General features: G+C 55.1%; 4 protein-coding genes across 14 annotated transcripts; 2 read left to right on the plus strand and 2 right to left on the minus strand.

Annotated features, from left to right (window-relative positions):
- Positions 1-6,442: 6,442 nt before the first annotated feature.
- On the plus strand, positions 6,443-7,205 carry LOC122228622 (40S ribosomal protein S20-like). The gene is made up of 2 exons (XM_042953764.1): positions 6,443-6,802; positions 7,040-7,205. Exons 1-2 carry the CDS (start codon positions 6,609-6,611, stop codon positions 7,203-7,205), a joined length of 360 nt encoding a protein of 119 aa, XP_042809698.1. The 5' UTR covers positions 6,443-6,608.
- A 19,668-nt stretch (positions 7,206-26,873) lies between these two features.
- Positions 26,874-90,985, minus strand: AHDC1 (AT-hook DNA binding motif containing 1). 8 transcript variants are annotated; one of them, XM_042950651.1, is made up of 7 exons: positions 90,933-90,985; positions 90,604-90,701; positions 48,032-48,210; positions 42,784-42,895; positions 42,611-42,648; positions 37,309-42,225; positions 26,874-27,507 (listed from the first exon to the last, which is right to left on the minus strand). In XM_042950651.1, the coding sequence occupies exon 6, from the start codon at positions 42,149-42,151 to the stop codon at positions 37,352-37,354; it is 4,800 nt and encodes a 1,599-aa protein (XP_042806585.1). In that variant the 5' UTR covers positions 42,152-42,225; positions 42,611-42,648; positions 42,784-42,895; positions 48,032-48,210; positions 90,604-90,701; positions 90,933-90,985; the 3' UTR covers positions 26,874-27,507; positions 37,309-37,351. The 8 variants fall into 8 exon arrangements, with proteins under 8 accessions (XP_042806585.1, XP_042806586.1, XP_042806590.1 ...); XM_042950652.1 differs by lacking the exon at positions 90,933-90,985 and adding an exon at positions 77,793-77,910 and having other exon boundaries at positions 90,604-90,821; XM_042950656.1 differs by lacking the exons at positions 90,604-90,701; positions 90,933-90,985 and adding exons at positions 77,793-77,910; positions 78,809-79,804.
- Positions 90,986-98,485: 7,500 nt separating this feature from the next.
- FGR (FGR proto-oncogene, Src family tyrosine kinase) lies at positions 98,486-117,559 on the minus strand. Of its 4 annotated transcripts, none has more exons than XM_042950997.1 (13): positions 117,428-117,559; positions 109,478-109,540; positions 108,260-108,489; positions 107,664-107,766; positions 106,748-106,846; positions 103,133-103,236; positions 102,737-102,886; positions 101,878-102,033; positions 101,613-101,792; positions 100,929-101,005; positions 100,529-100,682; positions 99,368-99,499; positions 98,486-99,257 (listed from the first exon to the last, which is right to left on the minus strand). In XM_042950997.1, exons 3-13 carry the CDS (start codon positions 108,477-108,479, stop codon positions 99,049-99,051), a joined length of 1,584 nt encoding a protein of 527 aa, XP_042806931.1. In that variant the 5' UTR covers positions 108,480-108,489; positions 109,478-109,540; positions 117,428-117,559; the 3' UTR covers positions 98,486-99,048. The 4 variants fall into 4 exon arrangements, with proteins under 4 accessions (XP_042806931.1, XP_042806929.1, XP_042806932.1 ...); XM_042950995.1 differs by having other exon boundaries at positions 108,260-108,492; XM_042950998.1 differs by lacking the exon at positions 117,428-117,559 and adding an exon at positions 110,162-111,709.
- On the plus strand, positions 112,263-127,978 carry LOC122228641 (serine/threonine-protein phosphatase 1 regulatory subunit 10-like). Its single transcript, XM_042953794.1, is given in 6 exon segments — positions 112,263-112,334; positions 117,242-117,640; positions 125,746-125,888; positions 127,190-127,341; positions 127,588-127,893; positions 127,896-127,978. Coding segments are annotated over 6 exon segments (1,155 nt in total).
- Positions 127,979-134,105: the final 6,127 nt, after the last annotated feature.

The raw sequence follows: 134,105 nt of genomic DNA on the forward strand, positions 1-134,105 counted from the left end.
TTGCTGGTCGGTGACCTTGGGCGGGATGCTGCCTGCTTGCTTCCCTCTGGTGAGAATGGGGAGGAGGGGGGCAGGGGCAGGGCTGGCCGGCTGAGGTCACAGGAAGGCCCCTTCCAGCCTGAAACGCGATCTCGGGATGTGGGGCCTGCCAACCTGCAGCGACCCTGGGCCAGCAGAGATGAAAGGCTGCCTGTCCCCAGCTTCCGGACCCCCGAGGCCCCAGTGCCTGACTTGAAGGGCAGCAAAGCTGCTGCAGCTGGCTGGAGCCGGTTGCTGGACTCCCCACCCCACCTGATGTCATCCAACCCTCCCTTCCCTGTTTGGCTGGGGACACTCAGGCCCAGAGAGGGCTGGTGACCTGCCCGAGGTCACACAGCAAGTTGGAGACGGAGCCAGGGCTCACCACAAAGTCTTTGGACTCCAAGGCCAGGCCTCATTCCCTTTCCCAGAAACTTGGCTGCCTGGGGGCTTACCCCAGGGAGTTGGAGAGACCTAGGGTTAGGGGAGACAGTTGGGAGCTGTGTCCTTTGAAGTCAAGACTTAATGTTGACTAAAGTGCTTTTCTTTTCTTTTTTTTTCTTTTTTTTTTTTTTGAGACGAAAGGAACGTTCCCGGCCCCTGCCATGAGCCCGGACTTGCTCTGCTGGCAGGGGAAGGAACGCAGCTCTGGCCGCCACAGCTGCTGGTGGCCAGCTGAAGCCTCAGCTCCTGCTGCTCCCACCCCAGTGGGCAAAGGGACAAAGGCCTCTTCTCAGGCCTGTCCTCTCCAGCCCCCTGGAGGGAGCAGAGCATCAACCAGGAGGCTTGGTCACTGACCAGCTAAGTCGCTGTTCCTCTCTGGCCCTTAGTGCCCTTTCCGGAACATGGGGGCAGAGTATCTGCCTGACCTGCTTCTCAGCAATGTGTTGAGGCTCCAAAGAGGTCGAGTTACGGAAATACAGACCCCTCAGCACCTCCTTCAGCCTGAGGGTCTGCCTACTCAGAGACCCCTCTGCCTCAAATGCCCCTCCCTCTTTCCCTCATGCCTCGCCTGGCCGGCCCCAGTTCACTCAGCTCTGCCCAGTGGGACCCTCCCTCGGTCTGAGGAGGCTTCCCTCACCTCCAGACTGCAAGTGCTCCTTCAAGGTATTTATCGCTGCTGTAATTAATGAACTGTGTGATCGGATCTGTCTCCCCACTAAAATATGAACTCGGTAGTTCTAGCTGACAGCGAACGCTTACCTGGTACCGGAGACTTTACCCATATTAGCCCATTTAATCCCCATGGCAGGTACTGTTAGTTCCCCCATCTTACAGATGAGGAAACTGAGACAAAGAGGTTCGATGACTTACCCAAAGTCACAGCAAGGTGGAGGCTCAGCCAGGACTTGAGCACAAAGAAGTTGAGCACAAAGAACCAGGATTCAAACCCAGACCCCAGGCTGTAATGGTTACTCTACTAATAAGGCAGGTTGAGCTAATCCCCTGCTTCTCCTCAGCTCCCAGAACATCCAGCAGACAGCAGGGGCTCCACGTATACTGGGCGAGTGAATACACACACAGTGATGAATACACAGGAGTATTTGGAGGAGAATAAAGCACCTTCCAGGAGTGAATTTTGCAGGTGCCGTGGGTGAAGCTGAGTTGTTAAAGATCAATTATTGGGCTTCCCTCTGGAGCACACACTTGGGCCAGAAACCCTAGACATCATCTTTGACTCCTTCAATCATTCCTCAAGTTCTGTTTGATTTCTCCCTGGTACACCTCTTCTCCATCCCTCAACCCTCATCTCTTTCTTGAATCAATCTTTCTTTCTTCCTTTCTTTCTTTGTTTCTTTCTTTCTAGCATGAGGTGTGGGGGAGGGGGGAGCAGAGAGAGAGAGAGAGAGAGAGAGAGAGAGAGAGAGAATCTGAAGTAGGCTCCAGGCTCTGAGCTGTTAGCACAGAGCCCAATGTGGGGCTCGAACTCACAAACCCTGAGACCATGACCTGAGCCAAAGTCAGATGCTCAACTGACTGAGCCACCCAGGCGCCCCTTGGATTTTTTTAATGTTTATTTATTTTGGGGGCGCCTGGGTGACTCAGTCGGTTAAGTGTCTGACTCTTGCTTTTGGCTCAGGGCATGATCTTGCAGTTTGTGAGCTCGAGCCCCACATTGGGCTCTGCACTGACAGCATGGAGCCTGCTTGGGATTCTCTCTCTCCCTCTCTCTCTGCCTCTTCCCTGCTTGTTCTCTTTGTCTCTCTCTCTCTCTCTCTCTCTCTCTCTCTCAAAATAAATAACCTTAAATTTTTTTTTTAAATAAGTGTTTATTTTTGAAGGAGAGAGCAAGCAGGGGAGGGGAAGAGAGAGGGGGACAGAGAATCCAAAGTGGGCCCTGCACTGACGGTGGAAAGCCCAATATGGGGCAGGAACTCACAACCCACAAGGTCATGACCTGAGCCGAAGTCAGATGCCCAACCAACTGAGCTACCCAGGCGCCCAGGATTTTCTTTTAAGTAAGCTCTATGCCCAACGTGGGGCTTGAACTCACAACCCAGAGATCAAGAGTTGCATCCTCTGCCAACTTAGCCAGCCAGGCGCCCCTTTCTTGGATTTTTGTAGCAACCCCTGCATAGCTTTCTCCATCTCTAACTTCTCTTCCTCCAAAGTGGACCTCTAAATACAGAAAGCAAAGTGTGAGTGCTATCCCTCTTTATCCCCCCCTTCATTAATGAACCTCCCATGGCTCCCCATTGCTCTCTGGATAAAGCCCATACTCTGCACCAAGGTTTCTGCCACCAAGCCCTGCCTCCACCCTTCCAGCCTCACCTTCAGCCCCTCTCCTCCACATGTCCTTTGCCCAAGCCACTCTATGTACTAGAAGTTAAGGGCATAGAAACAGACTGCGTTTGAGTCTTGATTCTGCCATGTATCAGCTGCGAGAGTTTGTAAACAAGTCAATTCCCCTTTCCAAGCCTCGAGTTACTGCCTCTGGAAAAGGGGCATAATCACAATACCCACGTCATAGAGTCATTGTAAGGAGTATATGCATACAGAAGGTGCTGAAGACAGTACCTGACATTCCCAATGGTCACTATCGTTCTTACGCTTTCCAATGTCACAAAGAGCATTTCTTCCTGCCTGCCTTAGTTATTCTTTCCAACCCAGCTCAACTATCACCTCTTGGAGGAAATTTTCCTTGATAGTCACACCCTGTTCCCCAGGTGAAGTCAGTCTCACTTTCTACACTCGTACTTTATTGCTCTATAAAGCACTTGTATATTTTGCCCTCTCTTTCCCCCGTTACCCCAAGAATTCCTGGAGACCAGAAATAACGCCCTTTTACTCAAGCACCTGACTGGTATGCAGCAGGTGCTCAGTAAATGTTGGTTGAGCGGAGTCACCACTTCCAGTGCCTTAGTGAGCCCCTTGCAGGGAGAAGGCCTAAGAGGTGAGACAGCTGGACTCCGCTGGGCCCTGGTGCTAGGTATGTTGGTGTGGGAGGGAGGGGGTGAAGGAAACTCCTGACCTCTGGGCTCTTCCCCCGCCAAGGGAGGAAGAGAAGGGAGAAGATGTGAGAAGGTCAGGTGCTGAGCAGGCGTGAGGTGGGGCTATAGCAAGCACCGGGGCGTGGGTGGAAGCTGGCAGACTCTGGCTCCTCTAAGACCAGGGCTGGGCCTGGCAGGACAGGGCCTCACAGCCCCAAGTCCCCACCTCCACTCCACCTCATCCGGCCACCTGGATTAAGCGACTTTCCAAGTTGCAAAGCTACATCTTGACTTGCAAGGAAGCAAAATCCAAACTTGGCCTTGCCTGGTTGCTGAGCAGGGAGAAAAGGGGGGGGGGGTATTTCCTTTAATTCTCCCTTCTGTATAGGCAGTGCCTTGCAGTCCTGGGCACATCAAAGAAAGTAATACTTGATTTTGCAACCCCGGTTAAGGTCACACTATCTCCGATTGTCGCTTCAATTGCTGCTCCTACCACCCCCCCTACTAAGAACCCTTATCTTGGGGCTTACTTAGCCTGGCTCACTCAGAAAAGTATGTGACCCTTGATCTCTGGGTCTTGAGTTCGAGCCCCACGTTGGGTGTAGGGATGACTTAAAAGAAAAAAAAACAGGCTCAGTGGGTTGAGCATCTGACTTCGGCTCGGGTCATGATCTCATGGTTCGTGGGTTTGAGCCCCGTGTCGGACTCTATGCTGTCAGCACAGAGCCTGCCTGGGATTCTCTCTCTCTTGCCCTTCCCTCACTCTCTCTCTGTCTCAAAATAAATAAAACTTAAAAAATAAAAAAACCAAAGCCAAACAAACAGAAAACTTAAAAACCCTTCTCTGACTGCCTAGGACCCTCAGGATAAACTCCCAGCTCCTGACCCAACCTGTAATGCCCTGACTTGTCAGCCCCGTACCTCCTCTTGGACTTTCTCACACTTCACTCTCCCCCTGCCTTCACTCCTTCTGGCCTTTTCTCAGTTCTTCTAACATACCTTGTCCCTTTCTTCCTTTGGGCCTTCACACATAGTTTTTTTCTCTGCCTTGAATGCTTTTCCCCATCCCCTGACAATTCTGTTTTATGTTTAGTGTTTTTGATGCCTGAGAAATTTTTGCCGATCCCAAGATCATGGAGATATTCCCATACATCTTCTTCTAGGAGCTTTTTAGTGTTAAGGTTTCACATTTACGTTCATGATTCATCTTGAATTATTATTGTCTTTTTTTAAAATTTTTTTAATGTTTATTTATTTTTGAGACAGAGAGAGACAGAGCATGAATGGGGGAGGGGCAGAGAGAGAGGGAGACACAGAATCGGAAGCAGGCTCCAGGCTCTGAGCCATCAGCCCAGAGCCTGACTCGGGGCTCGAACTCACAAACCGTGAGATTGTGACCTGAGCTGAAGTCGGATGCTCAACCGACTGAGCCACCCAGGCACCCCTAATTATTATTGTTTTTTAAGTAAGCTCAAACTCGTGGCCCAGAGATCAAGAGTCACATGCGCTACCGACTGAGCCAGCCAGGTGCCCCATCTTGAATCAGTTTTTGTGCCGTGTAAGGTAGGGGTTGAGAATCACTCCCACTCCGTTCATGCCTTCTCATTCTTTACAGTTCAGCATATCCCCCACTTCCTTCGAGAAGCCTTCCTTGACTACTCGCAGATTAGATCAAGTTATTGTACTCCACAGCCCTTAGCAACCTCTACTTTTATTGTAGCACTTGTCACAATGGTAACTAACCAATTATTTGTGTAATTAACATCTCATCTCCTCTACTGTACTGTAGTTCTGTAAGCTTAATGCTTGTGACTCTCATACATAGATAGAGATAGATATAGACATAGATATATTTGTTTGTTAAGTGTATTTATTTTGAGAGGGAAAGAGGGAGAGCACAAGTGGAGTTGGGGCAGAAAGAGAGAAGGAGAGAGAGAAGCCCAAGCAGGCTCTGCACTGACAGCACAGAGCCCAACCTGGGGCTCGATCCCACAAACCGGGAGATCCTGGCCTAGCTGAAATCAAGAGTTGGACGCCTAACCATCTGTGCCACCCAGGCACCCTGCCCTGGGACTGTCTTTTATTTTTTTATTTTTTTTAAATGTTTATTTATTTTTGAGAGAGAGAGAGAGAGACAGACAGAGCTCAAGCGGGGGAGGGGCAGAGAGAGAGGGAGACACAGAATCCGAAACAGGCTCCAGGCTCTGAGCCATCAGCACAGAGCCTGACGCGGGGCTTGAACCCACGAACTGTGAGATCATGACCTCAGTCAAAGTCAGATGCTTAACTGACTGAGCCACCCAGGCGCCCCGGGACTGTCTTTTAAAAAGTGTTTTAATCGAAATACGCATTCAGAAAAGTGCACCTATCAAAATGTACAGCTCGATGGATTTTCACAAACCGAACACAACCATGTAACTGTGTTACATCCAACTGTGTTGGATCAAGATGCCCCACATTTCCTGTCCGAGGACCCCCTCCTATTCCTACCACCTGTGACTGTCTTTTTTACCCTTACATTCTCAGCAGCCAGCATAGAGCCTGGCATTATTAGGCTCTCAAAAAAAAAAAAAAAAAAAAAAAATCTTTGTTGAATGAATGAATTAGTTGGTGATGCCTAATTTTTCATCAGAGAACTTGACACGGAATCCAGTCTCAGCTCTAGTCCCCGGTTGGTGTGACCTCGAGGAGGTCCCGTCTGCTTTTGGGGTCTCAGTTTGCTTGTTTATGAAATGGGGGTATATGGAAGGAGGTTGGACGAATAATGTCTTTGGGGTTTTTCCAGATACGACATATGAGGCAGAATTAACCATCCCCTCCACCCTCGTTCTGATAATACATCATTGGGAAATATTTTGGTCTCCTGCCTGAAAATGAGGACCTAGGAGGATTATTAGTAGCTCCATCCAGGTAGTGTCAGAAACCTGCAGCTGAGCGTCACAGGACCTGGGTTGAGTACTGGCCTGGCCTTTGGGTGACATTGGGCAAGTTCCTTCTCCCTGCGCCTTCTGGGTTTCTTCACCTAAGGGTGCTTTGCTTTCTCTTTGAGGAAGACAAAGTCGCAGCCACAGCAGGGTTTTGGCTGACCCCCTCCTGCTCCTGATTCCCTGCTGCTCTCGGCGCCAAGGAACAGGTCCTTCTGGAAGCCACGCTGCAGCCATGGCTTTTAAAGACACCGGGAAGACACCCTTGGAACCAGAGGTGGCGATTCGCCGAGTTAGAATGACTCTAACCAGCCATAGCATAAAATCTTTAGAGAAGGTATTTGCTGACTTGATCACAGGCGCAAAGGAAAAGACTCTCAATGTGAAAGGACCAGTTTGGATGCCTACCAAGACTCTGAGAATCACTACAAGAAAAACTCCTCGTTGGGGTGCCTGGGTGGCTCAGTCGTTTAAGTGTCCGACTCTTGGTTTCGACTCAGATCACGATCTCCCGGTTTTGTGAGTTCAAGCCCCATGTCGGGCTTTGTGCAGCTGGCAGCACAGAGCCTGCGTGGGATTCTCTCTCTGTCCCTCTCTCTCTGTCCCTCCCCCACTCGTGCTGTCTCTGTCTCTCTCAAAATAAATAAATAAACTTTAAAAAAAGAAAAGAAAAACTCCTTGTGGTGAAGGTTCTGAGACTCGGGATCGTTTTCAGATGAGCATCCACAAGCGACTCATTGATTTGCACAGTCCTTCTGAGATTGTTAAGCGGATTACTTCCATCAGTATTGAGCCAGGAGTTGAGGCTGAAGTCACCAGTGCAGATACTTAAATCAACCTTTTTAATAAATTGATTATCAGTTGTTTAAAAAAATGATAAATGAAAGGCACGCTTTGCTCTCAAAAGCTTAAAGAACAACGATGCTGACTTCAGGCCTCTGAGTACCAAGGTTCAGCTCCTGGGGCATGGGCAGCTCTGCTCTGAGCTCCTCCCTGCCTGGCACCGCGGGGGGAGAGGGAAGCACACGATGTGATAACCGCCTTGGGGAAGAGAACTCACAGTCTGGCCAGGGGGACCTAATGTTCAGCCAGGAACCAAATGGAAAATGGGCTGATGGTCCAAATGATTCTCTATGTGTGGGGCTGAAGGGAGAGGAGCTGGAGTGTTCCAAGGAGGGGTAGGAGACCTGGGGGTGCGGGTGGGGGGAGGACAGAGAAGTCTTCCTGGGGGAGAAGCCTTTGGAAATTGGCAGGGCAGCCCAGGGGCGCTTCCCAGAGATGGGAGGAGGCAGGAAGGAGGAAATTGGGTCCAGGTGACCACAGAGCAGCAACTTGGCCAGGGAGTAGGAGAGGCGGGGCTGGCGGGAGCTTGGGCAGCCGCCCCACAGCTGGGCCTTGGAGAGGAAGGCGGTGGGGGGGGGGGGGGGGGTACGCAGTCTCTGCTTCTGGCCCTGAGAAAGCGCCATCTTCTCAGGCCACAGGCTGGGAGGGAGGGCATAGTCGCACAGTCGCCAGAGGGGCCTCTCTGAGCAGCCCCCAGGGCCCTGCCCAGCTCTCCTGGGCCTGCAGGGCAGAGGGTGAGGAGTTAAGCCCCAGTCCCCCCCGCAACTGCCACATGGCCTTCCCTTCAGCTTGGATCACATTTCTGCCTCTTCGTAGCTTTACGGACTTGGGCGGGGGGTGGAGGTGGCTGGGGGGCATTTTACTGTATCCCATTCCTCAGAGAGATGACTGAGGCAGAGTGGGTGCTACCCAAGTTAAGGAACTGAATGAAAACTCTGATAATGGTGATAGACAGCAAAGCCTAAAGTTAAGAGCTGGACTGCCAAGATTCAACTGCCGCTAATGAGTTGCGTGACCTTAGACGAGTCTGTTCTGTGCCTCGGTTTCCTCATCTGTAAAGTGGGATGCTAATGTTGCTTTATCATAGGGTCGTTGTGAGGGTCGAATGAAGTGAAGATGTAAAGCACCTGGACATAAAGCACTGTGGCCTCAAAGCCAATAAAACGAACAGGCTTTGGAATCGCCCCTCTAAGCCTGAGCCTCGGTTTCTTTCTAAAATAGTACTAAAAGGGGCACCTGGGTGGCTTAGTTAGTTAAGAATCCAACTCTCGATTTAGGCTCAGATCATGATCTCACAGTTTGTGAGATGGAGCCCCGTGGTGGGGGGGGCAGGGGTCTGCACTGACGGCGTGGAGCCTGCTTGCGATTCTCTCTCTCCCTCTCTCTGTTCACACACTCTCTCTCTCTCTCAAAAGAAATATTTTTAAAAATGTTCTGGGGCGCCTGGGTGGCTCAGTCGGTTGAGCGTCCGACTTTGGCTCAGGTCGTGATCTCGCGGTTTGTGGGTTTGAGCCCCGCGTCGGGCTCTGTGCTGACCTCTTGCTCAGAGCCTGGAGCCTGCTTCGGATTCTGCGTCTCCTTCTCTCTCTGCCCCTCCCCACTTGTGCTCTGTCTCGCTCTGTCTCTCAAAAATAAATAAACGTAAAAAAATTTTTTTGAAATAAAAACAATTTTTAAATGTTCTAAAAAATTAATTAAATACAATAAAATGACGCTAGTAATCCCTACCTTTTGGGGCATTTGTAAAGATTGGTAAAGGCAAGGTAGTCCCTGATGAGAGCACACCAGAGGCCCTTCTCCTCTCTCGTCCCCTCCCTGCCCTACCACCAGATGTTCAAAGTTTATTCACCCACTCCTGGCAAGTAGCTGTCCCTCAGCCACCCCTCAGGCCTGGAAATCTACCCCAGCAGCCGAGTTTGGATTAGGCAAGGACCCTTCCAGGCCCCAGAAGCTAGCTCAAGAGATTCTGGGATCTGGACACCCAGAGGTGGTCTAGAAGGGGGTAGAGATGGGCTTCAGGTGGGCAAGGCCTCTTGGCCTCTCTGACTCCTCACTCTACGGGGATGGACCCAGCAGAGGAGGTCTGGAGTGGGCTCTCTGAAATGCAGGGGCTCCTGCCTCCTGGTTGCCTGAGCCCAAGGGTCACACTGCTCGAGAATAAACAACAAAGCCCAGCACAGCACACGTAGTGGACGCTTGGGAAATAGTAAGAATGGCTGCCATTCACTATCTTCATAATAAACACTTAAAAGCAGGTACTACTGAGGGGTGCCTGGCTGGCTCGGTCGGTAGAGCATACGACTCTTGATCTTGGGGTTGTGAGTTTGGGCCCTGCGCTGGGTGTAGAGATTACTTAAAAAGGGGCGCCTGGGTGGCTCAGTCGGTTAAGCGTCCGACTTCGGCCCAGGTCATGATCTCACACCCGTGAGTTCGAGCCCCGCGTCGGGCTCTGTGCTGACAGCGCAGAGCCTGGAGCCTGTTTCAGATTCTGTGTCTCCCTCTCTCTCTCTGACCCTCCCCCATTCATGCTCTGTCTCTCTCTGTCTCAAAAATAAATAAACGTTAAAAAAAATTTTATAAAAAAAAATAAAGTCCTAAAATAAATAAATAAATAAATAAATAAAAGCAGCCACTGCTGAGCCCATTTTGAAGATGAAGAAACTGACACTCGAGACGTAAAGTCATTTGCTTGGTACCCCAAGCACAGCTTATGGCATAGCTATATCTAAGGGCAAAACTGAGATTCAGAGCTGAATCTGTCTGATTCTGAAGGGGCCGCTAGCTAAGGGATGGGAATCCCAAGGTCACCAGCAGACCCTTGTTGGGGTTGGATCAGGAGCTAGGTGCTGGACTGGGTGTCTGTCCCAGGACGATAGCCAGACCCACTCAGGATGAAGGGGTTTAATCCACCCTCAAAAACCTGTGAGCCCCGTGCACAACCCTCTGGTAGCCTTCTGGCAAAAGTTATTCACTCTACACACATTTGTGCCTGCTCCTGTGCGTGGGAACATATGCTAGACCCTAGGGACCTAGGTGAATCAGACTTGGACGGTGCCCTCCAAGTGCTGCTCATCTGCTAAGGGAGGCAGATACGTCGCTAGAAAACCCTAGTAGAGGGTGAGGTGGCCTAGGGATTAAGCACATGAGCTGTGGCAGCCAGGCGCCTGGGCTTGAGTCACCTGTTACCTTTGCAAACTGGGTCAGCCCCTTCACCTTTCAGAGCGTCAGTTTCACATGAGTAAAATGGGACTGATGATAAGATACTTTCGTAAAGACTATTGTGAACGTGAAATACTTCTATAAAGCTGAGCAGAGAGGAGAAAGCATCAAATGAGTGTTAGCTCTCCGTTATTAAGATAATGGGGGCATAGAGGAGAAGCTTAACTCTTGCTGGGGACAGCGGTCAGGAGAGGCTTCTTGGAGGAAGGGACATCTGCGTTGGGCCCCAAAGCCTGAAGACTTCACCTGGGGAAGTGGGGGAGGGCATTCAGGGAAGCATGTGCTACATGGACAAAGGCCCAGAGCTGTGAAAGGATATGACCTGTTTGGGTGTGGCAGAGCAGAGTGGGCTGGGAGGAGGAGTGATAGGAAATGAGGCTGGAAAGACGCTTTCAAGGCCCTCGACTGACTTGCTGCTGAGAGTTTGGACTTTAAAAGACTGGGGACAGAGCAGGATTTTAAGAGCTGGGAAGGGACACGATTGTGCCAATTTTAGAAACATGATTCTAGCTGAAGTGTGGAGAGTGAAACGGAAGGGGAGAGACGGGATGTCGGGGAGCAGATCTGAGTGTGCACCCCCGTGGGTGGGTTAGAGTCCCCCAGTGGCTCCCCACCAGCCTGCAGATGAGGCCCCGAGTCTCCTACTTCCCGCCTGCCCATGTGACCTGCCCACATGCTCTTTCCTCTGCGTGGGATACCTTCCCCCTCTCTTTGTCTGGCAAATTCCTCGCTCTCCCTCGGGTCTCTGTTTAGCCACACTTTCTCTGGAAGCTCTTCTAGGCATCCCTGGTCCAGATTAGGTCCTCCTACTCTTTCTGTGGACTTGTGGACTTGTCTGTCTCCCCAACTGGACTCGGCCAGCAGCAGGGACTGCGTGGTCCTGCTTACTGGTGTGTCCACGAAGCCCAGCCTAGTGCCCAGCACGTAGGGGGCGCTCAATGCATGATCAGATGGACAAAGGAACTAGTGAGTGAATGGATAAGTGTGACCGGGGTGAAAATGATGGGGTCCGAAGTAGCAACGAGGAGAGAGATGACGGTGGTAGGTGGTAGAGGAGACAGAATACTGGATTGACGAGAGGTGAGCACGGTGGGGCGGGGGGAGTTGGTGATAACTCACAGGTCTCTTCCTTGAATAAGCCTGACTTTTTTTTTTTTAAACATACATTTATTCTGCTTCACTATTTTTTTAAGTGTATTTATTTATTTTGAGAGAGAGAGAGAGAGAGACAGCATGCGTGGGAGAGTCAGAGAGAGATGGAGAGAGAGAGAATTCCAAGCAGCCACACTGTCACCGTGTGGAGCCCGATGCGGGGCTCAAACTCACAAACCCACGAGATCATGACCTGAGCCGAAATCAAGAGTCGGATGCTCAACCCACTGAGCCACCCAGGCGCCCCAAAGCCCGATGGTTTAGCCAAGATAGGAAACACAAGTGGGGGTGGAGGTGGGGAGGGAGGAGCAGGTCAGGGCAGGAGACTGGGGTCCTGGCCCAGGCTGTTCCCGGGAAAGCTCTTCATCCCTGTCTCCCCGCTGGTGGATCCCCATCAATGTCTGTGACTCTGTCAAAATGTTGTCCTCTCAGGGAAGCCACGCTGACCGCTCTAGGTAGGCCGGCCCCCTATAAATTAATGTCTGCCAACACACGCTCTCCATTTCCTTCCAGTCCTTGTCATGATTGTAATCAGCTATCGATTGATTTGTATCGTCTATAGTGTGTCTTCCTCACTTCCACGATGGCAGGGACCTCGCTCACTTTACTGACCGTGTATCCCTACCTGGTAGTCTCCCTGGCACACAGTAGGTGCTCAAAAACAGATTTGTCGTATGAGTGAGTAAATAAACGGATGAAGGAATGAAGGTAGGAAGGCCTTGAATGCCACCATAAGGAATTTGACTCAGCCTCGAGGGAATGGGGAGCCATGGAAAGTTCTTAAGGAAGACAGTGTCAGGATTCAGCTTGTGTTTTAGAAGGCTCACCCCTGGGGGCTGTTGGGAAGGTGGATCTGGAGGGAAGGCAGGGGGAAGTGAGGAGGCCCTGGGGGAGACAAAGACACAGCACCTGGGCCCGGGCTTGGGAACCCCCTCCCTGTGCTTCCCCCCCACCCCCGGCCAGGCCTGTTGTCTCTGAGCCCAGCAGCGGGCGGTGGGAAGAGCAGAGCTGGCAAAGCTGACACTCACTAATCACGGCCCTCACCCCGGAGCCGCACTGACTGTCTGGTCTCCATGGAGACACGGCAACCTCCGGCCACTTGTTAATGGCAGCTCAACAAGGCTGCAGCAACGGGGACAGGCCTGACCAGCGCGTCCCAGCCCCGCACCACCTGGCCCAGCCTGGGCCTCTGCAGCAAACCCCAGGGGCGCCTGAGTTGGGGGATAGGACCGGAGGTCTGGTGGCTGGCGGGCTCCCCCCACCCCTCCCCTCCGCGGCCCCGCCTCCCTTGGCATTGCCAAGCAGGGAGAGGGCAGAGGCAGCCTCCGCCCTGGCCGACTCCTCCGCAGGGCTGCTGGGAAGCTGAGCTCATGCAGGTCACCCAGGCAGGGCCAAAGGGCTGGAGGGGGCTGGTGAGGAGAGTGTGTGTGGGGGGGGGGACCTGCTTGCATCCCACACACAAGAGGAATGGAGGGGAGGGCGCTCTGCTTGCCCTGACAACCCTCTGCTCTGCTAGCCTGAGGCAGGGACCCGATTGGGAACCATCTGTCCAGAACCTCTTCCCTAGTTTGCTGTCACTACATCTGAAATCTGAAATGCCACCATTAGCAATTCACTCCTTCGGGAGGCAGCGTGGCCGAGCACAGAAAACACGGGCTTTGCAGTCAGGCAGGCCTGGATGTACGGCCTGGCTCCGTCCCTCTACTCCTGAGAATTGATTTCCCCATCCGTAAAATGGGATGGTAATTGCACCCCCCCAGACACACGTTGGAGCACGCGTGCTTCTCCAGGCTTACTCTGACCTCTCCCAGAGGCCTGAGCTCGATACCTGTGACTCTTCCTCCCAGAGCCCTTTCTTCGCCCTCACAGATGAGCTGGGAGCCTCCTCCGCAGGCCTCAGGACTGATCCCTCAGCATTCGCCACCCTCCCCCTCAGGTAGCTGCCCCACATTTGTCCTCCCCACAGACTCCCCTGCGGGGCGGGGCACAGTGACCTTCAAGAGAGGTCTGTGGAATAAACAAAGGGGGAAGGTAGGAGGAGAGCCTCCCTCTGCCTTCTGTCCTCTTTCCTCCTCAGGGGGTGCTATGGCCCTAGAACACTGGTTGAAGGCCTCTGTTCCCTTCTCTCCTTCATACCTTTGTTTGTCCACTTGTCTGTCCATCCATCCATCTTGCAAACACTCCCAAGGTGGGACTTCAGAGAGGACCCGGATGTGACCCCAACCCACAAGGGAGGCAGAGGCCAGATTCTTCGGTCCAGACACCTGAGGCACACCCATGGCCTCCCGGGGACTTTGGTACAGCTGCCTCTCCCCACCATGTTTCTCCTCGGTCACTCCCTAGGCAACTGTCCAAGCTGAAAGGGCCCTGGGAGATCATCTAGACTGCGACCAGATGAAGACACGAAGGCCCAGAGAGGACTGTGGCTTGCCCGAGATCCCACAGCACAGCTCTGTTTCTGAGTTGACAATGTACCAATTATGTGGGTCTGCTTGGGAGGCGGCTTTTGGCTCTCCAGCCCTGCTGACAGCTGTGTTCCCAGTGGCAGCGGGGAATGCTAGTGGGAGGCCTGTCTGGCCTTTGAACCCGGACTCCCCAGGGCAGAACCAGGTGGCTCTGGTGGGGCCCCGGGCTGGGAGGTGGGGAGCTTCAGAGGGGCAGCCCAGATACCGGTGGGGGTGCGGACGACTGAAAGCTAAGGGAGCAGCATGGATTCTAGAGGCGAACTGCTAAGCCTTGAGCTCCTGTCCCAACTCTGCCACTCACTCACTTGCTGGGTAACCTCGGGTGCATCATTTGACCTCTCTAAACCTTTGTTTTCTTATCTGAAAAATGGTGCTACCTTCATAGAACAAAAATGTGGTGTCCACGGTAACAGCTGCACAGAGCTCAGGAATGTTTGGACCGAAGGGCTAAGTTTCTCAGAGCGGAAGGGACCAGCCTGAAGCCACAGAATGAGCCCACATCTCCCTCCTATGAGCTCTCTACGCCGAACTGGATACAAGGTTTTGGAGATGAAAGGAGCGTCCAGTCCGGTCCAGACTGTTTACTGAAGGGGAAAACAGGACCAGAGAAGGGGAGCAAGTTGCCCAAGGTCACCCAGTGAGTCTGGGGCCAATGTGGGCCTAGAGCCCAGGCTGGGCACAAGGTCCCCCTGCCCAGCTGCACCGCCCACTCATCCAGCCCCCTTGGTTTTGTCTCCCCCAGTGAGTGGGCGCAGAACAGGCCCCGCTTCCTTCCTGCCGCCCTGCCCGCCGTCTGCCACGTTGGCAGCCGCCCGCAGCCTTCTCGCCCCTGCTGCTGCTTGCTGCTGCTGCTGATGCGGCATCAGCCGAGACCAACCCGCCGAGAGTTTGCCCAGAACAGCCAGGGCTGCTGGAGCCCGGGCTGGGTTGGCTGACTCTGCCAGACAGGAGGGAGCGAGCCAGCCGGCAGAGGGAGGGAACAAGGGCTGAGCCAGCCCCCAGCCTTCCCAGTCCTTCTCCACCCTCACCAGCCAAGGGAGAGAAGCAGGAGCCTGGGGTTGGGAGCCAGAGGGCTGCAGTGTCTATGTGTGTGAGGCTCAGATAGCTGGGTCTTTTCTGGGAGCGTGCACACTTATGTATGCAGGGAAGAGCATGTTGGGGGCGACCTGTGAGTCCGTGTTTGCCTTGGTGTGCACGGGTGACGCTGTGCGTGTGTTTGTGCTAGTTTGTGCACACCCAGGCGGTCACTCTGCGTCTGCGTAAGCACAAGGAAAAGCTGCATGTGCCGCGAGTTTGAACACATGCCTGTGTTCGGAGAGAGGCTGTGTCTAGCAGTGTGTGCACACAGAAGCCAACTGTTAGTGACAAGGAATCTGTGTGCGCACCGAAGGGTCAGCACGCGGGCCTGAGTTCATGCATGACATGTCTGGGTGTGTTTGGGGCCCCTGTGAATTTGTTGTTGTGTATAAGAGGATAATGAGGTAATTGCGAGTTTAAGCTCATCCGTGTGCGCCCAAGGGACGGTGGTTGTGTGTGCACAGAGGAGCGCTACAATCCACGATCGTGGACGTGGGTCCATGCCCAGGAGGACATTGTGTAACTGTGTGGGCTACTCCAAATGTCCGTGGTGTGGGCACACCGTGTCTCTGTGCCCAGGAGACTTTGTACGTGTGGTTATCTACAGCGACGCAGGGGATCACTGTGTGGGACTGATACGCTTGGCCGTGTGTACAAGGTCACAGGCAGCACAGGCACTGTGTTGCTGTGTTGCATCTGCACAGGGTGATGGTGGTGGTGGCGGTGGCGGGGAGACAATATGCTGTGGATTTGCACTTGTTCCTCCGCGCGACAAGGCCCTGCGTGTGATTATGTTTGTGCGTGTCTGTGAGCACCGTGTGCTGCAAACTGTGCGTGCTTCTGAGTCTGTGGTAAGCTGAGTGTGGGAAGGAGGGGGGGGAGTACATGGCCGTGTTTGTACTTGTCTGTGAGCCCAGGGTCAGATGCGCTCCATGTGCTACCTCCTGTGTGCACAGGTGGCCGCTGTGTCCAACCGTGTCTTTGTGTGTTTCGGGTCGTCTGAATGTGCGCAGGAGGAGGACACGGAGGGGGGATTTGAGTGCGTGCCTGTGCAGGCCCCTTTAACGTGGCAAGTCTAAGAAATGTCGGCCTTCTTGGCAGCAGATCTGGGCTTGGTTCCACTGGGGGTGTCTGCAGAGAGGGGCTCTTAGAAGGGACGTGCTTGAGCGAGAGAGACAGGAAGGGAAGGGGGGGCCAGCCCCAGCTCGGGGTTTCCAGGAGGGAAAGCCAGACATTGGAACTTGTCAACGCTACCTCCTTCCCCACCCCCACCTCCCCGACTGCTGCCTCCCCTCCTGGCGCCTGAAGGCTGCTGGCAACCAGACAGACAGACAGACAGTGCACACATAGACTGGCTCACGGCACAGAGCCCAAATGTGAGCCCCAAATACACAAGCCTGGATGCCAGTGGTCCACAGAGGGCAAAGGACATGGCTAAGGGTTGAGGGGAGCACACGTGTTTATATGTGTTGGGGGGCAGGGGGTGCTGTTGGCCTCTCAGAACCCAGGCCTAGAAGGGGGAGGAGGGGGTTCTGGTTGGAGAGCCTCTGGGGAGCGGGCTGTCCTTTCTCTAATCAGACTCCCAAGGCTCCAGGCCTTCTCCCTGTTTATACAACCACTGCAGTGTCTTTGAGAATCTCATTGCTTCAGAAATCATCGACTGCAACTCCCTCTTTGTACAGAGGCAGAAGAGAGACCCAGAGAGGCATGGCAACTGCTCCAGGGTAACACAGTAGAGCGGGGCACACAGGGCTTCTTCTCCCTGTGACTGTTGTGCAGGCTGACCCAAGGGCCAGTGGGCCGATCAGTCCTACCCTTCCCTTTTCTTGGTGGCCCATTTATCTCTTTCCCCCTCTCAGGACTTCAGGATTTGACAATGACTCTTGCTTTTTTTTTTTTTTTTTTGTCCTCTCTAGGACAGCAGAACCTGGAAGAAAAGAGGAGAATTTGGTTCTGGCACAAGGGCTACTGGGGAGATGGAATGGGGAGATGGAGAAATGGAAGGAAAGGAATTTGAGGAGAGAGGAAGGAGGAGAGGGGAGGGCAAGGAGGTTGCTGGGGTCAGATCTGAGAAGCATAGACCTTCTTTGCCTCCGCCTCCAGCCAGGGCACCAGAGGCCACCTCTGAGCGCCTCGGAGGGAGTCCTGCCCCTTGGGGGCTGGGACAGGGGCAGCAGAATTGGAGTCTCGGGGGCATTCTGGGGGGGTGTGTGCCCAGTGACCAGATCTGCCTCCTGAGAAAGGAGGGAGGGGCTGTGGGTGGGACAATGGGTATGAAACTGACTTGGGGTATGGGGCCTCTTCAGGGCATGGGAGTTGGGTGCGTATGACCTTGTGACTGTGCTAGGACTCTGTGTGTATACCTGTGAACGTGTACGGCAAACAGACTTGGACCTCCCTGGGCTGGGGGAGGATTGCGGGAATGTGTGTATGTGTGTGTTTGTTATGGGCAGAGAGAAATTTTACTTGAGGGAATGGTCCTGCACATGTGTATGTGGGGGGGGGGGATGGGAAAGGGTTGTGGGATCGATTCTGCACTTACTTACATGTTCCTGCGGAGGCTGTGTTCTGTGTGCGTAGTGTGTACAGCTCTGTACAGTGTGTGTGTGTGTGTGTGTGTGTGTGTGTGGCTGCACGGGTCCGCGTGCATCATGTGTTTGAGCCGCGTGCGTACTTATACGGGAAGTGTGTAACGGCGTGTGTGTGTGGCAGCATATGCATGCTGGTGGTCGTCGTGAGGCTCATGGGTGGAGTTGTCTGTAGGAGTCTTGGCTACAGGTTGTGTGTGCAAGCTGTGTGTGTTTGCGGGGTGGTGAATGTCAGGGAACTGTTCACATGTGTGGTTGTATGCTTGGGGGACTGGGTTAGCTAGCGGTGCGGTTCTTGAAGCGGTATTTTATTTATTTTTTTGTTTATTGTCAAACTTCCCTTGCCAGAACATAAACTCTATGAAGGCTGGAGGATTTCTGTCGATTTTGCTCCCAGTATCCCCGGTGCTCAGAATAGTGCCAACACACAGTAGTTACTAAACCATCTTTCTTGAGTGTGTGACAAACGAGTGTGCGCACACTCGGCCGGGTGTGGGGAAGTGTGTTATGTGTATGAATTGTGTCTGTGGGCATCCGGGTGTGTGAACAGATACATTCTGTGTCCGGGTGTGTGAGCTTTTGGGCACAAGTGGCACGCGAACCGAGTGTGTGCACGGGTGCGTGTGTGCGTGCCTCGGTGTGACTGCGTCCCTAAAGCTGTGCCCCTTATGTGAACATTGGGGTGCCGAGGGATGCGGCTATGTGCGTGCAGCGCACAGTTGTGAGTGTGTGTGCGGGGGGGGGGGGGGGGGGGGGGGCGGGAAGGCGCTGTCGGCTTCTCCCAGCCTTCAGCACTCACTCAGCTTCACCCCAGGTCGCCTGCTGCGAAATGTCAGTGGCAGAGAAGCTAAAAATATCCGCTCTCCTCCTCTGCTCACTGCTTGGGCTGATGGGGCTGTGGGGCCCCAGCAGGCCCCTTGGGCCCTGGGGGGAGGAGGGACTGCTGGATGAGGGGCGGGGTATGGGGTAAGACAGGGAGGCCCTCCTCAGCACACTCCCTCCCCCACTTCTTGGGCTCCAAAGCCAGGCCGCGGGCTCACCTCTATCAGGAAGCCCTGGAGAACCCCCCAGGAGCTGCCACATGCTAGTGTGTGTGTGTGTGTGTGTGTGTGTGTGTGTGTTCGTGGTGTCCAGAGCCGCCTGGGAGGGCAATATGGCCTCCATCAGACTGGGGCTCATCTGAACAGTACAGTGCCTCTTTTGTCAGTCCAGGGGCTCCAGAGGACAGAGCTTCAGACAGGGACTCCTGGGGGTGAGCTGGATCTCTTCCTTCCGTCTGGGGGCTTCCGGCAAAAGAGCTGGCGGTTTTCGCCCTAGAGCTGAGGGTCAGGTGCACAGCACAGGACGCATGGGTTCATCTGGCCCTGGGCCTGGCGCCTCTAGGGCTCTCTGACCCCAAGGCACATCTGCTGATACTCGGGGCTGTGGGCCGGGAGGAGTCTCAGCTCTGCCCACACCCTAGGCCGGCATGTGTTTGTGCTACAGGTATTTGTGTGGGTGCGGGTGGGACATGTCAGGGCCCGTGGTCTTTCAGCGACCTGTGCCTCCTCACACGTTGGGCTCCTGGGTGTGTCTTTGCCTGTGTCAGTGGCTGTCTGCCTCGGGCAATCAATAAGGGGTTGGGGAGTCGTGGGTTTCTCTGTGTGCATGCGGGTGACTCTGTATGTGGGTCATAATGTAGACCCGCAAACTCCAGCTGGAATAAACTGTGTTAACGTGAGAGGTGCCGGTGTTAACACGTGGGGGTTTCTGTATATGCGTCAGTGTGTTTGTGTCTCTGTCAGACGGTCAGCGCCTGTTTATCCTCTGTATCAAGACGTCTGCGTGTCGTGTCGGGGTTTCAGTCATTTGATTACTGTGTTACTGTGTGTCTGTCTGGATGCCATCATGTCAATGGCCACCTCTGTGCCTATGTGTGCGTGTGCCCAGGTCAGTTTGATTTTGTGGGTCCGTAACGTTCGTGTGTCCCTGTGAATGTTGGTGTTCTTGTGCGTGGGTTGAAATCTGTGCATAAACTCGGCACCCGCTCCCCTGTCCCTTTCTTAGTCTCTCCCACCATTTCTGTGTTAAAGGCCTCAGGTTGAGTGTGTGTGTGTGTGTGTGTGTCTATCAACTTTCCCCAGCTCCAAAGCCTCCAGCTCTGAGATCTGCCCTCCCACTCTCTCTCCTTTTGGACTTGAGGTGGGAGCTGAAGCGGAGAGGGCAGGCAGGCACGGAGCCCACCACAGCCGGGGGCCGGGGCCAGGCTGCCACAAGGGCCCTGCCTCAGCTTTCCTCCAAGCAAGCGCTAAGCCAGAGCCTCGGTTACATGTAAACACCAGCTGTGTCAAGACAGCGCAGCTTCTTCTAGGTCAACAGACAGCTGTGGGGTTGCTAGGCAACCGCCTGGCTCCCCCCCATTAGGCCCCCCTCCCACCGTCTCTACCTGCAAACCCTCTGTTGGCTCCCCCCCCCCCCCAGGGTACCGCCGTGCCCCTCCAAGCCAATTAAAACAGTGGGGCTAAGAGGGTAGGGGGTCAAGGTTGTACGAAAGGGGGACTCTAGGACTGGGATGGAGGTAACGGGGAGGTGTTAACCATCCCGGTGCCACGGCCCCCTTCCCCTCAGTCCTCATTGCACACAGCCACATCACCAGTCAGACTCCGGGCAGGGCAGAACTGGGGTGGCGGTGAAGTGATGCGCCCTCCCTCCCCTGTAGGTCAAGCCCAAACCGGAGAGATGCTGGAAGCAGAGAGAGGGGTGTGGATTGTACAAGAATTGGTCAAGTCTCCTCTCCCTCCCCAGTCAAGCCTGGGGAAGACAGACTGGGGGGGGGGGGGGCCCTCGGGCAACAAAAGGGTTACGTTCCCCCTTTTATTTCCCACCCTCCCAGGATAGCCACCCCCATTCCAAGGCGGCACCTGCGCTCCCAGCTCCCGTGCCCCTTCGGTGCCCGCACCCAGGCAGGGCAGCCCCCCCAGGCCTTCCCTCGGCCCTCTTTGCACCCGGCCTGGGCCTTCTCTGGGGCACTGGGGGAGGCGAGGGTCCCGGAGCCCGGGGCCTCCCGAGAGCCCCCAGGACTCGGGCCCTTTGAGTGTTGGGGGTGGGGGGGCGCCAGCGGGGTGACTTCGTAGTGCCTGAAGGAAGGAGCGGGAGGAGGGAGCCGGGCCGGCAAGGGGGCAGCGCCCGTGGCCTCCCCATTAGTATGCGGCCGCGCTCCGCGCGCCATGGCAACCGCTCCCCCCGCGCCGCGCCAGCCGGGCAGCCCCGGGCGCAGTGCGCACCTCTCCTCCCACAGGTGGCGACGCGCACGGGCGGGCACGCACGCACGCACGGGCACGCACGCTCCGGGCGCCTGGGGGCGAGCCCTTGGCGCCAGGTGCGCTGAGGCCGCCCGGCTTCCCCCGCCCCCCTTCCCCCCCCCTTCCCCGCAGGCTCCGGCCGCCTGTGGGCGTGTCCCCAGGTGCTCCAGAGTGAGCCCCCGAGGGGGGGGGGGTTGTATGTACCTGAGGATGTTCTTGCCTGTGCCTGGGTGTGTCCCTCAGTGTGCCTGTTGTGCCTCCGTCTCTGGTTGTCCTTGAGGGTATTGGCCTCTCCGTGCTCATTTACCTCCCTATCCCGAACGTATGTGGCACTGGGTGTGTGATAGCCCAGGGGTAACTGAGTGTACTTGTGTCTTTGTACATCTGTGTACGAGCGTGTGATTGTGTTTGTTACCTTTGAGCCTGTGTGCCTGCACATGCCTGAAGGTGTGTGTGTGTTTGTATCCGTTTGTGTGCCCGTGGCTCTGGGTTTTTCTCTGGAAGAATGTCCCAGGTGTACATGGGACTGTTCTGGTGTGTGCCTGAATAAGTATTTGCCGTGTGTGTGTGTGTGTGTGTGTGTGTGCGCGCGCGCGCCTGTGTGATCCCTTGCTATCTGCATGTGATCTTGTCTGGCATCCTTGTGTTTCTGGGCTTAGCTGTGTGTTGAATTGTGCACCTGTATGTATGTCCCTGAGAACCCATCTCTCCATGTATGTCATTGTGCATTCCTGTGAGCGCCCTGAGTTGTGTCCTGGAGTGTGGCTGTGTGTCCAGGGGCTGCTGGCTCTGTGCCCTCCTTGGCTTCACTCCCTGCTGCCTGAGTGAGCTGACACCTGCTCCCTGAGCACTGGACCCCCTCCCCCCACCTGGCAAGGACAAGGAAGGACACGGAGACAGAGTCAGACACGGAGGCAGAGACAGACTTGGAGGGGGGACACAGAGAGCCAAGTAGGCTGGAGAGGTGGTGACCCAGAGTCATGTGATCAGCCTCGGAGCCCAAGACCCAGAAGAGGGAGAATGATGCCAATATCCAGACATCAGAGAGAGGGAGACCCAGAGTCACACAAAGACCCAGAGCACCAAGTCCGGAACTGCTGAAACAGACCAGAGATCAAGGATGTGGCTCCCCAGCCTCCCTCCCTCCCACTCTAGACTTTCCAGCCCCAGCTGTGCCTCCTCCACATACCCAAAGCAGAGTTCTCCGGGTCCTGGGAGTCTGTGCCCCGGGACTGGAAACCAGCCTCCTTCTTGCAGCTGCTGGCTGTATGCGCGTGTGTGTGCATGTGCCACCATCTGTGTGCAGTCCTGGGCTGGTGCCTGCCTACCTTGCACGCAGCCTTCCCTATCATGCTCTCTTCGTGCTGTTGCCTACATTTTCACAGGCCCAGATCATGCACATCTTTACACACATGCCACACAGCCAGCCACACTCATTCAAACCCAGAAACATGCCCTATGTCTCCTTCTCTAATATATTTGCACATAGGGCTAGAAAGGCCACCATGCACACAGCCAACTAGCAAATCTCACCTTCCTAAGCTCTCCCAGCCAGCCAGTCACCCTTCAGCAACCTCCAAGGGCAGCTATCCCCCTGCCACAGACAGGCAAAGACATAAGACCAAATCTGTCAATTCCAACAGACTATGCACTCAAAGGCAGAGACCCCATCTGTTTTGTTCACTGTTATATCCCCAAATGCCTAGGCCATTGCCTGGAATCTTGTAGGTGCTTAAGAAATATTTGTGGAATGAATGTGTTTACAGTGTCTCTAACAGTCACTCAGAAAACCCATAGTAATTTACAGCCACTCAGTGAAAAACACTAATGGATACCACAGTGTACACATACTTCTTATGTGTACATAAGATGTACACATCTTCTTCTTATGTGTACATAAGATGTGTACATCTTACGAACACCTAGGACAACACATTAAATATAGGTGTGTGCAGGGGCGCCTGGCTGGCTCAGTCGGGTGGGCGTCCAACTTCGGCTCAGGTCATGATCTCACAGTTCGTGTGTTCGAGCCCCGCGTCGGGCTCTGTGCTGACAGCTCGGAGCCTGGAGCCTGCTTTGGATTCTGTGTCTCCCTCTCTCTCTGCCCCTCCCCGGCTCGCACTCTGTCTCTCTCTCTCAAAAATAAAATAAACATTAAAAAAAAATAAAAAAAAATATAGGTGTGTGCACACAGGTGGGTACTTGTGTGTAAACACTCAGCACAATAGTTGGATTGGAGATTCTGAACTTTGCACATTAGAATCACCAGGGTAGCTTTTAAAAATCCCATTACCCAAGACCCATCCAGCCCAATGAAATCAGACTTTCTGGGCTGAGAAACATTGCTCTAGATGAATGGACCTGAAAATGTTGACACATAGGTTATTACCAGGGATGTGGGTAGAGTGGATTTTCACTTTTAACAGTACATCGAAGCTGACTCCCAAACCAGATTACTTGGGTTTGAACTCTGGGATCACTATTTACTCACTGAGTGGTCTTTACCTCTCTGCACTTGAGGTTCCTTCTATAAAACAGGATAATAATCATTACAATAAAGCCTTGTCATAGAATTGTTGTGGACATGGAATGAATTTTATATATAGAGTTTAGAACAGTACCTGGTACATAATAAATAAATCATTTCCTATATTTATTTAAACTTTGAATTAAGAAAATTTTTTCTTTATGTTTATTTTTGAGACAGAGAGAAACAGAGCATGAGTAGGGGAGGGGCAGAGAGAGGGAGACAGAATCCGAAGCAGGCTCCAGGCTCTGAGCCGTTAGCACAGAGCCCGACTCGGGGCAGGAACCCGTGAACCGTGAGATCAAGACCTGAGTGGAAGTCGGATGCTTAACCAACTGAGCCACCCAGGTGCCCCTTGAGTGAATTGTTTAAGCAAGATTTTTTTCTTAATTTAAATTGTTACGGAAGACCAAGGACTAAAAGAAAAGAAAGAAAAGAAGAAAGAAAGAAAGAAAGAAAGAAAGAAAGAAAGAAAGAAAGAAAGAAAGACTGACCAAGGGCTCTGAGACACACTACTTCTGCCCACTTCTCATGTGGTCTTGGACAAGTCACTTACTCTCTGTCTCGAACCTATTTTCTCATCTATAAATGAGGCGAGTAAATTCTCTACCTCAAGGATTGTTTTGAGGAACACAAACTTCAGGGAAGTATTCAACAACAGTGCTGACCCCCAAACATCTTTGAGCCGCATGGCCTTGATGCTTTCTGGAATCAGGTGCAGGGCTGTGACTGTGGTGAGGCCAAAATTTCTGAAAAGAACAGATCAAAATAGGGTGACCCCCATCCCTGCCCTACCCACCTGGACGGGGTCGGAGAGACTTCCATCCCAAAGGCCGGGCCCTTGGCCCTGGCAGATCTCCCAAGTCTGCTCTCCAAAATACACCTCTGCCCTCCTCACCCCTTACTAAGTCTCAAGACTGAGACCCTTTCCCTCCCGGCGCTCCCATTCTCACGTCGCCCCTCACTTTCACTTTCCAGGAGCTTGCTCTCCAAGTCTCCCTCCCATCCCAGAAACCGTAGCTCCATTCTTGGCAGTGAATCCCCATCCTTTCTCCAAAACCCTCTTCAAGTTAATGAGCCCCCTCCTGGGCTATAATCACCTCCCTAAACTTCCATTTCCTTCCTGGGTCTTCCCTCCCCACCCCCACCAATTCCTGGGCACACAAGCCTTCACTGCCCTCCCTCCCCATTTCAAGCAGAGCCCCCAGTCCCTTCCACTGAATTCCCCCTACTGCCCCCTTACCTCACTGAAACTCCTCTGGGCACCCTCCGTACCCCGCCCCCCAGTCCTCAGCCCCCTCCCCCAACCTCTCCCAAGCCAGCCCCACCTGGACAGCGTTCCCAAGCTTCTTCTGCTTTCTCAGCAGCACTGAACACACTTATTTTCTCCCTGCAGGCAATTCATGGGGCTGAAAACAAGCTTCTCTCGCCTCCCCCACTGGTTCCATCCATGCCACCTACTCCAAAGAGCCTCCACCGGGCTCCAGAGTGACCTTGTCAAAGCCCTCTCCCTGTCCTCTCCCCTCCACACACAGCGTCTGCTCCAAAACGACCTAAGATGTGTGGCTTCTGCCTGCCCCGCCCCCACCTCCCAGGCCTTTGCACGTGCTGTTTACTCCTCAGGTGACAAAGACCCCCTTCCAGGCTCCTACTGGGTCTCACTGCTCCCTGCCCCCACTTGCAGCGCCATACTGGAATGTAGCCTTGAGCTTAGTGTTGCTGCCTTCGCCTCGCCGTGCAGTGAGGCGACAGTGTCTTCTTCTGAGTTTTATGGATGCTTAGAGGGGGCTTGGTGGGTGGCTAAACCTCACATCCAGCACAGAGGCTGCCGTTTTAGGGGACTTTTTTTTTTAGGGGACTGTTTTACCTGCCCCATCTGAATCCTCTGGCCTCCTCCTCCAGACAGGTGTCCCCAGAAGCTGGGGGTCTCTCTCCCCCTCACACCAAGGGTTCCTCAGACTCTCTCAAGACCTGAGCCTTGCTGGTTGGGCCATTTGGAGCCCATCCCTTGGGATCTCCTTGATCTTCAGCGGGAGACACACAGAGAGCCACGTTTCACAGAACTTCAGCATGAAGTGGATCCATGGGAAAAGCTGTCTGCTAAAGACCAGGCAGCCCAAAGTGGTCAAGGACAGCCAAGTGCTCCCCAAAGTCAGGGAGTGGGGAACAATTTAGCTTTTCCAGGCCCACCAGAAATAGGCCAGAAATGGGTTTTCTTTATACAAAATTTATAAAAGCTGGGAGGAAACAGAGCTGGGATTTGGGGTTCAGGGTGGAGAGAGAAAGGCAGAAATATCAGGGTTGGGGTGCCTGGGGGGCTCAGTTGGTTGAGTGTCCAACTCTTGGTTTTGGCTCAGGTCGTGATCTCACAGTTTCCTGAGTTCAAGCCCTGCATCTGGCTTTGCGCTGGCAGCACGGAGCCTGCTTGGGATTCTCACTCTCTCTCTCTCCCTCCCTCTCTGCCCCTCCCCTGCTCACATTGTCTCTGTATCTCTCAAAATAAATAAACTTAAAAAAAAAAAGTATCAGGGTTACTGGCTTAGTCAAACTTTGGAATTTGCACAGGTGTGCAAATGCAGGTGTGTTGGGGCAAAATGGGGGGCCCGGAGACCAAGGAGACCCAAGACCTGGGGTGAATGGGAGATACGCAAGCAAGAGTACTCCAGTCCTTGTGGGGAAGGGGTGTATCCCACAAGGGTTCTTGGGTTTAGGATGGAACGCGTATCTCAAAGACAGGTTCCCTGAACCAGGGTAGAACTGTAGGGACCAAAGGCTGGGGTGACATAGTACAAATGAAGGGACTAGAGTCAGGAGACCTGAGATCTAGGATGGAATGAAAGGGTCCAGAAGCAGAGAGACCCAAGACCTGATTCATAACGGGGATCCCTCAGGGAGAGGAAACCTAGGACTTGGGGGGAGAACAGGGGATCCTAGAGGCAAGCATCCCTGTACTCTGGGGTCCTGATGCGTGGGACAGAATACAGGTCTCAGGATCAGGGGAGACCCAGGACCAAGACCAGGCAGAATGCCTGGATCTGGGACATAATGCATGGACCAGGGACCACAAAGGCCTATGGAGCTGGCCGGGGAACCCCAGGGGCAAGGGAGACCCAGGGCCTGGGCGGTAATCTGGGAGTGGGGTCTGGGGGCGGTTCCCAGATGCAAAGCTGACTCTGATCCCAGGCAGAAGGGAGAACTCAGAGGGAGGGGACACATGAAGGTATTTCAACTTTGGGGAACCAGTGCCTGACAAAACGCAGCCATGCCTCTTCCAATTCCATCCACCCTCACTCACCCCCTTTCACAAGACACAAGGTGGCTTTTTTTTTTTTTTTTTTTTTTTGCTTTTTTTCATTTCTTTTTAATACAAACTTGGATCTTTGGGTGTGTCCTGCCAAAACAGAAAACAACAACAACAACAGAAGAGAAAACCCAAAAGAGTGAAAAATAAGAAAGAAAGAAAAAAAAAAAAAAGCTCCCGCAAGAGGTTCTTCTCCCTCCCCCCTACCATGCGAATTTGCACACCACGGGACCACAGCAGGTTTACAGAATGCAATATACAATCCACGATTTATAATAAAACAGTATATACAATAAATAGGATATTGTTCATTTTTGTCAAACGACCTGTAGATAAATTTCTCAGTGCATACTTGCAGGGGCTCTGGACACCTCGGGGCCCCGCTCGCAACCTCTTGCACACGCTCGCTCTCTCTCTCTCTCTCTTTTTTTTTTTGTCTTTTTCTAAAACTGTGTTTTGTTTTTAAGTTTTGTACATTTTTAAAAAGTATTTACAATTGCTGGTTTTGTGCAGAAAGGGCTCACCTTCGGCTTCTGCGTGGAGGAGATGGGCAGGGAGAGGTGGGGGGAGGTGGGAGTGCAAGGGGTACCGGGGGGGTGGGGCGGGAGGCAGAGGGGCAGGCGCTCCTGCCAGAGGACAATGTGGACGCTGGGAGGGGTCTTGGCGTTGGTTTTCTGAAAGCTGCAAAGAAACACAAAAGAGGCAGAAGTCAGCTGTAGGCACAGACATGGAATTCTGAGAACAGGGATGTTAAGAGTGGGACCCCCCACCCACTTCCTACCAGCATCCTGGGAGAAGCTAATGACATCGTTCCTTCTCCCAGAAAACTCCAAAGAGTAACCCCCCCCCCCCCCAGCCCCCGCGACAATGGACTGCTTCTGGCCTTCTCTGAACTCAGTTTCCCCATCTGTAAAGTAGGTTCGTATCTAAGGCCCGTACCACTGAGAGGTAAAGGAGAGGAGTCAGGGCTCCAGGCAGTGCCGTTGGTTAAGAACTTGGGCTCCTGAGTCAGACACAACCAAGTTCAAATGCTAGCACTACTACCGGATAGCTCTATAACGTTGCGCAAGTCGGTGAATCTCTAGGAGCCTCAGTTTGCTCATCTGTAAAAAAGGGGATAATGAAACCAGCCCATATGTTTGCTGGGAGGATTCAGTGGTTTAAGGTAGATTAACCCTGGTACATAAAACATAATAAAGGATCCTAATTACAAGTCGTAATTATTTTCCTGGGACCTGGGCCAGCTAGGTGCCCCAAGCCTCAGTTTCCTCGTCCAACGATGAGTTTAGGAATTCTGTTCTGAGGAAGGACACGGTGGGGAAGACAGGGCTTGAGCACGGCACAGGTGTGAACTACACACCCGTGCACTTTTGTTTCTTCTAATTCCAACCCTTTCTCAGCCCCCCCCCCCCCCCCGCCAATGCTATTCTGTTCCTTACAGAGGCTCGAGGTGAGGAGGAAGTCTGTCTGAATAAAGGAAGAAAGAAATTGCCCAGCACAATACCATCAGTGTTTGGCTGTACCCCTCGCCCTCCTGAGGCTCAGAAACTCCCAAGTTCCCAGTCTCTACGATCACTAGACATTGGAGGCCTGAAGTACCCCTTCTCCAGACTTCCCCATTCAGAACCCAAGGTTTTGCTGGGGCTAAGTGGGAAGATGCCCAGAGGGACAGGGATGGGCTGGGTTATTCTCAAGACCGGCAGTCGTTAGCCTGGCACTTTCTGAGTTCTGGGGGCCTCCTCGCAGAGCCCTGAAATTCCCATCCCACACTTGGTGAGTGACCCATCCCACCAGAAATAAGGGGTGGGGGGTTCTAAAACTGCCTTCTAAGACCCCTCAGCGGGCCGTCCTCCCTCCCCCACCCCTGCAGGAAACAGGCGGCCACAGAAAGCCTTTCCTCCCTTGTCCTTTCTTGGCTTCCCTTCGCAACAGGGCCACATTTAAATTCTGCTCAGCCTCGGCTGCTGTCTGCTGGGCAGTCGGCCCTGGGGAAGACTTTTGTCCTGAGGCTGGACTTGCCAGGACTCCCCCCAGGGCCAGGGGAGCCAGGTGGGCTCTCACAAGGCTGGGGCAGCCCCCATCCCGGTGTATCACCCAGGCAGGCAGCAAGCAGAGGTGGGAGGGGAAGGGCAGGAGCTGCAGCCCGTGAAGCCCGTCAGGTCCCCTGCAGTGAGGGAGGGTGGTGGATCAGCCGCAGGGGGACGGGGTGCGCCTGTCAGGGGGCAGCTGTGTTAGAACTAGGGTGAACGGTGGGAGAGCAGCTCTTGGGGCAGGGGGTGCTGCTGGGAATGGATGTCAGTTCTCCAGTTAGGGTGACAAACAGGAACAGCTGTAGGGATAAGCAGGGCATCCACGAGGGCACAGGACTACTGTATCTGGGGGAACGGGTGGGTTCAGCTGGGGCCTGGGGGTACCTATCTGTAGGGCAGCCTTACTGCAGTTGAGGAACAGCTGGCAAGCTGAGGAACCGCCATTGGGGAGACGCGTATAGTGTGCTGGGGTGACAAGTGAGGGGGAGATTCAGGACCAGCTGCTCCAAACCACTCAGCAAGTGGACCATACCAAACCCCAGTCTTCTCTGCTCCCCCTAAGGGCCCCGGGGCAGGCTGGGAGCCTCTGCACAAATCCCTGTCACCCCCGCCCCCTCCGGCCCTTAGCCACTGCCAGTGACCCTCTCCAAGCCAGGTCTCCATGGTGATCTCAGCCCAGCAGGCAGCTCCTGCCAGAACCATTCCCGTGGTGCCGGCGGCCAGGCAGCAGGGAGGCTTTCTCACCCCTCGGCTCAGCCCTCGCTGTCTCACCTTCCTCCTCCCTCTGCCCTCCCCAGCTTTCGGGACTGGGCCAGAATCTGGGGGATGGGGAGAGAATCAAAACCAGAGGTTCCTGAGCGGGGAGAAGGGAGAATGCTGTAGCCATGTAGAACCCTGACTTCTACAAAACAGAACTAATGCTGCCATGCCAGGCGGCCCTGTGCTGGGCACTGGGGACAAAGCAGAGGAGACGGATCTGGCCCCTGCCCTTGCGGGGCTCACAGAGCAGAGACCGAAGCAAAGCCGACCCCCAAAGCAGGCAATTTACAAATGTCGGGAGATGGGGGCTGTGCTAAAGGCAGCCGTTGGTGGGGGTGGGGGTGGGGTTCAGGGAGCACAGAGGGGGCACCCAACCCAGCTTTGGCAGGAGGGACTATGGCTCTTCAACTCACTGCTGAGCGCAGCGCCCAGCACATGCCGGCGTCAAGAATATGTGCCGACCCAATGCCAGAGCGACGACCAGTGTAAGTCCAATCAGCATGTCAAGGTCCAGCTCAGGTCTTGCACATCTCCAGGACGCCTCCTTAGACCACCCCGTTACCATAGCTACTGGTGCACTTGTCATTCCCTTCCACGCTCCTCCAGGGCAGAGACCTGTGTGTGGTACCTCTACATCCCCAGTGCCAGCATGCACCTGGCGCCCCAGGACACCAGCCATTGTTCATGAGACTTAACCTTTTAGTGCCTCCATACTGAACAACTGCAGAACCACGTTCCACTGAGTCCTCGCGCTCTAGCAGTTTTACCGTCTGAGGTGCCAAGGCATGAAATGGTCTCTGCCGGTCAGTAGGGGCTGGCACCGGGAGCATGGAGGGATAGCGGAGCAGGGATTCACAGTGCTGCAGGTCATGTAGATATCAGGCTGTCCAGGCTGCTCTTCCCCGCAAAGGAGCACATGTTTTGTGTTTTCGTTTAAGCAACCAGCAGACATGTATTCACATCCACTAACTGCCGGGCTGGGAGCCCTTGGTCTAACCTCCACCTTCTGGTCTCTGCCCTCCAGGAGGGGGTCTCAACACCAAACAAGGCAGTGGAGCAGAAGGCACAGAGAATGCATGGAAGTTTGAGAGACTGATTTGCTGTGTGACCCAGGGCAAGCCCTTTCCCTCTCTGGGCTTCAGTTTCTATGTAAAATTGGGGGTTGAATAGGTAATGGAAGAGATCTTCAGGCCCCAAAGAAAAGGGGTCAGAGGCAAACCACAGTTGCCCAAAGGCAACCCCTCTGACATCTTCAGGCAAAGTCAGGCCTGTGAGTCCCTCAAATGTAGAGAGGATACTGCTTCCCTGGGGGCTCAGACCACACTTGACAGATGGGAGGCAGTCTGGCGGGACGGACCGGCTGTAGGGTGTGGGTGTGGCTCTCCTCCCCACTCCAGAACATTTTTTTCAAAATCTAGTGACCATAGGCACTCCATCCATGGTGTGGCCATAGGCACTCCTTAAATTCTGGCTCTGCCAGCCATTCTCTCCTTAGGGATCTTTCCCCACTTCCTCTACTGCTGGGCATAGAGGGGGAGGCTATGGGGACCAAATAGGGTTCGTATCCATGGTCACCCACCAAGCTTCTGTGTATCTCCCACCTTGCTGCTGCACACTGCTTACCAGTCCTAGGAGGCTCTACACCCAACACCCGTACTCTCTGCCTTCCTGATCAGAGGTGACTCCGCAGGCGGGCACTAGCGATGCGTATATGTTGGGCACGTGACCGAGTGATCCCCAAGGGCCCCTCCTGGCTCTGTCATTCCATGCTTCCTGCTAGGGTGGCTGTTGTGTCTTTGGGCGAGTCCCCCTCCCTGTCTGTAAACTGGGCGGGGTTGTACTTGGAGAACTCCAAAAACCTAGTTAGCCTGCAGAGTTCAGACTGGTTTATTCATACACCCCTCCCCTGCCCCATCTTAGGAACCTATGTGAGGACAGCAAGGGGGAGAGAGATGGTCTCCTACCGACTCCCAGTGCTCACCTTTCCCTCTCTCAATTCTCTATGGTCTACATGCTCCTCTTTGTTTTTTGTTTTGTTTTGTTTTGTACATGCTCCTCTTTGACTCAAGGCAAAAAACAACGTCCCAGGCACGATGAGACATCAGGGAAGGCAGGGAACATGCACAGAGACAAGCAGCCAGTCTAAAGGAGCCGATGAGGACGTGATAAGGAGGACATTCCCAGGAAGGGCTGTCATGGATGCATAAAAGGCTGGAGATTAAGTGCGCCTGGGAAGGATCCTGGAACACTTCTTGGAGGAGGTGATGTCTGAATGAAAGATAGGAACTGACAGGTGGGAGATGGATGGTAGGCAGGAAAGGGCAACCCAGGCCAGGGACAGCCAGAGGAAAGGCACAGGGTACCCTGGGGAAAGGCTGCCCCGGAAAGCTCCCTCCTAATTCCACATTCTAGGGCTGGAAAGGGAGAGTGTGTGAGGAGGTCAGAGACGAAAAAGACCTGACTACCTGGAATACCAGGCTAGGTAGCTGGGCCTTTATTTTGTGAGACTGGAGAGAGGATGCAATCAAAAGATGTTAAGCAACGGAGTCACAGGAGCAAATGGACTTGAATTAATTCATCCAGTAAATATTTGGGGGGTGGGGAAGGGGCTCCAGACACCATGCATCCAGAAATGCTGAACAAGCACTTTGGTGGCCACAAAGGGGAGAATGCACTCGGGCTGGGGGCAGGACTCAGGGCAGAGCTGTGGCAGGCACCGGTTGCACTGACCCAAGGCTACAGCTTCTGGAGCCTCAAATTTGTTCAAGACCCATTTTCTGCCTCCAGGAAGCTCTTGCTGCTCGCCCTGCTCATGGTTCAGGAGGGCGGCCCCTGGTATATCCGGTGGGACTATTTCAGTCCTTGCCCTGGAGAGTGATGCCCACATGGAGGCTTTCAATGAACACCTGTTTATAGGCTGTAAACGCCATGAGGGCAGGACATTGCTTGTCTCGTTCAGTGGTATCCTCAGCACCAGATGCAATACCTGGCCCAGGGCAGGTGTGGCTGGCTCGTGTGTGTTGAACACAGAATTAACCTACGTCCCCTTGCCCTCTAGCATAGAGGGCACTATGGCAGCAAAAGTCATGATGACAAAGATGGAAAATCTGCTGGGAGAAAAAAAACCCACGATGTATTACAAAGTCACAAGGCTATCTTTTTCAGATGATCTGCACTGAGAGAGGGGACTGGTGCGAAGAACCGCATGGGAAGCGTGTCTAGCTGACCTGGGTCATTTAGAAGTCTGGGTCCCGTTGCCCATCAGGCTTCAGAGGCCTTGGGGTGGAGCCTGTGACTTACCTTGTCTCTGCACCACTCCCCTCTCCAGGGACGAATGGGCCAAAAACTAGGTGGTGTTTGTTTCACAGCCTCCCACCAAAGGCCCCAAACCCACACTAGATACAAAATCCTTCCTAGGAGACAGCAGGGACAGCAGGTGAAGGAAGCCTGGCTACAAAGTCCGGAGCAAGGAGGAAAGGGTCAGAGGTGTGTGTGTGTGTGTGTGTGTGTGTGTGTGTGTGTGTGTGTGACATAGACTGGGTGACAGAATTCAGCTGGTGGGAGGCATTTATCCACTCATTTACCAACCACTGGCTACGTGCCTATTGTGTGCCAGGGACCGGGCTAAGGGCTTCAGGGCTAATCTCATTAATTCTACAAGATACGCGGCAAGGTGATGTGACTCACCAGGTCACACAACTGGTAAGGGATGGAACCAGGCCCTGCACGGAGGCTGGTCTGCACCTACACGCATGCTCCTTGCCACGATCCTCCCGTTTCAGGGCCTCACCCCCTCAGGTTCTTCCGGGTCCACAGGGATGCGGGGAAATGGGGGAGGAGGAGCATGAGAGAGCATGTTCACAGAGAGATTATATTTCCAGGAAATGAGGGCTCAGAATGAGAAGGCCTGGCCTGAAAATGGCTGTGCGAGAGGCAAGAAATAGGATGGGAGGGAGGACAGTGTGAAAAAGAGCCCGCAAGAGGCCGGGGAGAGACGGCTGACCCCAGACGTGAGGGCTTCTTGCTCAGAGCCAGAGGCAAGATCAAGCGACCTCTTGAGGTTTCAAGACACAGAGAGACAAAGCACAGAGCAGCCGGGGCCTGGCCCAGGTCCGGGCATGCCTCCTGACCCTGGCTGGCTTAGTGGCCTTGGTTGGAAACTGCTTCCTGCTCTGGTCAGGCCCCAGGCTGGTGTAACCTTGGAAGACCTGTGACATTTCTCTTGGCCTCAGGTCCAGGCCTGAGAGGGAATAGGGAGGACAGGGGGACTTGACATTCCTGAGCACCTTGGAGGGCCCTTCCTGATCCCATCCCCATCCCCAGGGTCTAGGTAGGGCTGATCTTCAGTCATGGGGGCCCAGTGTGGAGTCAGTCTCCCTGGCTCTGCTTTCCATCTAAGGGACTGGAGATGGGGCCCAAGCGCTCCCCACCCCCTACCCCTTCCCTCTCTGTCCCACCAGCTCAGTTCTCTGACCAAGGGGGTCCCACATTTCCAACTCTGGCTCCCCTGAGCTTTCCTCTTCTAACTCACAGTGGGGTGTGACCTCCCCTTGCCCACAGTTCCCTCTGCCTGGAATGCCCTGCCCCCCGCCCCAAGTCTCTGGCTGTCCAAATCCTGCCTATTTTTCAAGGTCAAGTTCAAATGCTTCCACAGAACCTCAAAATCCATTTAAAATGTCAGACCCAGAAACATTTGTAGGGAGTGTCCAATCTGTCATTTGGTGGATGGTGACTCAGTGGCATGGGCTGGAGGGGGAGTGGTATGGCAGGGTACCCAGGTTCTGGGGAAGCAATACTGAGTTCAAATCCTGACTACACCATTCACTAACTGTGGATACCCTGGCAAGGTTCAGAGCTGCACCTGCTTCCTCGATAATCTGATGGGGTGCCAGGGGGAGGGCGCAACCATTTCCTGGCCTGCTGTGAAGGGTCAGCGAGGCAGCATTGCATGAAGGCCCCAGCACAGATAATGTGCCCCTTTTTTCACCAGAAGTTCTGAAAGATGACTTCTGACCCTACCACCCACCTTCCTGGTACATAAGCTTTGTTTCTCCCTACGTCTGGGCACCTGCCACTTTCCACCAGGTACTGGTTTTAGCTTCCTGGGGTGGATGCTGAGCTCTGAGGACAGGAGCCGTGTCTGCTTTGCTTCCCCTATGCCTGGTACTGGGACGGGCATCGAGGGGCTCAAGATGTGAGGCTGAGCTGAACCACTACTCCTGATACTTGCTCTGTGGGGGGGGGGGGGGGGGGGTTGGGAGGGCGCCTTCTAGCGGAGAACTCCTCAATGGTTCCCACTGGTCTTGGAATATAATTCAAACTCCTTCCAATGCCCTGCCTGCCCTGCCTGCTCGGTCAGTGTTACTGTCCTCCTATCAGTTTTTCAAATCTGAGCTCCTTCCTACCCCAGGGCTTTACCCATCGCTGTTCCCTCTGCCCAGAATGTTCTTCCCACTCCCTGTCTAGCTGATGCCCCTTCAGGCATCAGCTTCAGGATCTGGTCAGCCTGGTGCAGGCTCCCACGGCCTCCTACCTTTTCCTCTTTTGCAGTCCTTTGTACAGCAATCGTTACCAAATGATTATCAAATGTCCTTCTTTCTAAACTGGAAGCCCCTGAGGACCAGGACCTCCTCTGTGGTGTTCACTGTGGTGCCCCCCCCCCCCCCCCCAATGCCTGGGTCACAGTGGGTGCTGGACAGATGTCTCTGGAGCAACTGAATGCATCAGTCTGAGGACAGTGCTGTCAACTCCCAGCCCTGAGTAGGGAGCGTGGCCAGAATGTGGGGCTGGATGGCATCCCAGTTCCTCCTGTGTTCAGGCCTCACTGGATGGCTCCATTATGTATCTCACTGAGCTGTGACCTGCTCAAACACCCAGCCCCCACATTCATTTATTTTCCCACCCAGAGCCCAGGAGGAACGGTTTTTTGGATTATTTCACATTTCTGGATTATCCATGAGACATCTCCCCTCCAGTGAGAAGGATCAAGAGTTTGACATTTTAAACCCTAAGCAGCTTCTCCCTGGCCTGCTTCAGATCTGCAGCACTGCTGCTTGCAGTGAGACGCATGGGGAATGGAAGGCCATTTTAATCTTGGCCTGGCTTCATTAGGAGGAAACTATGCTGCCAAAAAAAAAAAAAAAAAAAAAAAAAAAAAAAAAAAAAAAAAAGGTTGGTCCACTGTCTATGCCATGCAGAGTTGGAACACCTAAAAGATGATCAAAGTCAAATTTCTTGAACAGATGGGGAAACAGAGGCCCAGAGCTGGAGGGAGTAAACGCGTGGTCAAGGGCATACAGCAAGTTGATGGCCAACTGGGGAACGGTCCTTCTCCAGGCCGCCTGACTCCCGCGTGCTGCCCTTTGCCACCTCTGGGCACCAAGGGACGTGGGGTCAGGCAGAAAGGGGATGATAAGTTTCCACTGACACAACTTCAGGACCCTGAGTCACCCTGGCCTCGAATGGCCTCCCCAGAGCAGGGATGGGACTTTCCAGGAGCCCTGCTATTCCTCCTCCAGGAAGAGACACTCCCAGGAGGCTGCGGTGGCAGCAGAGGTGGAGGGTGAAGGGCTGAGACAGGCCCCCAGTCCCCTTCCCCGCCACCTACCACATCTGAGCCACTTTGGTGACGGGTCTGTTGTCCAAACAGTGAAGATCTGATGGACCAGCTGTGGCTGTCTTTCTGGAGCTGGTTGTGCTTCAAGAAAATGACTCTTCCAACCCTGTCTCTTTTTACCATTTTGGAGGCATTTCCCCCTCGTTTATTTTCCTTTTCTTAAACAAAATCTTAAGAATACTAAAATTTTTGACTCCACCTAATGAGGACACGGTGCCTAAACATCTAGCGAAATTTAGCAGAACTCTTGGAAAAGCATTCGGCTTCCGGAAAGGGACTGGTTTCTTCTAGGCAGGAAATATTCTGCCTGGGGATAGACCCACTGGGTGCGGGTTGTCAGGCACAGCAGGATCCCAGCAACCTTTCTCCACTTCTGGATCCCTATCCCGCCTGCCTCTGACCACTCTGAGCCCACCTCAGGTCGAAGATATTGACAAATAATCTCTGGGTGCACCCCGAGGGACCAGGAAAGACACTTCAGGCCATTCTGTAAAAAGCCCTCGCAGAGTGTGACCAAGACATAGTGACCACACCCTCGGCCTGACCCCTGCCAGACTGCAGCTCGGACTAAATGAAGCTCCTAGAGAAGTGTGGGAGGCTGGCAGGGGCCGTACCTTGGATGGGCCCTGGCAGTTAATTATCACCCTGCTTCACCTTTTGCTCATCTCCCACAGGGCCCTGCACATGCCCTCCCTTGCGAGAGGTCAAGTGGTAGGTATTTCCTGGGACTCAGGCAGTGCCCGCCTAGGAGCTGGCCTGGACAAGGAAGATAAACATTTGATGAACCAAACCAGATGGCCGCATCCAGTCCAGGGTTCTCCAACCATTTCAGTAACTCAACGTCCAAGCCTCATGCTGGGTTCCCCACCCAAGCACCCCATCTCTTCCTGAAGACCGTCCCCAACACCTAATCCCAGACTCCTTCCTGAATCCCAGCTTCCTATTGTCGGGTCCCTGAGCTTGTCCTTAAATCCTTCCTGCTCATCACTGCACCTCTTCCCCTTGTCCAAGCTCTAACGTCCTCATCCTTCCCACCCCCCAGGCCTCCGCCCACTCCACCCGCATCCCCAGACTCACCCAGGAACAAAACCTCGAGGTCCAGTCGGCACTTCAGTTGGCACTACAGGGAGGTGACGGTGAATGTGTCCTCAGGGTGAGGTTCCGCCATGGGCCCCAGGAAGCCGCTCTTGGGGCCCCCACCCAGGCCGGGATGCGCCTGCGGCATAAAGCCTGGATACCTGTAGGCGGTATCCTGCAGGGGCAGCAGCGAGTCCCTCGGCACAGGGGACAGGGTCAAGTCACTAAGGAGTGGGCAGCCATAGCCAGCAGCGGCAGCAGCGGGGCCACGGGGTGGGCCAGGCGGCCGGGCCATCTCCAGTGGCTCCTTGTCGGCCTTGGGCGTGGCCGGCGGGCTAGCCAGGTGTGGGGCACTGAGGCACGCGGCCTCCGTCCTGCCCAGGAAGTCAGCCAGCAGCCCCGTACCCACCTTCCCTTCATAGGGCGGGCTGCGGGCAGCTGAGCCTGGCGGGTACCAGTAAGCTGTGCCCTTGCAGCTGGGGGAGTCATAGTGGGGCTGGCCCAGTGGCAGGTCCCGACAGCTAAGATGGGCCTGGGCTGCAGCTGCGTGGCCCAGGCTGGCCCCCTGGAGCCCATGCTTGAGGGGCTCGCAGGCAGCCAGCTTTGTGGGTGGCGGCCGCAGCTCCTCCTTGAAGCCCAGTGTGGGTGAGCAGGTGGGTGAGTACGCCTTCTGCAGGCCAGCATCAAACACCGTGGGTGGGTGGGCCAGAGGCGGGAAATGCTTGCCGTCTAACTCAGGAGCACCCAGGCTGGGCGAGTCGCAGTGGAAGCCTTGGCCGAAGGTGCCGTCAGAAGGGGTGGACGGGTTCATGGAGTAGGGTCCCATGAAGTCACAAGGGTCTCGCTCACCCACACCAAAGGCCCTTGACTGGGACGGCAGTGGCGACATGCTGCTGTCTCCACTGTAGTAGTCCAGGCCGAGGTCCGGGCTGTCCTGGAACAGGGGGTTGACTGGCTGCGGCTTGGGGATGAACTTGGCTTTGGCTGCTGCACCGCCTCGCTCCTTCTTGGCTGAGCAGGCCCCACCACCCCGTCCACCTCGTGGTTGCCGGGGCCCGGTGCTCCGTTTGGACGGGTAGCCTGAGGCAGTGGCCGAGGCGGACGATGGAAAGCCCAGATGTGAGGCCTCGAACAGGTCCACCTTCTTCCGCCGTCCACGGCCCGGCTTGGAGCTGCTCTGGAAGAGGACGCTCTGGTTCCAGTTGTAGCCGGGGGCAGAGGACGCCTCATTCCAGTCCATCATTAGTTTCTCCAGGCTGGACAGGCTCGACTGGCCCTCGCTGCTCGAGGCCTCGCTGTTGGCACGCCGAAAACCGCCGCCGACCGGTTGATTGAACTGGGTGCTGTCGGAGGATGACTCGGAGAAGGTCTCGGACACGGCCGTCTGCTGCTTCACCTTCTGCGGCGTGTAGTTGGAGATGTCCAGGATCACGTTGGGCTCGCTGACGTGGCAGTCGAAACCGGGATTGTAGAGCTGACTGAAGGCCTCCGAGGCCCAGTCCAGGCCTCCATAGCCCTGCCGGAAAGGCCACTGAGAAGCCCCCGCAAACTGCCGACAGTTTTCAGGCGAGGGCTGGAAGGAGGAGGAGGAGGAGGAGGCGGCAGAGGCAGCAGAGGTGGCAGAGGCGGTGGTGCCCTTGGGTACCATGTAGCCGCCGGGTGAGACGGTGCTGGCCCGGCTGTCACAGCGCAGGGGTGTGGGGGCTGAGCCAGAGAAGGGGGCCCCCTCAGAGCTGTTGAAGAAGGAGGCCTTGCTGGGTGGCAGGCAGGGGCCACCAGTAGGCGGTGGGGCGTAGCCGGCGCTGTGGGCGCTGCTGGGAGAGGCAGGCAGGCTGTTGCCGCTGCCGTAGGCGAAGCTGCAGTCCTTGCTGTTAGCACAGTCCTGGCCCGTAAAGGGCTTAGCCGGGGCAAAAACGCTTTGTCCGGCCCCGTAGCCGCCATATTGGGGTGGGTAGGTGTTGGTGGGTGGGTGGGTGGTAGGTGAGCGGGCCACAGCTGAAGGTGGGGGAGCCAGTTTCGGGAAGGTCTCGGCTGCCCGGCAGTCTGAAGTGGCCGGAGTTATCCCATAGCTCGCTGCCCGGCCTGGTGGGAAGGTCTGGCGAGAGGGCAAGACGGGCTGGAAGGAGGGGTCCGCACCAGCCCCGCTGCTGCCCACAGCCACGGGGCTGGCCTTGGCTCCCCGGCTGGGGAAGGTGGCCAGGCCCCGCTGGGAGGGCAGGGTGCTGGTGGGGGGCCCTGCGTAGGTGCCTGATGCCTTCCGGGACTCGGGGCGAGAGGCTGAGAGGGCAAAGTCTAAGAGGTCGGAGGAGTCATCCGAATCGAGCAGTGAGCGAAAATAGCCGGTGAAGAGGTTTTGGCGCTCCTGGCTGAGCTCGGTCTGACCCGCAGGTGCACCTGTGCTGTAGTAGCTGCCGCGGCCTGAAGCCCCGCTCTCTAGTCCAGTGGAGGCAAAGGCCTGGGCCTCGGTCCCCTGGAACCCACAGTTTCGGCCGGCTTGCCCGCCTGGGTGCCCATGGTGAGGGGCCCAGCCGCCACCCTTGTCCCCGGCCCACTCGGCACCTGCCTCCCCAAAGCCTGGGCCACTAGGCACCTGTTCTGGGAACAGAGTCCCGTTCTTCCGGGACCGCCTCTTGCGCTTGGGCTTCCCAGTCATGGCGTCCACCTCCCCCCGGCCCCGTTTGCGTGGGTGCCCCAATTCGGTGAGGCTGGGACCCCCAACGCCAGCAGCTGTCACTGCCACCACTTTCTTTTTCTTGCCGATGCCCTCGAAGAAGTCACTGAAGGAGCATCGGGCTGCCTTGGCTGCATGGCCCCCACCCCGGCCACCAAAACCGCCTGCTTTACCACCACGCCGTCGGAAGCCCTGCACACGGTGCAGGAAGTGGGAGATGCTCTGGGTGTCGGGTGCCTGGTGTACCGACTCGGGCTCGCTGGGTGTCCAGCAGCGGGGGGGTGAGCACCGCCCAGCGCACTGGCTCTGGCGGTTCAGGAAGGCCAGCTTGGCGAGGACGTCAGAGTACTCGGCCTTACTGTCATTGGCGTCTGCTGCGTAGGATGGCTGGGGAGATGCCAGCTTCTGCTTCCGCCGCCGCCGTTTCTTCACCTCTGGCATGGCCATGGTGGCCGCTGCCACGGTGGCCGCTTCAGCCGCTACCACCGCTGGCTCCTTGGGCTTGCCGGGACCCAGAAGCAGGTTCTTAGGAGGGCGGCCGCGTTTACGCTTAAGAATAATGGGCATCTCCCCGGGCGGGAAGACCACCACCACGTTCCGTCCATTGTTCTTCATCTTCAGCAGCGGGGTGGGCTCGGCTGACACGCGCAGGCCCAGCTCCTTGCCCTCCACACTGAGGCTGCTGCTCAAGGATGACACCTTGTATGTGGTCTTGTTCCGCCGCCCCAGTGATACAGGGATTTTGGCCATCTTCACCACCATGCGCCGCACACCCCGGCACTTGCCTTTGCGGGTAGGGGCTACTGGAGTCTGGGAAGATTCTGGCTCCAGCTCTGGGACTGGGCCTGGGCCCGGCAGGGCAGGAGGTGGTGGAGGCGGCGGCGGCGGGGGCTCGGCCAGGGCAGCTGCCAGCCCTGTGGGCATAGGCAGGGGCAGCAGGCGGCCCTCTGGTCCAGCGTCTGCCTTGCGTCCCCGTCCAGCTTTCCGCCGGCGACACAGGATCTTTGGCCTATCAGTGCGCCGCAAGGCGTACTTGGGGTGACCCTCAGGCCCATGGGGGCCGTGGGGTGAGCACAAGTCCAGGCGCAAGGGCTCAGCCAGTGGGCAGGGCCCCAGGGGCTGCTGAGGCTCCAGACGGCGGCCAGGGACATCAAGCAACTTGGGCAGGGGGTCAAGTGCCTGAGGGTCAAGCAGCTGCGACTCCAGGGAGTCGGGCAGGGTATCCAGGGCCTGGAGAGCCAGGCCTGGCAGCCCCAGAGGATCAGCAAGAGGTTGCAGGGGTGGCAGCTCCAAAGCTTCCCCGAGCGGCTCTAGAGCCTGTGGGTCCAGGAAGCGGGGCTGGGGGTCCAGGAGCTGAGGCTCTGGCTCAGGAGATGGTGGCTCGAGGGCCTGGGCCTCCAGCAGCTGGGCCTCGGGGCAAGTTAGGGAGGCCAGCTCGCTAAGGATGTCGGCGTCAGCAAGTTCTGAGTAATCAGGGCCGTCTGGCTCAGGCTCTGGGGGCAGACCGGTGGCCGCGGCCGTGGCTCCGGGACTATGGCCTTGACCAGGCTGGGGGCTGTCCCTAGGCTCGGGCTCAGGCTCATAGAGTGGGTGGCTGGGCCTCTCGGACTTAGCATGGGGGGTGGCCCGCTCCTCAGGGCTGCGGATGCTGTTGGCCAGGCTGGGTGAGGAGAAGAAGCTGTACTGAAGGTCACCAGGGGGCGGGGCAGGCGGGCGGCTGAGTCGGAGGCCACCGCAGTCCAGGTGTACACCGCTATGCTGCAGGTCTTGGGAGAGTCGCGTCAGGTCCTTCATGATGTCAATCAGCTGCACCACTGGACGCAGGTTCACCCGCCCGTTGTCCCAGCGACGTCGGGAGCTGTTGCCGTCTCCCGCGGGTGTGGGGCAGCGGGCCTGTGAGACGGGACGGGCCGCCCTTGGGGGCAGCGGGTCGTCCCCCTTGGCAAGGACTGGTGGGCGCCGGGTGCTGGGGTCCCGGCGTGGGGGTGGGCGTGGGTTCTCGGAGAAGGTGTGGGCGAAGGCCTTGTCGGGTGGGCTGGCAGGGGGCCGGGTAGGAAGCAAGGGCCGTGGGGTAGGGGGGCCGCCGGGGTAGTACTTGGGCTCCCGGAGGTAGTCAGGAGAGCTGCACACGGCACTGGAAGTCACCACCAGGCCCTGGGGCTTCACACGCATCCTGACCTTGTCCTCCGCGGGCCGCCGGGCGGGGCCGGGGCTGACATGAGGGTGCGAGAAGCCGGGACCAAGACCTGCCGGGCAGGACAGGCAAGAGAGCCCTCACTCGATGCCCAAGACCTTCTCAGCTTCCCACGTCCTCAGTGAACCCCTGCACCTCTCCCATGAGTCCCTTCAAGCCCAACGTCCCGTTGACTCCCAGCCCTTCCCAAACTACCCCATGCACCGTGAACCCCTCAGGGGTCCCAGTTCTACCGAGTGACAGCTCACCCACTTCCAGACGCCGGCTATGGGCTCAGGGAGAAGAGGATGCCTGCCTTTGAGAGGGAAGCCCATCGGCAGACTGGGGCGGCCACTCCAGATCAAACTTACGCAGAGGGCCAGGAAATCCTATCAAGGGCATGACCTCTTCCCTCTTGCCCCCATCCTCAGGACTCCAGGAGAAGCCTGGCCACTCACCCTCGGCTCTGCCGCCTGGGCTGTCACACTGGAGATCTCTGTGGACAACAAGACAGGCAACAGAGGATCTGAATGGTCTGGTGGCCACAGCCCAACCTCTGCCCGCTGGCCCAGTCTTCGCACACCACCCCCGGCTCCCTCGGTGCTCCCTCCAGTGCACACACCCGGCTGACCTGGGAGAGAGAGGGCCCCCGTGCCTGGGGGCTCTGCCGGTGGCTGGCTGTCAGCTGGGGGTGCTGGGGAGCAGCTTCGGCCTGAGCCCAGGCCTCGGGGCGTGGACAGCGCCTGGAAAGGACCACCGCAGCTCAGGTTTAGTGAGCACCTACTGCGCGCCAGGCGCTGGGCTGGAAGCTGTCCAGGCATCGTTTCATTTAATTCTTCATACAAATCCTGTGAGGTAGGGGCTATTAATAACCCCATTTTGCAGATGAAGAAATGGAGGCTCAGAGATGAAGTCACATCATTCATTCATATACTCATTATTTATGGAGTGCCTACTTTGCACAAAGACCGGGTAGACAAACAGTGATCACATAATCATAACTGATTTAATTATTACTGGGATAAGAGCTGCAAAGAAAAAGCGAAGAGTGCCTCAGGTCAGAGGTTTAACAATCATACCAGGGAGTCAACAACAATAAAAGCTCACACTCTGGGGATACTTTCTCTGCTGCCAGACGATGGGCTAACAAGCACTTTTTGTGGGTGATCTCATCTAAGCCCCCTGCAAACCTGAGATCAGTGTGATTATCATCCCCTCTTTTACAGGTGAGGAAACCATCTACTGGAAGGTGGTGAGAACCACGAAGGCACTTCCAATCCAACACCCGGATCAGCACGTGGCCCACAGGCATGCTTCAGAAAATATTTACTATTTCTTATGAATGAATGAACGAGGTACACAGAGCAATGAGCCCGGCCTTTTTCCATGTAGTTCTCTCTCGCCCCTCTCCAGACCAAAAGTGGAACCCAGGAAGGGTGCGGAGTGAGGGTGAGAGACAAGAATGTGGAAAGGGCCATTGTCTGACCCCTCTCTCACCTTTATCAGACAGACACTCTCTGACCCTCCACCGGCCCCACGCACCTCTGGCCACAGTCTGGCCCCTGCTACCTACTCTCAGAGTTGTCTCCACATCCCCTTCATAGTATTTATCACAACTGCAAACAATTACTTGTATGACTGGCTTTTTGGTGTTGTCTCCCCCCAGAGCATGGGCCCTTTACGGGCAGGGACTGTATCCGTCTTGTTTACCACGGTATCCCCTGACCTCAGGGCCTGGGCTTTGGATGCTACGTAAATATTTACTGACTGACTCCCTGAGCTGGTCAGGGCAGAGCTGGGATTTAAATCCAGGCATGTCTGACTCCCAAGGGAGCCTGAAGACTCAGGGCCCTGACCACGGGAAGGGTCTTAAAAGTTGGACCCCGATCACCCCTTGGTGTTTGGCTCTGACCTGATCCCGTGGGTCGATCCCCCACAGACACACGTAGACTCCTACCAGCTGCTGCCCAGTGCTATCATCCCACGGGAACACTGCAGAGCCAACTCAGGGACAGGATGGTGTGGAAAGGAACATTCTTTCGCTCCCCTGCGGTGGGCAGCGATTTGCAATCTACAAAGCACTTCCACACATATGACCCATGGAATCTTCCCAGCAACCCAGGAGCCATGGTTTACGATCCCTGTGTTACAGAGGAAACAGGCTCAGAGTGGTGGTTGCAGAACTTGCCTGATGTCACATAGCTGCTTAAGTGGCAGGATTCCTAATTCTGCCCGAAGTCCGAAGTCTCCTTCCCCTCCAAGCTCCTGCAACTTTCCTCCAGCCACTCCTTCTTCTAGAGCTGTGGTCTAATTTAAGGCTGGGAGGAACCTTAAAATCGCCAAGCCATTTGGCTTCCAAACCCTGGGCCTGGGGAGCTGTGTAACATTCCAGATACCCAGGCCCTGGTCCAGGGGAGTCTGACTCACGGATCTGAAGGGACATCTGGGAATCTGTATTTTTAATCAGCTCCCCCATGGGTACACTGTTCTAGTGCCACCTTGTGCTCTTCCCATTTTACAGATGAGGAAACTGAGATCCAAAGAGGGAAAGGGACTTTGCCCAAGGCCACAAAAGAGCACGGAGAGAGCCCTTCTGTTGCCTATCCAGCCAGACAGAAAACATCCCTCTGTCCACCGTCCCTTTTCTCTTTGCAATTCCCAGGCCACAGCTGCGCCTCCCTGCCCTGCCTACTCCATCACTCAGGGTCCTACTCTCTCCCATGACTGGTGGTAGACTGTGGACTGGCCCCTCCCAGGCCAGGCTCTCTCAACTGTTGGTCTTGAAGGCAGGATTGTGGGTAAGAACCTCACAAAGGAGGGAAGGGGCTCAGACTGTGGAATCTCCAAGTCCTATTTCCAACAGTATGGTTGACCCATGGCTCCCTGAGAGTCTTTGAGATGTCTCCCTTCCTGAGGGTGGGGCTCACCAAACCTCCCTGCTCTGGAGACCTCCCACTTGGGGCCCAAGGGTGTGATCTTGGCAAAAGAGAAAACCTCCTCTCCAGTGGTTGCTTCTGTTCCACCCACCCGTGAGGACCTTTGGGCATGTCCTCCTGCCAGACCTCCTGACTCTGTCCACTGCTCTCTCTTGCAGCCTCCAGGATCTGAGGGAAGCAGCTGGCTCCCCTCCTCACCACACCCAGGCAGCCATTTTCTTGGACCCCTCCCAAGGGCACCACCTATCCCATGTCTGTGAACAAAGTCAAAAGGGTCCTTCTGTCTGACAGTCTGCTTCTGGGTCAGTGTGTCTGAGCCTGCCCGTGGGGACACCAACAGGCTGGGAGGGGGGCTGGGGGCCCCAACCTGCTGTGCACAGTGCCGGGAAGCGCCAGCCCACATCCTTGAGTCCCCAGCCCCACCCTCCCCCGCTGCGGCTGTGACCACCCCACCCCTTCCCCAGCCCGCCTCCCCCTCCCCCACCCACAGCCTCCCCAGGGGAGCCAGGCTGCCAGCCCCAGCTCTCACTTCCGGCCTCATGACCCTCTCTCCAGCCGGCACACTCCTCCCCCACCCCCCCAACACCATTTCCCTCCCAGCCTGGATTGAAGGCCCAGGGATGTCCTCAGAGGGAAAACATTGTATCAAAGGGGCTATTACTACTGCTGTGGGCCCTTCCCCATCACCTCCCTTGGGGCCTTTATCCACCAGGATATGCAGCCCCCCTCTCAATCTCCTTTAGCCCCCTCCCACCCACCCAACGGTGCCTAAAGATTCTCTTCCTACCAGACTCCAGCCCAAAATCCTACTAAGAAGAATAATGATGAAAATAATAATGGCAGCCATCACTTATTTGGCATTTAAATAAAGGCACAGAGAGGTTAAGTAATGCCCTTGAGGATAAACAGCCAGGACATGGAAGGGCTGGAGTCTGAATTTAGGTTTGTTGAGCTCCTCTGATACAAACTTCTACACTGTCCAGAGAGTGAGCCCCCTCCCCTGCAGCCTACTCCAACAGTCCCAATCCTCATCACCAGTTCTAATTTTTGCCTTCTACTCTACCCCCTCCCACCTCAGTCATCCAAATGCACTACCCTCCCTTGCCACTAGGTGTCCCCTTAGAGCCACTGATGCCCCCAAGGGGAAGCAAGTCCTGCCTGGCCTCCTGGAGTCATCAGGGCCCCCCCACGGTATAGCACACCCCACCCCACCCTACCCCCAGCCACACAGAGCTCCTTTGTGCAGCCCTCGCCCACCCCCTTCCTGCCCAGAGCAGGGCACCTGGCAAGCAGGTCTTCCCTAGACTCCGCCCCCTGCCAGCCCCCTGCCCTGGGTGCCAGGTGTTGTGGGCACCACCGCCAGCTCTGGCTGAACCTGAGGGTCACCCTGCCGGGCGGCCCTCCCTTCCTCCCTCCGAGGTCACCCAGGGACTGTGCTTCCCGCCCTGCTCCACCCCCATCCCCTCCTGCCCTTGGCCCTTCCAGACTCCTGTCCCAGTCTTTCCTTCGGTCTCCCAGAGGACACCCCTCCTCCAGCCCCACCAGGCCCTCCCCACAGCCTCTCACCCCCGCCCACCTCCTTCCCCTGAGAGCTCCTTGTTCCACCCCCCCCCCTCCCCGCCCAGGTCTGAAGAACTCCTCCTCCTGGAAAGTTGCTGCTGGAAAGGAAGTGACTTCAGCGATTTGGCCACAAGGCTGGGCACTGCTGAGCCCGGCTCAGCTGAAGGCCTGCCCAGCCCACCTCCAAAGCACAAATGGAGCCACATGCACACACCACCCTCAAGTGTACACCCAGAACCCTGAACACAAGCTTCCCCAGGGACATGCGGAGAGATCCTGTGTGCACATTCCACACCATCCCAGTGTGCCCACATTATCACCCCAGTGTGTCAGATTCTTGTCTAGACACCCCTCCAGCACCCGGCACACATACACCATCCAGTGTGGTCCACACAACACTGCAGCATCCCCGCAGCTACCCAGTATACACTCTGGATCCTGCACACTCACCTCTCCAATGTAGTACATACCGAGCCCTCGAACGTCCCTTAGCCCCGTCCACTTATTTAACTCCTGTATACAGAACCCTGTGTACCTAAGGACAGAGCCCTACACACACCTGTTTGCACACAGCCTGAGTGCTGGCACACAAGACGCCCTGTGCATTTACAGTTGGGTACACACAGCCCTGCATCCTCCCATAGCCACACCTCCCACCCTTACCATCCCAGGAGGCCCCACCCCCAGACCTCAGGCCCCAGGAATGCTCTTTTGGAAGTTGGGTGGAGTCCCCAGGCAGGCTGGGCTCTAGGGAGCTTCCTGGAACCCCGGAGGCTTCATGTGTCAGTTCAGGGAGTTGCCTCTGCAGGGCAGGGCAGCCCCACCTGGCCTCTGTGGCTCTAGAGCCTGGGTGGGCTAAACTGGGCCAGAAGCAGGGAGTCAGGCAGTACCCCCACCCCACCTCATCTTATGAGGGTAACCTAGCATACTTGAACGACCTGGTCCTCCCAGCACCTCACCTTGGCCTCCCAGCTCTCTGCTTCCACAAACTCCAGTAGGGTTGGGGGGTGGGGGGAGTTCAGCTGCATACATCAGGCACTCTGGTTTCCATCTCTGCCCTGCGTTCTGGTCACTGTCACAACCCCTTTCTCTTCCCAGTTGTCTCCCGTCAACAAAGTGTCGGGAAGAGTCCCCGGACTAGGAGGCAGGACTCGTGGGGACTTGCTGTATGTCCACGGGCCTCAGTTGCCCTTTCTGGATAGTGGGGGAGTTTTGAGTAAGTTGGGTTAATTAATATATTTTGATTCTATCCAGGGCCTCTTTTTGGCCTAAGCTGGGGGGTGGGGGGTGGAATTCCTGCTAAAACTGGGAAATAAGTCCCCCCTGATCCCCACTTCCTGGTGGTGGCGCAGGCAAAGACCTGGCTTCCCTGTACACTGTTACCTGAGCAGGCTATGCAGACAAGGTCCGACTCAACAGGAAAGGCCTGTCTTCACCAGTGATTCCAGGGTAGTCCCTGCGGCAGCCTGAGAGTTGCCCCGAAACCGGGGCCCTCTGCACGCACTTAGCTGGGCAGGCTCTGGGGTCCAGGCCAATGGGTAGACAGGTAGGCAAGCTCCCATCTGTGGACGCAAACACAACACCCCAGGCATGAGCACAGTCACAGGATGAGCCAGCTAGAGGGACCAGGAGGCTGACCTGGATGGGATCCACTCTTGCAAAAAGTGAAATCAGGTACAATCTCATTTCACTGGGGAACGGCAAGCCTGTCTCTTGAAACCCCAGGTTCCTACTGGGAAACAGTATCATTGTATATGTAGGTACCCACATGCATGAACATGAACACACATGCTACGGTGGAAAGAACCTGACCATCGGGAGTCACAGTCCCTTGGCTCAACCCTCACCATATGATCACGGACAAGTCAATTACCCTCTCTGGCTCTTGGTTTTCTCATCTACAAAATGGGGAGATCTTATGAACGGGGAGGAATGCTTTGGGGAGACTGTATATGCTAACAGCTTACTTATAATGCAGGTGTGAGAATTGCTGTTCAAAGCGATGGTGAATGCAGATTTCCACGCGGGGTGTATATGCAGCTGGCGTGTACTCTTCTCCATCAGCAACTTGGTTAGGTCTCTTGTTTTCTTTAATAACCATGGCCCTTCTCACCACCCTCCTGCTTCCTGCCCATTTGTCTGCCTCCCCGAGGTCTGTACTGGAGCCCAGAGGGGGTCTGGGAACCAGGCCTCATGGACTGCTTACAGGTTCTGGTTGCCTGGGAATTTGTATGTGTGGTAGAGATCGTGCCTGTGTAAATGAACGTTTGTGAATGTTCAGCTGTCTGGGTAAATACACCTGTATGTGGGCTCCTGGGTCTTTTTGGCCTCTGTGTGTTTCTAAATGTCTGTGTGTATACATATGTGTTTAAGAGTGTACACGCATAGGATCCTAGGTTTGCTCAGTTATAGTCTGTGTGGTCAGCCGTGTGTGTGTGTGTGTGCGTGCGTGCGTATGTGCGCACGTGTGAAAGGCTGATGTGTACCTGGGTTCAGTGTCTTCAGTTATATGTGTGGCTGTGTTGATCCGGCTCTATTCAGCTTTGTTTGTGTGTCCAGCTGAGCCTGTTTGCACGCCTATGAGGACATAGAAATGTGTGTCCGCCTTTGTGCGAGCACCCTGACCCCAGCTGTGGTTGGGTTTGAGTGTGCCTGTGTGTGTGCACATGCTCTGCCTGGCTCTCTGCATCGCGCTGTGTCAGGAGCTGAACCGGCTTCTGCCTGTCTCAGAGCTCTCTGGATGTGTGTGTGTGTGGGGCGGGGGGTGTCTCAGAGCTCTCTGGATGTGTGTGTGTGTGTGTGTGTGGGGGGGGGGTGCGCTTGGCTGATCTTCTGCTGTCCCTGCAGGTTTCCAATCTCGAGGCCTGTGACTGCGGGCACTGGTGTCACTGTGGATCAGTGTTACCTCCCTCCTACCTCTGCCTTTTTCTGGGCTTTCAGGGTCATGGTGTGACAGTGTGTCTGGTCACGGTGTCCCCGTGGGTCTGTTTTACTGTGGGTCAGGATGTGCTGGTGCGTGTGTCCACTCGTGTGTGTTGTGTAACCTCGTCATTGGGTGCCTCTGTGTGTGTCAGTGGGTCCTTGTGCCATATCACTGTATGTGTGTGCCAAAATAGCTATGTGTCAGTGTCAACATGTGTGTGAAGGTCTGTGTGCCGTGGTGTGCCTGTCAGCACAATAGTGCCTCAGTGTTTGTGCAGTACCTTTGTGTAACTCCTCGGTGCGTGTCTGTGTGCATGTGCATTGCATGTGAGACCCTTTGTGAAACAGTGTGTGTCTGTGTCACTGTGTTTGTGTGCCTGGTTCCCTCCTCCCTCCTACCTCCTGCCTTCTCTCTCTCTCTCTCTCTCTCTCTCTCTCTCTCTCTCTGTAGGAGCCAGACAACTCCCCAAGCCTGGATTAGGGACAATTTATCCACAGGCAGAGAAGGAGAATTCCAACCTGCCAGAGCCTCCCTCCTCTGGTCCATCCCCCCTTTCCCCGTGGTTGGGTGGGCACAGAAATGCAGCCCGGCAGCTCCCAAGCCCTCTGGGAGCCCCCACTTCTGCAGCTCTCCAGAGGCCCAGGAGGGCGGAAAAGATGGAAATCTGGGTGGCCCCAGAGCCCTCCAGTGGGGGTGGACTGGCTGTCCCCCATCCAGGCCCCCACAGCTCAGCTCATCTTGGCCCTGTTCTTCTACATATGGTGGTGGTGGTTGGGGGGGGGGGGGTGGTAAGAAGTCTGCACGGGGTCTGCCTGGCCCTGCGGGCTAGAGGGACCTAAGGAGCTCCCAGCCCCTCCACAACCTGATACTCCCCAACTGATAAATGCCAGCTCCCCCCACACCCCCTGAAATGGGAATAACTGGGGATCTTGCAACTGTGCCCGCACAGGCTGGGGGAGATGCTGGGAGGGGGGCAGTGTGGTGGGGGGAATGCAGGAGAGGGGGCAGGGGGGCTGAGCTGGGACTAAGGCTCCCTTCACGGTGCTCCAGGCGCAAGGCAGAATCACATGTTTCCCATTAGCTGCTCTGGCCTCCTTGTTCAGGGGGTGTTGGCTGGGGGAGATTTGTTCTGGTTGCAGACACCAGCCGAGACCACACAAGAGAGAGAGAGAGAGAGGAAGAGAGAGAGAGAGAGGGAGAAGGAGTGGGAGAGAGAAAGAGAGGGAGACTGAACCCCAGAGGGAAAGGAAAAGACAGAGAGGGACAGAGAATGATACACAGACACACGGAGGGAGAGAAACTGAGACAGAGAGACATGAGAGACAGACAGGCAGTGACAGACAGAAACTGCGTGACAGGCACACAAGAACACAAAAGCCAGAGAGGCAGAGACTGGTGATGGGGAGGGGCTCAGAGGGTGGGGGACAGCCACAGTGGACGGGAAGGTGGAGACACAGGTCAGAGGCCCGGGAGTGGGTGTCCCCAGGCACAGAGTGTGAGTGAGACTAGGAGGGACAGAGAAGGGAGATCAGCACTGGTCAAGGGACTGGGAGGGTGGCAGGGGGGCGAGATGCAGGGCACACCCGGAGAGGGACTGGGTGAGGGCACGGAGATGGCCCCGGTGGCGTGTGGGCAGGGGGAGTGGACGCTGAGAGCTGCTGGGTGGGGGCGGCCAGCACACCCAGGGCCTCCCGCCTCCTGACCCTCGAGCCTCGGCGAGATAACAGGCCGAATAGTGCTGACTTGCGGTTCAGAAATCCAATATCCTCCGCGGCGCACTAATCGACTACCTGAGCTCCCGGCCCGCGCTGAGCTGCCCCGATTAATCCTGCGGCTCCACAGCCTTAATTAGTTTAACAGTTTCAGGGGCAGAAGAGGCAGGGACTGGGGTCCCCCCACGCCTGCAGGGACACAGACCCCCACGCCAACCCTGCCTGGTGCCCCACCTCCCCAGTCACCTCTGTCCCAGCCCCAGAGGCCGCTTGCCACATCGTGTGAAAAACACTGGGTCCTTCCTTCTGGGAAATAGTCCCAAGGGTTGGCACATGGGTCAGAAGGCAGGTCATGTGGGACTCAGACACTCCCCCCCCCCCCCCCCCCCCCGCCCTCACACTTGTCCCTGTGCTCACGGCTCTGAATGCTTCCCCTGGCCAGCCCTTTGGGGTCCTGTGGTCTACACGGGAAGGCCCCGCCAACTGTGGGCCCCATACCACTGGGCAACATGTTGTCTCTTTAGGGTGAGAGACAAGCTCCCAAGTTACTGACAACCTCCCAACAGCATGAGATAATCACACATGTCACTCCCCACAACAGCATGAGATGGGCACATGGTGACATCTCACACATACCCAACAGTCAGAGACAGGCGTATGGGTTGGTAACTACCCGCCTAACAGGATGAGCGAAGTACATAACCTGTCACTTCGCCCAAAGTGTGAGATGGGCACATCTGATACCCCCAGACAACAGGAGATAGGGACACAGGTTGTCACCCTCACAATGGTGTAACTAACATGCAGCCAGGCACTCCTACACCCACGATGGGATGTGAAATGCAGAGAATCCCCCTCTCTCTCTCTCTCTCTCTCTCTCACACACACACACACACACACACACACACACAAAGCCTTACCTCCCAGGTGTGAGGAAGGTATAGAGGACCACTGCCCACAACCTCACCCTTTCCCCATGAGTCCTCCCTTCAGACTGCTAGAGGGGCACACAACATATCACCCCCTTACTGCTTCAGAACAGGTGACAACCCACCCCCACTGCTCCCCCATCACTGTCGCCAGCCTGGGTGGTGCTGTCCTCTGCCTGCAGAGGCGTCACAGCTCACAGGGCATGAATGTCACCCCAGCACTGCCAGAGCCGGGCACAGCCGCATGTTGCCCCAGTGATAAACACCACTGGCCCCAGGAGGAGGTGGAGGCGCACAGGGCTCTGGGCGTGACCTTGGTCCCTGGACACCAGGAGGGGAGGCGCTGTGGCCTCCCTCCTGGGTAACCTGTCTGCCTGGCGCTGCGGTAGATGAGTGCTGGGAAGGAAGCTGCCTGGCCACACGGACGACCTGGAAATGCCACCTCCCCAAGCTGCCACCCCTGCCCCATTTCTAATTGAATGTAGTGATCTAGGAAGGGGGCAGCACGAGTGGTGGAGGGACAGCTATTGCTGAGGCCTGAGGAGCTAGCTGTTCCTGTTAAGACTTCTCAGAGATGGGTGGTGGGGAGGTGGATTAGAGGCTGCTATTACCATGTCCTTAGGGCCCGGGACTGAGGAGGGAGTGTGATGACAGCTTCAGACCTGCACGGAGCCCCTAGTCCTTATGAAGGCCCCCTCTCCAAATTCAGGCCACAGAGCCTGACAAGGAGGCCAAAGTCCAGGGGCATGACTCACCCGGGGAACAGGCCCAGCCCGCTGGCCAGAGAGTGAGGGAGGCCAGGAGCCAAGGGGCCTGGGTTCAAGTCTGAGCTCCTCCCAGGCCAAGCTGAGTGACCTTGGAGCAGCAGCTCAGTCTCTATGGCTTTTGGGGAGGGGGAAGGGGCAGCAGCGAGGGAAGGGCCAGAAAGAAGCTGAGGCTGGAGACCAGCTAGCAGAGCACTGGGGGCCATGGGAAGGAGGACACAGCAGTCCGGTCCCTGACTCCACTGCTTCCTCACAAGGAACCTCAGCTTTCTGTACCTCAGTTTCTTCAGCTGTAAAGCGGGGATGGTAATGTCAGCCTCACAAGACAATGTGATATGAAGCGGGCAGGTGCTCAAAAAATGGGAGCTTCTTACTGAGGGGGGAAAATAGACTAAGAGAGAGGGTAAGAGACTTGTCCAAGCCATGGAGCAAGTTCGTAGCAGCTGAACTCAGTCTCCAGCCCTAGTTTCCCACCTGGAGCTGTTTCTGTTAAGACTGCTTGGAGGTCAATAATGAGTTGGGTGGGAGGAAGGGGAGGCTGTTGGGGTGTTGTTGGCCACAGAGCTGCCCTAGCGTCAAGACCAAGGAAACTGACAGGAGTCTGCTATACATCCCGACCTTTACCCTAAACCCCACTCGGCTCATCTTCAAACACTGGACCAGAGGGCCAGATCTAAGGGAGGAGGCAGCCCACAAACCAGCCTATGACCAGCGCCTGGATCTGGTGCTTAGAAGGACTGGGGTATCTGGGATGTCAGTGTGCAGAGTCTGCTTGTTGTCCAGGAGCCCAGAGAGGGACAGGCCTAGCCTGAGGTCACACAGCATGACAGCAGCAGAGCCCAGAGCCCTGGCCAGGGACAGTCTCAGAGCAGAGTCCCTCTAGCCCCTGGGGATGGCTGGAGCTGGGGGAGCCCTGGGGGACTGAGCAAAACGTGGCGACAGATGGCCTGCCGAGGCAGCGGCGATCTGGGCGGCTGGCAGGCATGCTCGCTCCCGCGCAGGGAAGCGGCTAATTTTAGCTGAGGCCTCGATGCCAGCTTTGTTCCCCCCCACCCACCCACCGAGGGGGCCCAGCATGCCTTGCGTGCAACCCGCCTCCCCCAGGCACCCCTACTCCCCCGCCTGGCCCCTTGTGAGTAGTGCCCAGACCTCAGGGTCCTAGAACTGTCTGCCTGACCAGGTCCCATCACACCCAGAGGCAAGGGCTAGGCCCTGGAGGCCTGGCACCCCCAACCCAGGGCCGGTTTCCCGTGATTCCAAGCTCATTCCTTGAAGAGGGACAGTGAGTGGGAAAGAGGGCTAGAGGCCACTGCCCAGACTGGGAGAGAGGGCTTGACAGCAGGGGCTGGTAGTCCTGGGGGTGGGGTGGTGGGGTGGGGCACGGTCCTCTACTCATACTTAAGATGACCAGACCCTTATTCTACCCCTACCCTGAGACAGATTCCTCTGTGCTGGAGTCCCCGTGGTGTCGGTAAGCAAGGGGGCAGAAGTTACTCTAACCCTTCCCTGTTCTGCATAACTTTAACTTTGTTCCAGGAACTCAAAGTACTTTAAAGAAGTCAGAAATAGAGCTAGGGTAGTACCCTTGTGCCACTGGGGGAAACTGAGGCACAGTCGGAGACAGCCATCATTATAGCAGGGGAGGAAACCAATCCCAGGAATTGGTGAGGCCCAGACATGCTCTTCTTTGAGTTCTTACAGCCAGGGGGATTCTTGGGCCAGCTCAGCCCCTGGAACTACTCTCTGCCCTGGCCAGGCCTGGTAGAAGGTAGACTAGATGGATGGAGTCTGTGCTCTTAAAGCCTGGAAAGGCTGGCACGCTTGGCATCTGGCACCCCATCTCCTATAGGCTCTCTGACCTTAGAACCTCCCTTCCCCACCTCAGATTCAACTATAGATGCCCAACAAGGTACCAGCGCATCTGGCCCCTATTTGAAAGGGGACTCCTTTGGGGTGACTCTTGGGGGGGGGCCCCATCCCTGTTCCAACCCAGGGGCCATGAGGGAAATGAGCCAAATGGAAAATAGAGGAAGACAACTTCCTCTATTCTTTCATAGAAAGAAATCTATGTAATTAGAGGAGAGAGTCAGAAGAAGAGAAGAGGGAAGGCAAAACGAAGTAAGGAATCAGATTCAGGAAGAAAGAGAAAGAGGAAGAGCACGGGGGCAAAAGACACAGGGCAGAATGATGCTTAAAGAGAAGGAGATGGGGCAGGGAGGGGATGAGAGAGACGGAGGACAGGATGCTGGAGGAAGGAACACAGCAAAAGAGAACTCAGAAGAGAGGGACAGAGGAGGAAGAAAAAGACAAAGACACAGAGAGACAGGCAGGATGAGGCAGAGACAAAGACAGAGAGAGAGAGAGAGAGAGAGAGAGAGAGAGAGGGAGAGAGAGAGGGAGAGAGAGAGAGAGAGAGAAAGGGAGCGCAAGATCCACAAAGAGGGGAAGAGATGGAGAAGGAGCCTGCCACAGACAGGGCAAGGCACAGAGAACTAAGGACACCACAGGGAGCTGGAGACAGACAGGGATTGACACACCCAGAGACCAAGAGAGACAGTCGGAGAGGGTGAGACACAGAGAATGGGGCGGGAAGAAGGGGGGAGACCCTAAGTGATAGAGTGTATGTGTGTGAGGGGGGACAGCACAGAGTGAGGAGGGAGGGGGCATGAGGAGGGGGGAGATGTCGTCGCCAGAGCTGGGGGGGACAGAGGACAGAAATGGAATGTGGGTCTGGGCATGAGGCTCACAGATGCATCGGCTCCGGTTTCAGCTGGGGCAGTTGGCTGATGGGGGGGCGGTGGGGGGGAAGGAAGGAGCAGAGCTGGTGGGGGGGGGGGCCTGTTGCCATGGCTGCAGGCACTGCAGGGGCACAGTCGGCTGGCACTTGGAGTTCTGGGCATGGTAGGGGGCTGACTGAGGGGAAAAGAAGGGGGGGGGCGATGAAGAAGCCTTGCCCCTGCCCTCGGGGCTCTACCAGGAAGAAAGTTTCCAGACAGAGGATGGGAGAGGTTGGGGCTGAGGAGGGCTCTGGGCCCTGCTCCACCCCACGGAGGCTGCCAGTGGGGCACAGCTCTACAGGTCGCCTGTGGGCATCCCAGGTTCCCACCCGGGCCTCAGGCTAGCCCCTGGGGACCCTCTGGCTCCATCCCCTCCAGTCTAGCTGAAGATCCCGCATGCTGCTGCTGCTGTTTTTGCTTGCAGGGGAGCAGCAAGATTGTGAATTCAGGATCTGTAATCCTAACGCAGAGCCCAGGCCTACCGGGCTCCAGTTGCCAAGGCGACGGAGGGTCAGAGGGCAGCGCGGGGCGCCCGCTCCTCCAAGTCAGAATCCCAATTGTTAAAGCCCAAGAATAAACAGCTGAAGCGGCCGTGGGGGGGCTGGGAGGGGGGCTGAGGTCTGCATCGGCTCAGTGTGGTGTTGTCAAGCGAGATGTCACTAATTGTCTGAAGGAACGGGCTGAGGCAGCTCTTAACTGCTTCTGTGCCACCGGAGACACCTTGGCTGCCTGGCCCCATCCCCCGGGCCTCCCAGCATTCCACTGGGCCAGCTTGGTGCTGGGATTGCTGGCCCAGCATAATCTCTGCCTCTCTTGCACTGAACCCCCACATACTTTGGCTCCCAACACTCCTCCCAACTTGGAACCTCCCACCTGCAAGCTAAATCTTTATGTCCCCAGAACCAGTACCCCCCCCCCCAACTACTGGGCCCACAATACAGCCCTGAACTGCCCATTTGGCCTGCAAAACCCCTCCCTGCTCCCCCAGCATCTCCACCTCAGCCTCCCAGAAGACAGGGATCCTGGTATAAGGTGTATAGATTGCAGAGATCAGACTTTGGGCTCTTCTGATCTTTGGAGGGTAGACAAAGGCCCTCCTATAGCAAAAAGGAAGGTCTATGGCATCTTTCTGTGCAACTCCTGACTCAGTCACACACCAGAACCAAAAAACCTGAGCGGGGCCAGGAAACCCCATTTCTAGCTTTGGTTGTTCTACCTACTTTCTGCGTGACTTTTGACAGGGTCCTCTCCCCCTGCAGCCTGCTTCATCTATCATCCATCCTGAACATTCAGTAGTGCCTATGCTGAGCCAGGCTGCGTCTGGAGCCCCTGCCCAGAGGAACTCCCAATCCAGTGGGTGGGAAAGGCTCATAATACAAAGTAGAAAACAATCTGAGATCCATCAGGTAAGATACTCCATGAAAAACACAGAGCAGTTTGGTACGCAGTAAACTGATCAGTGGACTACAGCTAGTTAGTGGTATACTGGTATCCCGTTATTACAGAGAGTCGCTAAAAGGGGGGAGGTAATCAGAAAAAAGACGGGGGAGGGCGAGGCCGGTTCTGGAAGGCTTCCTGCAGAAGGTGGTAGCTGGTAAGATTTGGATAGGTGAGCAAGGTAGAGTGCTCCCTGTGAGAGGTCTTGTGAGCTCCTTCAAAGGGAGCTGAGCTCCAAGGTCTCAGGGTCGCATGTTCAGCCCCTCCCAGAGCAGGAAGGAGGAGGCCCTCTGTGGTCTCCCAGCCCCACACGCCAGGCCCTGCCTCCTTCTCCACCCACCGAGCCTCCGGAGAGCAAGAGATTGGTGCCTGGAGTGGGGGCGGAGGGCGTGGGCAGGGCTCCTGGAGATTGGTAGCACCTGGAGTGATGTCACGAGAGGCGGGGTCAGGGTTTCGGGCACTCCCCCAGCCCGAAAGCCCCAGACCCCTGCCCAAGGCCAGAAGTGCGGTCCCCGGGAGGGGGCGCTCAGGCCACCTGGCCACCCCTCATCAGGTGGCGGGCGGGGCTGGGGCGCTGTCCGTGGGCGGGGAGCTGGGCGCGGAAACAGGGGATCCCCCAGAGAGGGCCCAGCCCAGCCTGGGGCTGGATGCGTACAAAAGGCGACTTGTTCTTTCTTGGGATGCCTGCGCCTTCTCAAACATACCTACAGCCACACTCCAGGGACAGCTACACCCACACATTGCTGCACAAAGCCTGCCAGGGTGGGGAGTAGGGGGGCTGTCGCCGACCCAAGAGGTCACCTTTAAGAACCTTGCCCCGACCGCCTTTTGCCACAGGCTCAACACCATTCGTTTCACACCATCCCACCCCAAGTGACCTGGATACTCCCACAGCCACACACACAGCTCTGGGGACACTGATGCAGTCACATTCTCATAATTCCCCCCTCTCTCAGACCATCTGTAGCTCACCAACTCTTTCCGGCTCTAGAGTCAGACCAGGAGCTTCAACAGGGTCACCTTAGCAGACGATCAAGCCCATTAAGGTTACTTTTTACTGAGCCCTTATTCTGTGCCCATCCTTACAATGACCTTTTGTGGGGAGTGGTATTAGTCTCATTTTGTGGGTGGGGAAACTGAGGTTTAGGTTTACTAGCTCACGTAAGGCAAAAGCAAGGATTTGAACCCAAGTCAAACTTGACTTTAGAGCCCATGTTCTTCTGTGTATTGTCTCTACCAATCATAGCACCTTACATTCTAACACCCCACCACACACACAACCGCGGACGGCAAAACAATCTGAGTCAAGGTGTAATTCTCCACCCCAAACACATGTCAATGTCACAGTCTAGTATCAGGCGGTTTCTCTCACTCATCAGACAGTGTACGTGTGCTGAGGGGGAAGAGCCTCTAAGCTTTGCATCTCCAAGGTTGGCCGTCAGTCATTATAAATGGGGCAGAGAGTGAGAGCAGGGCCAGAACAGGCTACCTCTAACCTTTCCAGCAGGCTCACCTCCACCTCCCCTGACCCCGGGATGACAAAGCACTGCCATACTGGCTGGGGCACCAGGCCTGCAGCTCTCCCAGACCCCTTGGGCCAAGATCCTCCCTTAGCCCCCAACCCCTGCTGAGAACAAGTAGAAACAAACTCCTTCCTGGGGATGTCAAAGCACCTTTCCTGGGGGAGGCGGCTCTGTGATCCCCTGAGCCAGCTAGGGAGAAGGATCGGGTTACTCTTTCCCCAGCTGTGCCTGGACTCCTTGGGGCTGACCTTTCACCTCATCCAGGCCAGGACCCAAAGGGGGCCCGGAGTGCAACCCTCACCTCCGGTTAACCCTCTGCATTCCTAGTCTTTTCATTGTGGGGGTGGGGTTGGCGGTGGGGGTGCTACCAGGACCCAGAGGGTCTCAGGAAGCCCGGCTGGGCTTGCCAACCTTTCCCCACCCTCCCATCCTGGGGTCCGGTTTCCCAGAGAGCTTTACAGAATGCTCCTCCCTGCCCCCTGCCCAAGCTGCCCTGCCCTGCCAGGATCAGATACCTCCCTCAGCCTAAGCAGCTGAAAATGACCTGGGCTATTTTCGCTCTGGGATCGCGTTGCAAACTCCCCCTTGAGCTGGCAGCTTCCCACATCCCTCCAGACCATTGCCCCCCACTCCTCATCCCTAACCCAGAGCCACTGACTTATAGGACAGGAGGACTTTTCGAGACCACAGGCCTAAGCCCCTCAGATGGGGAGACTGAGGCCATGAGGAGTCAAGCACAGGGCCGGGCAAAGAACCAGGCTTTCTGGGGCTCCGCCCAGGTCTCTTTCTACTGTCTAGCACAGCCTGCTCTGTACCCTAGATCTCAGAGCCTCTGACCCAGCCAAAAACCCAGCCGACCTCCTCCAAGCACCGGAAAGTCACACTGGAGGCTACCCACAAGTCTCTGTGCCTCTCTGCATGTCAGAAACTGCTTCTGCCACACTCTTCTCTTTGTTTAGAAGTGGGACCAGGTCTGTACCTGTATCACAGCTATGTGGATCACGGGAATGTTTTGGCAGGTGCAAACTGGGAAGAAAGACAGGGAGACCGAGGCCCAGAGGAATGGAGGGTAGATTGATTCAGGCTTTCTGGGGTTTATGTGGCATAATGCTTCCATGTTCCCAGCAGCCCCTTGCTCCAGCTTCTTGGTACCCCCTCTCCATTCCTACCAACCCAGCCCCCTCCAGGCCCCTGCCCCTCCACCTCAAGCCCCAGTCCTCCTGGGCAGGAATGTGACTGGTCAGGTCTGAGCTGACCACATGAGTGGCTATAAGGCGACAGACCCCCCCCCCCATCCTCCCATCCCCCCAGCCTGGGGGAGCTCACATACCAAGGCAAGGTGGGGGGGGGGGGGTGCAGCTGCTTTAACCCTTTGCAGCCAGGCTTTTAGGGTGAAAAAGAGAGGTAACTTTATTTCCTATGGCCACTCCCATTTAAGTGGTGCAGAACTTGGAGTTCTGCACCTGGGGGATGGGGGTGCCGGGGGGGCCTGGGGATTGCAAGCAGAGTTGACTTCCCTGAGGAGGTGGAATGAGGGCATTTGCCCTGCTAGTCCCTGTTAAGAAAAATTATCCTTTGCCACCCCAACTGTTTAATCTCATCTCCCATGACATTTGGAAAAACCGTCAGGAGCTGGTACTGAGGAGAAGGAAAGAACAAATCATGAACCCCAACCTCAGGAGCCCCTAGTCTGATGGGAGAAATACAACCCTGCCCTGGGGAGTCTGAGGGGGGAGAGAGCAGGCACAGAGGTTGGGACAAAGAGCCGTGAGCAGAGAAGAGCATGTTGCTGCGCAGGAGTGGGAGGAAGCCAGGGCAGGAGCAGAACAAGCCAGGTGGGGTCAGATCAGGCAGGCTTCCCGGAGGCCCCTCGGCCCACACCCCTCCCCCCAGGCTCTGGAATCTCGGGGGTCAGGGCTGAGGGACAGCCCCGCCCCCTGCTCCCCTCGGGCTCAGGAATTCCACCAGCCAAGGAGGGGGGGGGGGGCAGCTGCTTCGGCCTCAGTCCAAGTTGGCTCCCACTGGACCGGGAACTGCAGCTCCTCCTTGGGGGGGCCCCCCACCCCCACCCAAGCCCCTGGGCTGGCCCCCAGCCCCCTCCCCTCCCCCTCCCTGGCTGGCACTGTGTGTGCCAGGCGCTGGCAGAAAACAAACCCGCCGGGGTGGGTTTGCAGGGAGCGGGGTAACCTTGACACAGTTGCGGCAGTCGCTAATGGCAGACACACACTCCGCCTGTTCTGGGGGGACTGTTGCCGTTGCTAGGAAACCGGCAGCCGCGTGAATGGAAATGGGTCAGTAAACCTGGGGAGAGATAGTGTGACACTCGAACCACTGCAGCTGCTCCAGCCCACACCGAAATCCCTCCTCTTCAATATTTATCACTCCCGCCTGGGCCCTCAGCTCCTGCCAGACCCTGCACCAGCCTGGCCCTCAGGTTCCCCCCCCCCCCCCCAAGGCTCCACAGGGGAGGGAGGAGAGGAGAGATGGGGGGTTGCTTATCCGCTCCTTGGGGGGGCCCCCCAGGCGGGATGGAACTGGTTCTGGAGGAGATTGAACAGGAAACAGAGTCTAATCCTGTGGCGGGGAAGGGGTTAAAAGGTCAATTCACGCCTGTTCCTGACTTAGGCACCGTGGTAAAATTACTGCAAGTGTGAGCAGGCTAGCAACCGCCTGCTTGCCTACCTGCGGAGGCACTGATTAAGACAGGAGACCTCCCTCCCCGAAGAGATGGAGGGGAAAGAGGCACCCAAAACGCGGCCAGGATTCGCTCACAGCTTGAAAACACCTTCCTTTACAGCCAGGCAATCTCCCTAATGTAGCCTAAGGCTTTCTAACAGCCAGAACCGATGCCTCTCGTACAATCTGATAAGCACCCCAAATGGACAGGCGCTGCTCGCTGCCTTACAATAAACACAGTCCCGTACACACACCCCTCAAAACAGCCAGACACTCACTGTTCAGGAAACAAGCCTTGACGAAACCCCTACAATAGAACATGACAACTGCAATCCCGAACAGTGCGGTTCAGCTCAACACCTGTAAACAAGCCGACTAACCTAGGCACAGGCAAGACCGTACTGTGTCAGACTGTGCTGAATCTTCCATCACTTCCCAGTAGGGCTGGAGGCTCCCCGCGCTGTCTGCCCGAACCCAGAGCTTCGCTCTCTGGTTCCTCTACGTTTCTTTCTTTGCCACCGCCAGCTTTCTTGTCTTGCACACACCCCAATATACGGCCCCTTCGATCGCTCTTCCGGACACACCATCCCACAAGCTAGCTGCCTCGTGCACCGCACCCCCCCATTCCCTAGAGGCTGACTGGTCACTGACACACACATTCCCTTCCCCTAGAAGCAAGCGGTCTCACAGCCCCGACTGACACAAGCTCTTGTTCTTAGGCACAGGCCTCTCTAGAGACAAGAGACACCCTGGGAATCAGCAGTACCACTCGCTTGGGTGCCATGCCCCCTCCGCCCACCACAATCTCTGCCAGTGTCCCTGAGCAATGTGTGTAGGGAAGGGAGGCACTCCAGTCTTCTGGAGGTGGGGATACCTCCACAGGAATCTCCCATCTGACTCGGTTCTGTGTGCTCCTATCTCCTAGGATACATCAGTCAACACAGTCTCGGAGCCTGTCAGAGCTGGAAGGTGCCTTAGGGAGTCACTAATCCAGCCTCCTCTGCTATGCAGGAGGAAATGAAGGCCCAGAGAGGGGAAGTGGCCTGCCCGAAGTCACAGAGCCCAACTGTGGCTACTGGTCCCTCTCTCTTCAGTCTCTCACGGAGAGCTCTCTATGGGTTGGAGAGAAATTGAGGGGGTACAGGAAGCCCAGGAGGGCTTCCCTGAGGCGGAAGGAGGTGGGGCTGGAGTAGTCAGGAGAGGGCGGCTACAGTCCTAGAGAGGAGCTTATGAGAACTGCCCAGCAGTGGGTTCAAAGACACGGACACCTGGCAGCCCTGGAATCTGGGCCACATAAATTTGCTCGAATCTGGACTATGCCAAAATGGTCTGGTGGACATTCATCCCCACCCCACTTCTCATCCCAGGGCCCCTGGCACCCCCACCCCCCAAGCTGCTTCCCCAAACCACAGGTAAAGGAAGGCTCTGTTCCCCATTGCTGGCCTTGAAAGTACATTCTAGGGAATCTCTGGCTTTTATTATTTAAATGAACCTCTGCCAGAAAGCCTCTGGGATGCTCCTGAAAGAGGTGTTCTGCTAGGTAGCTTTTATGTCCACTCCATTTTGCAGAAAAGCAAACTGAGGCTCACAGAGGCACATAGTTTGCTCAAGTTCACACAGACAACAAATGGAGCCTTGAGTTCCTTCCAGTACATAAGGAAGGCCAATCCAACAGGAAACAGGGAGAGCTGGAGGGGGGGGGGGGTCATGGGGGGAGGGAAGGGTGGGAATTGACACAGGCCCAGGCCCAACATCCTGGGCTGAGGGGGAGCCAACAGGGATCTTAATTTGAATCTGGGTATCTGGGTTCCACCCCCACCCACTCTAGCAGAGGTGGAGTGAAAGGTCAGCGCCGTGATGGGAGGGAAAGGAAAGCAGGATTCCACCAGACTCTCAGACTGCCTAGGCCATACCCCAGGGAGCCAGGCCAGGGGCTGCCCAGCTTCCCCTGGCCCAGAGCTCCCTGCCAGCCCCCACTCCCACTCCCAAAGAACATTAGAAGGAGTATTATAAAGAGACCTGGCCCCCTCTGTGGGCCTCAGTTCCTCCATCTGTACTAAGAGCTAGCTTAGCAGGAAGGACTTCTAACAGCCCTTGCAGCTTTAACAAAGTTTGGTGGCCAGTCCCCAGCACAAATTCAATGTCTCTTCCCTAGTCTGGAGCTAGCTGAGAACGTTAACTACGTGTTCAACGAATAAATGAACACCCAGTAAAACCAACATCTTTCCACCCTCCCCAGCTTGAGAGGCACTACTTACCTGGGGAAGCCAAAGTTCACAGTGTTGTTGGAGGGGAAGGGGATTCAAATACTTTAAGCGCTCTGAATGAGACTGTATGTTACACAGGTGCCCTTTATTTCCTGTCCTTACTACGTGCAGACACTGTGGTAATTGCTTTAAACATTGTGCAACTTGAAGCTCCACAAGGCCATGGCCTGCCTACTATTATCTAGTTTTTCAGATGAGCAAAGGGACTAAGGAGTGAAGGGACTAGCTCAAGGTCACACAACCAGTGGGTAGCAGAGGAGGGATTCCAACTGTACCCACCTCCACTGCTTTTGTTTAACGTGGTGAGGGTGTGCTGGGCTGGGGCAGGAAATGGAAGTTGAACAGGGACCCTTGGCAAGGGGAGAGGTAGTCCACCCCAGGCGAGGGAGGCGCCTGAGTTGCCAAACGGTTCAACAGTTTGCAGAGCGCCAAATGGTATTGGAACTAGCAAAGTGTGGGAAAGCATCCCTTCCCCTCCCCCACAAAGGGCAAGGTAGACCTCTTTCCCTCCCCCTTCCAAAAGTGAGCCCTGAGAGGTCACTTACCTACTCCCCTGGATCTCAGGGCTCCTGTAAAAGGAACCCCCTCCCTCCCGGAGCCCTTTTCTGGACTTCAGGACCTTGCAAGGTGCAGAGCTGCCCCCAAAGAAAGCTGCCGCCAACGTCCAGAAAACTGTCCAGGATTTTTCCGGCACGTCCGCCCCCCACCCGCTCGGCAGTTGCGGGGGGGTGAGGGGAGTGGCGGGGGGGGGGGGGTGTTGGGAGAAGACGGCCTCGCCTCCCTCCTAGAAGCCCTGGGGCTCCTCTTGCTCTAGCAGGAGGCTCTGGTCCGTAGGCCCAGCAGCTCTCGGGCCGGAACAGTCCGCCTCCGAGTTTTCCCGCCGCCGCCGCAGCCGCCGCCTCTCCGGCTACCTGGCAGGCCGGCGCTGCCCCCTGATCCCTGCCACCACCCCCCCCTCCCAGATGAGGCCGTGGAGCTTCTGACTCCTGGAGGAGGTGACGGGCCGAGAGGGAAACCAGGCGGCTGGGGGAGGGGCGTTGCCTGCACCTGGCCCCTCTCCGCCGCCCAGGCCGGGAGGGGCGGGACTGGACCCCCGCCAGACCCGCGAAGAGCGGCGGGGGGAGGGGAGGTGTGCCGCCCTCCACTCCAGCGGCCTGGGGGCGGGTAAAGAGATGTCCCCCCACGGCCCTCGCCGCGGAGGCGCCCCCTAGGGTCGGGCTTCGAGGCGCCCCTTCCCGAGCCGCGCGCTCAGCCCGCTCCCCCGGCCGGCCGCGCTCTCCAGCTGCAGGAAATTCCAGAAGCTCTCCATCATCCCGGCGCAGCGCGCAGTCCGGGCTGCCAAGGCTCCCCGAAGGAGAGCCACATGCCGGCCGGCCGCGCGGCCCGCCCTCGCCCCCCCCCCTCCAACCCGGCGAGGCAGCCACGTCGGGCCGGGCGGGGGCCGGGCCGGCCGCCCCTTCCCGCGCCCCGGGCCCGGCGGAATGCGTGGCAGCCCCGGCCGGGGGCTATTTTGAGCGGGAGGGGAGCGGCCCAACCTCGGTGTTTTCGGCTTTTTCCTGGCCCCCGGCCCGCCCTCCGCCAGCCCGGGCCCTCGGCTGCCCGCGGAGTCGGGGGGGGGGGGGGGTTGTCACGTGGCGGGGGGAAGGGGAGGGCCGCCGCGATCCGGCTCGGGCTCAGGCCCCGGCCCAGGCCCGGGAGGCGCCCGGCGGCGGTCCGGACCTGCGCTCTCGGGCGGGCGGAGCGGCGGGATTATTAATAGCGCGCCTGGCTCGGGCGGCGGCTCCAGGGCGCCCGCTACCTGTACGCCCCTCCTCGGGTGAGCACGGATGGCCTGGGCACTCCCTCCCCAGCGGCGGACTCAGGCCTCACTGGATAGCGCCACTGTGCACCAGTGGCCAATCATCGGCCTCGATTTCCTTACCTGTAAATTGGGGATGTGCTACCTGGCTTTATATGGTGGGTACCAAATAAAGGTTTTACTTGCTGTGTGCCTCTCTGGGCAAAACACCTTCCCTTTTGAGGGCCTCAGTTTTTCCATTTATAAAATGAGGGGGTCCGAGAGAACTCTTTCCAGGGGAAGAATCCCTTGCATGTGAATAATGTATTTTCACTTACAACTCAACTGAACTTATCAACTACCCAATGGTAATAGCCAACACTGAGTACTTGCCCTGCATGTATTAACTCACTTCATTATAAGGTTCCCATAAAGTAGGTAATATCCCCTTTTTGCTGATGAAGAAACTGAGGCTCAGGAAGGTTAAGTGACCTGCTAAAGTTCACACAATGGCAGAGGCCAGAGTCAGATAAACTTTGGCTCCAGAGTCTGAGTTAACTATTGAAGTACAGTGCCCTGAGATCAGCAGGACAAACACCCTTCTTAGAGAGAAGGAAACAGGCTCAACGTGTGATTTGCCAAAGTTGCCTTTGGCCAGTTAGTGGCAGAGGTGAGCATCCAATGCAGATCTTCCAATTCCTAGTCTAATACCCCACGGCAACCCTCTGAATCTGTTCAGCTTCTGCCCTGGGGTAGCTAGCAGGTTTCCCTGGGATGGAGTCCTAGAAATGAGCACACAGGCACTATCCCCATGGCCACAAAGCTTTGTCTAGGGCCCTGGGGATCACCCTTTGTTCCCAAGGGTCTGACCCAGGCTCCTGGGCCCACAGGGTTCACTAACCCACCAAATTCTAGACTTAGCCTAGCCTCAGAGCCATGGGAGTGAAGGCACCTGGGGGTGAGGGGAGATGGCACAGAGGGGTAACAGCCTGGGACAGGGCATGGAGTTGCTTCCTGCCCCCCCTCCCTCCAGCAAGGAAGCACAAAGGCTGGCAGGCCCCCCACTCCGCCCCGGAAACCTGGCAGTTTATTTCTGTCTCTGGGCCCCCTGTTTCCACACAGTCAGTCCAGGAAGGCTGGCAGCAGCTGGCTTGGAGGGGTGGAGCTCCTGCTCCCTCAAGGGTCCAGCTGCTACCCTGCCCCACCCCCACCTGCCAGGCCAGACCAGACTCCTGACTCGGAGGTGACTCTGGGATGAGGGAGGGAAGAGCTGGAGGCCACTTGGTCAGGACTGCAAAGGAGGGACCTCCTCCCAACTCCCAACCCAGAGCCTAAATGCTCCCCTAGGGTGAGCCAGTCTACATCCAGTTCAAGTCCACTAAGAGTATAACCCCTGGCGTGTCCAACTCTATTCACTCCAGATCATTCTGGCTCATGACTCCTCTGGATCCTGGTCCCAAAGAAAAGCCCATTTCTAAACCTGTGCTGCCCAATATGGTAGAAACTAACTTGAGCACTGGGAATGTGGCTAGTTGGAATTAAGATATGTCGTAAGCACAGAATATGCATCAGGTTTGGAAGCCTAAATACGAAGAAGAAGAAAAAAAGGAAACTATTTTATAATGATTATATGTTAAAACGGTAATGTTTTGGGTATATCGGGTTACATGAAATACATTATTAACATCAATTCATTTATTGCTTTTAACTTTGTTTAATGTGACTACTAGAAAATTTAGATTACGTGTATGGCTCCCATTACATTTCTATTGGACAGTGTTGTTCTAGATCATATGGTACTCTGGCTTAGGGCCAAGACTTTGCCTGCTCTAGATCAATATCTGTGTGGCTTTAGCTCACCCACTTCCCTATATTCAGACCACAACCTTACGTGTTGGTCTAAATCTCACCACCCCACACCACCCCACCCCAGCTTTCTGTGAATCTAGGCTCAGCCAGAGATTACGGCTTAGTCTGCTTTAAACCACTGTCTATTACATGTCTTGTTCACCAATTCTCAATATCTGGATCCCAGCAAGAGTGTGGTATGGACTGTTTTCCATGTTAACCGGCCTGATAGCCTGAGGCCACAACCTTATTTGCTTAGATCACTGTCTAGTAACATTTAAGATCTAGACATCCTTAGGAAGAATGAGGTTCTAGATCAAGAGTTGGCAAACTACGGCCAAGAGCCAAATCCAACTCGCTGTTTTTATAACTCAAGTTTGATGGGAACACAGCCATGCTCATTCATTTACGCATTGTCTATGACTGCTTTCAAGGTACAATGGCAGAGTTGAGTAGTCATGACCAACACCCAATGGTCTACAGCCTAAAATTTGTATTATCGAACTCTTTGCCAACCTCTGTTCTAGATGACCAAGTCCAACCCACCATAAATCTAGATTCCAGCCTAAGGCTATGCCCTAGTCTAATCTAGATTACCTCCTTCCAGATGGTACTGCTGACCAGGGTCTAAACCAGAGCCTAACATGGACCACATGCTGTTTGGGTCCAGATTCCACTCTCATCTCAGGAGATGGGCCCCAATACTCTTTTCTGGGATGGAAAGGGTGTCTCCACTTCTGAGCTCCCCTAGAGGGATCGAAGCCCACTGGCCCTTCCTAATGGCCTTGGGAATGGGAAGGGAGGGTAGATACCAGAGATAGCACTGGAGGCTGAGTCAAAGAGTCAGGAGTAAGTCCTCTCTCGCCAAGGGGGCAGAGCATAATCTGACCTAGAAGACAGAGCAGCCCCATACCCTACTTCTTCCCAGCAGTCTCCAGAGCAAGTCACTTACCTGGGAGTCATGTGGGACAGGTACCCTCCCCCAGCCCCCCCACCCCCCAGAAGCTAGACCAGGGAGCTTCAAATGGCAGGCTCCAATTCCAGGTTTGACTTTGGGCAAATCACTCCACCTCTCTAGGCTTCCTCAGTTTCCCCATCTGTAAAGCAGAATGATAATGATGGTACCTACCTCACAGGGTTGTTGAACAGACTTCACAAGATCATGATGTATACCACTCTGCCAAGCCCCTGGCCTGTAATAAGCATGTAATGCTACCTGCTATTTTTATTACTATTGATCACCTAATTTGGTTCCATGGATGGACTTTGGCAGATCTGTAAACCTCCCAACATTGTAACCAAAAAACTTTTTTTGTATTTTTCTGAAGAGAAGTTCCATCATCTTCTCAAAATGGATCCTTTGCTCAAATGTTTAGGGAAAGGGGCGCCTGGGTGGCGCAGTCGGTTAAGCGTCTGACTTCAGCCAGGTCACGATCTCGCGGTCCGTGAGTTCGAGCCCCGCGTCAGGCTCTGGGCTGATGGCTCGGAGCCTGGAGCCTGTTTCCGATTCTGTGTCTCCCTCTCTCTCTGCCCCTTCCCCGTTCATGCTCTGTCTCTCTCTGTCCCCCAAAAAATAAATAAAAAACGTTGAAAAAAAAAATTAAAAAAAAAATGTTTAGGGAAAAAGAAAAAAAGAGAGGGGGTGGGGGAGTCTTTAGTTCAATCCAAATGGGGAAATAGATGGGAAAGGACTAGCCCAGGGCCCCTCAGAAAATGTGAGGCAAATAATAATAATAATAATAATAATAATAATAATAATAATAATAAAGTAAGAAAGAAAATGTGAGGCAGACCCAAAGCTAGCGGTCAGGAATTCATCTCCCAGGTCCCTCTTTCCACTAGTCCAAGCTGTTTCTCCAACCTGACCTCGCCATTTCTTTCTGGCTCAGCTATGACAGTCCCCCAGTGGGCTCCCCACCTCCAAAATGCCTCCACTGAACCTCCTCTGCCTAGTGCCACATTTGTCTTCTTCAGTGTCATTCTCGTGACACAATGTCCCTGCTCCAAAACCTGTAATGGCTCCCTACTGCTGCTGAGGTCTTTAGCCTGACATTCAAGAGCCTTCACAGCCAGCTCTGGCCCCCGCCAACCTCCTTCCTTGTTGTGGCCTCTTGTCTGGTCAGTGGAGCTAACTTCTTCCTCTCCTCTTTCCCCCTCCCCACAGTCTCCATACCACCCACACACTCACTCAGTTCTGGACAGATTCTGCCCCTTTGCTCAATCACACAGTGTCTCAGGCCCAGCCTGCTGCCCCCGCTCTGCCCTCAGGGCTGCCCCTGGGTCCAGCCACTCTCTGAACTTACCCTGATCAGGCCATGCTGGGGTATGCTGACTGCATCTCTGGCTCCAGGAAGCAGGCCTCTGCCCCTGCTCTCCAGTTCAGCTCCATCCCTGGTCACTGGCCACTGTCCATATCCTCCCCCATTAACCCCTCCTTCTGTCCTCTAGACTTTTGGGAATAACGCTCTCTTGTCACCCGGAGTCCTAGGGAGCCAGCACTATCTTCACAATTGTGACTCCTGGGTCAGATTCTTCTCTTTGAGCCTCAGTGTCCTCATCTACAAAAGGGGGACAGGAATACCTACACCTTGAGTGATTCTCATGAAGGAAAAACACCTTATAAACTGGAAGGTGCTTTTTCTACTAAAACCTGCTATACAAATAATACTAATAATAATCTCCATTTATAAGTTTACTTAACCCTGCCTGGCCTTCCCCAAGCCCTTTCCCTGTTTCATTTTTCTCCTTGACACTCATCAACATCTAACACAGCATGTATTTTACTTTATTTTGGTGTTAACTGTTTCACCCTCTAAATGTAAGCTCCTTGAGGGCAGGGGTTTTTCTCTACTTTGTTCTCTGCTGTGTGTCCTAGAAAAGTACCTGACACTAAATGTGCACCTGATAATTGGGGAATGAATGAATGAATGGAGTGCTTACAGTGTGCCAGGCCCTGTGCTAATCCCTTCTCAGATTGTCCCACCTTAGGTGGGTACCGGCATTACTCCTCACTTTGAAAATGAGGCCTCAAGCAACTTGCTCTGATCGCAGGGTAGGAAGCAGCCTGGCTAGGATTTGCCTCCAGAGCCTGCCCTCTTGATCACTATGCTCTATTTCCTGTCCAGACGGGGGGTTATTTCTATTTCTATATTAGCTAAGCCTCTTGAATCTGTCACCCTCCCTATTTCCCTGGGGCTGTCACTCTCCCTAGGCCCCTGAGGCCACCAGTCCTCCCAACCCTCATTCTGACCTCTCTTAGCCATTTCCTCCACTTCTCAGCCCTAAACCATTCTTCTCATTCTCACCTCTGGGCCTTTGCTGATACTGTGGGCTATGCCTGGAATGAGCTGGCTCCCCATCGTTTTCAATTGTGCCCATTTCTCAAGGTGACCTCTTCCAGTCTTCACTTGCTCATACCTTGTTTACTGCCGGGGAAAACCACTGGGGGAGCATATACTGACTTGGTCCATTCCCTCATTGTTTCCTGAATCTGGAGGCCTTGCCCACTTCTGTCCCTCTCCTGGCAAGGTCTCCCCCTCCTTCCTCTGCTGGATCACTGCCCCCACCCTACAACATCTCTTAAGCAGGTTTATAGCTTTGTGATTTCACAGCCTGGCTTTTGAGTCTCTCAATCTCCAGCTCTACCCCTTACAAGCTGTGTTTCTCTGGGCATGTCACTACACCTCTTTGAACTTGTTTCCTATCTGCAAAATGGAGATAATGCAAGTACCTGAGCTAATGTGCCTGGCACATAGTAAGCACTCAATAAATATCAGCCTGCTGTTACTTCTACAACATTTTATTGTGTCACTCAACTCCATTCTAAAAGCCTCAGCCTCTGCCTCCTCCCTGAATAGCCACCCCCAATATGAATAATGATAATAAGATTGCTAACATGTATTGACCACTTATTATCTGCAGTGAGTAGCAATATATTTGGTACCTAGCAGGTACTCAATATTGCTTACTGAATAAGTGAACTAACTAGTTTAATCCTCATAATACCCTGTGGGGGGTGGGAAACACTATTATAATACCATTTTACAGATAGGAAAATCAAGGCCCAGAGAGGGTAAGCAACTCGTCATGTTTGGGATTTAAACTCAAGCAGCCTGACTCCAAAAGTGAGATTCTCATTACCCTCCTCATCCTCACCGTTCCCATCTGATCTGCTCCAATACCAGCCCCAGGGGTGGGACCCTTTCCTTCTCCAGAGATTGGCTCTCAGCATCTATAGATGGATGTTCACTGAGCCCCTGCTCCAGAGCACCCTTCACACTCTATCTCCTTTGAACCTCATAAGACCCTATAGAGTCAGTGCCATTTTTATTTCCCCTTGACAAGCGAGGACACTGAGGCTTAGAAAGGAGTCAAGTAACTAAGGTTAGTTACATGGGTCCAAAGCTCAAACTCTTTTTGTCTGCATCATGCTTTGTGATGTTTTTCTCCTGTTGTCTCATACAACTATCGGTAACTGTTCAGACACATCTGCCTGGTTTTCCCAGACAGCAAGCTCTCTGAGGGCACAGTCTGAGGCCCACCTTAATTGTCCCCCCAATCCTCCCCCCCCCCCCCGGCCATGGCCAGCACTGCAGCCCAATCCAGGCTCCACCCAAGGCTTCCTAATTGTTGACCTGTGCCTTCCAGCCAGGCCCACCTGATGCTCTGACTGCTTCCCCCCCAAAACAGGTCTTGATTTGTGGGATCTGTCTGCCTTAGCAGATTTGGGGTTGGCGAGGGTGGGGCCAGATCTCCCTTTCAACTTAGACTAGAGACTCCCCAAAGATGCCACATCTCCAGGGAATTCAGGGCTCCCATCTCCCACCTACAGCATTAAGAGGGGAGGGGAGTATGGTAGTTCAGAAAAGGACTCTGGATCCCAGAGTTCCAAATGCAAAAGCTGTCCACCAGGTACTAGCTATGGGACCTCGGGCAAGTTACTTAACCTTTCAAAGCCTGTTTTCTTTTTTAAAAAATTTTCTTATATTTATTTATTTTGAGAGAGAGAGAGAGAGAGAGAGAGAGAGAGAAAGCGAGCGCACATGTGCACAAGTGGGGGGTGGGCAGAGAGAAGGAGAGACAGAATCCCAAGTAGGCTCTGCATCATCAGCACAGAGCCTGATGCAGGGCTCGAACTTAGGAACCACGAGATCATGACTTGAGCCGAGATCAAGAGTTGGATGCTTAACGGACTGAGCCACCCAGGTGCCCCTCGAAGCCTGTTTTCTGATATATAAAACAAGGATGATCATAATAGGGCTGCTTTAATGATGAAATGAATATCCATTTATAAAGCTAGAAGAGTACCTGGAATATGGGAAATGCTATGTAAGTGTTTGCTAAATAAAAGTAGGGCTCCACCTAGCCATGGAAGGGCCCCCCTGGTATGGTACAGTGCAAGTGACAAAGCAAACCCCAGTTCCAAACAGACAACTGAAGACACACAGGGAAATGGAAACAGGTGGCAGAGACCTCATACCTCGGGAAGCCCCTGTGGCAAGAACCCACTGCTCTCCCCACATCCTCCAAAGCCAGAGGACCCCATTTCCTGGCTCCATCAGTCTTCTGACCTAATCCCCCCTACCCTAATCCCCAAGCCACTTCCCTTCCCCTCCCTCCCACTGTTAACTCTTTCTACGCAGCCAGAGGGATGACAGCCAGAATCCGGGCCCTGATTCTCTTAGTTGCTGTGTGACCTTGGGCAAGTCACTTAGCCTTTCTGGGCTTCATTTCCTCATCCCTACAAGGGAGGTCCATCCTAGAGATTAACTAATAACTGAAAACATGCTGTGGATGTGTTTGCAGGTGGGTGGACATGCTACGGTCCTACAGGCCTGACTACACAAATGTGTGTGCTCTTTGGGCACTGGAGTGGGGAAGGGGGCTGCCATTCAAAAAGCAGACCTCCACTTTGAAAGTTTCCTCAACCAGTCTCTAAGTACTGCTTGGGTTGCATGCCAAGCTCCCTACCCTCTAAACCACCACCCTCTGACATTAAAATATATTTACTGGGGCATAGGCAGGGGCCTTGGCCTCTCTTTACTTCACATGAAGCCCTGAGGCCAACCTGGGGAGAGAGGAGTAGGAGGCATCACAAGTGAGGAGTGTGGGGGTTGGGGGGGGGGGGCTTTTGGAGGAGAGCCAGGGAGAGTAGAGAAGACCCCTGGGTTGAGAAGGGCAAAGACAAAAAGGAACATACCCCCAGGGCTCTCCCTCTCCCCCATAGCTGACTCAGCAATCACCTGGCCTGGCCTTCCACCCCTCCGAAAAGAAGAGGAGCCAGCAGCAGCAAGTTATGATAGACGATTACCGCCGTTAATTAATTAAAATAAACAGCAAATTAAATACAGCAAAATTAAAATAGTACAGGAAATTAATTCTCTACCAGCCCCACCTCACAGGTGAGATGCTTAAAGGGCCCTTTGCAGCTAGGATCCAGGGCAGCTGGGGGGTCACCAGAACCTGCCTTATACCACAACTCCTGGCAACCCCAAATATCAATGGTAGAGCCCACAGGCATTTACCTGCCCCCCCACCCCCATGGGCCTCCTGGCTCCTTGCCCCCAGGGGACTCCAAGCCCGGAGCCACATTCTGGAATTCCAGCCCTGCTCCTCCCTGAGTGGGCAGGAAGGGTCCTGACACCCCTTGGGCCAGGGATTGGGCACTGTGCCCTCCTGGGCACATGGCCCACATCTACCACTACAAGGGTCAGAGCAGGAGGGAAGAGGGACCTTGGCCTTCTCTCCTGGGTTACCTCTGGGACTTGGAGTCTGATCCTGGCAAAGATGCCTCTTTTCCATGTTGAGCTCCTGGCCCCTCACTCAGAAGGCCCCAAATCTGTCTCTGGGGAACCCCTCATTTTGTTCCTTTCTTTTGCTCAGAATGCTCAGGAAGAAAGCACTGCTGAGGCCCAGAATTCTAGGCCAGATGATGCCCTGCAAAGTTGGCTAGACCAAACCCTAGCACATGATACCAGAATTCCCTCCTACTCAAGACTAATCACCTCATCACACAGATGGGGAAATTGACACCAAGGAGGGCACGGTATTTGTTTGAGGTCACCCAATGGCTTAGCAGCAGAACCTGGAGCACAGTCTCTAATGACCACATTCCGTGTCACCACCAACAAATCAGGTTTCCAGAGTGTGGCTCAACCCCATGCTGACCACCCCTTTGCCGGGCCGCTGGTCACCTGGCCCCTCCTCCATAATCCCATCCCAAGACTCCCCAGTCTGTGTCCCACACAACAGCCAGATTAGACTCCTTGGCCTGCCCAAGGCCAACATGCGGCTGTTGTCCACATGGTTCCCTTTATCTGAAGCCCCTCCCTCCACCTCTGCCTGCCCAAGTTCAACCAGCCTCTTTAGGGTCTGGCTCAATGCCAGCTCCTTCGTGAGCCTCCCGGAGCCCTGATGGGTGCTGCCTCATCCTCCTTTAATCTTCCAGGGTGCTTAGGCTGCATCCCCACGTTCAGCCCTATCTTGTCTGCGTGAGCCGTGGTTACCAGGTGCTTGGGCTACCCAGAGCTGTAGACTACCTCACCTCTGGGCCCCAGCCCTGGCAGAGTACCCAGCACTCAGGAGGGGCTCAGTGCTCTTCATCCGATGTCCCCGTGCCCTACTGTTAATGACAACAATGGCTATCACTGATTGAGCATTTACTACAAGCCCAGCTCCTGTACTGTCCCACTCTCGCATGGTGGACCCAGCTTAGAGGTTGTGTGACTTTCCTGAGGTCACACAGGAAAGAATGGGGGATGCCACAGGTCCTTGCTCCTAAATGAGCCTCCTCTTCCATTCCACTTGCCTCTTCTAGATCAGACCACCATCACCTCCCATCTGTACCACGTAAGCCTCTTGACTAGCCTCCCTGCCTCCAGTCTCTTCCCACCTTACTTTGTCGCTAAAGACTTCCCATGACTCTTTGTGGCTCACTAGACAAAATCCAAATCTGTGATCACAGCAGCTAAACTCTGTGACATCTGGCTTCTGCCTTCTATGCAGCGTCTCTTCTCAACATCACCCCATTTGCCTACCACACCATACCATACCTTGATTTATTTCCAGGTTTTGCATATGCTGTTCCCTCTGTGTGGAACACCTTCCCCATATGTTTCCTCTTGTGAATTCCTACACATCCCTCAACATACAGGACCCGGGGTTACCTTAAAATCTCATCAGGTGAGATAAGCAACAAACTGGTCACAAAACTGAGAGCTCTATGAGGGAAGGGCCTGTGTCCCCAGTGTCCCCAGTGCTTAGCCAATAATCCATGCTCAATCAACATTTGTTGAACGGACGCTCCGTATATAAGTGTTGGCTCAACAGAGAAATGACAGAAGAGTACCAGGCCACAGCGTACAGGGCTGGAGGTGGAGGGGAAGGGACTGAGGCCAGGCAGGCCAAGGACGCGGTGGAGAACAGTGACAAATACTGTCAGGGGCTGCTCTGCGGCAGAGCTACACTCTTGGCAGAGGGAATGTTTGTGAGAGACAGAGGAAGGAAAGCGATGGTGTGAGGGAGGCTCTGAAAGTGTGTGCGCGCGCGCACACGCATGTGAGAAAGTGGCGAGGATGCATGTCGGGGAGCGGGTGTGTGTGCTGCATTTGTGAATGAGTCTGTGGGAGAGAGGGTGGGGGATGTCAAGGAGCGCACGTATATGGGCCTGGGGGGGGGGGGTCTGTGTGGGAAGGGGAGGGTGCCCGTGAAAGAGAGCCTGTGTGCTGGGTTCGTGTGGGTCTGTGCGAGAAAAGGTGAGGGTGTGTGTCACAGGGCTGTGGGTGTAGGTGCTCGAGGTCGTGCATGTGTGCTTGGGGTGGCGGGGGGGGGGGGGAAGGTGACGGAGAAAGACAAGGAGCAAGAAGGGGCCATCTAAGGGGGGGTGAGTGAGAAACTCTGTGTGGGCATGGCGGGGGGGGGGGGCGGGGTGCTGTAAGCATGCGCAGGGGGAGACGGTGTGCCTGTGTGTGTCCAACAGGCAGGGTAAGGTAAGAGATGTCGCAGCTCTACTGAGGGTGTGGCTTCCATAGCCTCGGCCATGGGCCCTGTGCCAGAGGTGGGGGCTGGCCCTGGGCCCAGGGTGGGGGGCTCTGAGAGATTCCTCAGAGTTCTCCCTGGAGCCACAGGCGCCAGATTACTATGTCCCCAGGCAGGGAGGCCGAGGAGGCCCAGATGTGCGTGCTCCTTACATCTGTCCACAGCAAAACCTCTGGGCATTTATTTGTCTTTGTCTGTGTCCGGGTATGCACGCCTGTGCTTGTGTGCGCACTGCCGGCTGTGTGTCTGTGCCTGTCTTTGTCTCTGTATGTATCTGGGCCTTTGTCTCAGTGTGTGTGCCTGTTGGTCTATGCCTGTCCGCATGACTGTGTCCGGGTTTGTGTGTGTCTAAGTGTATCTGTGTCTACGGGGCACTGTGTGTCCTTGATCTGTGCCTGTCCAAGTAGGGCTGCCGGCGTCCTCCCGGACTGCCTGTTTGGAGCTGTGGGTCTATGTGGCCTTGGTGTGAGTGAGGGAATGTTGTGCTTTTGAGGCTGTGTGTCTAGATGTGAGTGTTTCCTTGTACCTCCGTGGGACTGTGCTGTGTGTTGTATTGTGGAAACGTTTATCTGTGCCTGTGTGATGTGCGTTGTAAGACCAAGGATATGTGTGTCTCTGTGCGTGTATGTGTGTGTGTGTGTTGGGTGTGAGGGTGTGAGGGGTTTGTCACAGACTGGTGAGCAAGTTAATCTCAGACTCCGTGACACGTGGAATAAAATCACGCTCCCATAATGGGATCATTCGTCTTCCTGTCCAAGGAGAGAACCAACTCTTCACCCTCCGCCCTGGGGGAGCCAGTGGGGCCAGGGCCGGACTCAGCCCCCATCCAGGCCCCCTCTGGCTTCAGTACCCCACCCCCACCCCTCCTCATCCGCACCAGGCCCATTCTGCCTCCAGAGTGCCCTGGTGCCCACTGCGGGCTGGGCTGGGCTCCAGGACATGTGACCCAGAGCCTTAGAGGCCTGTCCTGGGCCCCCCAGCCCCACCCACTACCAAGGAGAGCCCTGCCCCAAATGGGAGGGGGAATGCAGGAAGGAATCTTTGGGCCCCTCCTCCTCCCGGAGGGGAGGGATGAGCTGCAGGCCGGGCCGGGATTTTCCATCTCTCAGCAACAAGATTCCTGGTGAGCAGGCTGCGGGGTTTGGCAGGGCGCCTGCTGGAGACCCGCCCTCACCCGCCAGGACGCCTGGGTCCCCAGGGCCAGGCAGCAGTGGGTTCCCTGGGGAGCCAGGAGGGCCCCAGAACTTCAGCTTACTGCTGCCCAGGACTGTGGGAAAGCCAGACACTTCCAGGCTCCCCCCCGGCCCCCGCCCCCCGCAACCCCCAACCAAAGACGGCTCTCCAGGCCTCTAGGCGAACCATCACCCTTCCTCTGGCCTCCCCCTAGCCTCAGCCTTTGCTTCAGAAAGCCGTTCAGCACCACCCACTCCCCACCTGAACCTTGGCACAGGCCCAGCCTGGGTTCTAGACCTCACCTCTGGGTTTGAGGGCTCCCAAGGCCAGGGCTGTGCTTCTCATCTCAGACTGGGGCTTCTGAGGACAGGGCCATGTGTCCTGCAGCTGTGAGATCCCTCTTGGACTTAATGCTCCTTCCTGATTGAGCGGACAGGCATCAAGAGAGGATTTCAAACTCAAGGCTGGGGAAACTGAGGCACTGAAGCTCTCTGCCCTACCTACCCCTATGAATCAGAGGCCAAATGCAGTAGTCTGGAGACACAAGATCCTAATTTTGTCCAACAGCAGTGGCTGCCACTCTCTTCCCTATAGGGGGTACAATGTCAGGAGGGGCTGAGCATCAGTTGGAGGGTAAGGGGAATGAGAAGGTGGATTCCCTAACCCCCCAGCCTTGGATGCGCAGCTGGAGAGCAGGTTTGGTAAGAGATTAAGGTCGAGGAGGAGGAGAAGTGAGTTGCTCCAAGATTTATGAGCCTAATTCTTCTCCCTTAAATTCCCCTCCAAGCCCCCAGCCCCAGCCTGGTCCCTCCAGGGTCATGCTGTGGCCCCAGGCCAATGTCAGGGCCCTAACCCATCGATCAGCTGTTGCTAGGGAGTTTCCACCCCAACGGGTTCTAAAGGGAGGGGCTCAACTGACACTAGGGACCCAGATTGATTGGGAGGGGGCATGGCCCTAAAGCGGCAGCCAACAGCCCCCTACACCCTCCCAGTTGCTGGGGGCTCACGGACTCCAGGGAAGAAGCAAAGGCTGGTGGGTGGGGCCCAGGAGGAGGTAGCCTCCCAGCCAAGGCACCACACCCAGCCCCGCCCTTTCAACAGGCCAGGAGACCTGGGATCCCTTGGGGCCCTACAGCTCACTGGGTGTGTGACCTTGGGCGGTTGCTGCTCTCCAGGCCTCAGCCTCCACACCGCACAATGCAGGAAGTGGCTCACATATCCCAGGTGTCCCCTCTTCAGCTCAGTTCCCTCAACACTTAGCCCTGCCCTCTCTCCAGTCCAAAATCTGGGCCACATGGGGTGAGTATGGGGCAGCTACCTGGAGGAGTCCCTGAAAGCCGTTCAAGTCAGAGCTGAGAAGCTTATGGTGATCACCCCTCCACCAGGCATCCGTTTTCCAGAAGAGTGAAACTGAGGCCTTGAAAAAGGGTCTGAGTCTGGACCAAGAGTTCTACTGAAGTGTCACTGATGGGGTGGTTAAGGGCATGGTGTCGGGACAGGAAGACCTGAATTAAAATTCCAGCTGCGCCAGAAACCGTGTTAAGTCCCTTGCCTTCTTGCAGCCTCAGTTTCCTCATCTGCAAAGTGCGTAACGGTGCCTCCCTCCTTGAACTGTTGAGTGGAAATGAGAAGATGCACCTCAGGGTTTGGTGCAGCGTAGCAAAAGCTTGAACAATGGTAACTATCACGATTGCGGTAATACTAGCATAAACCCAAGCAGTCAGAGGGTAGGGGAGGAGGGGTCCCAATCTGGCTGGAGGATGGCTCGTCCTCCAGCCAGTTTGGGACCCCGAGGGCCTCAGCTCTGGAGGGCCAGCCAAATTCCTCGCAGCCCCCAGCTGCCTCCCCTATTTGTTAAAGGCCTCTCATTAGTGAGCCTGGGCACCTGCCCCTCCACACGTAATAAGCCTCATTAGTATCTTAGCCCCAAGCTCTGCGCCCAGAGTCTATGTGTGTGCACACGCATGAGGGTGGGGGGCTGCAACAGGCCACCAGCCAGGAGACAGCATCCTCGCCAACCACACCCCCTGCCTGTCATCAGCAGGGCCCGTCACCACCCAGCTTGTCACCTGCCTGCCTCGCACCCGCACCACCTGTCACCCACCCAGCTCGTCACCCACCCAGCCCATCACCTGCACCACCTGTCACCCACCCAAGCCTGTCACCGAAGCTGCCTGACAGGCATCTGGGTGGGGGACAGAAGATGGGGAGAAGACCACAGGGGTGTGGAGCTGGGGGCCCCAGAGACCCTGTAGGACCCCCACTTCAGCTCGGCATCCTGCAGCATCGCCATGGCAACCTCTCAGCCGCAACCACTTTCCCAAACATCCCCCGCCCACCCCACCCCCCAGGCCCTGCTCTTAGCTGAGCTGAAGCTGAGAAGAGCCTGAGTGACAGCAGAATGGGGCAGGAAGGAGGGGTTCATCAGCTGGCTGGCCTCGGCCATCCTTCCCTCTCTGGACTCGGTTACTCCATCTGCAAAATGGAGGAGCCAGAATGGGTAAGGCCCCTGTAGAGCAGGACAGCCATCTCCAGCCTGGATTGGCTGAGCCAGCTGCTAGTTAACCTGTGAGGGCTAGGGGGTGGGACAAAAGGACAGGGCTTTCTGGGTTCTTCCACGGCCCGGCCCAGAGAGGCTGGGCCTCTGGCCCAAGCTCACACAGCAAAAGAGGAGGAGCAGGCTGGAAGGGAGAGGGGCTCTGCCACAAGACGGCCAGCTGGAGACGCCACAGTGGGTGACCCAAGGTGACCGGGGGCTGAGCCGGCCCCCACCTCTGAGCTGCATTATTTATAATACCCGGAGCTTGGAGCTGAGCAACAGCTGGGGCGCTGCCCCTCCAGGGGGCACATGCCACAGTGGAATGGAGAAGACCAGGTGCCTCCTCAGGGAAGACCCCTGGGGTCCCTGGCGCCCTCCACAGCTGGCTGGGGCAGAGGCTGAGGTGGGAAAGGGGCAGCAGCTCCATCCTTTCCCTCCCTGCCCCCTCTCCCCTCCACTCCTCCAGGCAGGCAGCGATAGGATTACTTCTGCATGACTGCCCGCTCCACGGGGTTCCAGAGACCCTCCTGCCTGCAGCAATCTTTAAAATTCCTCCAGCCCAACCTCGCTCCCTTTCTCCCCGCAGTGAATGCTCCGGCGTCTACCGCAGTGTGCCCGCCACTGCCACCACCAAGCAGGCTGGGGGCCAGGTCCCTGGCACCTATGGGCAGAGGTGGTCCGGTCCTCAGAGTGTATATAGTCCAGCGTCTCTCAGAACCCTGAGGCCCAGGCCCTGGCCCATCCCCTCCGACCCCCAGTGCTGGTCCAGCCCCGCAGAGCATGGCTCAAGCTGGGAATCAGGCTTTCTAGTTGCACCAAGGCGGATGGGCACATGCGTGCAAACACACCTGATGGGTCTTGGCATGTCTGCCCACGTCCTCTGCTGCCAGAACCTAGTTGCCCCCACCTCTGCTCTGACCCCCCTTCTACCTCACCAATCCCCTGCTACCCCTGGGGTGGGCAGACAGCTGGGCCAGGCCAGAGTCTGTGGCTCCCCAGGGCAAAGAGGCAGGCAGGAGATCGATCCACTGAATTTTTTAAGGCTCTAATGGAGCCTGCATCCCAGGACTTGGGGCCTGGGACGCAGGCAATGTCTTGGGGACCCCTCCCTCAGTATTGCAGTTGCTTCCTCTTTCAGGTCTTGGGGGTCGAGGGAAACTTTCTATGAGCCTTTCCCCAGCAAGAGAAGAGGCATGAGGGGCCCCTGGGAAAGACATGGGATGTTGGGGGGGGGGGCTGTGAGCAATACCCAGAGCACCCCCCCCCAAATCTCCCCAGCCCTAATGCAGGCAGAAGCAGCTCAGCCTCTAAATCACTCCCCTCACGCTGCCCTCTGAGGCGGATTCTGTGCATCTGTAATTAGGGGGTGGAACAGATGGTGGAGATTCCGTTTAAAATCATGCATCTAGTAAAGTAACCTTCACTGTCGGAACTGACTCCCAGGGAGACCAAGCCCCGAAGCCAGATCTGGGGGGGGGGGGCAATGAAGGTGGGGGGGCAGGGAGTATGTCAAGCCAACACCTCACCCATCTCTCTCCCTGAAGCCCCAGGCCCAATGTCCCTCTCAGGTAAGCCAAGGTGGGGGGGGTTGGCAAGCACCTGAGATTGTGCAGGCTGGGGGTAAATCCCCCTGCACCACCCCCCCCCCCCACACAACATATATGCCGGATCCAGGGCAAAGCTGTGTACTCAGAGTTCTTGGCTGTGAGACCAGGGTGACCAGGTGCCAAGAGCCCCCAAAGAGGCTCCAAGCCCCCAAAGCCCAGGCCAAGGTGTCCAGAGCCCAGGGTCTCGGGTGGGGCAGCTTTGAACCAGATGTACAGGCTCACTGTCCAGGAATGAAAGGCCTGGGGCAGTGAGGGAGGCGGAGGTGCCTCCCCAGGCAGAGGAGGCCCCGGGAAGTCGGATGGGGGGGGGGTGCTGGACAGCAGAGGAGAGAGAGTACACAAGAGTGAGCAAGGGTGTGTGTGCAGGGATGACTGAAGCTGTCTGGGAGGGTGTCTGGGGGAGGGGGCCCCCCAGAGCAGAGGTGGGGGGGGAGCCGTGATGGAGAGTGCTGGGGGCGGGGCATGTTTGGGGCTGGGAGTGAGGGCTGCAGAGCAACTGAGGTGGGGTATGCGACAGGGCAGGGAAGAGCCGCTTGTGGGCTCTGGGGGGGTGAATGGGCTGTCACCAAGCTGCTGCTATGTGTGCCTGGAGAGGTGTAGGGCTGTCCCTGGGCCCCTGGATGGCTGAGGAAAGGGCTGGGGCTTACTGGGGATATACAGAGGACTGCCTGTTGGGGTGCTGGGTCTATGGGGAGTATGCGTGTATGTGCATGCCTGCGAAGGTACGAGAAGCTGGGGGGACATCATCTGTTTAAAAGTATACTAGAACTCAAGCCATGTCTGCGTGTCTGAGGTAAACGGTGTGGCTGCAGGTAGCGTCCTTGTGTGAGTGGGTGTTGAGTGGGCAGTGTGCGTATGTGTGATGTGGGTGGGGGGAAGTTGTGTGTTTGGAAAGGTGTAGGGATTGGATTGGTGTGTTTGGGGAGGTGCTGGGCTGCAGGTGGGGGAAACATTAGGGCTGCAAGGAGTCTGTGTATGTGTCCGGTGAGGTGTTGCTGCTCTGAGAGTTTGAGGAAGTGGAAGGTATTAGGGCTGCAGCAGGGTTCTGGGGGGATCTGGGCAGGTGCCGGTTTAAAGAGGGACTTGCTAAGTGTGTGGGTGTTGGGTCTTGGGTGTTTGGGAGTACGCTGGGGATCATAACAACCTGGGTTTGGGTTCACTACTAGGGCTGTATCTATGTGTCTCTGTGGGGAGGTGTGTGGCAGTTGTGTGTTTGGGGGCGTGACGGGGCTGTGTGTGTATATGGGGCAGCTGGATGTCAGAAAAGTAGATTATGTGGAGAGGTGGTATGTTTGTGGAAGTGTTGGGGCTGTGTTATAGGTGGGGCAGTTGTGTATTCAGGGGTGTTGGAGCTGTGAGTAAGGGAGGGGCACTGTATATTCGGGTGCTGGGGGCTATAGTTGGGTCCCTGTGCTCAGACACGTGATGGGGCTGCGGGAGGACAAGTGTCCCTCCGGGGAGATGATGGGCAGAGTCCTAACCTCTGCTCAGAACTGCCTGCGAGAACCCCTCTTCTGGGGGCGGGGATGCCTGCCCACCCCCAGACCCTGTGCGGGGGTGTGGAGAACAGAGTGGGGGTACGGGGGGGGGGGTTGTCCATCTGTCTCAGCCTGTGCCCAGGCCAGAGGAGCAGAGCCGCCTCCTCGCTCCCTGGGGGGCAGCAGCGGATCTCAACCCACCCATCTGCCTTCAGATGGTTGAGGCAGGAGCCTCCACAAAGCTGCCTGGAGGGCATCACTGTGTTTGAAGAGGCACAGGCTGGGGGGTGGGGGGAACTGCACAGCAAACAGTCCTCATGGAGGCTCCTTTGAAAACCACTGACGCCAGGAGAGAGGAAGAGGGAGGACAGGGGCGGGTATGTCTGTCCTTGTGCGTCTGTGTGGGTCAGTGCCCAACTGTGAGCCTTGGAGCCCCTTTGCATGTGTTCATGCTGATGGCCTCTGTTCAAGCGGCATCCTGGCCTTGGAAAACAGCCCTCCAGCCCTGGCTGCAAGCTCACAGCCTCACACAGGCAGCTACCCCTGTGCACACTGCCTACACCCCCCTACACCCCCGCACCTTCACATCTGCATAACACTGCACCCTCACATACATGTAGCTCACCCCCAGGGCCCTGTACCCTCACGCACAAGTGCTACAAGTCCCTACACCCACTAGGTACACTCCCACTCTGCGAAGCCAGGTTTCGCACCTGTCACATATACATACATGCGCATGTACATACCTGCCAAGTAGCTATCACACATACACCCACAGAGTCCACGCACCTTGGATCTCCCCGTCGCACCCACATCTCCCACCTCACACGCGCTCCTCTCTCACACACACAGCAGATACTTGCCATCTTGTACCTATACACATGTGCCCATGTGTGTGTACGTGCACACGCTCACCCTGACCAACTTTCAGACAGCTCTTTGACACCACCCAACCCACCAGCCAACTCCCTAGGAAGACTCCCAGTGGCCGAGAGGGCCGCCAGCCTCCCCACCCTGCCAGCTGGGAAGGACGGGGAGGGCATACCACCCCCCCACCCCGACACCTGCGAACACTGATCTTCACCTCCAGAAAGAGCCCTCCCTCTGCTCCGGCATGAGTGCCACTGTGTATGGGTGAGAGCGTGACTGCGTGTGTGTGCGTGTCAATGTCCTGACATCCCGTGACGAGGCATGTGTGTCACTGCCTATATGGGTAAGGAAGCACAGGCATGAATTCCCCAGTTACGTTTCTGAGACGTGGGGTGAGTGCAAGGGTGAGATTCATATGTCACAAAGTGTGTGTGTGTGTGTGTGTGTGTGTGTGTGTGTGTGTGTGTATAGATATGAGTATGGGGGTGCATTTACACAAGGAGATGCACACCCAGTGAGTGGTGAGTGTGACGTTTTCTGACACAAGAGGGGTGTCCACCCTGGAATAGGGGTCAGAGCTGGGGAAACTGCTCCAGCAACTCCTTCCCCCACAAAAACAGCAGGGAGGAGGGGGTCTCTGCGCGCTTCTCTCTTTCTTGTTCTCTCTCTTTCTCTCTGACCTCTTTAGCAGCTGGAAACTGAGCCGGGGGTGGAAGGAATGGAGACTTGGCTGGCCCAAGGGTTTGGGGAGGGAAGCAGGAGAAAACACCTTCCAGATTCTCATCAAATCCCTGTTTGTGGTCTGTAGCCTCAAGCCTCTCCGCCTCTCCCCTCTCTCTCTCCGTCTGGGTTTCCCCCTTTCTTTATCTCTTCCTGTCTCTCATTCTCTCCCCATGTCTCTCCTCCTCCTATCTCAGTCACCTCATCTCCCTTCTGGTATCTCTGTGTCTCCACGTCTCAGTCTCTCTGTTTGTCTCTCCCCAGGCCCTTCCATTTTTCAGACTCCTCCTCTCTCTGCCAGCACCTCTGTCTGTCCGTCTCTCCCTGTCCTGGTCCATCTGTCCGTCTCTCTCCGTCTGCCTGTGCGTGGGTGTCTCTGTCCATCTGTTCCACCACCCATCTGTCTGGTTGTCTGTGTTAGTCCTTCTAAGGGTGCCCACTCGCTTCCCAAGGTACCCTCCCCCAGGTCAGCAAAGGCCTCTCCTGGCTCAGGGGTGGGGAGGGGATGCAGAGCTGCAGCTTCTGGAAGCTTCAGTAGCAGCTGGGCTGAGCTGGGAGTTCGGGGCTAGCCAGCTGCAGAAGCAGCCCCTCCTCTGGGCTCCCAGGCCAAGGACCCCAGAGCAGAAAGGGGAGAGAAAGCGGGGCCTCACTGCAGCTGAGTGTATGTATGTGTATGTAAGGGGGGAGGCAGAGGGCCTCACTTTACCCTCACTTCACCAACCCCTCTACCAAATCGGGGCCAGGCAGGAGAGGGATCCTCAGTGCCCACCTTTCTTGTCCTCTAGCCAATGGCAGAGATGCTGGGATCCAGGAAGGAGGGGTTGGGGGGGTGCTAGGTCTTGGGAGAAGGAGGGCCACAGCTTCTTGTCAGCTGGGTGGGAGGGGGGTCCTTCCCTCCTCTCTTCCAGGCAGTCCCTGGGGATGGTTCTAGTTCTGGTCTCAGCTCTAGGCATGCAGGGCTGCACAGGCAATTCTCACTGGCTCCCACAGGGGTTATTCCCACCTCCCAGCTTCTCTAGAGCCTTTGACCCATAGGGATATAGGGGGAATATAGCAGTATCTCCCCCTCCTCAAGTGGAGGTTGGTTCTAGACATGTGGGCACTGTGATCCTGTCTAGGCACTGGCCATCCTGAGAGGCCCCAGGAAGCTCACCTACCATTGCCAGACCAGCACCTCATCCTTTCTCTCTCTCTCGCTCTCTCTCTCTCTCACACACACACACAGTGCACCCCAGCATTCCTGGCCTGCACCCCCACACCTCCACTTGGTAACTCAGAGGACTTAAGAGGGACAGTGACAGGCTCCCAGAGTACCTCCAGCTCACGGTCAGGAGCTAGAAGTGACATCCATCCCTCAGGACCCTCCTAGTTGGCTCTGTGCCCCCTACTCCCTCTCCAAGAATAGTCCAAATCCCACAGGCTCACAGGGGATGGGGAAACTGAGGAAGGGAGGGGAGAACACAGTTATTCCTCCTGAGACCTTGGTGTGGAATCCTAGGGAAAGAAAGGGACGCTGACCTACCACAAGCAAAGTCCGTATTGGCTGCTCCCTCCGCATAGCCCTACCGCTGGGTCAGGGCCAGAGGCTGGCTCCCTCCCTCTAGAGCTCTCCTTGCCCCCGGCTGGGCCCCCTCCCTCTCTGAGCTTCTGAGCAGTCCTCCCTGCCCTCTCCCTCCCAGCTCTGGCTCTCTCATCCTCAGCTCTTGGAAGCCTGACTCACTGTTTCCCCTCCTCTCTCCCCTCCCTCCCTCTCTCTCCCGGCAGCGGCGCCTCCCCCTCCCCTGGGGGGGCTCTGGCCACAAGGGTGCCCGCCTGCTCCTCTCTCCGGGCTCTAGTCCCCCACTGCACCCAGGAGGCCCCCTGCAGCTGTTCCTATTCTCTAACTACAGAGTGGTAGAGTGCAAAGAGCCTAGGTCCCAGGCCTGGCACTGCTGAGTATTTGTGACCCTGGGCAAATGGCTCCCTTCTCTAGACTTGGTTTTCTCCTGTCAAACAAGGTTGGGGGAGGGGGTCCAACTGGATGATGCCCCTGACGTCTCTAGAACCCTAATGGTCCCTGCCTTTAAAACCCCACGTGCCTCCTGGCCTAGAGTGTGTGCACAACCTGTGGGGCATTGTACCTGCCTCAGGCCCCGCCCCCAGGTCCAAAGAATAGCTCTGCTCTGTTCCCAGACATTTGGAAAAGGCAGAGAAGAGCCGCTGCCCTGGGCACGACCATTAGTCAAGTGACCCCTGGAATCCCCCTGTCTCCCTATTCTCCCTCCTCCTGTGAGAGTCTTTCCCTCTCTCCCTATTCCACCTGTCCTCCTCCCTCTTCCCAGAGACATTTGCTTGTCTCTCCTCCAAAAACAACGCCTCATCATTTCAGGCTGTAGGGTCGGGAACAGCACGTGCCTAGGCCTTCTTGGTCCCCTGGGCCCCACCTCCAGGGGCTGTGATACTGGCTCTTCTCCTTGCCTGTTTGCTCTCTCACCCCCTCATCGCTGGCTTCTGCCACCATCTTTCCCTCTCTCCACCTGGCATGTGGCTGTCCAGGTCTCTCTTCTCCCCCCACTCCCCTCCCCCAGCTCTCTCCCTGGGGCCGGGGCGGGGGGTGGGGGGGGCATATGCTGGCATTAGCAACAATGTTATCCTTCCTCCCTCCTGCGGTCCCCATCCTGGCTTCGCCCTCTCCAGAGCTGTCCCAAGAGACCCAGGGGACCCAGAGACAGAGCTGGGCTCCATCCCATAATAGTGAGTCTGCTTGACCTCACTCAACCAGACCAGAAGAGTCTGGTCATCTGGTATGAAGGCATGGCATGGCACCCCCTGGTCTAGGGTGACTGGCATGAGACGCAGAGCTCTGTATTCCACAAACAAACAAAAAAGTTGGCCTGGGGGTGGGACATCGGGGGTTTGGAGGGAAATGAGGGAGATCAGGTTTGCCTGGAGAAAGCCCCTATCCAACTGGGAACAGAAGCAAGTGGAGGGAGTGGCTCAAAGTCAATGCTCTAGACTGATCTGAGAACCAGCAATGTCCCTCTAGGGCTCTGCGAATCCACAGCAGCAGCAACCCCCCCCCCCCTTTCCCACAAGTTGCCAGCCAGGGACACTTGGCCCCTCCAGCCTGCAGAATAGCCACAACCTCAGGTGGAGATCCCATCCCTTAATCTCCTGTAGGGTCCAAGGCCAACCTCCCAACAGTACACCTCCACTTAGCTCGGCAGGGCGTCCAGAAGCCTCCCTGCCAAGATCTAAGCAGGTGGAATGGGGGAAACAGCCCCCCAACTCCCAAGCCCCCTCATCCAAGTCCCAGTCAAGGGCTGGGAAACAATGCAAAATAATCATGGACCACACATACTGCCAAACTGAGAAGCAGCACTGTCCATCCACAGCACCTGGGGGTGTGGGGCTCCCTGCCCCCCGACCCTGTTCCAGACCCCCCAGCCCAGCAACCGTAATAAACAGCAAGCTCTTTTTCTTTATGACACCAAATTTCTCCAAGCCCAACAGCTCCTTCCATCACTACCTCAGCCATAGATCACATTAAAAACTCACAGAGGGCAACTTAAACACATCACATTTGTTTCTCTCTATATTATTTCAAAAGTAACGGCATTAAAAATGGATTTTACTACAGAAAATAAATATCAGCACGTGGGCCCGGAGCCCAGGCAGGAGGAGGGAGCCCACCAGGAGAATGTCCCCGAGGGCTTGGGCACAGCTTAGGCACTGACCAAGGAGGTGACTGTGAGGCCAGACAACACCCTGGGGAATAGAGGGGATGTTTGGGGAGGGGGCGACACCTGCCCACCCCACACCCGCCCCAGTGCCAGACCAAGAGAAACAAGAGTCACTGGTTTGGACTGGGGCCCACTGGTCCCCCTAAGCTCACACCCTCACGGATCTCTGTAACCTCTGAAGGGTAAGAGCTCTGGGGCAAGAAGTTCACCAGTCTCTGGGGGTTATTCCAACTATTGACACAGCAGGAGAAAAAAAAATGAATTCAACTTACTATCCAGTTTGATTTTCCATTGCTATAAAAATAAATATACATCTGCTCAAAGGAAGGAGATGGCAAGCAGCGTGCACATGCCACCTGGGGGGTCCCCCCACAGCTCACCACCACAACCCAGCCTCCAAGCCAAGGGTGGGGGGGGATGGACAGACTGGTAATCTTTCACTTAAAAGCCCCAGCTCACACAGTTACACACACACACACACACACACACACACACACACACACACACACGGGGCCACAAGGAACAGGAACAAGCCAACAATAGAAACACCCCAAATACTCCTGGCAGGACTCTGCCCAGGCCCGGGCACATGCCCCCGCCCCGCCAGCAGCAGCAGCAGCAGCAGCGGACAAAATGTGGCCACCCTGACCCGGAGGCAAAGCTTGTCCTCACACCCTGAGCTCTGCCCAGGGAGCTGGGGCCAAGTCCCGCCTGACACCAACTGGTCCGGCGGGAAACGCCTGCCCAGCCAGACAGGCACAGGCCCCCCAAGGGTCCCTCCTTGTGCTCAGGGACCAGGCTGGTGCAGCCTGGCCCTGCCTCCCAGGGTGACGCCTGGGCCCAAATTCAGCTGGCCCTGCCAGTCAGGCACTGGTGCAGAACCGAGGGCACCAGGCTCAGCCCCTCCCAGCCCAGCCCCAGGGCCCCCAAGCTAGGAGGGAGGGGGGACTCCCCACCCCTCCACATCTGGCCCTGGCCCCCAGGGTCTGCGGTAGAGAATTCCCGCCCCCGCTTCTCTCTCTCTCTCTTTCTCTCTCCCTCCTCCCGCTCTGTGCCCGCTGCCCGCCTCAGGGACAGCCCCAGCTCCCGCCTCCGGCCAGCAAGGCCCACATCCTTCCTCCCTCAGCTGGCCCCTTTGCCTGGCAGGAGGCTGGGGGGGTCAGGCTGCTAGGGAACCCCTCCAGCTCCCATCAGTCCTCATCCCCAGCCCCCAAACTCTGGGTTGCTGTCCCTTTTCCTGTAGAACAGGAAACAAGGTTATTTCCTAGACTCAGAGCCAGCCCCCTGCCCCTCTGGCTCTGCCCGGGGACCAGGACCCAGCAGGAGAAGGCGCACTCAGCCAAAAGGCACAGGGATTCAGCAATTCACCCCCAGCTTCGGGCCCAGGGGGCTGACAGCTGTCACTCAGCACCCCACCCCCTGGGGAAGAGGGGGCCCGATTCAATCAGAGCCCCAGAGGAAACGCATTGATAGGCGATTATTTATTTATTTATGCAAAAGTGAGCCGACTTTGTTCGCCAGGTAACCGGGCATGCGGCCCAACCCCTCCGGCCCTGGCCACCCCCAAATCCCTCCTCCGCCCCACACCCCCTCCGGGTCATTAGGTCCCCGCCCCTCAACTCCCAGAGCACCAGCGGAACCTTGGGATTTGGGGGTTGGAGGGGAGGGGCTCCTCCCTCCGCAGTCTCCCCCTTTCCCAGCGCCGTTCCTAAAATCCAGCCTTGTTCTCCGCTCCCACGGTCCCCCCTTCATTCCCCCCCCCCACATTCTCAGCAAGCTGGAGAGCAAATTGCAGTTTTAAATCCAAAGACCGAGGGAGGAGGAAGGAGGAGGGGGCGCGCGGCAGCGCTGGGCGCGCACCTCGCCCCCGAGCCGGGGGAGCTGCGGGGCGGCCAGGAAACCCGAGAACCCCCCCTCCCCACCCCCCCTTCTCGTCCACCTCCCCCTCCCCCTTCCCGGCGCTGCCTGCCAGGCTTCGAGCCGAGCCCAGCCGAGCCGCGGGCCCCGGTGGAAACAAAGACCGATCGCACCGCGGGCACCGCAGCCACCGGGTCCCGCGGACCGGACCGGGGCGCGCGGAGGGGGCGCGGGCCCCCCCCCCCCCGGTGCGCTGCACAAAAGAGCCCGGCCGGCCGGTCCCCAGCGGGGTCTAGGGCTGGGGAGGAGGCGCCACTCACCGGAGTGCTGGGCTGCCGGCTCCGTGGGTCCGAGCCAGGCGAGGGGCTTTGGGGGGCGTCTGTCTTCCGGCGGCGGCAGCGACGCGGGAGCCCGGCTGCTGGGGAGAGGAGTCGTGGAGGAGCCCTGAGCCGCCCGCCGTTGCTGACAGCATGGCTCGCGTCTCGGCTCACATTCTCCGCCGCTAACTCCGCTGGACACGGCCCCCCGCTCCCGCGGCGCCCCCCCCACCTCGATCACTCCTTCGCTCTCTGTGCCCCCCTCGCTCCCCCCGCCGCGCACACACTCTCACAGCCCTGGACACCCCCGCCCCCACCCCCCCATTGCAAACCTGGGAGGGAACGCGCCCCGCGTAGTCCTCCTCCTGCTCCTCCTCCTCCGCCCTCCTCCCTCCCGCTCTCTGGCTGTCTGTCTGTCTCTCTCACTGTCTCTATCTCTCGCTCTCTCTGCCTTTCTCTGCTTTCCGAGCTGGGTGGGAAAAGGAAATGAGGACAGAAAGCAGACGCTGGCTTTGGGTGGTGGTAGCTGGATTCCCTCTCTCCCTCCCTCCTCCTCCTCCCCTCCCTCCTCCTGCCTTCTGCTCTCTCCGCTGCGAGCGGGGCTGAGCGCAGCCTGGCGGGTGGCTCGCTCTGCCCGCCCGCCCGCCCGCCCGCCTGTCTGTCTGTCTGGTCTGCCTCGCTCGCTCCCTCCCTCCGTCTCTCGCCCTCGCCCTGCCTGCCTGCCTCTCTCCGTCTCCGCCGCCGCCGCCGCTGCCTCTGCGAGCTCGCCTTACCTTCGCCGCTCACCATCCGGAACCCCAGGGGGGAGCGCGCGCGCGGCACGCCGGGACTTGTAGTCCCCACCCCGGCCGCTCAGCGAGCGGGGCGGGCGGGGCCGCGCCGGCTGCTCCGACGGCGCGGCCCTGGGCCCGCGGGGACAGCGCGCGGGCCCTTCTGGCGGGGGTGCGTCCTCGTTTACCAAGGGTGCTGGTTCTCCCCAAGGATTAGGGATGTTTCCCACATTCCTTGTTCTCCGCGGGAGGCTCTGGCTCGAGCGAAGGTTGCGGGTGGGAGCGAAGGGGCGGGGTCTGAGAATGGAATGAGTCGAATAGGGAATCAAGGGATTAGCCAAAGGGCCTGCGACTTTCTGGGGCGCCCCAATTAAATGATAGACGGAAAACAGAGAGGGGAGGACTCGCTTTCTGAGTCTGGGGACGTTCTTCGTCTCTGAAAAGGCTTCCTATTGAGTAAAGCACAACGGTTTTTGACGGGAGGGCTGCTCCAGAAACCTCAAAGCCCACCACTGCTTCCTCCTCATTCAGGGACCCCCGTCCCAAACTCTGAGCTCTGGGTTTAGCCCCTCCACCTCCTAGTTTTCCTAGAAGTCCAAGGGCGGCCAGGGCACCAAAGTCCTGGATAATCAACAAATGGCACCCCTCCCCCCTTCCTGAATTCTACTGAGCATTTTGGTTTTTTCAGGAAGCAAGATTCGCATTCAACAGTTCAGAACTCCTGCTGCGGCCAGGGGGCTGGGTTCAGCACTTTCACCTACCTCCTCTTCAGGTCACATCTGTTATCCAGCCCCTAGCTCTGGGCCCCCTGCCTGGCCTATCCCCACAGATGGGAATGTGCCCTGCCTGGGCCTGGTTACCGAGGGGAAGTAGCTGGACAGCCCAGGAAGGAAAACTGCTGCTGCTGCTGCTGCCATTTACTGGACACAGCAGGACCCTTCAGTCCCAAAAGGACCTGGTGAAAGGGTGCTGTTACCATTTCCACTTTAGGGATGAGGGCAGTGAGGCTCGGGTCCCCTCCTTTGGAACTGGTAGAGCCCAGGCAGACCAGGCAGGAGTTGTCTGATCCCAAAGCCCACTTCTTAATCTCTGGGCCATGACAGGCAGTTGTGACTCCCAGGTCTCTGTCTGACCTTCATTCCCAGCATCTGTGTATCCTCCCTCAGTACTTTAATTCAACACATGTTAACTGAGATATGCAGGGCTCACAGGGGACACCAAAATGAATAATGCAGGATCACTGTCCTGTCCTCAGTATCTACCAACATCAGCCCCGACTGGTACTCTGCTAGTCCCATTTCATCTGTGTGTCTGACATTCCTTTGCCCTGTGTCTGCTGGCTTTGTCTGTCTTGCTCCATGTCTGAAGTTCCTCCAGCAGTGCCTTTGTCCTTGGCCCACCTGTTTCTGACTCCTCCTTTGGCCCTGCCGTGTGATGGCCAGCGTGTGACAAAGGCAGGTGGTGACATTTCACCAACTGTAGCTCCCTGTCACCACCTTCCCTACACCTCTTTAGGACAGTCTGAAACCCCCAGAGGGCAAAAGAAGGGGGTTCTGGGGGCCACTCTCTATTGGCCCTTTGATGGGGGAGGGCAGGGAGGGCAACGGCAATGAGACAGACCTAGGACTCTAAACAGTGCACCTATTGATCTGGCATCATGGGGCTGGCATGGCCAGCTGGAGAGGCCCCCATTTGGGAGCAGCTCCTCTTTGCAGGCAAGCCTTGGGTTCAAAGATTTATTCATTGAATGGGAAGTATTATAAGGTCAGATATTAATGAAAGCAGTGGTTTAAGTTGTTAGGGGCCCATGGCAGGTCCAAAGCCTGATTCTAAAGTTATCACAAGTAGATGAGGCTTTTTTGCATCTTGCTCTAACTGGTCCCCCATGGGAGCGACTTTAGCATTGGGAGGGTGGAAGAGGCTCAGGTTTCCCTTTCTTTTACACCTGCCGCCCCCCCCCCCATCCTTACTCACTAGGCTTTGCCACAGAGCTGAAGATCCCACCCTGTCTGAATCAAGTGTTGGGAGGAAGTTGGGTGGGGTAGTACCGGATGGTTTAGGGGAGATGAGAAACCCCAGATAGATTGAGATGAAGAGGAATTCGCGAAAGACATGAGAGGTTTAATGACGAGGTGCAGAGGGGAAGATCAGCTGGGCAGGCCATGGCAGAGAGGAATTGAAGTTACGTTGTGTCTCCAAGCATGCACCTTCCACCCCAGGCTGCTTCAGGCTGTCCCCTCCCCAGAGAGGGTGGGTACTTTAGCACCTAAGGTATTGAACATCACTGGAAGCCGAGCATTACCAGGTTTTCCAGTCATTTGGAGGCTGGTGTTTCTCTTGGAGCTTCTCTAAATCGCGTTCGGTGTGGGCGGTGGGGGTGGGGGGGGGGGGTCTTCTCAGACAAACTCAAACTGATTCTTCCCATGGGCTGCTGCTGCCACCTAGTGTCTAATCTCCATGCCTGCTCCAGTAGCGGCAGTCTGAAAGGGCTACCCAGTCCTCTGAAATAGTGTCATGGTCACTACTGGCTGGGCAGGGGAGCTGTAAGCTCCCCCCGCCCGCCCCGCCCCCCAAGAAGGCAGATGTGAAGAAGAGGACCCAGGTTCTGGAAGAGTCTGCATCATCCCTTTCTGGGCTCAGCTCACTACAACCACTTCTGTTTTAATGTACGCAGTAGGTGGTATACCTAGACCCTAGGAAGTAGAGGGGAGAGTCTAGGGCTAAAACCGTGTGGCCAGACAGTTTGGAGGCCATGTGGGAATAGGAACCAGACAGATCTGGTTCTGCTTCTGCTTCTACTTGTGTGTCCTTAACCTCTCTGAGTCTCAGTTACCACATGTGTAAAATGGAAGAGTAATTCCTTCCCTGTCTTACCGGCACAGCCAGGGAGATTTACTGGGCACAAGAATTCGCTTTGAAAACTCACAAGGGCATGCTGAGGGATTGAGTCATGATAATAATAATGACAATAAATGAGAGGTCACAGCAGTCTGGAGCCGGGCCCTTGGTTGTTGGGGCTCATGGGAAGGGCAGTGTGAAATGAGCCTTGGGTAGGGATGGGCACTGCCTTCCCTGATGACAGAAGTTCTGGGCCTAGCCTCACACTTGGAGCTCACCTCAGGGGAGGTGTGGCTTGTTAGAGGGTGGTTCAGCCCAGTCCACAGAAGGAGAAACTGAGTCCAAGAGAGGTTGAGGGACTGTTCTAAGTCTCTGAGCCAGAGATCCAGGATCAAGAGGCCCATTATGGCCTTGGTCTTCCCCTCCCCAGGATGGGAACAGCTCAGAGCTGGGGCCCAAGAGACCATGGAAGCAGGAAGCCCCGCCTATCATGGTACAGTGGGAACTAAGGCCCCCAGGCCCCCATTATCCCTCCTCCTAGGCTAGCCCCACCCCCTGCAAGTCCTCCCACATTCCTCCAGGCAACAGGAAACCCCAGCTGCAGTCCAGACTTCAAACAGCTCCTCCCTCTGGGCAGGGGGTGTGGGAGGAGAGGCCAGAGGCCAGAGGGCAAAGGTCAGCTTTGTTCCTGCTGGAGGTGATGAAGGACGCTGGGGGGAGGAGGGGGACACAGAAGGGGGCAGGGTAGGGTCCTTGACAGCCACACTGCGTGCACGTGCGTGTGTGTGTGTGTGTGTGTGTGTCACTGTCAGCCTATGTCTGGAGGTTAATGTGTGTCCTTGGTTTCCCTTGGGCTTGTGTACCTGAGTTATGCGTCTGAGTGTACATCACTATGGAATTGTTCGTGGGTGCTCAGCCTGGGATCCCACTGACATGTCTGTAAGTGACATCACATGTATTGATACGTACAGTTCACAGACCTGCTCAAAGCTATGTCGTCTCCTATTAGTGTGATCTGGTGTAGTTCTTTGTGTCCGAAGGGATATCCCTCTTCTGACTCTTCCCCTGCCGCACCCCCCCGCCCCATTCCTTCCTCTGCATTGGTCGCCAAAGGGTTCATTCTGAACAGCGAATCTTTGTTACTGCCCCGCTCAAAATCCTGTGGTGTTCCATTGCCCAAGGCTTAGAATCCTAGCCTGAGCACCTGGCAGACATGACCACTGCCTACCTGGCTATCTTCATCTTTAGCTACTAATGCCCCTGAAAATTTACACTCTAGTCACACCTCCCTAATTGTAACTCCCTGCACGGTCCCATTTCCTGCCTCTGAGCTCACTTAATTCTGTCGAGTCTAGAATGCCCTTCTCTTTCTTCTTTGCCAAGCAAACTTTCGCTCCTTTTTTCAAGTGTCTGGCGAAGCAACACCTCCACTGAGAAGCCTTCCAGACTTCTCCCTGTCCAACTGAGTCCTAACTATTCTCCCATACATTCTTTATTGCCATTTTCAGCCTGGGTGTGTCCCATTCATCTATCATTAAACTGTGAGCTCTCTGAGAGCAAGAACTGTGATTGATTTCCCATCCTGTGGTGGGAAGGTCCTGAAGGGACCTAGTCTCCCCATCCCAGGGGAAAGTTTCCTGGAGCTCTAGGTGTAGTACCCAGAGTGGACACGAGAGGGAGTATGGACATCACTGCAGGACAAACCTGGCGCTTTGGGGTGTGTGTGTGTGTGTGTGTGTGTGTGTGTGTGTGTGTGTGTATAAAATAGGGCGTGGGAGAGAACTACTGGAGTAGATAGTCCACTCAGCTCAGTCCTGGAACAATAGGATCGAGGATACACTCACCCCCAGTAAGTCCTGGCCACCCCCCCCAGATTTCTGCTCTGGCTTCTCTTCACAACTCAGGGGCCATATCTCTGGATTTCTGACCCTCCTACCTTTTGCCTCTGCTCTTCCAACCTTCTTCTGCCTGCCTCATCTGCACCCTCAATCCTCCCATACATAATTACTTGCACTTGCCTGACTTGGCCTTGCTCTACCATACCTCTGAACCTTTGCACATGCTGTTCCCTCCATGGGAGATGATCTCACCCTCTGGCTGCTTCATCAAGCAGATTTCTCGTTCACATCCTCAAAGAAGTCTCCCTTGGCCTCCAGACTGACCTTGCCCCTAAGTGTTGTAATTATTTACTGTTCTGCCTCCTGGACAAGACCAGCCTACAGGAGACATCAGTAAATGTCTGCAAAATTAATAAATGACTTAGTTCTGTTATGAACATAATCCTCAGCATATGTGGGGTTACTCCAGACTCCTAGCTGCACCATGCCCTCCCTGAAGTTGACTGTGGGTTAGTATTATACGTTTCCATGCTGCCCCATGAAATAAGGGAATGACACAGTAGGATGCATGAGATTTTAAGTCAAAAGGCTCAAATCCTGACTCTATCATCCAGCTGTATGACCTTGGGCGAGTGCTGTAGCCACTCGGAGTCTTCATTTCCTCTTTTGTAAAATGGGAATAAACACACTCGACCTCTTGGCGAGGATCAAATTAGATGATGCATGTGAAACACCCGGCATTAGTCAATTAGGTGTCCTCCTCCCCCACCATGAACTTGGAAATAAAATTGCCCTCTGAGTCTTAAGCCAGTAAAATCCACACAGCATCACGGAGGAGAGGAGCCAGGTGGGGGAGTGAATGAGGCGAGAGATGGTTTTGTAAACGACTGAAGAGTTTTGTGAACGGTGGAAACCCGCAATCAAGGTGACCCGCCTGTAATCTCAGGGAGGCAGGGCGAGGATGTGATTGAAATTGAGAAAACAGAGGCCTAATCAATTGCATTGTGCTCTATCTGAAGGGAACAGAAGGATGCACAGAAAAGGGGGTGCAAAGGAGAATTCATTCGGCTGAAGCAGAGGGAGGCACAGGGAACCAGCAGATACAGGGATTCCAGGCTCAGGTAGCTCTGGTCTCTGCTGAGGAGCAGTGAGGGCCTGGTAAACTCCAGGAGGTTCACTACCCTGCTGGGCCTTCACTGAAACTAAATGGGTATCCAGGTACCAGGCATAGCCCCATTGGATAGACAAGAGTAATCTGGTCCTAGGAGAAGACTATTGAGGCTAAGAACACTAATTTTGGGGTCAGAGGATCTGGTTCAAGCCCCCACTCAACTACTTAAAACTATTTACTCCACCGTGCCTCAGTTTCCTTATCAGTAAAATGAAGAAGATCAATAGCCTCCTCCTCATGGGGTGCCGTGAGGATCAGATGACAGCACGCACTTAGCAGGACGCCTGGTGTAGAATAAATAATTCGTAAATGGTAGCGACAAAGAGAACTAACGTGAGCTGGGCATTTTATTGCCATTTCACAGGTGAGGAGATTGAGGCTCGGAGAGATTAGTAACTTGGCCCAAGTCACAAAGCTAGTGAGTGGTGGAGGCAAGATTCACACCAGGCACTGAAGTTCCAAAGCTGTGCTCTTATCTGCTTACTCCAGGACAGGCAGAATCACTGGGCCTCCAGCTTGTGTGTCAGGCCCTTGTGAGTTTAGTCAGCCAGAGACTGGCTCTCAGGAAGCCATGGCCCGAGTTTGAGTGTGCAGAGCTAAGTGTCCTGCCCCTGTGACCACCTCTCAGCAGCCACTTGGCCTCTCTCCATCTTACTGCTCCCATTCAGCAGTCCCTAGCACAGGGCTGAGCACGAGGAACTCTCAATCTGCATTGGCCACCTTGTCCCCTTTTCTTAGGACACTCAACCTGGGGGCATTTCCAGGGAATCTTTCTACCGATATCTAGAGGGAGGAGGATCCTCCAAATACCTACCTGGGGCAGATAAGATCACTTTCCAAAGCCCAGAGTCTAGAAAGATCATGGGCCTTGGTATGAGACCCGAGTTCAAGTCCCAGCCCTGTCACGTGCACCTGTGTGAACTTGGTACATCATGTAACCCCTGAGCCTCAGTTTCCTCATCTGTAAATGGGGGCTAATCATAGCATCAGACTCAGAACCGGATTAAATGAAAAGATGGATGTAAACACATCTGGCATGCAGCAGACACTTAATAAGTGAGTTATTATTAGTACTATGATTTCTCCCAAGTCTGGCTGTGATCTCCGCCGGAACAGAGACAGGTCTTGTTCATGTTGGTTTTCCTGGGGTCGTGCCTAGCGTTAGGGCACTCTCTCACCTTCCCCTCCTCCCAGCAGCCAAAGCAGTCACACTCACCTTCCTCTGGCCACCATTTGCCCTAACAGAAGGGATTTTCATGGCTCAAGGATTCATATTATCACTTTTCTTATTTACAAAATCAATAAACACACACATGATTCAGAGAGGTGGTGAGCCCTCAGCGAGCCTCTCCCTCACCCTGGGCTTGGACCCCGGTCCCGGACTACGGTGTCCACCCAGCAGGAAAGACTTTCCCTGTCTTTGCAAAATACAGACACAAGAGAATTGAGTTGGAGGTGAATTCAGGGCGGGATGACAGGGTAAAAAAACAGGGATAGGAGGAAAATGAGGGAAAGGATATACAGTTTTATAAATAACTAGACTAAGTCTAAGCATTTCTGTTAGAGGAGAGGTGGGAAGAGAGTTGAGAGGTAGGGGTCTAAGTAGGAAGGGGAGAAACAGTGCTTGGGGCCAGAGTGAGGGATGATCTCCAAGTCTCGATTTACCCCACCTTTAAAATGAGTGGATTGGCCTCGATGGTGTCAGAGCAAGCAGGTTGCTCTGACCTGCTAGGACCCTGTAGGGTTCTAAGCCTGGGGCTTTGGGACCGGAGCCCTGGGGGTTGGAAGGGATTGGTGGGTACCCTAGAAAGGTGACTGATGCTCAAACAGGTTATGTCTGATCCCCAGGCTGGTACTGGGGTTCTGTGGAGGTGAAGTAGTCCTCAAGGAAGGACTGCAGGTACTCGAAGGTAGGCCTCTCCTCTGGGTCCAGACGCCAGGTCTGCTCCATGGCCTCGTACAGGGATGCTGGGCAGCCCGGAGGGCATGGCATGTGGTACCCATGCTCCACCTGTTCCAACACTTCCCGGTTATTCATGCCTGCAGGGTGGGGCTCTGTCAGTCAGGGGATCTAGCCCCTCCGGAAGAGGCAACCGGGAGGAAGCCCTTCCCATGACCCCCCACCCTTCCACCTCCCCACCCCAGCAAACCTGGGTAGGGAACTCGGCCCTTGCTGATGAGTTCAGTGAGCAGGATCCCAAAAGACCACACATCTGACTTGATGGTGAATCTGCCAAAGAGAGCAGCCTCTGGGGCTGTCCACTTGATAGGGAACTTGGCCCCTGGAGAGATTGGGAGAGAAGGGAAAGTCATTGAGGGGGTCCCTGGGAACAGCTGAATTAAGAGAATGGCGTGCAGGGGTGCCTGGCTGGCTCAGTTGGGAGAACAGGCGACTTTTGATCTCGGGGTCATGAGTTTGAGCCCCACGTTGGTTGAAGAGATTGTTTAAATAAACTTTAAAAAGAGAGAGAGAGAGAGAATGTTGTGCTTAGGATTGGGGGCCCTAAATAGAGAGGTCTCTGAGCATTACAGAAAGGACCTGGTATGCAGCCAGCACTTACTATGTATCTAGTATAGTATTGGGTACTTCACAAACATTGTAATAATTCTCTTAATACTAACAGCCAACATGTGTATGGCCTTTACTACATGCCCGCGCTGTTTTGTTTGTTTTGTTTTGTTTTGTTTTAAAGTTTTTATTTATTTAAGTAACCTCTACATCCAACATGGGGCTCAAACTCATGACCCCGAAATTAACAGTCGCATGTTCTTCCATCTGAACTAGCCAGGCCCCCCTGCCAGGCACTGTTTTAAAGTGATTTACATGCATTAACTCACTGAACCCTCACCAAAAAACCTGTGACGTAGATACTATTATTATCCACATTGTACAGATTTGGAAAAGGAGGCACTGAGTAGTTAAGTAACCTGCCCAGATCGCATAGCTTACAAGTGGCTAGGATTCGTTCCTGGGCATTCTAGTTACAGAGTTCCTATCGTTCCACTCTGTTGCCTGTCACTTGAGAATTACGGCAGTGCCTGGTGTATATCTGCTGGCTTCCTGTTGTCTGGACGTTTTCATTTTATAGATGAGAAAAAACAGCTCACAGAGGTTAGGTGACTTGCCCAAGGCCACTCGTCTGGTAAGTAAAGGAGCTGGGATTTGAACTCAAGAGTTGCCTCTTACACTACATCGGGATGGGAGTGCCCGGGATAGTCTGGGAGCGGGGGGAATCCCTGTGTATGTGGGGCCTTGCGGCAGCCCCTCGGTATAATAGGGAGTTCTTGGAAGGTAAGGAGAGACAGGCCACCTTGCCGGGGGTTGTACTCATTATCCTCAATGAGACGGGCCAGCCCGAAGTCAGCGATCTTGCACACCAGCCGTTCCCCAACAAGGATGTTGGCTGCCCTCAGGTCGCGGTGGATATAGTTCATGCGCTCCATGTAGGCCATGCCCTCAGCTACCTAGGGGGGCCAAGGTATGGATAGAAGGGAACATTTGTGGGTGGCTTGTGTGAGAGATCATTTGAAAAACCCACTTTCCAGATGAGGACACTGAGGCTCAGAGATGGGCAGTGCTCTGCGTCAGGTCGCACAGATGATCCCGCGGATGGGGCTGTACTTCCAGGGATAGGGTAGGTGCTCGAGGGCACAAGGATTTGTGGAGAATTAATAGGGGTGGAGTCTGAGATAAAGGCTGCTGCCTTTTACCTGGGCTGCCATGTCCACCAACTGGGGCAGTGTCAAATCCTGGCCCTCCTGGTCCTTGAGGAACTCCAGCAAGCTACCTGAGGAAAGGAACTCAGAAAACCAGCTGCAAGACTACCGCGGGTTCCAGGCCAGCCTTCTCTCGCTTGGCCCCGCCCCTGTCCAGAGCCCTTCTCACGGCGCTTGGCCCCGCCCCGTTCTCAGCCCTCTCACTTAGATCCGTCCCCACCCAGGATCCTGCCAGGTGCCTCAATCCCTCATAGGTCTCACCCAGGCCCAGGTCCCACAGACACCCGGACTCTGCCTACAGCTCATTTCTCGTCCTCCTCCGAACCCCTAGACACGTCCCACTCAGACTCCGCCCCAGATCCCGCCTCTTCACAGATTCGGTCTTTACTCGCCCAAGCCCCACCCACCAGCTGACACTCCCCGCCCCTCCCGCCCTGCCGCGGCCGAGGCTCCACCCCGCCAGACCTAGCCTCAGCCCCGGCCAGTCTACCTTGGCCCCGCCCCACTACCAGCACTCACGGCGGTTTCACCCATCCCGGCCTCGCTCTCTGACTCCACCGAGTCCCCTGTCCCGTCGCGTCACAGATCGCCACTCAGAACCCTCCCCTAGAGATCCCCATCTGAACTTCCTCCCAAATCCCGCCCTCCCAGACTCCGCCTCCCGCCCCTGCCCCTCACCGTGGCACATGAACTCTGTCACGATGTAGATGGGCTCCTCCGACACCACGGCGTACAGCTGCACCAGCTTGTCGTGCCGCAGCAGCTTCATGATCTGCGCCTCCTCCAGGAAGGCCTTCGGGGACATGGTTCCCGGTTTCAGCGTCTTCACCGCCACCTTCGTGCTGCCATTCCACATGCCTGCCAGGTGGCCGCGGTTCGTCAGCACCGGCTCGCCGACATCCCAAGCCCTCGCCCAGCCCCCGGGACCTCGGGACCTGCGTACCCAGCCACACGTCTCCGAAGCAGCCGGTGCCTAGCCGGCGCTGGAGCGTGATGGAGCTGCGGCTGATCTCCCAGGCGTCCTTGGCCAGGCCCATTGTCTGCGGCTTCATGGTGGTGCAGGCCGCTGTGAGCAGGTGGCATAGCCCATCGTTCACCTCTGAGGAGTGGGGTGGGGGGTGTTGAAGGTCACAGGCAGGCCAGGATGCCCCACACATTCCTCATCCCATCCCAGGCTCCCCCCAACCCCCCCTGAGATCAGTGGAAAGGAACTAGGCCACAGGTGAGGTCACAGGCTGGGGCAGAAGACAACCTGACCCACTGAGTAGGTGAACATGTTCCTGTCCAAGGAAGGAGGTGGCACCAAGAGGGAGAGATGATCCCTGCAGGGATGGGGTGGGGGTGGGGGTGTCCTTCCCATAGGAGGTGGCCTCCAGCTGGGCCTCCAAGGTTAAGGTGGGATTCTAACAGGTAGAAATGGAGTCAGGGATTCCAGACAAAGATGTGGACCTGAGGCCTTCCCCCTTCCATGGACCTCATCTTTGGCCTAATCAACCAAAGCAGAAACCTGAGCATTGATTCCCAGCTTCCTCTCAACCCATCAGCCCATCCTGCAAGTCAGGCCTGTTCAGCCTCCTACCCAGCTCGGACATTAGGGGGCACCCTTTGGACGTGGACAGCCTCACCCCTGTTTCCTCTGGAATCCTACAGAGCAGGATCCTGGGCTGGAAACCCAGAAACTGGGGTTCCAGTTCTGCCCCAGGCACTACTGCTTTGGGAGCCCCTTTCCTTCCCTGGGCCTAATTCTCAGCGGGTTGGTTCAGGGATCCGAAGCACACACCAGCCCTGAGGGCCAGCCTCACCAACGTAGTGCTGCACCAGCTCCTGCACGGAGTTGAACTGGGCCCGTGTGGTGATGTAATAGCCACCCGTGTCCAGCTTGCGGATTTTGTAATGCTTCACATGGTCGCCTCTGGCCTCGTCCCAATCTCGGATGGACAGGGAGTAGGCACCTGTGGGAAAGGGTCACCTTCAAGCCTGCTCTCCTCCCCACTCCTGATCTGGGAGCCCGAGAGGCTCAAATGCCTGAGGACTGGGAATGTGGATGGCCAAATCCCTTGAACCCGGTCCCAGTCTTATCTCTGCCCTCCCATCCCTGTCCCAGTCTGGGCCCTGGGCCTTGACCCAAACCCCTCGCCACTTCTCCTAGCCCCACCATAATAGCCCGGCTTCCCAGTTGCCCCTTCCCAGGACCCTACCTTTGGTAGTCTCACTCTCACGAACGAGGAAGGCCCCCCGGGCGTTCCCCGGGGAGAGCAGCTGCCTCTCCGCATCCTTCCTCCCGATCTTTCCAAAGTACCACCTGTTGGGAAGGGCCAGAAAGAGGCAGGTCCACCCAGTTCAACCCCCAACTCGGCCTCCTGTGGGGAAAAGCCACCTCAGGAGCCAAGATTCCAGCTCCTCACCCATGAAACGGGGCTCATACACCTGCTTTGCAGCCTGGTCATGAGGAGCATGGAGACAGGAATGTAGAATTCTTGGCTCACAGGAGTGCCCAATAAAGGTTAGGCTTCTCCTCATTCTCTGGGTTTCTCTTCAATTAAAATCGCGAGGACCCCCGTCGTCCGTGACCTCATCAGGGTGCCACCAGTCCCTTAATGCATCTCACTACTGATCCTCTAGGGGCTCATTTTGCAGATGAGGAACTTGAGGCTCAGAGAGAGGAAGTGACCTGCCCATAGGACTGGCTGATGAAGTCTACCTGCCCAGCCTAGTTCTTTTCTCACTACCCCGGCAATCTCTCAGATCCTTCTTCCCACACTCCTCCCTACCCCCAAACCCTTTCCTCCTGTGACTTCCACACGACAGCCACTCCTGCTTTTCTTCCCCTCTTTCTCACTGTTCCTGTCTGGCTCTGACTGCTGCTTTTCCTCCACATTCTTAAATTTGGATATTCTTGGGGCACCTGGGTGGCTCAGTTGGTTAAGCGTCGACTTCGGCTCAGGTCATGATCTCATGGTTTGTGAGTTCGAGCCCCGCGTCGGGCTCTGTGCTGACAGCTCGGAGCCTGGAGCCTGCTTCCGATTCTGTCTCCCTCTCTCTCTGCCCCTCCCCCACTTGTGCTCTGTCTCTCTCTGCCTATCAAAAATAAATAAAAATGTAAAAAAAAAAATAAAAAATTTTAAATTTGGATGTTCTTCTAAGTCTCAACTTCAACCTCAGGCCCAAGCATTCCTGCTCTCTCTTGGATATTCTTCCTGGGACCAAATGATAGCTTAAAAAAAAAAAAAAAAAATTGGCGGGGGCACCTGGGTGGCTCAGTCAGTTGAGTGTCTGACTTCAGCTCAAGTCATGATCTCACAGTTCATGAGTTCAAGCCCTACATTGGGCTTGCTCCTGTCAGTTTAGAGCCTGCTTTGGATCTTCTGTCCGCGCCCCCCTTCCCCCTCCTCTCTCTCTCCCCGTCTCTCTGTGTCAAAAATAAATAATTTAAAAGAAAATTTTAAACTTTATTTATTTTGAGAGAGAAAAAAATAAACAGAGCACACAAGTGGGGGAGGGGCAGAGAGAGGAGACAGAATCCCAAGCAGGTTCTGCGCTGTCAGTGCAGAACCTGACATAGGACTTGAACCCATGAACCTTGAGATCATGAAGTCAAGAGCTGGAAGCTTAACCGACTGAGCCACCCAGATGCACCCCAAATTGCAGTTTTTAAAAAATGTTTATTTTTGAGAGAGAGTGAGAGAGACAGAGTGCGAGCAGAGGAGGGGCAGAGAGAGAGGGAGACACTGAATCCGAAGCAGGCTCCAGGCTCTCAGCTGTCAGCACAGGGCCTGACGTGGGACTTGAACCCATGAACTGTGAGATCACGACCTGAGCCGAAACCAAGAGCTGGACGCTTAACTGACTGAGCCACCCAGGCCCCCCCCATTTAATTCTTATAACATTATGAGGTAGGTACTTTTGTTACACACACACCCCCCATTAGACAGATGAGGAAATTGAGATACCTAGTGGTTAAGCAACTCACCCAAGGCCACACGCTCTTCAGCTGTGTTGCCAGAATAGGAACCCAAGCTGTCTGCTCAAGAGCCTGCACTCTTAACCACAGCCCTGCTCTTAACCATGACACTGTAGTGAGTGAGCTCAGAGCTTCGTGACACTGCTTTGAGGGTGTGGACACAAGCATGAACCCCCCAAACCTCCTACCTTCTGCATCATCACCCGTTCTGTCCTCCATGACTCCTACCACTTCGCCCAGATGAAGGCCTCACTGCTCCCCGAGCTCCGGGCCCCATCTACTCCCCTCTGCTCAGAGACATCTCTCCCCTACCAGCCAGCCCCCACATGAAGCCTCTCCATCCCACCAACCTCTACATATGCCCATGTTTCTTCCTTCCCCCCAAAACTGTTCTAAGCCCTAACTTGCCATCAACATTCTGTTATATCTCTCACCTCCCCTTCACTTGATAAAGCACTTCACACTTGGGTCTCTGCTTCCTCACCTCCTACTCCCTACCAGGCCCTGCTGTCTGGCCTTCGCCCCCCTCTTCACACAGAGAGATCCCTCACCAAGGTCACCCCCATTGCCAAACCCAGTGGCAGCCTCTGACACTCCCTTTCTTGTTTCCTGCAATCTTTCCTCCACCCTCTTGGCTGTTCTGACTTGGCTTGGCCTGGTTTTCCAACAGCAACTTCTCCTTTAAGGCAGCTTTCTCCAAAGTTGGGTCCCAGGGCCAACCTCTTTCCCACTCTCCGTCTCTTCCTTCACCCTCCTATGCAGCTTTAATTGTCACCTCCATCCTGAAGAGCCCCAGATTTCCACCCCGGCCCAGCTGTGCCTCTGCAAGGGCCACAGCAAACGAAGAGCCTTAATGCCAACTAGGAAAAGATACCCCTTCCTCTGGGCTAATTCAGCAGCCTGGCTTAGCCTGGGCGGGGCCCCTCTCCTACAAAGCACAGCCTAATCCAATTCCTGGCAGGGTCCTCCACCTGGCTGTTCCTCTCTACGAATCTCACCCCAACGAGTCCCCCACCCCCAGAACCCAGGTACCTATACCCGCTCCCATGTTCCCCACTTTAGCAAATGGCACCCTCACCCACTCGGTTCCTCAGGAAGACTTTGGGCCATCCTTGATTCTTCCCACTCCCCATCACCCAATGTCAAATTAGTCACCAAGTCCTGGTCTCTCCAATCTTTTCTTTTCCCATATATGTATATATAGGTGCACATAGATAAAAAGTTTTTACGAGCCTCAGTTTTCTCATCTGTAAAATGGGGGCGATAATAATATCAAATGTGTACTTGTGAGAATTAAATGCCTCAAGGCCGGTAAAGCACCTGTCATCACATCTCGGGTTATAATGGTACACCATGAATGATACTCCCCTGCCTCCTTAACAGAATTAATTCTAAGTAGTGTCCCCTTGCAATTGTTCAGCGTTTTACAATTTTTTAAAGCGCATGTCCTGTTGTTATCACGGAAAGTCAATATGGAGAATGCTTAGCAAATGCAGTCAGACTATCTGGGTTCAAATACCAACTCCACCTACTTACTAGCCATGTGAACTTGGGCAGGATATTTGATTTCTCTGTGCCTCAGTTGCCTCATTCATAAAACAGGATAAGATTAGTTCCTAACTCTGTTAATAGACAGAAAGCACTTTGACGAGGGCCCGGAACATGGTACGTGCTACGTAAATATTGTTTACTGTCATTATCATCACTGTTCTCTTATTCACAAAATGACCTCACAGAATTGTAAATAAGAAGATAGGCTCAGAGTGGGGCTGTGACTCAGAGGTGGCCTTGGACTCCAGGGTCCTGTCCTGTCCATAGGGATAGCCACCCCCACCCCCCACACACTACTCACTCTTCAGCCTGGATAGAGTCCACAGGGGCCACGTAGTTGCTGGGAATGTAGCCAGTTTGTCCAGAGCTGAGAGACCGAGCTTCCCACCAGTCACCCTCACTGCAGGCACAGGACACAGGCTGTCAGTGGCAACCCGGCCCCCTGGAGAGCCCTGGGGCCAGGCAGGGCCGTGCAAAAGGGCAGGTGGAGACTAGCCCTGCCAGCCCCTCACTGTGGACACACACACACCCCAGGGTTTTTGTCTGCTCTGCCCTCAGCCACTGCAGCTGCCCCAGAGACTTCTTCCTACAGAAGCAACATGTCTGGGGACACGTAGGACTCCTGGCATTCTCCTCTGGCTCCTCAGCTGGGCTGGGGTTTGGGTAGGCAGTGGACAGCTAATTCGGTCACTTACCCACTGAAAAATCCTCAGCCACCCCCAATGACTGCATATTTCCTTCTGGATAAAATCCAGATTCTTCAACATGGCTTAAAAAGCACTGCAGAATCTGTTTCCACCCACTTCTCTAGCTTCTGCTCTTTCCATTCTACACCTCGTACTTTATAATCCACCTAGACTGAACCACCGGGTGGTTTCCAGAAGTCATCACTGATTCTCATTCTCTCTCACTCTCTCTTCCTCTTTTCTCACCTCTTCCCTCAACATCTATTCGTTTTTTCTAGTCTCACCTTAGCAATCACCTCCTCCAGGAAGCCTGCCCTGATCACTACTATCCCGGAGACCGCATATAGTGTTCTTTCTGTGCCCCTATGTTCCCATGCTCCCCCTACATGGCAGCAATTACTCAGAGTTGTTATTGTCACGTATCTGTGTCCCCAACTAGGCTGGAGCTTTCTGAGGGACCAGGTAGGATTCTTATCTGGGTCGTGTTCCCAGCCCAGGCCATGTCCTGAGCTGGGGGACCTGGTTACTTACGTGTTATTCAGGATGTGGAACTTCTCACCCTTGGTGAAGGTGAGGTCATCCTCTGTCCGGGCCTCATAGTCATACAGAGCGGTGAACAGGGTCACCCCAGCCCCTGCAGAGTCAGGGCTACTCAGCAGGGTAGGGCATGGGACAGGGGACTCCAAGGTGACTGCACCCCCAGAATCCTGCTCCTCACACAGGCTCTATGCCTCCCCACTGCTGCAGTGACTGGTTCCCAAAGGCCTTTGGAGTCCAGTGGATTTCTGATTTGGGCCTCACAGCTTGGCTCCACGTGGATTCAGGACACAAGCCCTCAAGCCCATCCCACTCGCCCTGGGGAGTTCCCAAGTCACCCACTCCTCTTCTCCGCCAAGACTTCCCACTTGGGTCCGTCATCAGGGTCCCTCTCTCAGATGGGAACAGAGCTATGTCTACCCTCGAAACTGGGTTTCTGAAGGTAGGCCTGTACACTCTCCCTCTCAGACTGTGCTCTGAAAGCCAGGCCGTGTTTCCCACGTCACACTGGAGGTTCCTAAAGACGTCTCCCTTTCCCCCAGGTTTTCCCAGGATCCAGGCAGTGCCTGCCTCCCACCCACCGGACTCACCTGAGATGCCCCTGATGACGCCCCCATCGAGGAAGGGGGTGCTGGTGGACTGAGTGGGGAAGTTGTTGTAGTTGGGGATATGGACAAAGGAGGACACAGGCCGGGCCTGAGTAGGGTCAGGGCCATAGTGGTCCACAGCCCCACTGCCCCTGAAGTCCCCTTGCAGGCCAACATCCTCCTTGGTCCCCGGCTCCAACTTCTTGCAGAACACACAGCCCATTCCAGGTGCCCTGCTACAGAATGGGGCATGCCTCACTCTGGGGCCCCTGCCGGACGTGCTGCCCTATGCACACACGCGTGCACCCGTGCACACGCACACTCACGCAGGCATGCAGTTTCCCCTCTCCGGGTCCCCCCCTAGTGAGGGGTGAAGGTGGGGCAGGGCTACCTTTGGGTCTATCTCCCCGCTGCTTTGTTCGGAGAGAGAATGTACACCCTCAGTGCGCTGCTTTGGGACGCTGCTGGGTTGATTCATATATTTTTGCCTCCTGTTCCATCAACGTGTTGTGGTTTTGTGACACTCTTCAGAGTGCTGGTGCATGTGCGTCTTTTGTGCGTCTCTAAGTATTTGTGACTACACACATTTGTGGGTGTGTGTCTGTATGTGTTTGTGCAGCCTCTTGTGAGTGTTTGTGTGTCTGTGCGGGTATGAGTGTGGGTGCGTGTCTGCGCACGTGATGGCTCCGGGGGTGTTCATGTCTCATCAGTTGCACACGTATGTACGTGCTTCTGTGCAAGTGTGTGCGTGTGCGTGTGTGTGTATCTCTCCGTGCATGCAGGTGGTCTGTGTGAGTAGGTGCCTCCGTGTCTGTGCGTCATGACCAGGTGTAGAGCCCTGTGCGGGAGCATATATGCCTGTCTGTGTGTGTGGGTGTCCGTGTGTGTGTGTAAGTACGTCTGGATGTCTCTGGGTGTATATGTGTGTCTCCCTCTGCGTATGTGCATGTCTATGTATCGAGGCGTATTGGCGCGTGAGCGTGTGTGAGGGCTCTGTGTGTCTGCACCTGGAGATTCCCTGCGGAGGGGGATCAAGGCCATTTCCTGTTGTGGGTCCAGCCTCTGGCCTCTCAGGCTGCCTCTTTATGGTTCCCCCATCTGTTACCTAGCAACAGGGCCCATGTAGGAGGAGGGGGCTGTGATGGGTTGTGGGGCTCGGGAAGGCCACCCCACCCCTCTTCCTGACCCTGAAAGCCCTCAGTCCCCGCTCTCCCCACTCACCCCTCAGGCCCCTACTCCTGGGTCAGTGGGGCTGCGGCATGGTCCTCGGGAGGGGCCAGAGACCTGAGGGCGAGAGAGAAGGACGTGGAAGACGGAGGCTCGGCCAAGGTTCCTGTGAGCCAGCTGCCAGATTTGCCCTCTTCGGGAAGCCAGGCCTGGGCTCTGTCCCGGCATGACTTCTGCCTTCATTTTCCTTCCTGCCGCCCCTGGCAAGCTGACACATCCACCCTCACGCAGGACACATCACCCACACCAACTCTCTCACACTCACATCCACCTGACACACTGGCTCACCAACACGGACAGTAACACGCCCCGGCACAGAGTCACACACCAACACCCACCACACACACTTGCATGGGCGTGCCCGCCGACACCAACACACTCACACGAACCAACTCTCACACGAGCCCAAGCTCTCGCGCGTGGACACACACACGCGCGCGCACACGCGCAAAGGCACACAGGCTGCCTCTCGGGTTGACAGACTCGGAGTCAGATGCTCATATTTTTGCGTTAGACTGGCCCCTCTCATTGGATTTCTACCGAGCGGTGCTCTCTCACTCATAGGCCCCCAGTCCCTGGCCCTTCCTCTGCACGATGCCCCCGCGCCCACCCCGGGCTCCGTAAACCCCCAGCAGCCCCAGGGTTACGTCTGGTGGCAGACTGAAGGGGGACACCTACCTCCAGAGCTGGTTCCTACCCCCACGTCAAAAAAGGCCCAGGTCAGAAGCCAGGGCCACCAGGATTCCTTGGGGAGCCCCTAAAGAAGCCAAGGCTTTCCCGGTAGCTATGTCCTCTGAGCAACAGGGCAGGCAGGTCATTGAGCAAGGGCTCCCCACGCCCCGCCAGAAACTCTGCCATTGCAACACTTAGAGAGGAACTGCTGGGGAGAGGGCTCGGTTTCCTAAGATGTGAGAGGAATGGTGAGTTGTAGGGTGGGGCCAACCCAGTGAACCCTGATTTCTCCCAGAGGGGCTGAGGACCTTTGTGACGGGTGCCCTCGTCTTGCCTTTCTTGACCCCTAAGTCCAGTTCCCTTACGGATAGCCTCCTCCTCTTCGCTCTGGATCCTGCCCCTCCTACTGAGCATACTCACCTCTTCCAGGAAGGCTTCCTGGCTCCACCAGATCCAGCTGCCTAGCCGACGGCTCTGTCACATCAGTGCCCCGACCCCCACTCTAGACCTACCAGCACCTCTCACTCTTCACCGTAACTGTTCTCCTGTGTGTGTAGGGGAGGGACACCCATCTGGTGAACTGCGAAGGCGGGCTGTGGTAAGAGCCCTAAAATAGCCCGTGCTCACTAAGCCATCGCTGCGGATCTTCACCTCGGGACCCCTCCCCTGGGGCGCAACCAGTGTGTCTGAAAGGCCCCAGGACACTGAAGGCTGGTCAGGGCCGGGGAGAGTATACAGGGAGAGGGTGAGGCCACCCAGGGCCCAGGGAGGGAAAGGATTTCAGGCACCGAGGGGACAGATGGGGACAAGATGAAAACAAGGGTTGCAGGGTGAGAATGGAGGTCTTCTCACAGGAAGACACACACACGTCTCAAGTGGCACACGGGGCCCACGCCCAGATTCACACAGCCCTCCTGACACATTCTTGGACGCGCACATTACCTCGCCTACACACAGCACCTCACAGAGACTCTGAGCTCTTCTCCACACATACCTCTTCAAGGATACCCACCTCCCCACGTACACACACCTCCGGCCCTCACCCATCTACGCACACACACACACACACACAGCCATACACACAGCCTCTCCACAAGAACGGCGTACCCAGAGTTTACAGCCCTCACTACGCGCCAGCCACCGCGTTAAACACTTTACGTATATCCCCACGTTTTATTCTCATAACACCACCACGAGGTACTGCTAATATCGATAAGGCAACCGACACACAGAAAGTTTGGGCCCCCGGTCACACAACAGGATGAATCCTGACATTGGGCTCCAGCATCTGAACCACCTCTCTCCGTTGCCCGGTCGCAGACACGGATAATTACAGCCAACCGTGCAAGCACGCACAGATGCACGGAGCCCCCAGAGGGACACAGATCTGCAGACCCCTCTCCCCGGTCACAGACCCACACAGAGCGCCTCTCTGTAAGAGACACAAATTCGCACAACCTCTTGGGTCCCCACATAGATACAAGGTTGCCACTTCCGACAATGCCCAGATAAATATTACCACAACATTTTTATTTTTATTTTGTTTAATTCTTTTTTTTTTTTTAAGGAGGCTCTACACCCAATGGGGGGCTCGAACTTACAGCCCCGTAATCAAGAGTCACATGCTCCACTGACTGAGGCAGCCAGGCGCCCTACCGCAACATTTTTATTTTATTTTATTTCATTTTTGAAAAATTAAAAAAGATTTTTAATGTTTATTTATTTTTGAGACAGAGAGAGAGAGAGAGACAGAGCGTGAGCAGGGTAGGGGCAGAGAGAGAGGGAGACACAGAATCTGAAGCAGGCTCCAGGCTCTGAGCTGTCAGCACAGAGCCCGACGTGGGGCTCGAGCTCGTGAACATTGAGATCATGACCTGAGCCGAAGTTGGATGCTTCACCGACTGAGCCACCCAGGTACCCCCTACCACAACATTTTTAAATCAGCCTAATGGGAGCCCCAAATTCTGCATGGCTGGAATGGGGTGGGAGGGGTGGTTTAGGAACCGTCAGCCTCTAGAAAGAGGCAGAGGGCTGTGTGGGCTGAGGAAGACGTGACAGTGAAGGGCACAGGCAATGGGGAACAGCTCTCAGGACTTGGAACTCCCCGATGGGGACTGAAGCCCAGGGCCAGGCATGGCTCTCTGGGCACCAGTTTGCCAAGGGGTTTGGGGGAAGTGAGGTGAGGGGGCGGGGCAAGGGTTTGGCATCTGCATGGCCCAAGGCATTGAGGGGGCCACACTGGATGTGCCCTCACTCAGGAAGCTTTGTCAGAGGAAAGAAAGAAATGGGGGAAACCAAGAAAGAGAAGGCAGAGACTGAGAGATACAGAGAGACAAGGAGAAAGACAGGCACAGAGAGAAACAGTGCAGTGTGCTGGTACACTGACTCTCAAAAGAAAAGAAAAAAAAAAAGGTCCTGATTTGTAGCATTTGCTGATTTCCATGGTATAAATATTCCCACCATGGCTGATTTCGAGTAGCCGAGGTGACTTCCCGAACACTGGGCTGGGAAGAGACTCACACAGTCAGCTCCCCAGAGCCAATCCTAGCTGGCTCCAGCAGCCGGCTGACAGAAAGAAAGAAAAAGGAAGAGACAAAGAGAGATAGAAATGAGAAATAGAAAGAAAACAGAGAGCCAGAGACAGAAAAAGCGAAAGGTAGGAATGAAGAGAAAGACTGAGAACGAAAGATTCCAAGGCAGAGGGAAAGAGGCAGAGGAAGCAGGTTGGGTCCTCTGTGCTTGGGTATCTGCATATGGACAGCCCCTAGGACTCTCCCACAGATCCTAACTGGTGCAAAGCCAAGGGTATTTGACTTCCTCAAAGTCTGGCTAATAACGATTATGCTTTAAAATGTCCAATTGATTAAACACTTACTCAGCACCTGGCATTGTGCCAAGCAATTCCCATGCATGATCTCATTTGGTTACCTGAGGAAGTAGGTTTTATTACTACCCCCATTTTACAGATAAGCAAACTGAGTCACAGAGATGTTTAGTAACTTCCTCAAGATTACACAGTAAGTAGAGGGAGACTAAAATGCAACCCCAATCAGTTTGGCTCTAATTCCACCGTAGGCACCGTTCTATTTCGTAGCCCCGGTAGAAGCAATAATGTGTGTCCCTTAATGAGCACCTACAAGGTGCTGGGCCCTGTGCTACACGTTCTAAATCCTCGCTACAGCCCTGAGAGGCGAAGCCCAGGTTCTCTCGGACGGTCGTCATTTTCACAGCCGTAGAATCTGAACCCAGGCTCTTCTCTTCTCAGAGCTGAACTGGCTGCCTGCTAACACCAGAAAGGGAGCCAGCAGCTCAGAGAGGGGCCACAAGCATTCTGGCCACCCCAGGAACTCGGGTCGGTTTATGAGTATGCCCCTTAAACAGCTGGTCGACAGGAGTCAGTGTCTATAGCCACATCTGTGTCAAAATCAGGTTGTGGGTACCAGAGCTGAGGTCTATTCCTAGACCAAGGTGTTCCTGCCTTCAACACTTCCCTCTGTGTGACCTTACCCGACTCTGTTCTTTTGCTTTTTTTTTTTTTCAATGTAAGCTCTATGCCCAACATGGTGCTTGAACCCACAACCCCCAGATCAAGAGTCACATGCTGTATCGACTGAGCAAGCCAGGCGTCCCTGTTCTTTATGTTAGTAGCTCTGGGACCTTGGATGAATGATATAAGCCCCTCTGAGCCTCAGCATTTGCATCCGTGCAGTTATTCGGAAGGCTTGAAGAGATGTGGCCCTTGACCAATGTGCAGTGGTCAAGTGAGGCTGAAAACCACAAGCAGCAAAGCTAGAAGGCCCCCCAGAGACCATTTATCAGTTCATCCCCCTCTAGCGTGTAGGGGGGGGAAGTGACTCGCTCAAGGTCAAACAGCCACACAGGGGATTCAAAGCCAGGACCATTAATTCAGGTCCAGAGTTGAGTTCACACCGTGGCTGCATTCTTCAGAGCCTGTGCAGGAGGTCACGCTGTCCCTGACTCGTATACGTCATATTTCTAGCCCCTGGCCAACTGAACATACCACCCCTGCCATATGGCAGCTGGCCACGCAGCAGGGAGCCTGCCTCCAGCCTAGCCCTACTCCGGGACATAGGAGCCCCGGGCCCACCCACCCTCTCTTGAGGTCCACACTTCTCCAAGCCATGTCAGGGCTTTGATGTAGACACAGGATGTCCTGTTCCCCCCCCTCCACACCCACCCCCAACCCCTGCCAAGTATCCAAGTGGGACCTGGAAACAGATTTAAGCTGAATTCTACACAGCCTGACAGCTAGCTCGAGACATTGGGGAAGTTGGTTCACCTCTCTGAGCTGTAGTTTCTTTGCCTAGAAAATAGGAATATAAATCTCTACCTCGTGGGGTTGCTTCTGAGGCTCAACTGTGAAAGCACCAGGCGCACAGCTGGTGCTCAGTGAACTTTCACTTCCGCTCCTTTCCCATGAGGAAGCCCCTCCAGGGCCCAGGGAGGTGGAGCAGGCAAGGGTGGAGAAGAAAGAGAAGTTCCCAGGGTGAGGTGGGAGGGCTGGGCTGGTTCAGTCAAATGGGGGGGGGGGGGATTTCAGAAAGAGGGAACTGGGACTTTGGGCAGCAGCCGGAAACCACCATCCTGCAAGAGTTCCGGCTACTCTTCGGGGCTCTGGGCCAGCCAGGGGCAGGACACAAGTCTTGGCCCCACTGAACCCCATCCCCTCACCAAGACCTGACCCTCCTGAAGGCTTCTGTCTCTCACCTGCCAGGGCCCTGCCCCCCCTCACTGAACTCCAGGGTCCTTACTAACCCCCATCTTTTTCACTGAGGCCTTTGGCTCTCATTGAACCTCTAACCATCCCACACCATCCTTTCTTGAGGCCTTAACAACCCCCTACCTCTGAACACCCGGGGTCTAAGAAGACATACCTTGGTCAGACTCTACCACCTGGTAGAGCCAGGTGGAGGGGGCGGGGGGGGGGTGGTGGATGTGGAGGAGGGGGCCTATCTTTGTCACACTGCCCTTACTCCACATGATCCTAAATGTGTCAGCTGAATTTTCTCCATGTGTGTGGGTAATGGTAGTTTCTCATCTATTGCTGAAAAGTCACCCACCAGCTTCTAAAATAAGGGTCTTTAGGGATTCAAGGTTTTGGGGAGATGGGAGCCATGGGTGGTTCAGGGGTTGCTGAGGGAATAGGAGTCTTCCAGACAGGAAGCCTCCTTCCTGGTTGCACCTTAAACCAGCCCACACCCTTAAACTAGGGGGTCTGCTGGCCTGCTGGTCTGCTTGGTGCACAAGGGGTCCTGGCTTCTCTTTCCCCAGCTCTGGGGTCCCCCCTACCCAGCCTCCCAAGGTCTGGCCACTTCCTTTGCCACATCAGCCCCAGGTGGCTGTAGAGAACAGTCTAACACCCACACATATGCTCACAGGCTCATGCTCATTCAAAGTCCAAACCATACTCACAAACATCCTGACACCTCGCTCACAGCTTCAGGCCCACTGGGGAGCAGGAACCAGCCATGCAGCCCAGGAACACCGCACCATCTTCCCCCATTCCCCAGTCACCCACTCCCCTCTCCACAGGGCTGCAGGGGATTTAGTAGGAGTGAGGGGGGGAACCGAGGCCTCAGCTCTGGCTACTTCCTTCACCACGTCAGGGACAAGAGGCCCTGGATTCAAATCCCTACTGCTGGCCCTGTCAGTCCTTCACTGCTGAAGCTCCATCTTCCTGTCTGTAAAGTGAGAACGGAAAGCCCTGCTTTTCCACGGTCCCACAGATGGAAGGATGCCTAAAGGCTCAGGGGTCACTGGGTGTGGCCTCAGAGGGGTTGGGGGACCGAACCTCAAACCTGCTGACTTTCCCAGTATGGGGCTTCAACAGATCCATAAACATTTATTTACTAGATGTCACTTGTGTGCTGCTCCCGGAGACCCTGTCAGGCTTTCTGTACCCCCTCCATGCTTTTGAGAAGGTGAAGGAAAGCATTCCCCTAGGTCAGTAATAATTCATAACCCCTCTAAGGACACTGTGCAAAAACTGCTTTCTGCACCTGATTCTGGGGATTTGGGATGGATGGGGGGATGGGGGCTGAGTGGGGGCAGAGGTAATTCCCCGCCCCCCATAATTCAAATGAGGAAAACGAGGCCCAGTGAAGCCCTGTAACCGGCCCAAAGTCAGACAGCCATCAAGAGCCCAGTCTGGCTCAGTTCCCCCCGACTGCAGATCCTCACCCCAGAATGCATCATTGCCTTACTCCTCTGTCCAGAAGCCTGCCCCTGACTGAGGACCCAAAATGGGGGCGGAGGGGGTACCAAAGGGGACTGCGTGGGCAAGGCGCCCAACAGCAGCCAAGCGCTGGTCTCTCCCTCTCCACCCTCTGGTTGCTACGGAGACAGACCCTCCGGGCAATCGCGGTCAAAAGCAGGATTTCCGTCGGGGCTGCCAGCAATTCCCGGATCCCGAGGGGAACGCGGACCGAGACCGCCACTGGGGGGGGTGGGGGGGGTGAGCAGGGGGCACCCAGAGGGGCCCATCCCTGCTGAGGGCGGGGACTTCCCCAGGAAGCCGGGACCCACGCCTCTAGCGCCTCGGAGGAGTCCCCTAGTCGTCCGGGACCCTCCCACCAGTGCCAGGGGCGGGAAAGTTTAGGGGGCTGCGATTTCGGCTGCCTCCCCGCCCTCTGGGCTGCAGGCCTCACCCTCGACTTCTGCTGATTTGGGATAGGGGGACTTCCTGGACCCCCAGAATTGTGCCCCACATTGTGCATTCTCCAGAAACGGTTCTCCTTGACCTCCTCCAGCAAACTCTCTCACCTGGTCCTCCCAGCACCCTCCCCCACCCCCAGTTCCCCTCTTCCAGACCCTCCAGCTTCCCAGTTCCTCACTTTCAAGGTCCCCTCAGTTTATCCCCCAGCCCCTGTTGGGAGAGTCCCCTTAGTCCCTCCCTCTGCCCTGACTCAGCCCCCTTTCCAAATTCTATTACTTTCACTCTACAGGTTCCCTCCGTTTTCCCTACCATTTGGGGGGGGGGGGGGGGGAGGGTCCCTTCGGTCTGCTTTCCCCAATATTCCTTCAGCCCCCCCCCCCTCTCCAGATTTTATCAGTCTCTTTCTCCAGGTCTCCTCAGTTTTCCTCCTCAAGTCCTTCTCCGGGGGGCTGGGAGGGGGTGAGGTCCCTTTGGCCCTCGGCTCGCTCAGCTCTGCTCAAGTTCAGCCTGCCTCCCGCAGCCCTCCGTCCAGGGCGCGGGCGGGTCGGAGGCGGGGCGCCGCGCTGCCCGTCCGGCCCCACCTGACGGCCGCCTACCTGGTCCCAGGGGAGGCCGCCTCGGACAGACCCCGGGAGAGCCAGCCGGGCTCCCAGCAGCCGCGAGTGCCGACGCCGTGGGGGGGCGGGGGCGGGGAGCTGGGGAGCTGCCGGCCTCAGACCGCCGCCCGCTCTGGGCCCGGAGGAGGAAGCCGCCTCGGACTTCTCTTATTGCAGCCCTGCGGCGGCGGCGGCGGCGGGGAGAACTCACAGGCCCGCCCCAGCCCCGAGCCGGCTGCCCGGGGGGGAGGGGCCCTCAAATCCCGGGCCCGCCTGCTCCCACTTCCCGCCTCCCCCGGGTTACCGGGGTTCGGCTCTCCCAGCCCTCGCCCTGCTCCCCAGCTCCTCCCCCAGACCCGGACCCCTTAGCACAGCCTCCCCGAGGGGTCCCTCCAAAGGGGCAGGTTCCTCACCACCCCCCCCAGAAGCACCTGCTCTTTTAGACTGATTGGAGTTCAGGTGAAGAAGCAGCTGTTCTCTATCACTGAAGCCCACCCCCCCCCCACCCCCTTTTGCAGCTGGGAAAACTGAGGACCAAATGCGGGCAGGCTTTACTCAAGCTCTCCACAGCCCGCTGACTTCAGATTGCTGTCACCGGAGCCACTGCGGATCCAATCGCCTTGACTTGCCTATCTCAGGAGCCGGAGACGTGGGGGCACAGGGATGTAGGGCGGTGGGGAGGGTGGGGACCCTTCTGGGAAACTGCTTTTCAGAGGAATCAGCCCTCAGGCCACACCGAGGGAGGGAAGAGTGTCAGCTTCCCCCAAACACCCAAGATTTAGAGAAACTTGAGTGTCACCCTCAGTTCCAGCCTTTCTGACTAGGAGGGATCCCTGACCCCTACACACACACACACACACACACACACACACACACACACACACACACACACGGAGGGGGGGGGGCAGGGGAGAGGTTCAATCCTCCCTCCCTCCACTGTTAACTTCTTCAGCCTTAAACCAAGGACCAGGAAAACCCCTCCTCCTCTGGGGAGGAGGTGTGTGTGGGAGGGCCATTTGGTGAAGTAGGTGTGTTCAGGATATGGTGGGAAGGCAGGGAGGGTGTGTGAGCCCAGGTGTGTGTGTGTGTGTGTGTGTGTGTGTGTGTGCGCGCGCGCGCGCTTGGGTGAGTGATTATAGGCAATGAAATCCATGACTGCAATGTTGGAATCAACAACTGGGACACGTTTTGCAGGCACATGTGTTTCTATGTACGAGCGGGGATGTGTGTGAATGACGTGGGTGTATGTGTGTGAGAGTGTGCTTGTGCACACACGCTCAGGTACGTCCCATTGTGATTGTGGGATGTAGGTAAGAACGCTTTTCTCTTAGCAAAGGGAAAGCAGCGATGGGAAGGAAGAAACAGGAGGAGGCAGAGACACAGGGACTTGGGAACGGTGGTCTCACGTTGGCTGGGCAGCTTCACAGCCAACAGCAAACGCTACCTAACTGGCTACTGGTCCACATATTCGCTTAACAAACAAACAAACAAATATTAGTTACTGCCTGTCAGGTACCAGGCTTAGGGAATGCAGAGATTAATGAGACTGGTCCCTGTCCCTAAGGGATTCCCAATCTATCAGGCTCCCTCTGTCATCCGTCCAGTTCTGGCTCCTCAGGAGGCCTTCTCTGACTGCCACCCCCATTGGCAGCACCTGCTACTTGATGACCACTGGTTCCTGGGTTTTCCTCAAGGGCAAGAGTCTGACTCTTATCAATGCTCCCAGCACCTAGAGTAGTTCTGGCACAGGGTAACATGTTGTCCGGGCACAGGATTGCATGAATCCATCAAGGAACAAAGGAATTAACAGGTGAACAAATGAAAGCCCGATAGAAAAATAAATAAGTGAAGGTAGGAATTAAAGAATGAATGAAAAATTCAGGAATCAATGACTGAATAAGCAAATGAATAGAAGAGCAAAACTGCTTATGCTTTTATGTGTTTTAAATGTCTATTTATTTAGGGGCGCCTGAGTGGCTCAGTCGGTGAAGCGTCCGACTTCGGCTCAGGTGATGATCTCACGGTTCGTGAGTTTGAGCGCCGCATCAGGCTCTGGGCTGACCGCTCAGAGCCTGGAGCCCACTTCAGATTCTGTGTCTCCCTCTGTCTGCCCCTCTGCTGCTTGCACTCTGTCTCTCACATTGTCTCAAAAATAAATATTAAAAAAATTAAATATAAATGTCTATTTATTTAAGTAATCCCTACACCCAACATGGGGCGCGAACTCACAACCCTGAGATCAAGAGTCCTGTGCTCTACTGACTGAGCCAGCCAGGTCCCCTGTTTATGTTTTAAAATACAAATTGGAGGGGCACCTGGGTGGCTCAGTCAGTTGGTCGTCCATCTTCAGTTCATGTCATGATCTCACGGTCCGTGAGTTCAAGCCCCTCATAGGGCTCTGTGCTGACAGCTCAGAGCCTGGCAGAGACTGGAGCCTGCTTTGGATTCCGTGTCTCCCTCTCTCTCTGCCCTCCCCCCCCACCCCACAAACTCTGTCTCTCTCTCACTCCAAAAATAAATAAACATTAAAAAAAATTTTTTTAATACCAATTGGACCACATAAGTTCCTTGCTTAAAATTCTCCTGGGTCCTCCCTCCCAGTTTGCTTGGAGTAATAAGAATAAAATAAAATGCCATAATAACAAAGAATAACAAAATTCAAATGCTTTGCCATGGCCCCCTAGGCTTTGTGTGCCTTGTCCCTGTCCACCCCTCCAGTCCCACTTGGGCCATCTTCCTCCTCAGCTACACTGGGGTCCTTCTCGGTTGCCAGAATACATTGAATTTTTGCTTCAGGGCCTTCTCACATGTTGTTCCCTCTTCCTAGGACACCCTTCTTGCTTTTCACAGTACTGGCTCCTTTCCATCTTTTACCTGAAGTACCCTCCTCAGAGAAGCCGTCTCTGACCACCCCATTCAGGGAGGGTCCCCCTTATTCTTGCCCTTGACCCAGTTTGTCTCCTTCATGGCAGTCGTCACAATCTGAAATGGTTTATTTCTCAGTTCATTGTTTATTGCCTATGAATCTCTCTTGACCAGACCAGGGCTCTGATCTCAAGAGATACCTGGCATCACTCGGGACAGATGGACAGAGTCTAGGACTCTCATTTATCCATTTAGGATAATCTGGTGGTAGGGACACAGACTGTAGCCCAGACTACTTGGTTTGTGGACCAACTCTGCCTCTTCCTAGCTCTATGACCTTGGACAACTTATTTTACCTTTCCGTGCTTTGGTTTCACCATCCGTAAAATGGGAATACTAGTAGACCCCACTTTACAGGAGTCTTGGGAAAAATCAATGAGCTGTTGGCACATAGTAAGGGCCATAAAAGTGTTTGCTATCATTCACTCATCCATTCGATCAAACCTCAGATCTTCCCTATGACTACCCTATGCCAGGCTGGGTACTGGTGTCTCAAATAGGAATCAGGCTCCAGTCCTTGACCTCTATGTGGCACAGGAGACTGGTGGGCACAGGGGCAGAGAGGCCAGAGACCATAGGAGGGGCCTGTTTGAAACCCCCCACTATCCTCCTAACCCCCCCCCTCACATTTTCCCTTAAAACATTTCTGAAAACTCCGAGCAAAACCAAAAATCAAAGTCCAGCAAGCCTGCTGAGACCTGCCATCCATTTCCCATCTAGCCGTCACTCTCCTCCTGTTCTCACTGCTGCCTTCAAGCAGCCTAGATAGTGTCCGTCGTCAGTCCCAGTATCCTTGTTGGCAAAGACCGTGCTCTGCTTTGCCTCCCTTCCCTTCCAGTGTACTTGCCCAGAAGTCCCCAAGCCTGCAGCAATCCAACCACCCACCTTCTCTGGGCACAGAGGAGACAACCACCTGCTATGCAGGCAGGGTCACAACTCCCAGCCTCAAAAGGACATGAGCCAGCCCCAGCAACCATCCAGTGCATTTCCTAATAAGCTGGCCCTATAGATCTGCCCAGAGGACCAGTTCACGCCCTTTCTTCTGTCTTTCACCTTCCCCCCTCTTCCCTCCTCACTTGTACTCTAAATGCCCTCACCTTTTGCATACCTCCCACCTTCTGTAACCCCTTCTCAAGCATCATCTATCTCTCCCTCCGCACAGAATTATCCTTGCAGCATACAAATAGGTTCTAGAATTTCCCATTTAAAAAGAAAAAAACAAAACAAAACAAATATCTTCCCTTAGAGAATTAAGCATTTATCCCGCTTTCTTAGGAGGATCTGCAGTTCATTCCTAGCGGATGAGGGAAAGCTTTTCTTTGCAGAAAAAAGTGCCAACTAATACACTAGAAGGGATGTGAGAACTAGAAAAAAACCCATTTTGCAGCCTCAATTAGATAATCAATTTAGGCAAAAGAATCATCAGTGATGTGTGAGTCAGCTTGGGCAGTCATCACCAAATGCAGGGTGGCTCAAACAACAACCTATCTCTCACAGTTTGGTGGGCTGAAGGTCCCAGATCAAGATCTAGTGGGATTGGCTTCTGGTGAGAGCTCTCTTCCTGGCTTGCAGACAGCCACCTTCCAGGTACATTCTCACAGGACAGAGAGAAGGTGAACTCTTTGGTGTCTGCTCAGATTCCAGCCCCACCCTTATTACCTCATTTAACTTTTAATTACTTCCAGAAGGGCCCTATCTTCAAATACAGTCAAATACAGGGATTAAGGCTGCAACGAGTGAACTGGGGGGAAGGGGGACACAATCCAGTGCATTGTAGATGCCAAAAATGCCAGGTGAAAGGTTTTAAGGAACAGACAGTTAACACGGTGCTGGGAAGGAGCACGGCACAGCCGATCTGTTATTTGCAAAAGGGATTTCTCCTTTTTAATGGAGAAGTCTGGTAGATACCTCGTAACTAAAGTAAGCTGGCACCATGTGACTCCTTGGGTGATGACTATTAAGGATGCGTCATCACTGTGAATAATTCTTGCTACAGAAGCTTAACCTAAAAGCAATCAAGGGGTCAGCAAACTATTGGTCATATATGACCTCTGCCTGTTTTCGTGCATCCCCTGAGCTGAGAATGACTTTTGCATTTTTAAGTGGTTCGAAAAATCGAAGGGAGAATAATACTGCTTGACATATGATAATTAGGGTAAATCCAAATTTCAGTGTCCATAAATAAAGTTGTATTGAAGCACAGCCATGCTCCAGGGGCTTTCGTATTGTGCGTGGCTGCTTTCACATTACAATGAGGGTTGGATAGTCGCAACAGATGCTGTATGATCTACAAAGCCAAAAATATTTACTTGGCTTTATAGAAAGTTTGCCAATCCCTGCTCTCGACCTGACTTCCAGGTACAAGATACACAGAGCTTAGAGGACGAAGGTAAACAGCGTTATGAGGGGAACTTCAAACCCATCTACAGTGTGAAACATCCTATGAGAACACTGGCCTGGTCACTTTAAAAAGTTGCTGTCATTAAAAAAAAGGGGGGCAGGATGGGGGGGGGGTGACTGTTCTATACTGAAAGAGACCAAAGAGACATCACTACCAAATATAGTGTGTGAACCTTGGTTAGATATTTTTGGAGAAAAACCTGCTAAAAGCCAGTAGTGGTTGATAATGTTTTTCTCTTTCTCTCCTAGATTTTCAGCTCCACTAGGGCAGGAGTTTTGTCTCTAAGTCTACCCAGCACCTTGCAAGTGCCCGGCACCTAGTAGGTGCTTGATAGACGCTGGTGGCAAACAGGAATGAAAGAAGGAATCACTTTCGCTTGAGGGACGGGGATGACCTCACAGAGGAGCGAGTGTCCGAGTGGGTTCTGAAAGATAAATAGGAGACTGCCCACGGGAGAAACTTCTAATAGAGCCCCCCGCTCAATGGCTCTGGGGGCAGGGATGACACCCATTCTGAGGGCCCCAGACAGCGAGCAGAACTCTGACTGGTGGGTGGAGGCTCAGGCAGGCAGGCAGAGTTTCAGCTCAAGAGCAGAGGAAGAACGACAACGGTCCGGACAGCTCAGCAGCAGCATGGTTGGTCTCAGGAGGCGCCAGAGTGAGCAGGTGGAGGAAATCCACATGTGGGCAGGGGGTGGGCCTCCCTGGGGATGCACAACCAGTCCCACCACCAAGCCTTTGATCCATGGTGCTCCCCATGTGGTGGCCTCTCTCCTCTTTTTTTTTTTTTTTTTGCCCAGGCTCAGCCTTCTAGGCAGGTGGTATTTTCTCCCTTCTCTGAACCTTGAGCATTTCTTGTCTGCACCGTAGGGGGCGTTTCACACGCTTGGCCTTCTATGGGCAGGCACGTCTTCACCTAGTTAAGAGGCAGGACCTCTGACCCACTGTATGACCTTGAGAAAGTGCCTGTCTCTGGCCTTCTGTTTCCTGATCTGTACAAGGATAGGGTGGGACAAGACGTCCAGTGAGGGCTGTTCAATCTCCAGATGTCTTGCTAGAAGTCTGTCTGGTCCTCTTGGCCTGTATATAACTGGGGACTCCTGGAGGACAGGGAGGGTACTGGCTGAAGCCCCTCTGCCAGGACCCCCAGGAAGGGACCCGACTCATCTCTGCACAGCACAGGAGCCAGGGGTGGCTGTGGGGTGTGTGGTGATCCTCTGACCTCCTTCCTTGTCAAAGGCAGCGTGGGTCATTCAGGCCCCACAAGTTACTAACTGTGTTGTCTTAGGCAAGTGATTTAACAATTCTAGGCTTTAGTTTCTACATCAATAAAACCAGAACAGTAATAGCTATCTTCCAGGAGGTGGAGTAAAAGAAATGATGGCTTTGAAAGCACCTCTACCAGATGTACAAAGAGCCATCAGGAGCCAGGGAGGGAGGTCTGATCAGTTTTAGAATCTTTCCCACCGCTCCTTACCCTAGTCCCTCCATTCTCATAAGGTGATTGATGCAGGGAGAAATAATAAATACTTTCTATGTCTAAAGCAGGCCCAGCACATAGTAGGTGCTCAAATGTTTGTTAAAAGAAAGATTCATTCTATAACCACTATCTCGCTTGAGCCCTGAAGCAAAATGGGAAGGGGCAAGATAATGGTTTTCTCTGTTGCAAGGGTAAAGCCACTGCAGCTCAGAGAAGTAAAGTGATTTGGCAAAAGTAACACAGAAGAGCTGGGTTTGGAACCTAGTACCTTCTGCTTACAGAACCCATAATTGAGATCCCCTCCCATGCAGCCATCTGTGGTCAGGGACTTGCCAGTCTCTGCCTATACTCACCGTCACATAAGGGCGACCTGGTGGGTGGCACTTGGACAAACACAGAGCAGGGCAAGTATGCCCCCCCCCCCCAATCCAGGGGCTCAACTCTGCTCTTTGGTGGCCCAGAAGTATGCTCCTTGGACAGAGAGACAGCTTGGCCTTGGCTCAGCTGCCCATTTATCAACAGATCCATGGAGCCACAGGACAGGTGTCCCAGAGCAGGACAGTGGGAAAACTGGCACAGTACGGGGCTGTCTGAGACTGTGGGACTGCCTCTGGGCGGCTGACCCAGCCAGGGGGCTCATGACAAGTTGACGTGGGAGGTCAGGGGTATGCCACCCCAGGGCCTAGGTGCTCCCAACTTCTGTGAGGACTACCATGTTTCTGGTTAGTGGGGCTCTTATCCTGGGGCGGGGGGAGTGTTTCTAGAGGAGGGCAGTACTTGGCTGGGAGCACCACGGGGAAGGCAGTGGAGCCATCTCACAGATTCCTCCCACCAGAGGGGTTGACGTTGGACTTCACTGATGTCCAGGAGCCGTCTGAAGCCCCGGAGGACGTGAGAACCAGCAGGAGCTGACTCAAGTACTACCACTGTCCCTGAGGGCAGGACAGAGCATTATGGAGGTGCTGGGTTTCAGAGTAGGCCTGGAATGTTCCTGAAGGGGCAGCAAGATTTTCACTAGGGGTGGAGAGCTCTAATGGGAGGGAGGACTAGAGTACTAAAGTGAGGTGCAGAGTATTAGGCGTGTTGGTATGTTTCAGGGGGACTGGGATATGAAGGTTGGGGCACACATTTTAAAGTTGAGCTGGAGTCGGGGTGCCTGGATGACTCAGTCGGTTAAGCGTCCCGACTTCAGCTCAGGTCATGATCTCACGGCTCATGGGTTCGAGCCCTGCGTTGGATTCTGTGCTGACGGCTCAGAGCCTGGAGCCCGCTTCGGATTCTGTGTCTCCCTCTCTCTCCGCCCCACCCCTGCTCCCACGCTGTGCCTCTCTCTCTCTCTCTCTCTCTCTCAAAAATAAAAAATAAACATTGAAAATTTTTAAAGTTGAGCTGGAGCCTCACAGCAGGGTCTGGAGTACTTCAGAGATGATGGGCTCTGGTACAGTGGGGGTTACAGGACTTCACTGAGGGCTGGGTTATTTCACAAGGTGTGAGAAGATGATGGGGAGTGAAGAAGATTTGGAGTATCTCAGGGGAAGGCTGGAATATTACAGAGGAGGCTAAAGTCTCCTGGGAGAAGCTCGATTATTTGAGGGAGCAGGGGTACTTCAGAGGGGGCCGGACTCTTTCACATGGTGCAACGAGATTGTCTCAGAGGTGAGCGAGTATGGTGGTGGGGACGGGGTGTGACCCTGAGGTTGTCCGGAGAGCCCCCTTAGCCCTGAGTCTGTAGTACAAGGATTCCAGGGGCGTCCCTGGGAGTCCAGGCTCGTGCTCTCTCCTGCCTCCTCCCACGGCAGGCCATCACCTCCATTTCAGCCACCAGCAGTCCTGACGTATGGGCTATGCTGGTGACCGTGGCCCTGGGAGGAACGTCTGCTGTTGACTCCAAGTCAATGACACCAAAGAGAAGCCAGTCCCAGTGCAGAATCCTGCCCGAGCTCTGGGGCTTCCAGATAAGGGTCAGGCCAACTTGACCATTCCTCTGCCTCTGGGCAGGACTTCCTTCCCGTTTTCAGCAGCCCTCTCCCAAGAGTTGAGGTAGGGGGCATTGATGGACACAGACCCCTCTGGTTCCAGGGGTCTCTGCAGTCTAGCCACAGTCCCTTCTGCACTGATGGGGGAGGGCATACTTATTTCCTGAGTATGGGAACCCTGTTGGGGTGGGGGAGCCTCCTCTCCCGCAGCCTGTGAGATCTGAGGCCCTCGGGGGGCCAGGAGCGCTCAGTGCTCGAGAGGGTGTCAGTAGGTGGTGGGTGGAAGAGTGTGTGCCAACTCTGGGTGGCCTCAGGCCCTCAGGGGCCAATTCCTGTTTGTCCTACTATGTACAGCTTCAGCTACCTACTGGGCTGTCACCAACTTCTCCAACTGCTACACATGACACCTTCCCCCTTCCAAAGGGCGACTGGCCCCAGCTCACTTAACATGGGACAGAGCCCCAGACACCCTCCCTGCCCGAGCACCCGCATTTCTACCTTCTGCGTCCACACCCCCCGGCCGCACACCCTGTACAATGAGGCGGCACAATGCTGTGGTTTCTCACCCAGCGTCAGGCCTGGGGCTGGTATCTCGCCTCTCTGAATGCCCTGTGTCTCCATCAAACTGAAGACTATCCTCTTACCTCCCCCCTCCCCACCCCCCCCAGCAGACTGAGGCTCCCTGGGAATGGAGAATTTGGGGATGGGGGTGGAGGGCTCCCGACAGTCCTCTAGGCCTTATCAGAATGGGAAGAAAGAATGCAAATACTGTCTCTGAGACAGCTAGGTCAGCCTAGCCTGGCACACGCCCAAGCCTGGAGTCCCTGCCAGAGGAAGGAGAGAAGCAAGGGAAGAGGGATCACCTTTTATTGAACACCTACTGCATGCCAGGTCCTATTCTAGACATTCTACATGCATAGAGTTTCTGTTCCTTTTTTTAAAAAAATTTTATGTGTTTTTTTTTCATTTTTTAAAATTTAGTTTTGCCCTTCCTCACTGCCCTCCAAATCCCGCTGTAGCCATTGCCTCAACCACGACGCCGAAAGGAAAGAGGCAGAGTCAGCAGCAGCCGCCGCCACCGCAGCAGCCCCCGCGGGAAGAGACTGGAGACGAGGAGGATGGGAGTCCCATAGGACCACCCAGCCTTCTGGGCCCTCCCCCCGTGGCCAATGGAAAGCCTGGTGGCCCCAAGTCAGCCCCACACTGGGATCCACCCACATGTCCACCATCAGTAGAATGGATAAATAAGTTGTTGCGTGTGCATGCGATGGGATACCACACTGCAATGAAAATGAACGAACTCCTGCTACAGGCAACTTGGATGAATCTCACAAACACGATGTTGAACGAAAGGAGCCAGACAGAAAGGAATGAAGACTCTCTTCACAGAGGTCCTCCAGGCTCAAGGAGACCAATGATTCCACCACTGCTGAGTCTCCCACTTCCTCCCCGGGGCAGATGCCCAATTCGGGGGGGCCTAGGCCCCAGATGTGGCCCATATGGTCGTGGTTGGTGGGGGGCCAACACTGGACCTCCTTTTCCTGGACCAGGCCATGGGGGTCCTTCCAGGGGAGGCTTTCACAAAGAGCAGAGAAATCCTCGAAGGCTCAAAAGTTGGTCTCTTATCAAAAATACCTGCCCACTCAAGGATGGCCCCCAAGTTATGGAAGACAAATCCAACCGCCCTGACACTTTGCCGCAAAGGGTCACTGTCGATATGAGGACCTCTGTGCCTTCTACTACCCAGGCGTCAATGGACCTCCTCTGTGAGACTGTGCCTTCCCATCTGGGCTGGAAGGAGCCCTCTGTGACCTAGCGGCCATATATTTCCCTGTGGCCCTGGGATGGCTACCGGGAGGCTGTTGCACCCACCACCCTCAGTCAGTGACACCCACCCCCATCCGCCACCTCCCCATTTGGGGTCCAGAGTTGTGTTTCATCACTGGGGCTCAGCGTGTCGTCTTTCTTCTGATCCAGCCTCCAGTGACGCCTTCAGGACCCCATCTTTGCTCCCCTCCACTGCCTCCTGGATCCTCTTCCCCCTCACCAGCGGACTGCTGAACAGGAAACCTCTTTGGTGCTATTTCTTGTGCACCTGCCCACCCAGCCCCCCGTACTGCCCTCGATTCCAGAAAGCTCTGGAGCAGTCTCCTACCATTGCCTTCTGGCTGCTTAAGTCCTTTTTATGTGACAACCCATACCCCCAAAGTTGCCAGTTACTCTGTGAAACTCACCAGGTTGATCTGGGGTCAAGTATGGATGACCCGTGTAGAGTTACTTCCTGAAGGGCCACTCTCCCTGCTTTTGGATTTTGTAGTTTCTGCGTCAGTAGCACGATCCCCACCTCTCTGGTCTGTGATCACTGTGCTTTGTGAAACCGTGCATCCCTTCGTACGCAGCCTCTCTCAGTGTCCGTGGGCATCTTTGTGGCTTCCCGACACTAGAGTAAGTTTTTCTGCCCAAACGAGTGAGACTCGGTGCCCTCTAGACTTTCCACACCTCCCCACCGTGGGAGAATTGTGAACCTTTCTGCGAGACTGCCTCCCTGGTCTCCCCATCCTGTGTCGGTTTCTCTGGGTTTGACACAAGCCCATGAGATGTCCTCTAAAGCTTCTGATGGGCAACCCTATCTCCTCTCCAGCCCACTTTAGCTAGACTATGTCATTGTGAGGCCACCAGCCCTTGCGTCTGAATTCTGTGAATCTCCACCCGGCCTACCTTTGGGTGGAACCTGGACAGCACTGTCGCCTTCGTCTAACCTTCTTCCCTGCATCCCTGGCACTGGTTGTTTCCTGTGAAAGCGGCAGTGAGTTTTGAACTGGCCCTGAGGAAATGGGTCAGGGGTTGTGTGGGCAAAAGGGAAGGATGAGAGCCGTTGGGGAACTGAGAACAAATTTTTTTTTCTTTTTAACATTTTTTTTTTTTATGTTAGCAATAAATGCAGTGGCAAAAAAATATTTTTGAGAGTAAGAGTGTGAGTGGGGGACAGGAAGAGAGAGAGGGAGACAGAAGACCCGAAGTGGGCTCCACACGGACAGCAGCGAGCCCAACGTGGGGCTCAAACCCACCAACCGTGAGATCACGACCTGAGACGAAGTCAGTCAGTTCAACCAACTGAGTCACCCAGGTGCCCCAAGCTGTTATTTATTTATTTATTTATTTATTTAGAGAGAACGAGCGGGGGAGGGGCAGAGAGAGAGAGAAAGAGAGAGACAAGCCCAAGCAGGCTCTACACTGTCAGTGCAGGGCCTGACGAGGGGCTCAAACTCACGAACCGTGAGATCAGGACCTGAGCCGAAATCAAGAGTCTGTCAAGTAACAGACTGAGCCACCCGGGTGCCCCTAGAGTTGCTCTTCCTTTTACAGGAATAGGGAAACCGAGGCCAGAGAGCTCCCAGGCAAGAGAGACTTGCCCAGGGTCATACAGCTAGTGAATGAGTAAAAAAGCTGGGTTTGGGCTCAGGGTCTACCCGAACTAACACTGCCTTCTCTCCATAACCCTGATGTGGGCCGCTGGACAAATCCTCCTTTCGCCATCTATTGGCTGAATGACCTTGACCAAGTTGCTTAACCTCCTGAAGGCTCAGCCTCCTGATCTGCAAAATGGGGGTATTAACAAAATCTGTGTTCGATGATGAACTGAGATTAATGCATGTGAATGAAGTGCCTGTTGTCTTGTATTACCGTGCAGAGTAAAGGGTAGATAACGCCAACATTTGAAACATAAGGAAGAGACATGGTGCAGCCCCGAGTTTGAAGGAAGAGACAAAGCAAAACGACAGAAGTCACCCCATTTATAAGTTCTCCAGGTCCGGGGGAAGGGAGAAGACATTAAGGCATATGGACCACAAGCTCCCAGCCCCGCCTTGCCCTTAAGCACTGCACTCGGTTACTTGAAGTGTATGTTATATATCAGCCTTTTCCCCTGGACCCTTGAGAGCCTGGCCCAGAGCTGGCATCTCTCAGTGCTGGTTACACTGAAAAACAACATGTTTATTTATTGAGTATTTACGATGAGCCAAGGGTGATGCTAAGGGCCTTCTGTGCGTTAGCTCATTTAGATCTTCACAATGACCATGAAAGAGGGCACCCATTTTACAGAGAGGGAAAATGACATTAGAGAAGATAAGAGCTGGGTGTGTGGCACATAGCTGGTGCTCTTGACTTTTGCTCTGAAAGGCTGAACAGACGGATGGATGAATTAAGAAGGGGGAGGTGGGAGCAAGGAGGTCAAGGTCACAAGTGTTCACCTCTCCCCTCATCCATCTTTATTAGCTGCCACAACTGTGTCCACCACACCTTGTGCCTGGTCCCCCATCACCTGATGGACACAGTCCTAGGGAGCTGGCAGTTCTGCAGGGCCCGCTGAGATCCTCTGAGCCGAATAAAGGAGCAATCTCTCCTGCCAAGCATCTGGCCAGTGTGCCTCTGCCTGGGAACCTGACCTGGAAATTCCATGATGAGGGCCCATCTCCAAATCTCTGACAACCAACAAAGAGTATAGGAAAACGTCGCCCAGCTGCTCTCTCAGAGGTCCCAGGGAACTAAGGGGAAATTCATTCTTTATTGTAGCAGGAGTGATTTCAGCTAGATTGCAGAAGGGACTTACCGACAGAGAGGGGGAGCAGATCTGGGATTCCTTGCTAGAGTTAGAAAATGACACAGTGGTCCCCGTGGGTGGCTCCACAGGCTGAGCTGTGAACAAGGCAGACACAGTCTCTCCCGTCTTGGAACTTAGAAGGGGGAGGAGACAATCAACGCATATGTAATATCGAGGCTGATATATGCTTTGAAGAAAGGTAAAGCAGGGAAGGGGATAGTGCATGGTGGCATTTGCGAGTCAGGGCTGCTTTTGATTTTATTTTTTATTTTTTTAGGTGAGAGAAGGCCTCTGCAGAGACGACTTGAAGCAGAGATCTGAATGAAGTGAGGGAACAACCAGTGCAAAGGCCCTGAGGTGGGAGTGTGCCTGGCAGGCTCTGGGAACAGCAGGCCGCCTGTCCGAGTGAATGAGGGACACAAACCAGAGCTGAACGGAGAGAGAAGCTTGCATTCTGGTGTGCACTGGTCAGCCATAGCATGATATGTGACTTTGTTATAAATGTGATAGGAAACCATTGGAGGGTTTTCAAGCAGGAGAGTAATGTGATTTGTGTTTTAAAATAATTTTTAATGCTTTATTTTTGAGAGACAGAGAGAGAGACAGAGTGAGAGTGGGAGAGGGGCAGAGAGAGGGAGACACAGAATCTGAAGTGGGCTGTAGGCTCTGAGCTGTCAGCACAGAGCCGGACGTGGGGCTTGAGCTCTTGAACCGCAAGATTATGACCTGAGCCAAAGTCAGATGTTTAAACTGACTGAGCCACCCAGGTGTCCCTAAAATAATCTTTTAAAAGATTTTATTTTTAAGAAATCTCTACACCCAGCCTGGGGCTCAAACTCACAACCCCAAGATCAAGAGTTGCACACCCCACTGACTGAGCCGACCAGATGCCCCTAAAATAATTTTTGACTTAATTTTTTGAAGTAAGGTCTAGGCCCAACATGGGGCTTGCACTCGCAATCAAGAGTCACATGGTCTACTGACTGAGCCAGCCAGGCGCTCCTTAATTTATTTTTTAAACAGCTAATACATTCATATGGTTCAAAGAGTAAAATATATTATGAGGCACCTGGGTGGCTCAGTCGGTTGAGCGCCTGACTCTTGATTTCTTTGGCTCAGGACATGATCTTGGGGGCGTGGGATTGAGCTCTGCGTCAGGCTCTGCACTGAGCGTGGAGCCTGCTTGAGATTCTCCCTCTCTCTCCCTCTACCCTCTCTCTCTCCCCTTACTCTCTGTCTCTCCCTAAAAAAATTAAAAAGCCCCCAAAATGCAAAGTATTGTTCCCCTTCATGCCTTTATTCCCTTCCTTCCACCAACCACGTATTAGTTTCTTGATCGTCCTTCTAAGACTTCTTTACACAAACACAAGCATATATGTAATTAACATTTATATAGCACTACTATGTGTCAGACCTTATTCTTATCTTTATTTTTTTAATGTTTTGTTTATTTTTGAGAGCAAGAGAGACAGAGCATGAGCAGGGGAGGGGCAGAGAGAAATGGGGAGACACAGAATCCAAAACAGGCTCCAGGCTCTGAGCTGTCAGCACAGAGCCCAACGTGGGGCTCAAACTCACAGACCGCGAGCTCATGACCTGAGCCGAAGTCGGACGCTTAACCGACTGAGCCACCCAGGTGCCCCTGACCTCATTCTTATCTTTAAAAGATTAACTCATTTAATCTTTATGACTCAACCCTATGACCTAAGTACTGTTAGCCCTACTTTACGGATGAGGAAACTAGGGCACAGAGAGGCTAAATCATTGCCCCAAATTGCACAGCTTTTAAGTAACCATATTAGTTCTCTAGGGCTGCTATAACCATAACAAATTACCACAAACTGGATGGCTTCAAACAACAGAAACTTTTTCTTTTTTTAAAAAAATATACATATTATTTATTAATTTATTGTATTTTTGAGAAAGAGAGAGAGTGCACAAGCAGGGGGGTGGGGGGACTGGGAGACAGGGAGACGCAGAATCTGAAGCAGGTTCCAGGCTCTGAGCTGTCAGCACAGAGCCCAACGCGGGGCTCAAACCCACAAACCAGGAGATCGTGACCTGAGCCAAAGTCAGACACTCAACTGAAGGAGCCACCCAGGAGCCCCCAGAAATTTGTTCTTTCATAGTTCTGGAGGCTAGAAATCCAAAATTGAGGTGCCAGCAGGATTCATTGTTTTTAGAGGCTCTCAGGAGCATTTGTCCCATGCCTCTCCTCCAGCTTCAGGTACTTTCTTCCAATCCTTGGTTTGTAGATGCGTCTCTCCAACCTCTGCCTCTGTCTTCACACGGCATTTTCTACTGCGTGTCTGTCTCTGGGTCCAAATATTCCTCTCCTTATAAGGATACCTGTCATGATGGATGCAGGGCCCACCCTAATCAAGTATGACCTTAACTTGATCCGCAAAGGCTCTATTTCCAAATGAGGTCACATTCACACGTTCCAGGCGGACGTGAATTTCGGCGGGACGCTATTCAACCCACTACAACACGGGAATGTGTATTTGAACTAAGGCGGTCTGGCTTCTGAGTCTGTGCTCTTAATCACTGGTTATGCTGCCACTCAGTAAGGTCACAAATATAGAGACATAAGAAAATATTAAAACTCTTTTTCTACAGACAGGGGAATATCACATATGTTTCTCTGTACCTTGCTTTTTATTTTTCACTTTTTATTCTTTTTTTCTTTTTTTTTAAATTTTTTTAACATTTATTTATTTTTGAGACAGAGAGAGAGCATGAACAGGGGAGGGTCAGAGAAAGAGGGAGACACAGAATCTGAAACAGGCTCCAGGCTCTGAGCTGTCAGCACAGAGCCTGACGCGGGGCTTGAACCCACGGACCGCGAGATCATGACCTGAGCCGAAGTCGGACGCCCAACTGACTGAGCCACCCAGGCGCCCCTATTTTTTTCTTTTAGTAAGTTCTACACCCAGTGTGGAGCTTGAACTCACAGCCCTGAGATCAAGAGTTGCATGCTCTACCCAGTGAGCCAGCCAGGTGCCACATACCTTGCTTTTTAAACTTAATGTCCCCTGCAAGCTTGCCCTATGAGGACACACAGATCTCCCTCATTCTTTTTCATGGCTGCATAGTGTTCCATTTAACGGGTGGACTGTCCTCTACCTAACCCAACACCTTACTAATGGACAATTGGGTTATTTTGAGCCTTTTGCTATTGTCAACAGTGCTGCAGTGAATAACGTTATACAAACTTCATTTCTCACTTGTGCAAGCGCATCTGAAGGATAAATTCCCAGAATCAGGACATCTGGATGCATTTAGAATTTTGATAGA

Source organism: Panthera leo, chromosome C1 (assembly GCF_018350215.1).
Source record: "Panthera leo isolate Ple1 chromosome C1, P.leo_Ple1_pat1.1, whole genome shotgun sequence".
In the NCBI taxonomy this organism is placed as follows: domain Eukaryota; kingdom Metazoa; phylum Chordata; class Mammalia; order Carnivora; family Felidae; genus Panthera; species Panthera leo.

Bases quoted from the DNA above. Each gene is read 5' to 3' on its own strand.
- LOC122228622 (XM_042953764.1), top strand. From the start codon at position 6,609: ATGGCTTTTAAAGACACCGGGAAGACACCCTTGGAACCAGAGGTGGCG. The intron at 6,803-7,039 runs AAGAAAAACTCC...TTAAAAAAAGAA, and splicing joins AAGACTCTGAGAATCACTAC to AAGAAAAACTCCTTGTGGTG.
- AHDC1 (XM_042950651.1), bottom strand. From the start codon at position 42,151: ATGCGTGTGAAGCCCCAGGGCCTGGTGGTGACTTCCAGTGCCGTGTGC.
- FGR (XM_042950997.1), bottom strand. From the start codon at position 108,479: ATGGGCTGTGTGTTCTGCAAGAAGTTGGAGCCGGGGACCAAGGAGGAT. The intron at 100,683-100,928 runs GTAAAAGGCAGC...TGGCCCCCCTAG, and splicing joins TGGTGGACATGGCAGCCCAG to GTAGCTGAGGGCATGGCCTA. The intron at 99,258-99,367 runs GTTTGCTGGGGT...CCCACCCTGCAG, and splicing joins GGGCCGAGTTCCCTACCCAG to GCATGAATAACCGGGAAGTG.